At 42.4% G+C, this 140,352-nt stretch overlaps 2 protein-coding genes across 4 annotated transcripts; both read right to left on the bottom strand.

Annotated features, from left to right (window-relative positions):
* Positions 1–38,698: 38,698 nt before the first annotated feature.
* Positions 38,699–52,808, bottom strand: ERI1 (exoribonuclease 1). Its single transcript, XM_061635455.1, has 7 exons — positions 52,524–52,808; positions 50,267–50,454; positions 48,625–48,835; positions 44,586–44,669; positions 42,738–42,847; positions 41,562–41,676; positions 38,699–39,825 (listed from the first exon to the last, which is right to left on the bottom strand). Exons 2-7 carry the CDS (start codon positions 50,392–50,394, stop codon positions 39,586–39,588), a joined length of 888 nt encoding a protein of 295 aa, XP_061491439.1. The 5' UTR covers positions 50,395–50,454; positions 52,524–52,808; the 3' UTR covers positions 38,699–39,585.
* A 13,675-nt stretch (positions 52,809–66,483) lies between these two features.
* MFHAS1 (multifunctional ROCO family signaling regulator 1) lies at positions 66,484–119,915 on the bottom strand. 3 transcript variants are annotated; one of them, XM_061635430.1, is made up of 4 exons: positions 116,108–119,913; positions 75,726–76,008; positions 73,720–74,112; positions 66,484–69,431 (listed from the first exon to the last, which is right to left on the bottom strand). In XM_061635430.1, the coding sequence occupies exons 1-2, from the start codon at positions 119,433–119,435 to the stop codon at positions 75,878–75,880; spliced, it is 3,459 nt and encodes a 1,152-aa protein (XP_061491414.1). In that variant the 5' UTR covers positions 119,436–119,913; the 3' UTR covers positions 66,484–69,431; positions 73,720–74,112; positions 75,726–75,877. The 3 variants fall into 3 exon arrangements, with proteins under 3 accessions (XP_061491414.1, XP_061491405.1, XP_061491424.1); XM_061635421.1 differs by lacking the exon at positions 66,484–69,431 and having other exon boundaries at positions 72,508–74,112; XM_061635440.1 differs by lacking the exons at positions 66,484–69,431; positions 73,720–74,112; positions 75,726–76,008 and adding an exon at positions 104,135–104,355 and having other exon boundaries at positions 116,108–119,915.
* Positions 119,916–140,352: the final 20,437 nt, after the last annotated feature.

The following is a 140,352-nucleotide window of genomic DNA, read 5'->3' on the forward strand; positions in this document are numbered from 1 at the left end:
CCCTTTTCATCCATTTGAAGTGTGAATTCTATTGGTCTGTGAAAAGCAGTCCACAGACACTAGTTTTGTCCCCGGTCCAGCAGCCCCTTAAGAAGGGTTTTTGAGCACAGTTGTTCTTACCAACATGGCTTCCATGACTCAGCAGAAAGAGCTGTCTTCATTTGAGTGTTGTGTGCTCTTGGACAGAACTGTGAAGAAACCAAAAAAGAAAAAAGGATTGGAAGCCCAAGGTTCCTTGATACAAGCTCCTAGGGAACTTTAGTTTGTATGTTTTATGTATTACTATGCTTACATCCTACCTTTCCTCCAAGGAGCTCAAGGTAGTGTCATGGTTCTTCTTCTTCTTCTAATTTCTTCCTCACAACAACCCTGTGAGGTAGGTTAGGCTGAGAGATAGTGACTGGCCCAAGATCACCCAGTAAGCTTCATGGCCGAGTGAGGATTTGAACCTCGGACTCTCAGGTCCTAGCCTGTCAGGCCCAGGATGCGACTCAGGAACCAGACCAGAGGTTGTAGTTAATTCGTGTTTTATTAGAGTAATGTCCAACAAAGACTGCGCTTTCTCATGAAGCAATACAGGGATACAGGTCCTGCGACATTGGGAGAAAGTTGACAGAGCAAGGGGCTGCTTCCCGCCTGTTCTTTAAGAAGGGGCTAAACGGGCGCGCAACCTTTCGCTCCTCCTTAACTCCCCCTCAGGTACTGCCCGCCTTCCCCCCCTTCTCTCCTGTCTTTTCAACCGTCTGCGTGTGCGTGGTGAGGGGGGAGGCATCACCTCCTCCTCTTCTGAAGTGTCCGATTCCCCTATGGGTGATAAAGAAGGGGCTGAGGGTAAACCATCTCTCCGCCTTTCTGCTGTGATCAGCCCTCCCTCTTGCTCTGAGCTGCGGAGAAGGGAGGGCCTGGGAATGTCTGGGGGGGTTTCTAAAACTTCAAGGCTCTCAGGCTCCCCGTTGCTAGGCGACCCTATCTCTGGCATGTCCTCTGTTTCGGCTTCGCTCCACAGAGGGTAAGTTCCTCCCTCCTCCCTCTGCCAGCCATTTGAATCCTCTTCTGACAACCCCTCAGGAGCCCAGCTCATCCTCCCGACACCATCCCCCTTCTCAAGTTGTGCCCCCCTCCCCCTGTCTGGCTTGGGTCGGTGAGGAAAACGTTGATGGAAAAGTTTTACTAACTCTGGAGCATGCACATCATCTGCATTTTCCCATGATCTGTCAGCCACTCCATAGCCCTTCCAGTGAATCAAATACTGCAGCTTGTGGCGTCTGATCCTGGAATCCAAGATTTCCTCAACTTCAAACTCAAGCTGCTCATTTATCAGGAGTGGGGACCCAGGAGGCTCCTCCGGCCGCAGCTCACTGGGAGGGGCAGCTTTCGTCAAGAGGGATCGATGAAACACAGGATGTATTTTAAACGTGTCAGGTAGCTTCAGCCGGTACGCCACGGGATTAATTTGAGTTTCTATTTCAAAAGGACCCACCCTTTTGTCTTGTAATTTTCTACATTTGCCCGGCATCTGGAGGAAACGGGTGGACAGCCATACCTGGTCTCCTGGTTGAAGGGGGGGGTCCTCCTTCCTGTGCAGGTCAGCAACTCGCTGTTTTGGCTTCGTTTAACTGCTGTTTCAGTGTTTGTTGCGCCGCTTGCAATTCTTTTAGGAAGTCCTCAGCTGCCGGTACCAGCATTCCTTCTGAGCTGCTTGGAAAGACTTTAGGATGGAATCCATAATTCGCGAAGAATGGGGTTTGTTGAGTGCTGGAGTGTAGAGAATTGTTGTAGGCGAACTCTGCAAAATGCAAATATGATACCCAGTCAGTCTGTTGATAGGACACATAACTTCTTAAATATCTTTCCAAAACGGCGTTCAAGCGTTCCGTTTGCCCATCTGTCTGGGGGTGATGGGCGGAAGAGAGTTTTAATTCCGTCTGCAACTGTTTCCACATTGCTCTCCAAAATTTGGCTGTGAACTGAGTTCCTCGGTCTGAGACTACACTGTTTGGCAACCCATGCAGTCAGTAGACTTCTTTGATGAATAACTTGGCCGTTTCCTTAGCCTCTAAGGCCCCTGCACAAGGGAGGAAATGCGCCATTTTGGTGAGTAGATCTACCACGACTAAAACGGCTGTCATTCCTTGGGATTTGGGTTGATCAGTTATAAAATCCATGGAGAGATCCTTCCAGGGTTCATGTGGGACAGGTAGCGGTTGTAACAGTCCTGCTGGTTTTCCTGTTTGTGTTTTTGTCCGCAGACAGACAGAACAGGACTTTACATAGCTTTCAATATCCCTACGCATTTTAGGCCACCAGAAGTCCTTGGCCACGTTCTGAATGGTCTTGTAAATCCCAAAGTGTCCCGCTGTGATGGAATCATGGCACTGGCGTAGGATTCTGAGCCTTAATTCTCCTTCTGGCACATATCTGGCTGTTTTGAACCATAATAGTCCATTCCTCCAGTGAAAGGTTACTTCTGAGTCTTGACTTTGTCCCGTCTCCTGCCCATATTTTAGTACGTCTGCATCTTCTTGTTGTGCCTTTTTGAGTTCCTCTTCCCACGAAGACTGGCATGATCCCAACATTAATTTCTCTGGCGGGATCACGTACTGAGGCTGGTCCTCGGATTCACTTTCTTTGTACTGTGGCTGTCTGGATAAGGCATCAGCTCTCTGGTTTTTGGCTTGGGCTTGGTAAGTGATCTTGAAGTTAAACCTGGTGAAGAACTGGGACCATCTTATTTGTCTCTGGTTCAGCTTTCTGGCAGTTTGGAGGCTTTCCAGGTTCTTGTGGTCGGAGCGCACTTCGATCTGATGAGGGGCCCCCTCTAGGTATTGTCTCCAGTTTTCAAAAGAGTCCTTGATGGCCAGCAGCTCCTTCTCCCAAACTGTGTAATTCTTCTCTGCAGGCTTTAACTTCCGAGAGAAGTACGCACAGGGGTGCAGCTCCTTTCCTTCTTGGTCTAATTGCAGAAGGACCCCCCCGATAGCAAAATCTGAAGCATCTGCTTCCACGATGAAAGGGCGGGGCGGGTCAGCAAAGTGCAGAATGGGCTCGGAAGCGAACCTTCTCTTCAGCTCCTCAAAGGCCTGGGTGGCATTCTCTGTCCATTGAAACTTCTTCTTTCCCCTTAAACAGTCAGTCAGAGGAGCTGTCAATTTGGAAAACCCTGGAATGAACTTTCTGTAATAATTGGCAAACCCCAAAAACCGTTGTACATCCTTTTTGGTGACAGGTTGGCCCCAGTCCAATATACAGCTTACTTTCCCTAGGTCCATCTCCACGCCTTCCGCTGAGATTCGATATCCAAGGAAGTCTAGAGACTTGAGGTCAAATCCACATTTCTCTAATTTAGCATACAGGTGATTTTCTCTCAGTCTCTGCAACACCGTCTTCACATGCTGGTCGTGGTCTTCCTGGTTCTTTGAGAACACCAGGATATCATCTAAGTAACAGATTACATATGTGTCCAACAAGTCTCTAAACACGTCGTTCATGAATTTTTGAAAAATTCCTGGACTTCCACAAAGTCCGAACGGCATGACCAGGTATTCATACTGTCCGTAAGCGGTCAAGAACCCTGTTTTCCATTCATCTCCCTGCTTCATCCTGATCAGATTGTACGCTCCTCTCAAATCCAACTTCGTGAAGATTTTTGCAGAGCGCAGTCGGTCCAACAACTCTGAGATCAGGGGCAGCAGGTAGCTGTTGGGGATGGTGATCTGGTTCAATGCGCGATAGTCGTTACAGGGTCTGAGTTCCCCCCCCTTCTTTTTCACAAACAATAGTGGCGCTCCAGCAGGGGATTGTGAGGGGCGTATGAATCCTCGTCTCAGGTTTTTATCCAGGAATTCCTTCAGGGCCTCCCTCTCAATCTCTGTGAGAGAGTAGATTCTCCCTGATGGAATGCTGGCTCCTGGCACTAGATCAATCACACAGTCGTAAGGGCGGTGGGGGGGTAAAGTCTCTGCCTCCTTTTCATCAAACACATCTTTGAATTCTTCATACTTTGGCGGCAGGGTCACTTGCTCGATCTCTTGCGCTAAGGTGTTCTTGATTCCTTCAGGTTGACAGTTCTCCTGGCAATACTGTGAGGTGAACCACACCACCGCCTCCTTCCAACTTATTGTGGGTTCATGCTTTGCTAGCCAGGGCATTCCCAGAATCACCTCAAAGTTCGAGAGATCTGACACGTATAGCGAAATGAACTCTTCGTGCCTGGGGATTTGAAGTTTCACTTCCTCCGTGGCTTGTGTCACCCCTCCTGACTTCAGCGGTCTCCCATCGATAGTCTCCACAGCTAGGGGAGCGTTCAGTTTCCACCGGGAAATTCCATGACGCTTGACTAACTTTACATCAATAAAATTTGTGGAGGCTCCACTGTCAATTAAGGCAGTGGAATTAAACACCACTCCTCTGGAAGTTGTAATCCAAATAGGCAAGACCAACACCCCCTTTGAGGGAGGTTGGATCATTGGGGGGCCTTTATACAACGCTGCCCCCAGTCCACCGGCCTGCACGTGGACTGGGTGTTCTAGTTTCCCGACGGCTCAGCTTTCCCCCCTTTTAGTCCACAGTCTCTGGCCATGTGGCCCGGCTTTGAACAGTAAAAGCATAAACGTTCTCGGCGGCGTCTTTCCTTTTCTTTTTCCGACAGTCTTGGCCTAGCCCCTCCCTGTCCCTCAGCTGCATTACCTGCCATTCCTGCAGAGGGAAGGGTCTTGCTGCGAGATGCCGAGGCTGAGTATCTCGGGACCTCCTGCTTCCTTTCCAGGCGCCTTCCTTCCATCCGGTGATCTATCTGTAGGCATAGCCGGATGAGCCCTGGTAGGTCAGCGGGGGGGGAGGTCCTGGCCAACTCATCCAGGATTTCAGCATTTAATCCACTCCGGTACATAAACACCAGGGCGGTGTCATTGTAACCAGTTTCCTGGGACAGAATTTTAAAAGCATTAGTGTACTCGGAAACAGTCCCTTTAGCTTGCTTCAGAGCGCCTAGTTGCCGCGCTACTGTTTCAGCTCTTTGCGGGTCTTGGAACATCTCGGTCATCTCCTGTATAAATCCTCTGTACCTTCTTAAGACAGTATCTTTTCTCACGAGATACGGAGTCACCCATTTTGCAGCTTCTCCCTCCAGGAGGCTAATCACGAAGGCCACTTTAGCCCCATCGTCTGGAAACTCCATGTGCCTGACATCCAGATATAACTCACATTGAGCCACGAAAGTTGCCAACTGATCACTTTGTCCCGCGTATTTTGGGGGCAATCCAATGGGAACCTTTACTGCGGCAGCTGGAGGGGCTGTTTGCATCTGGTCTATCGTGGCCTTCAAGGTTTGATTATCCGTCTTCAGCGCCTTGACTGCTGCTAGCAGGGCTTGGACATCCGTCTGCAATTCAGCTACCTTAGTCCTCAAGAGTTTAACTTCTTCCGTCTCAGAAGTGGGGTTCGTCCCCCCCGCTGCTCCCTTTGACATCTTGTCCCAGTCAAGTGAAGAGAGCGTTGAGGGTGATTTAGGTGGCTCTGTCAAGCTGTCAGGCCCAGGATGCGACTCAGGAACCAGACCAGAGGTTGTAGTTAATTCGTGTTTTATTAGAGTAATGTCCAACAAAGACTGTGCTTTCTCATGAAGCAATACAGGGATACAGGTCCTGCGACATTGGGAGAAAGTTGACAGAGCAAGGGGCTGCTTCCCGCCTGTTCTTTAAGAAGGGGCTAAACGGGCGCGCAACCTTTCGCTCCTCCTTAACTCCCCCTCAGGTACTGCCCGCCTTCCCCCCCTTCTCTCCTGTCTTTTCAACCGTCTGCGTGTGCGTGGTGAGGGGGGAGGCATCACCTCCTCCTCTTCTGAAGTGTCCGATTCCCCTATGGGTGATAAAGAAGGAGCTGAGGGTAAACCATCTCTCCGCCTGTCTGCTGTGATCAGCCCTTCCTCTTGCTCTGAGCTGTGGAGAAGGGAGGGCCTGGGAATGTCTGGGGGGGATTCTAAAACTTCAAGGCTCTCAGGCTCCCCGTTGCTAGGCGACCCTATCTCTGGCATGTCCTCTGTTTCGGCTTCGCTCCACAGAGGGTAAGTTCCTCCCTCCTCCCTCTGCCAGCCATTTGAATCCTCTTCTGACAACCCCCCAGGAGCCCAGCTCATCCTCCCGACATAGCCCAGCACTCCAGCCACTGCAGCACACTGGCTCTCAAGAACGTTCCTAAGAGAAAGCACACCATTCCACACAGGATCCTGGACTTGCCATGGCCCTCAGCAATAGCTCTCCAGCTCCTCCTTCACAGGTGCCAAGGCCAGGCCACTTCTTTCTTTTCGTTGCGAACAGCCGCTTCATCCTCAAAATGCCTTCTTTCCCCTTTCGTGCTGGAACCAGCAGATCATCTTCAGTTTGCTTGTTTTTTTTTTTTCTTCTTCTTCTTCAAAACTGGAATGCTTGGAATGTTCTGGATTTCCACACCCCTGAAGGGACAAAACCTCACAAGACTTTGGTACCCACCTTTGGCAAAGGAGACAACCACCTCCCCCAGAACTACAGTTAGGTATTATACTCTCATCTTTTGCCGGTGCTTTTTGCTACTGCTGTGGCAGTCTCTGTCCACTGGGATCTTGACTTGCCCATTCTGGGGTGCATTACAGACAGGAGATGCCATTCTCAGGACAGATGAGAAATGGAGACTTTCTAACCTCAGCAAGGTGGGTACACACAACGATTTTGCAGACTTTCCAGCAAGAGACAACAAGTAGGTATGCCTGTAAGAGAGACCTACAACACCAAAATCCCCTCCACACCCTCCAATAAGAAACAGTCATTAACCGTTACTGTTAAGAAGACTTCAGTGAGCTTTCAGGTACATTACCAACTACACGGACATTCGTCACTCATGTCGCCCTTTGTGCTTCTTCTAAAACGGATTCTTGATCTAGGTGCTTCTAAAGCTAATATTTTCCCATTCTCTTCCTCAATAGCTATTTTGCTTTTGATACCTTCCTTCTTCTCTAGCTTCAGCAATTTGAACTGGCTCCTGGAATGCCTCTGCCTAGCCTCATATGCCAAAGACCACCACTTTGAAGCCAGCTGCTCAAGAGGGCTTGTTTGTCTCTAATCCTTGGCAGACACAATATCAATAAAAGGCTTTATGGAAATTCTGCCCATGGCATCCCCTAGGAAGAGCGGAAGAGGTGATCTGTTGGGGGCCCTGAGAAGCTACCGCCATTTTGTCAACAAGGCATCCTGAGCTAACTTAAAATAAGAAGGAACTGTTTTGTCCTTTTCTCTTCTTCATTGCCATGTTCTTCACATGCACAGCTGTGGAATACCCTTGCTTCTCCCCCCCCTTTCCCCCCTGGATCCTCTTCTAAGTTACCAGGTCACTTCCTTCCTGCTAAGTCTTTCCTACATTGAAGTCTTCCTAATCTTGGTTTTACTAGCTTCAGGAACAAAACCCTACACTGTTCCCTTTATGAAATGGCTTCTCTAGTTGCCTTTTAAAAGCCAAGCCTTCCGTTTTCTCTTTATTCTTCACTCTGCCTTCCTATCCTCCTACCCTTCGCGTGCTCCTTTTGACATCCCAAAACTAGTTAGTTTGAAACACATTCCTACACTGATCTTTGTTTTCTCTTGGCTTATCCAATCATCAAGGGTTTTTTTTATTCTCGTTAAAGTCTTAATCTTTTCTTAATTCTCAGTTTAAATTTTGCTTAGCTAAGTTCGCTTTTGAAGGCTTTTTCAAAACCCATAATCTCTGCACTATTTACTGACTCTGTTTTACTAGAATTGATTTTTCTTTGGCCTTCTATTTTCTTTCAATTTCTTTTTTAAATTTATTGGCTCTCCTAACACTTTTTAGGAACAGATATGTAATTAAGATTTTTAGATATATACGCAACGTTTAAAATCAAAAAGAGCAGAGAATGAACTGTATCTCTTTTTAAAGTTGAAAATTATCATTAATATTTCAGTAAAGTTAAAATCCCTTGGCTTACTTAAGAAAAAATCGCTATAGTTTTGTAAAGAAACCTACCCTAATCTGGTTTTATTTTCCCTTTAAACCTAGTCCTTCTTCCCCAACCTTCCTCTCCTGATCTCTCTGCCCATTAATCCCTACAGCTGTGACCAGGGAGGGGACTAGGACCAGTACTGCAGCCAGCGACAGTCTCACTCACTAGAATGTGCTTGCTCCTTCCACCACCCCTTGGTCATAATAACACAAAATATAGTTCCTTGCAGCATTAACACAATGGATACAAATGTGTTCATTTTCCCTGTGTGACCATTGCAGGGCTTTGGGGGGAAATTAGTGTTTCCTTCCCAAGTTAACACAGCACGGAAATAATTAAGAACATTGTACACTGTTCCTTTGGTCATTTTTCTGGTAAAGTGACACCCACTAAATTTCATCATGACCCAAATGATTCACTAAATAAGTTTGTAAGCCTATGCATGTTTACTTATGTGGAAGTCAGTCCTTGTATATTCTATGGGCCCTATTCTGTAGTAAGTGTGTTTAGGATTGCAGTTTGAACATATTGTTGGATTGTGGAGGGCACATTTGTCCCTTCTTGATATTTATTAAACCATCCCCCTCTTGTATGACCACCATGAAAAAGGGCCCAGGGCAAGGTAAGGCTATAGAGAAGGAGGGAGAAGGGCTGACTCGGGTCTTGGTGGCTCCCACTGAATTCTATGGAACAAAGTAAATGGGCTGCAATCTGGGGCACAGCTGAAAAGGCAACAGTTGCTTCTCACTCCAGATACTTAGTGAGAGCGAGACCTTCATATCTCTTCCTTGCTTATCAAATTAGAGAGGGCTTTAGCTGAGCTGAACATGTGCATGCCTCCCTTTTCAGCATGAAAATTGTGCTTTTGGTGAATCTGAAATATATCCTGAAATTTTAAAAAAAATCTTAATTATGAGAAGGGATGGAGGGATCTGTCAATTTCTGTTCTCTCAGTTTCTAATTTTTCCAATCTTACATTCAGTTCTCCACATTTCTGCAGCAATTTGCGATTTTTATAAAATATCCTCATGAAAATTCTTCAACATTTTAGTGCAAATTTCTCCTAATAAACACATTTTCTATGCAATTCTGACTAATGTACACATTTTGCAAGCAATTTCTCCTAATACAATGTACATTCATATGTAATTTTCACTAATATATTCATTTTTATGTATACTTTCCCCTAATATATGCATTTTTGTAAACATTGTTTGGTTGGAGAACTACACTGCAAAATTCAGAGAAGTGCAAATTTAGAAGGATGGCTGTGTTTCAATTTCTCGTATTGTTTTGGAAACTGCTCGTTTGATAGAGTCAGCTTTAAATGCAAACTGAATTGAATTTCTCCCCCATCCCTAATTATGAGAATGTTAATCTTCTTTCCACCACACTCCCCAGTGTGCTGTTCACTACCATTTCTTCCCTGATCTACCAAATCTACCAATGATTTGATGCTATTTCTTTTCCTGGGTCATTCTCCCTGAGAATAATTACATGGGTGATCCCAGCCAATCAGCAATCAGGTAATAATAAGCGGACATCATAAGAACACAAAACCAACCAGAATTTTATATTTATTTATTTATTATTTGATTTATATCCCACCCTTCCTCCCAGCAGGAGCCCAGGGCAGCAAACAGAAACGCTAAAAACACTTTAAAACATCATAAAAAGACCTTAAAATACATTTTTTTTAAAAAATAATGTTAAAAACATTCTTAAAAAGCTTTAAAAACATCTTTAAAAACATATTATTAAAGAAAACATATTAAAAGCAATTCTAACACAAATGCAGACTGGGATAGGTCTCAACTTAAAAGGCTTGTTGAAAGAGGAAAGTCTTCAAAAGGCACCAAAAAGATAGCCTAATATTTAAGGGGAGGGAATTCCACAGGGTAGGTGCTGCCACACTAAAGGTCCATTTCCTATATTGTGCAGAACGAACCTCCTGATAAGATGGTATCTGCAGGAGGCCCTCACCTGCAGAGCGCAGTGATCGACTGAGTATATAAGGGGTAAGACGGTCTCTCAGGTATCCTGGTCCCGAGCTGTATAGGGCTTTGTACACCAAAACTAGAACCTTGAACTTGGCCCAGTAGCAAAAGGGCAGCCAGTGCAATTCTTTCCCAGCAGGGTGACATGTTGGCAATACCCTGCCCCAGAATTGGCTATGTGTCAACATAACTGAGAGCAATATTATTTATTTATCTCTCTAAATATTACATACTGCACTTTTTGCACTTTTAATAAAAACACAGCAAGGCAGTATGCAACAATTTCACCCTCTTTTGATAGAATACCCTCTCCATTGTCACTTTTAATACTATTGAAATCAGAGCTTGGAAGTAACTCGTTATTTTTAACGAGTTACTTGTAATTCGTAACAATTTTAAATAATGAGTGGGTAATTCCATTACATTTGGCAAGTAACGGAACGACTAGTAATTTCCCTACTTTTCAGCTGCAACTTTAATGTTTCCACATTAGGTTGGACGTTACTTGGGGGCGGGAACAAGGGGAAGTCAGCTCCTGGCTGTGATTGGTTAACACAAGACATGTGCCTCACACTGATTGGACCTCTGCGCAGACTGTCTCTTCCCTCGTGATCTGTGTTAGGAGGCACGAGGGAAGAGGTGAATAGGCAGGGTCTGCTAGCGTCTGAGAGGAAAAAATGGACGCCGGAGGAAAAAACCAGGGCAAGGACAACGGAGGAGAAGGCAGCAGCAGAATGGCGAAGAGCTGTGGAGGTGAGTGATGATGATTTGTGTGTGTGTGTGTGTGTGTGTGTGTCCCCACGGCCCCTTCCACCCCCCTGTGGCATTTTTGCCCCCCCACCCCCCCACGGCCCGTTCTGCCCCCCCACTGCCTCTCCTTGCCTAGGTATGCATGGGAACAAGGGGGAGAGTTCAAAAAGGGGGGGAAGGAAGAGAAGTAGGCCAGAGCTTGGAAAAGTTACTTTTTTGAACTACAACTCCCATCAGCCCTAGGCAACATGGCCACTGGATTAGGCTGATGGGAGCTGTAGTTGAAAAAAGTAACTTTTCCAAGCTCTGGCCTACTTCTCTTCCTTCCCCCCCTTTTTGAACTCTCCCCCTTGTTCCCATGCATACCTGTGTGCTGTATTTATCCAGACAGAGCACTCCTGCCTTTTAAAATGCCGGCTAGCTTTTTATTGTATATTTATTTGAACTCCATCTTTCTTTTTATTTGTATTTTTGTCCTGTTTAATCACAAGACTGAATTGTATGTGGGACAAAAATTGTCTCAGTAATAATAATAATAATAATAAAAATAAAAAATCATTAGGAGTATAATAAATGGCTTAAGGCTGATTTTTTTGTTCTTGGCAGAGATGAGGTGAGAAGTAGGGTCCTTGCAGCTCCTCCTCTCAGTCCCCCAGCTCTCAAACTCATGTTCTGTGAGAAAGAGAGAGATTCCCAGTCCCAGAGAGAGATAGACTGTTGACAATCTCTGCTAATATCTATACAAATATACATAACATGCATCACCCGAACTCACATGATCTAGAGTTACCTTAGATCTTGCAAGATTTGCAAATGAGAAGCAATAGGGTTTTATATTAGTTCTGATTGTCTATTGGGCTATCATAGGTTATATGTTTTTTTCATTTTCTATGGCAAAAACTCCAACTTCAGTGGAATTTATGTGATGTGTTCTAATCATTTGAATTTGGCTAATGAATGCTTTATTCTTTCATCAGAACTTTAGCAGTAGTACTAAAATATTAATAAAAAAGAAAAGGGAAAGAAAAAATACTTTACATACATCATTCAGCTGTATTGCTAATTATAGATATAGATATAAAAGATAAACGGCATTTTGTCAAAAGTATTTTTGTCTACATTTTATACCTCATCCTTGGTTTTCCAAGCTTGGCATGGAATGCTTCTCATACAGAATTAATTTAAAATGCTGCATATTTATTATCATAATCATCATATTCAAAATAAAAAATATATGTACCGCCTTCAAGTTGATTCCAACTTATGGTGACCCTATGAATAGGGTTTTCATGAGGCTGAGAGGCAGTGACTGGCCCAAGGTCACCCAGTGAGCTTCATGGCTATGTGGGGATTTGAACCCTAGTCTCATTTTGTTCTCACAACAACCCTGTGAGATAGTATGTTAGACTGGTCCAGGCAGGGTTATTCAGTGAGCAAAAATGATGCAAATAGGATCTCTTTTAATTGTGCTATCAACCTGCTTACTTCCACTCTGACTGGGGGATCTTGCAGCATAGGGAAGAGATGGGGGCACATCACAGCTGAAGTTCACCCATATAGGAGCATTATCTCTTGTTTATTACAAAGACGCCTGTTGCAGGTTTTGCTGCTGAGAGCAGCAGTCAGTTAGTGCGGCCACTTGAGTCACAGCTTGTTGATCCTGAGGAGGCAAAACTAGAAAGTGAGGTTCAGAAAGGAGGCCCTGTGCATGAGGAGGAGGAGGGCATGAAGCAGTGCCAGTTGCCCACAGCCACATCTGCAGAACAGCAAGTACCATGGTTTGGCTTTGAGAAAGCTTGTACATTTGTGAGCCAGAGTGGGAAAAATGTTGTTGTACGATGCAATTACTGCCTTCCAAGGATCAAAAATCTGAGATCAGCTGTTTCCTCCTCATCCAATGTGAAGAAACATTTTGAGGTAAGCCTTTGTCATGCTGGTCCTCAAAGAGTGTCCATTGTCTATTTATGTTTAAATTGTGAAGTTCCTCTTCCATTTTTTCTTGGATTCATGCTTTGTTCTTCTTCCTCAGAGGGCACACCCTGAGAAGCTGAGAGCAATTGAAGAAGCAATAAAGGCAAGGAGTCGTGGCCTTCCTGAACCAATGCATGACACCCCTCCTCCCAAAATGCTGAAGCAGCAGCAGACAACCCTTGAGAGGTGGGGATCTGGCAGGGAGCCTGTCACCCAGAGCAATCTCGACAGGAGAATCATTGATTTCATTGTAGAGGAGACATTACCACTTCAGACTGTGGACAAACCATCATTCATTAATCTGGTTCGCATTGGACTCCCCAAAGATCTCACCATCATATGTGCCAAGACTCTGAGAGACAGAATTGAGAAGAGAGCATGTCACATGAGAGAAACTCTTGCAAACCGAATGGGTGCTGTGGCATATATAGCAACCACTGCAGATTGTTGGACCAATGGCAAGAAGAGTTACTTTGGGGTAACAGCCCACTGGATCAACCCAACTACCCTGAAACGTGAGGTCGGGGCCTTGGCTTGTAAGCGTCTGAAGGGGCGCCATACATACGATGTCCTTTCAAAAGCACTGCATGATGTACATGTGCAGTACAGGATCCACAACAAAGTTATGTGCACTACTACAGACAATGGCTCCAACTTTGTGAAAGCATTCAGAGTTTTCATGGCCAAAGAACCAGTGGAAGCTGCAGGCACCAGTGACGATGATGGTGATAACCAGGAGGAGGAGGAGGCTGAGGTGGAGTTTGTGCCTATCTGTGAGATCCTGGACACAGGACCTGAGGCAGAGGAAGAAGCTGCAGACTCAGGAGAGGATTTTGTTTTACCACCACACCAGAGATGTGCTAGCCACACCCTCAACCTTGTGGCAACACAAGACATAGAGGCCATGCTTTCTGACTCCTCCAAAAGTAGTCTTCTTGGTCCTTTCAAGAAACAGTTTCGTTCCTTGATGGGAAAGTGCAGCAAGTTGTGGTCCAAGCAGAACCAGTCAGCCCAGATTGCTGAGTATATCCATGCACAATGTGGTGTGTATCTGAAGGTACCGAATAAGACCAGGTGGAATTCCACCTTTGATGCGTTGAAGCAACTACATGAGCTCCTGTCAACTGTGCCACTAAAAATGCATGCCATAATGGACCGCTGCTCCTTGTCCAGGATCACAGCTGCTGAGATTGAAGTGGTACAGGAATACACAGAGATTATGGAGCCACTAGCCCAGTCCCTAGATATCCTGCAACGGGAGAACGGCATGTTCATGGGGTATTTGCTACCAACGCTCTGCAATCTGGACCGCAAGTTAGAAGGACTGGAAAACAAACCTGAGAGGTACACATACTGTTTTCAGCTGCTGAGAGGTGTGTGCGAAGCCCTAAGAAAGCGGTTTGCAGCTATCTGGGAGGACAAGAGGCTTCTTCTGGCAGCCTGCCTACACCCTCGCTTCAAACTAGATTGGCTGGAATCGTGTCAGGCCACCACCCATACCAACAAGTAAGAACATTAGGGAAGCCCTTTGGGTGGATTACTCCAAGGGAAATGTTGTCTCAAGGGAGGCATCAGAGGGCTTAAGGTGGTAGGCAGGGGCTGGGCCTTTTCTTCCTGGGGCTCTTCATCACAACCTTGGGTTGCTGCAGGTAATCCTTAAGGTTCTGCTGTGCTGCCCCATGAGTGTGGTGACTTGGTCACCTTCCTACCTTCCATGTCATCATCCACAGGCTCAGGCTGGACCCTGAACCAGGGGACATGACAAGCATCAGGAAATGAAGAGCAGATGATGGTTTCCTAACATATATGTGTTAACATATCCTCTCTCTTTCTTAGATACACAATGGAAGCCTTGTTGAAAGCTGAAATAAAGATGGGTGTACTTAATGAGGACAGTGATCAGTCTTCAGATAAAGACCAGGAAGGAGATGACTTAGAAGATGACTTCTTTAACTTTCTGCCCCAGGGCAAGAAGTCAGCAGTGGACACTGCTGAGGAGGAACTGGTGAGGTACCTGAGGTCTCCCAGCAGGGAAGTGTCATCACTCCATGGCTTTCCACGTGTGCTGCGGTGTTTTTTGCAGCACAACACAGGCATGCCTTCAAGCGCCGCAGTAGAACGCCTGTTCAGTACTGGTGGCAACGTAATGACTGTAAAAAGACATTCCTTGTCTGACATGCTCTTTGAGCATCTTGTTCTTTTGAGACATAACAGAAACATATTATAAAAGCATTTCAAGTGTAAAATTTGATTTCAAGAGTTGGGGTATCTTCATTGCTTGTGGGGATGTGAGATTCTGTTATGCCATTATGTTAATCTTATGGATAAAAGTTTTTATTCTACTATCCCCTGTGTGTGTGTGTTTATTTTTAATATTGTTTTAGGCTTCTTAGATGTGCAGCAGCCAAGGCCAGCACCTTGTAGGAGTTTTTCAAAAAAAGTAACTGAAATGTAATTGTAGTGATTACTTTTGAGAAAAAGTAAAGTAATCAGTTACTTTCAGGGCAGTTGTGATTGTAACGGTAATTACTGCTTTTTTGGGCCAAGTAATTGTAACTGTAATTTATTACTTTTTAAAAGTAATCTTCCAAGCTCTGATTGAAATGTTCCCAAAAAGCTATCTTTTGGCCCAGCCCTATTAATATACCATATAATTGTCAAGTAATATGCATCTCAGCAGAACCCCTTGTGTGTGAACAATTCCGCTCCAGAGACTGCATGCACAGCCTACTATATTTAAAGAGGGCATATTTTTAAGAAAAGTTGTTTTCCACAGAAACAAAATGAATTTTTCCAAATATTCAGGATTTACTAGCATTTTCAGTTTTACTTCCAACTTTGAAAGTGAAGTTTGGAAGTCAGCATTTAAATGTGACAATGTACACCCCAAATTCAAATATTTTTGCCTTTCTTTATTGTTTTTATTTTGGTGAACATCAGTACTAGACATCAGACAACTGTTAAATACTGTCAGGTAAAATTGGTTTATATACCGATATAAAATATTTCATTATTTTCAGCAAAACATAAAATGTTCAGAGAATGGCTAGAGCTTATTTGACATTAAAATTTACATAAGAGGAATTTTGGGAGCAACTGGGTTGTATAGCTCTGTTTTGTAAACAGAAAGTATGTGGTTGCAAGTCTGTTGTATCCAATTTTTTAAACTTTATTTTTTATTAACATTTTTACAATATTTGAAAATAAGAACATAAAAACAACATAATTATAAGGATCTAGCCCAATGTCTCTAAAGTCAATAAAGAAGAAACAGTAACTGCTTTGAATTTATATACAGCTTAGTAGGAATGTTGAGGAGAACTAAACGAGTGCTTTTTAGTGTACCTTGTTGAGGCCTAGAGGCTTCTGGTAAACTTTCCACATGTGTTGTCCAAGGAAACCAACATTCCAGAAACTTGCCAGCTTTCTAGCTTCCTCCTACAGCTCATATTTGCTGAGTCAATCCCAGAATTTATTATGCCATCCAAACACCAACGTATTCAAGTTCCCATATGTGATGTGAGGCCAGGCTGTTTGGGGCACAGTATTCTCATTGTCTGCAAAGTGCTCTTTCTCCATATTTTCCCATCACCAGAATTCCCTGCTGTGTGAGCTCCACGTGTGGATAGCCCTATGCCATACACATATCATCTGAGTTACAGTCTCCATCTGTGGGGTTTAGAAGCTCATGGTGGTGTGCTGTTGTTGGTGAGTTACACCACATCCTATACTAATGGTGATGTAAGATGGTTGGTGATGTGGGGACAGCTTTAAATCCCCCTCTCGTTTAAGCTAACAGAAGGGACATTTTCTTGCATCCAGTCTGGGGTTTGTGTACGGGAGCACAGCCCTGAACTGAAGGGGTTTAAGATGTCAAGTAATCTCACTCCTCCCCTGAGCTGCCCGCATCCCACCCATGACCCTGCCCCATTTTAGCTGTTCTGGTGACATATCCTTGCCAATTAAACAACTTTGCTGGAAGAGTGTTCCAGCAGTGTATGTTTCTCCTGTAACCAGATAATGGGCTGTATTGTACAGAAACTGTTATACAGTTTGTGGCGTTCTCAGTTCGTTAATGTAGTTAATACATAAGGATGATCTTGGTTGCCTGCCAGATGTAACAACTGGAGGTACAGATGCCTTCCAAAGTAGATGACCTCTTTCTGCCATTGCATTATGCTGAGCGCACATTCTTGGTGATGGTATCTTAGCAGAATTTGGACAATTCTTTGTCATTCTTTGTGGCTTGAAAGGCTCTCATTAACTTGAATGTGGAGGTGGCTCACAGCTCTGGGACACCACTGAAAAGATTCATTGTTGATACAGCAGCTAAATGACTGCCACGCTTCCCCTCTGGTGACCCCAGAAAGGCGCAGGGGAGGAGGGGCTTTAATTGCTGAACCAGAAAGCAAGATTAGATTTCTGTCAGCTTCTTCTTGACCTTGATTGTCATACTATTATTCTTGGGGGTCAAGCTGCTTTTTAGCAGCATGTGTGAATAGGAATAAAACTGTTGTCTGTGACCTGAAAATCAGGATTCTGGCTGGCAACAAGATTTGGATTTTTAATGAAATAATTCATTGCTTTTTTTAAAGTTAACTTATTATATTTAGTATTTTATCTGCTCTTGCAATTTGACATTACTAAGTTTGTGTCTCCTCCGATAACCTTTTACTTGCTAGTCACCACTAATGATTTTACTCACCTTTTTGTAGAAGACATACTGATTAATATTTGGAGCATATACATACTTGCAGTATTTCACACCTTATAATTTATCTTACCTTTTACAATCCCTGTTCTACCTTGTTCATCAGCACATTCCTCTATTATTTCCATTTTCTTTTAATTTATATGTTACTGGGCCTTTTGATTTAGAGGTTCCTGCTGAAGTAATAGTTTTACCCAACCTACTATCATGTAGTAAGTGTTCAGACTGCTTTTTGATATATGAAGCGTGGCTGTATCTGCCTTTTCCTTGTATAAGCCTGAGGAAGGAGGGATATGTTTTCCTTCTTATCACATTGATAATATTTTAATTTGATCCATCTTTAGTAATTACTCCAGACAAACTTTATCGATCTTCCAAACACAGAAAAGAGGAAACACATAAGTATATCTCAAGGATCACAACTCTTCAACATCACTTTATTTTCCTTTATCATGTTCTTCTCTGCTTGTCCCTGTTATATTTTCTATATCCTTTTCCATACCCCCAGAATAAATAGTGCTTATCCATTCCTCTCCTACTATGTTTTTATTATATAATTTATCCTATAGTAAAGGATAATCTAAAAGTGAATTCCCTCTATGTTATGCCTTCTTGCCCCAATTTGTCTGTCAAAAATCTGAGTTCCTTTCTTTTTTGTAATGTTATGGTGACACGTCCTAGAGAAATACTTTATCAGATGTTACTGGTGGGTTCTGTCTAATTGCTTTCATCAATATATATCATTAGTAAGACTCCTACTGGGAGGAAGAGCGGGATATAAAATTGTATAAAATGTTTTTAGATTTTTAATGTCTAGGTATTATATGCCTATTTTGTACGTCGCCCAGAGTGGCTGGACAGCCAGCCAGATGGGCAACTAATAAATTCAATAAATAAATAAATAATACCGCTAAACTTTACCATATAATCTCTTTGCCACTTCTTTTATTTTATCCTCTTTGCAGATTCAATTTAGATTGGCTCTGTATTGTCTCACCCCAGAATTGTTACCACTAATTCTTCTAATTATTCAGTCACTTTTTAACGCAGTCTCTGATTTTTATCTCTGATCTCCTTGCAAAATTATCTTGATCTTGTTTCAGGCAGAATGTTCAGTAAGAGCTAAAGTCAAAATTCCTTACCTTCACAAAACAAAAGAAACAAGCATCCAGTCCTGCTTTCTTTCCCCCCACCCTATCCCTTGTCCCAGCCAATTCCTGACACGAAAGTTTTTTCCTCCTCTCTTTCAACAGTTTATGGACACAGTAAGAAGGATCTTTTTTTAATGTTCTTGATGTTATATCAAATGGGGGTGGAAGGGTGATGAGAGCCCTTTCCTTGTCAAAAAATTCATTTTGCCTACCCCCAACTTCTTTTGTAGTTCTTGGAAAAGGAGAGAGCTATCAAGTAGTTTTTTTCTAAAATGCATTAACTGGCTTTGGGGATAAACATTTTTGTATTAAAAGCAACAAAGAAGTCTTGTGGCACCTTAAAGACTAATTACTATTTTATGGCATAAACTTTAATGTACTGTTCTTCAGTCTTGGGTCCCAGATGTTGTTGGACTACAACTCCCATCATCCCCAGACGACATGGTCAGTTATCAGGGATGATGGGAATTATAGTCCATCAACATCTGGGGACCCAAGGTTGAAGAACAGTGCTAATAGACTACAGCCCGCTCATTTCATCAGATGGCATCATTGCAAATAGTTTGGTGTGAAAAATACAAAGCAATGGGTTTATCCAGTGCTAGTCCTATGCAGAATAGATCCACTGAAGTTAATGGACCTGACTAATTCGGGTTTATTCATTTCACTGGGTCTCCTCTGAATAGGACTAGCATTGGAAACAACCCAAACTTTAGAAGGGGGTTCATTTGTGATCCCTCCCCTGGCTTCAGCTGTTGCATGGGAGAAGGGAGGAGGAGAAACATGGGTGCTTCATGAAAAATTGGGGAGATAATAGAGTGAGATCCCTGGCTGAAATGGGACAGCTGAAGAGTACGAAGTGTTAGATCATACTCTTACTGCAGCTTCCAGACTTAATATTGGGGGGGGAGGTTACTATTGTAAATGGGTTGTTCAGATACTGCAAACAGGTCACTGCTTGCAACAGCTTTTGGTAATTTACCAGATTTTTCCTGGAAAAGACAACTCCAGATGAAGTTGGGGGAGGGAGAACACCAGCTGGCATTTTGATGCTAATATGTGGATGTGGTGAACATTTTGCATGCATGAGAAGCCATATACATACACCCATCTGGAAGCACCTTTAGTTGACATGGAGCAATGGTGTGGGACCAATAAGCTTGGCCCGTGTCTCACTTGTGTGTGTGCCCTGCTGGAACATGTCCCTGGATTCTCTGCTGGCGTTCTGTAACAGCACCTCCCTGGAAAAGGTTTCCTAAAGGCAGAAATTTTGAAAACCTTTGATTTAGGGGCTAGATGTCTCCTGCCCTCTTTCTTTTCTTTCTCTGTGCCAAGAGAAGAACTCTTGATACCTTCCAGCTGGTTTGTTTTTCAGAGTTGGAAGATTTGTGGGCCCATACCATACCAAAAGAGGAAAAAGCAGGGACACTCCTCCTTCAGCCCAGCTATAATGATTCCCCATCTCATCTAAAAATATATTAGCCTTTGTTTGTTTTAGCTTATTCTGCCCAGCACAGATTTCCTGATGATAAAGGTTAAAGTTAGATAAGTTCTAGCCCTGGTCTTGGTGAAGCGTACTGACACCTGCACAGTTCAGGAAATGAAATTGTGGAGTCTGGCAAAAATTCACACTCACACCGTCTGCAATATCATTTATTTATTTTCTCACATTTATATCCCACCTTTTCTCCAAGGAGCTCAAGGCAGCATAGATAGTTCTCCCCTCCCCATTTTATTCTCACAACAACCCTGTGAGGTAGATTAGGTTGAGAGTCAGTGACTGGCCCAAGGTCACCCAGTGAGTTTCATGGCTGAGTGGGGATTCTAACCCTGGCCTCCTGGGTCATAGTCTAACACCCTTACCATTCTAAAGCCAGTGTTTCAAAGACACTGCCTTTATGTTCAAAGTCCTTCGCGATAATATTCAATGTTAGAAAAATAGAAGAGGCCAGAGTAAAATGGGTGCAGAAGTTGTAATTAATTGCAAATAGTATTATTTTCCTCATTCAGAGAGCCATTTCAAAATCTCATCCATCAATGTTTAACCATATTGAACACACTTCTCCCCATGTCAGTTTTGATTAAAATCTAGATTTTAAAAAGGAATGGCGCTATATAAGGCAACATACTTCTGAGTAGCAATTCATGCCCTGCTTGTGGGCTCCCTGGAGGCATCTGGCTGACTGCTGTGGGAAACAATATACAGGGACAGATGGACCCATGGTCTGATCCAAAAGGGCTTTTCTTGTGTTCAAATTAGCAGTAAAGCAAATTCACATTTAGGTATGCAAATCAGTAAGTGAAATGGTAATTCCTCACTATAATTTTTGTGAGTCACGATGATGACATTGTCCTCTCATGCCTTCCATGTCTCTTCTCTCTCTGCTCATCAGCTTAAAGATTTTCCAGCTGCCATCATGGGATGTAAAGTTGTGACTGACCCAAACACTTTTATAGTGAAGAAAATATGATGGAGGTGGAAGAAAGAACAAATCAAAATGCCCTAGTCAGGCCAAAGCGTGAAGGAGGATACTTTTCCCAGGCCTGGAGTTCCAGGGTTGGACCGGCCTGGGCTGGGAGCCCATTACCACGAGGAGAGCACTGGAACTAAATTAAGAACATCAGAGGAATACTGCTGGCTTATGCTAAAGGCCCATCTCGTCCAGCATCCTGTTCTCGGTGGCCAGCCAGATGGAGGTTTAAGGGAAGCCTGAAATTGTAGGTCGTGTGTGAGGATCTTTATGTGAGCTTATTCCCCTTTCAGAGATTTGCTGGAGCCAACCAAAAGCAATGTTAGAACAAGTGCCATTCTGAACAGCTGATAGCCCTACTTTAGAACACACACATACACGCTCTGTCCCTCTTCACGTGTTACTTGCCTGAAGGGAGCATCATCCATTTCATACACTAAAGCACATCCAACACACCTTTAAAGCACATGACTTTCCCCCCAAAAATTTGGAAACTGTGGTTTCCCTCCCATAGAGCTACAAATTCCCAGCACCCTTAATGAACTACAGTTCCTATGATTCTTTGGGGGAAGTTGTGTGTTTTAAATGTGCATCGGATGTGCTTTAAATGTATGGTGTGATTCAAATTGACATTCTGGGCCCTGCCCTCAATGTCAGACCTGACCCAGAGACACTCCCAGGTTGTATCCAACAGTGGCGCTGCGCAAGTGGAACAGAGTTCTCACACAATGGGACTTCTCCCTGGTACAGTCCTCACCTGTCCCCAACATCTATTCTGGGAGGTTGGGGGACCTTCCAGAGCAAATTTGTGGGTAGCATAAGCGGCTGCAGGAGGGAGAAGAGGAGGAGAAGTCCCTCTGCTCACATAACATTGGAGTCAGATCCACATCTGGAGGAGGTATGACAATGGAACCAATTACCTAGGTGGGCTGTCCAACACTGGAGGCATTCAAGAGGCAGCTGGACAGCTACCTGTCAGGTATGCTTTAAATTGGATTCCTGCATTGAGCAGGGGGTTGGACTTGATGGCCTTATAGCCCCCTTCCAAATCTACTATTCTATGATTCTATGATTTACAGGCCCTGGAGGCACATAAATGAATAAATTAGGTCTCTGATCTCCTGAGTGCATAGAAGAACTGACACTAGATCCCAGGGACAAGAAACAGTAGCTAAAGAGCTTTGGCACTTGAGTACAGTTAAAAAGCGTATGTGTCTTATTGCCATGTCTGGCTATAAATACAAATCAGGCAGCTTGAAATGTTAGGAAACAAATTGGTCCTCCATTTTTTTCAAATTAAGCAAAGCTTTTCTTCCTAGTGGAAGGGGGGGGGAGAGTTACAAAATTTGCTTGGCCCAGGGAAATTATACTTGGCACTGGTCCTCTGACATCTGGTTATCATGTACAAAACCATTTTGGTAAGAGAAAGAAGCAGATCCTGCTTTTAACTGTTTCAAGCAGTGAAGAGAGAAACCAGACGTATTTGGAAGCCCTACCTTTTTTACTCATGCACTCGATTTGTTATAGACAAACAGCCCCATGGGAGTAATTTCTATTTTTATTCCCTTTCATTTTCATTGCCATGTGTAGAAATGAAACATATCACAATTGGTATATTACTCAACATTATTGCATTATAATCCCAAGCGATATATGCAGTTCTAAAAAAATTTCATAGTACCAATAAGAATTGGATCTGTAATGTTTGGAAGGTTCATTTCACTGAAGGCAGCTGAGGCCACCCTGATTAACTCTGATGTGGTAACTGGATCCAGTGGGCATGTGGACCCCAAACATGTGGTGTTTGGCACTCATAGATACTCTTACTCTGTTCCTACTGCAGCTGGTTTGCAGTGAGTCAGTGGAGGGCTTCACCTCACGCAGTCAAGGGGCTGTCATATAAGTCACAAACCAATTTTAGATTTGGTCTATATTGAAATTAGCAGCCATTGGCCTATCTGTTATTTAACAACATAGCTTGGCTGCCGAGGAAACCAATTCCCTTCATAAAGGGCAGCACTTGGCGCCACTCCACACCCCTTTCATTTTCATTTTAACAGGTGACCTGTGGATAAAAGCACCGTGAGTGACAGTTGCTTGTGTTTTCGGCTGTAATTTGAGACACACCATTAATCAGTACCACGCAGCAGGCAGATAAGTGATAACTTTTAATATATCTAACATATTGTCTCTGGCTTTCCCTTGTCGTATCTCATTCCTCTCACCTCTGTACAGAATTTCCCATTAACAGACTCGTTCGCTGTCTTCCCCCATTGTCAGAACATGTTGATTCCCCTTCTTAAATCCCTTCATTGGCTTCCTATTTTCTTCTGCATCCAATACAAACAAAAGGGACTGTGACAGTTCCCATGTCTTATGAAGATTTAAAGACAGTAAAAGTTCCTATGGATGATTAAGGCTTGGGGGAGTAAAAAAAGGGGGAGATCAGGGAGGAAACACCTCTCCAGGTCAGTTCCTGGTATGGCAGGGAATGAAGATTACAAATTAGAAAATGGCCAAAGAGAAGGTAGGATTGCTTCAAACCTCCAAAACAGGCGATTTGTGTTCTAATGTAATGTTGTACTTTGTTCTAAAAGAGATGTGGCAGGTAGAAACATGGTTATTTCAATCCATCCCAATCTGGGCTCATGGTTTGTCTCCCCACAAAATAACACAAGCGGGAAACCTTGGTTTGCCTGGAGTGAGGCAAAGCACAAAACCTTCAGACAAAAGGCTAAGTCAAACCATGACTTAGCTCGGGGAAGCACAGCAGTGGGAGGACTGGGGGAGGGGCGCAGCAGCTGCAAGCTTCTCTCTGGAGAGCCACACATTTGTGCTAAGCCATGTGAAGCAGGTCTACTGCAGAAATTTGCTGTGGGGAAGCTATTTCCAGCAGTATCTCTGTGGCGACCTTATTGGGTGCTCCAGCTTAATCCCCTGCATTTTTACTCAGAAGTTAGACCCACCGACTTTAATGGATTCTCACGTGAGTGCACATTAGAATGCAGCTTCTACAGTACAATCGTATACATGTCAGAATTAAGTGCCATTGAGCTCAGTGGGGCTTACTCCCAGACACTGGAAGTGACTCCTGGCTGGGTATAGGATGGTAGCCTTAGTCATATAAGAGGGGAACCTCAGCCGCAAGACTCACACACTCTTCTCTCTTTTGTCTAGTGTCTCTGTATGACCCTCTCTATCTGGGACTCTCCTGAGGCTACAACCCCTCCTCAGTCATACTCCTCACCTGCCTCGCTTGTTTGTTTGTTTTTCTGACTAGACCTCTTGATCGTGCCTCTTGTTTGCCTGGATGGAGGATAGAGGGGAGTGTGTCCGTGTAGAACCTGGCCTCCTGTGCAAAGGCACAATTTGCCTCTGTCCCCGCCCACCACTGGCATGTGGCCCCAGAAGATTGCTCAGAAGGAAATGCGGCCCTTGGTTTGACAAAGATTCCTTACCCATCTCATAGCTGCAGGCAGGAAATGGGCTGAGGTCAGACCTCATAAAGTTATTGCTCAAGCAGCATTGAGAAACTCATGAAAGAATCTTTTGTACCCCTGGACAGCAACTTGTTTAACAGGCAGGGCTACTTTGAGGGGAGAATGGGAAATAGTTGACAAGACCAGCCCTCCTTCAAAGCCAACCAGCAGCCAGTCCTGTTGCTGCTCCCTATGCCCCACTTGCCTGTGGGTTGGCAACTGGAAGGTCAGTGGGTACTTCTCAGGAGGATATATTTGGCTTGGCAACCTGAAAGGAGTAGGTGCATGCTAATGACACCTCTCTTTGGCTTACAAATATTCAGTGCCTGCATGAATGAATGGAATGCCCAGTCACTAGAGACAAAGGGACTGTGACAGTTCCCATAAGTTATGAAGATGTGGCGCTCTTCCCATGTCCTAGTGCTTGCACACCTCCCAGAATGAAGAGAAAGAATACATACAAGAGACCATGTAATCTGGCTAGCCACTGGATGTCACCCTGGTGAATGTACCAGAGCAGTATTTACTTGGCAGCAACAACAAGCCTTAGCAAACTGCAAAAGAAGCAGAGTTCAGACTTGCTTATTATGCTGCTCTTTAATGTCTTTGGAGCATGAATAATTAAACTGCATTGCTTAAACTTTGCAAGCTTTGCCCCAGGAATCCAGGCTCTCTAAAAGAGTAAGTCTGAATCCTCTTGCAGGTTTCTGGGGGCCACAGCTATTGAACCTGGCTTCTAATAATAAACCAGCAAGATTATGTCATTTACATCAGCGGGCACAGTCCAGCAAGCTAGTCATAATCCAGTCCCATTGAAATCAATGGGAAGTATAAAGCATTTGCATGGAGGGTTACACTGAAATCAATTCCGTTGAACAAGCATTTAACGAAGGATGCCCTGAATATTCTCCATTTTGAAGCTGAAAAAATAAATTTGGAAAGTGAGTAAATTTTTTATCAAAAAATAATGTTCATAAATTTTCAATTCTATATATTCTTGTTCAGTACTACTGTTTTCCCCGGGCAGCAACTGCTTTGGTGCACTGTTTATTAATGGTAACAGCTTCCTTCTCTTCTGTGATAAGTCACATGGGTTACCCTAGTGGAGGGGTAGCCAATGTGATTCTCTCCAGATGTTGTTGGACTACAATTCCCATCACCCCTGACCTTTGGCCATGCCTACTGGGGCCGATGGGAGCTGTAGTCCAACCATATTTGGAGGGCACCACATTGGCTCTTCTGTAAGCTGATCAGGGATCATGCAGTTAGTGAGAACTCATTACACCATGTAGCCAATAGGATCTGGCAACGAAATGGCATCATCAAGGGCAAATGAAGTAAATTGAGAGAAAAGACAATATAAAACAGGCAAGCACAAGAGTGGTGCAGCACTACTGTAAAGGCAGAAAAATGTTCCTGAATATTAGTAGCTGTGGTTCAGCCTTACCATTTACTGTCATATCCATTCAGTTTGCTTCAATGGGACATGGCCAGAATAGACATTACATTTGTCATGGGGATGCTGTCAGCTCTTGAGCCCTTGCTCATTTTAAAATGTGGTCCCTACCATGTCCTTGCAGAAAAATTAATATGCAATATAAAAATATACCAAAACACATAAAATAATCATATCAACAATTCAGTAATACAATACATAACCATAACTGCTTCAATACATCATCTCAGTTCAATTGAATTTAATTCTACTACTTTTACTCCAATATTGGAAAAATATACTAAGCACACCCACATTTTTAATATCCTGTAGCCTACCTTATCTAATATCAAAAGTCATTTTCAAGCAACTAATAACACCCCAACATTGTTTCTCTATTTTTAAATTGATGCATCTCTTTTTGTAAGTACTGTTTAGCTTTTAACATCTTGTTGCTATCAGCATATAAAAGATTATTTAATTTTCTTTTCATGTTCTTTATTTATTTATTTTATTTAATTAAGCTTATAACTATCCCAACTAGTTCTTTTAACTATCCCAACATTATTTTTTTAATGTCTATTGGGACTGTAATTCTGCTTCCTTCATTGATTTTCCTGATAATCTGTTTCTAAAACACAGTTTTAGTATATGTGAATATTGCCGTCATATGTGTTATCATCAGTCTTTCCAACCTGATACTCCAGATATTTTAGATTACAACTCCTATCAGATCTAGCCATCATGGCCAATGGTTGGAGATAATGGGAGTTGTAGTCCAAAACATCTGGAGGGCATAAGATGAAGAATGAATGTTCTTCTGTGATGTTAAATCTCAGAAGCTAATAGTTGATAATTTTATTTATTTATTTATTTATATACCGCCCCATAGCCAAAGCTGTCTGGGTGGTTTACAGCAATTAAAAACAATAAAAACAAATATACAAACTTTAACAATTTAAAAACACAATTTAAATAAAAAAAAAACAATTTAAAAACGCATGCTAAAATGCCTGGGAGAAGAGGAAAGTCTTGACCTGGCGCCGAAAAGATAACAGTGTTGGCGCCAGGCGCACCTCATCAGAATTTTCAGAATTATACAATATAATTTCATTTCCTCTGTACAAAAATACTGTCATATGTATTTCTGAGATATCTCCCCCCAAACCCTGTTTTCCATCTAGCAGAATGGCTAGCATTTTCTGTATGGATTATTGATTTCATTTCATATCTTATAAAATTTGGAAAGCATCCCTGTATCTGAATCTTCAATTAATTTATCAGAATTAGCTTGCTCTCCTAAAGTATTTCTGTTGGCCCTTTTGTAGGCCAATTGTTCTTTAGGCCCATTGCTGTAATTGAAAGTACGGCTTCCATTTAAACTGAGCCTGTAAGTCAGATCTCTCCCATGACACCACACCTAATGAGGTCTCAAATCTATTGCTTCACTGTGGCTGCAATCCTATATCCATTTACCTGGAAATAAGACCCATCAAACTCAATTGGGCTGATTTCGAAGTAGACATGCATAGAATTGCATTTTAAGCCTCCTAGTTGGGCCACTTCTGTCAATGAGATGGAAAGCTATATTTTAGTTAATCTCCATAAACATCTTTGCAAGGAGAAAAGCAAACACTGAGAAGTGTGCATACAAAAAGAGGGCCTGGCAGCTAAAGCTACCCTCAGTCATTGCTTGTAAAGCAAACAGGAGAACTAAATTGTGTAGACAGATGGACTGTGCAACCTGTTTGGCTTGTTATTGCACAGCAAACAGCAGATCTGAAACTCTTTATTTGATAAAGTTCTCATCTACACTTTTAGAGCCTCTCATCCAGAGGAAGGCCTATATAAATTTGCATCACAACATTGTACAGAATGAAGTCTAGACGCTCCACTTTTCAAGGAAGCAAAAGTGACAAAGCATGATTATGTCTATGCCATGGGCTGGGTGCCATCCACAGAACTGTGTGTAATGTTCTAAATCAGCCTTCTCCAACGTGGTGTGCTCCAGATGTTTTGGATTATAATTCCCAGGATGGCCATGCTAGAGATAGGAGCCCAACATTATTTTATAAAATAATGGCACAATCCACTACATGCACAAACATGCACACAAGGGGGATCCCTAAGGGATAGGTTATTGGGAGCCTAGGGGCTAAATCTGGCCCTGTGTGACTTCTCATCTGGCAACTGGCATTAGTCCCCGAACCAAACCTCCTCCCGTTATGCATTTCAGCTAGTTGTTTACAAGCTGCAAATGGCAACAGAAACTCTGACAGAGTTCTCCTTGTATTCTGCATCTCAGCTGCTAACTCTGCACCACATGAGCCAAGAAGACACAAGGCAACAGAGTGTACGCAGCTGACATGAATGAGGGGAGAACTCTACCAAAGCCTCTGGGTACCCCCAGACTGTTAGTATTTTGCAGGGGGGATTCAAGCACATACCGGGAAATTGAGGTTTGTGCAATTAAAACTGATTAAAACACTTTGTCACCCCAATGCAACAAATCTGTGGTTAAGAAAATGATAGGGGAATGCACTGAAAAGGGAAGACATATAAACACACTGCAAACTAATCAGGACGAATGCAAAATGTCGTATAACCACCCCACGAACAAATCAGAAGGAATGCGTGATAAAGACAACTCTAAATTTCACGTAAGCTTTGTGCAAGGAAATCAGGATAAATGCAAACAAGTCATCTGGAAAAGCACTCTATTGTTCTTAATTGCTGGGGAGGAAGGAGTTAAAAGGCCCTTTGTGACTTGACAGCTGAGCAGTTAGTAGTAGGAGTCAATGTTGTTAGCCTTTTGTCCTTGTCAAAATATACCCCCTGGAAAATTAGTTGTTGCTGAGCATGGCAGTAACTGAACTGTCCAGTTTTCCCTGCCTCATCCTTAGCTGGGCATGCTGCTGCTATCCTAAGCCCAATAATGGGAGCTTTTCCACCATTCACATACAGCTCTCAAATTACTCACACCTCTTCATGCCCCTGGCTGAAGCATGTTTCTCATGGAGCTTTGAGAAGAACAAGCAACTGTATATCTGTGTAGGCATTGAAGCTAGAGCCTCCCATTTTTAATTATGACTGGACACGTCATTGTATATCCAGCAGAACATCACCCTAGCTGTGAACCAGGAAGTTGTGACAGAGGACTCATTCCATAGATTGCTTCCACAAGTGCAGCTCCACTTGTATGGGAATGAATGAATCACATCCTAAGTTTATTCAGTGCAACAGTGCTAAAAAATGAATCTTTCAACACTTTTACTAAATAAAGTGATGCAATTTTTTGCATGCAACTCCTACTAGGTCAAATCTGGATTTACCAACCACAGCTCTGTTGCTTACACAATGAAGGTGGATGCGACGGTGATCTGGATACATCGGTCAACCCATGGATTTTTCAGGCTGGCTAGATGGGTCCTTTCCTGCTCCATGTGCTTCCGTCCCGAAGCTGTGTGCTTGGAGAAAGAGGACAACCATCCCAGATAGAGTAAGGAGACTTGTGAGAGAAGCCACAGAGAGGCCAACAATCACTTTCAAGGAGCTAGAGTTCAGTGGCTGGGAGTGGAGTAATGGTGCACCAGTCAACCATAACAAGAGCTCTGCATAACATTGGTCTGTATGGGAGGGTAGCAAGAAAGAAGCCATTACTCAAAAAATACCATCTGAAAGCATGTCTGGAGTTTGCCAGAAAGCATGAGTGCCCCAGCTGCAATGTGGGAAAAGGTTTTGTGGTCAGATGAGACCAACATAGACCTTTTTGGCCAAAACTCAAAGTGGCACAAACCTAACACTGCCCATGCCTCAAGACACACCATCCCTACTGTGAAGTATGGTGGTGGCAGCATCATGCTGTGGGGATGCTTCCCATCAGCAGGGACTGGGCATCTTGTTTAAATTGAAGAATGGATGGCTCAAAGTACAGGGAAATACTGCAAGAGAACCTGCTTCAGTCCACTGAAAAACTGAAGCTTGGGAGGAAGTACACTTTTCAACAGGACACTGATCCCAAGCACAATGCCAAAGGAACATTGGAGTGGTCAAGAACAAAAAGGTGAATGTCCTACAGTGGCCCAGTCAAAGTCCTGATCTCAATCCCATTGAGAATCTGTGGGGCTATTTGAAAATTGCGGTCCACAGCAACGTCCAACCAACCTGAAGTGAATCTGTCAAGAATGGGCCAAAATCCCTCCAACACTGTGTGCAAAGCTGGTACATACCTACCCCAAAAGACTTAAAGCTGTTATTGCAATGAAAGGTGGCTCTACCAAATATTAATGTTTTGGGGGGTTAAATACTTATGCAAGCAACATGTTTCAGGTTTTTTCCTGCTCAGCCACAGTTGCAGCCGCCGCCCAGAGCCTGAAGTCTGTGAGGACCGGTGGGACTGGGAGCCCTAGAGGCGGTGGCACTGTTGGAGGGCTTCTGGCGAGAGACTCGGGTAGCAGTGGTAGGGAGCCACGCTCAGACTGGAGGTGGAAGCAGCTGCACAAAGTGCGGAGCGTGGAACTTGACGGGCTGCCGGAGCCCACCAAGTGCCCAGAGTCGCCCTTCTGCCTCTCAGGAGCTGCCGCCCCCACTAACACCACCTTCTCTTCCTCGGTGATGCGGCCTGCACCCACGGTGTTGCATCCTCCCCCAGCTGCAGTTTCATCCTCGCTGGCTCCCACGCCACGCCACACGACGCCACTGGCGGGCGTCGGGACTCAAGCTGCGGGAGCTGGCGCCACCGATGGATGTCTTTTTAAGACAAGGTCTTCAATTCTGAGGTTTTTTTCTGGACATTTTTTCCCTTAATGTTATTTGTTAGTTTAATTTTTGTAAATTCTATTGCTTTCATTGACATATTTTTATACGTGTTTATTTTTCTTTGTAAGCCACCTTGATGGCCTTTGGCCAAAAGGCGGGGTATAAATAAATTTAATAATAATAATAATAACAACTTGTGAATCCCTATATGTGATCCGAAGTAGAACAGCCCAGATACAGATTTAACCTCAGTGAGAACTCGGCTCTCTTGAAGACAGTGTATTTCTTGATAATGCATTCTGTAGAATGCAGACTGAGATTCTGAAGTATGCCAGATTGACAGCCCGGTATCTTAAACCATGGATTCCCTCTGGAAGCTGGCCACAATGGCTTCCCAGTCAATCTATTAAGCCATGTCATGCCTCTTTGGAATCTTGGAAGACAGTAAATAAAAAGGCCAATGGTAATGGGAGCCTCTGCAAAGTAACCCCCCCCAAACAGTCACCACGTACAAAAGCATAGTTGTATTGCAAGATTGCAAAGCATCCAGAACATGCCCAGGTGGCAAATAATAAATTAATCAATAGTTGTTATTTAAGAAAAGCAAGCACATCATCCAAGTACACAAACCCTAAGACAGACAGCAAAGAAGCAATCTCAGAGGCTTCTTCAGGATTGCTGGGATTTTCCCTACAACCGTTAAGGGATTCATGTGAAGAAAGATTTGTTCACAAGAAGTTGGGTTAATCGTCAGTCACCTGTTGTGCTCTGGATGGAAGTAAATTATAATTACAACTTAAATAAAAATATTATTGTATTTTTATTTAGTAAACAGCCCATCAAAGCAACAGGAAAGGTGTGTGTGGAAGAGAGCCTGTATACTGCAGAGCTGAGCAGGGTGGAAATACAAATCACACCCCTTGCAGGTTCTGTGGCCAGTGGGAGCAGTGCCTCTCCATAGCTGGGGTCAATGGTAGCTTAGTGCATTGTGTGGTACTTTCTTGTCCTGCACAGTAATGAATTGCAATTATTCATTTACTCATGAAAGGGCAAATGGTGTACACTCCCTCAGTTGTGTTGTTCTTAATGTTAGGAAGAATGCAGAAGGCTGTTTGCTAACAATTAACCATCACCTTGTTTTAGAGGACATGCCACTATGATCACCTACAGCACTTTGACCTGGCCACAACTTGTTCATTCCAGCAGATTTCTCCTTGAAAATGGAAATGGACTGCCTTCAATTCGATTCCAACCACACTGGCTTCTCCTTAATGGGGCATTATTCCCACATTCAGGGTGGAGGCTAAACCTGTTCCACCACCTGGAACAAGATGAAAATTTAGCCCCCTGCTCTGCAGAGCTAATCATAGCTTTGGGGGAGTGGGGTGATGTGTATACACCATACATTTAAAACACACACACAGCCCCTCACAAACAATCCTGGAACTAGTTTGTTAAGAGTGCTGGGAATTATACCTGTGTGAGGGCTAAGCTAGTTTCCTTGATTCTTTGAGGGGGATCTGCTTTAAATGTATGGTTTGTATGTAGTCCTGGGGAAAAGGCACAGGAGGAAAGGGTGGAACTTCCAGTGCCACTTCTTTGTTCAAATTAGCAGCTCCATGCAGTTGCTGGGAAGTGAAACAAAACAAACACCCTAGTTTGGCCCTTAGATTGGAGTGTCTAACATCCCTCATCCAACACCACTTGACTGCTGAAGAGGGTCACATCAACTCTACAAAGTAGATACAAGTTATCAGGGTAATGAAGGATCTGCTCTAAATATTTTTTTAAACTACACCAGGTAATCCCAGTTCTGCCCAAAGAGAAGTCTGCAACAACCTGTATAAATTCTACAAATTAAATACATGTGCATCATTTCTCTTATATTCTGCCTCCCACATGCCACAGTGTAGTGTCCTGAATCAGTGTGGTTGATATACCCAATAAATTTGTCTTGAAGAGTCTAGTCAGGGAGAATTTGTTTTAACATGCACTTGAGGGGAAACTTCTGAAGGAAGGTGTTTGCTGACCATGTAGAGCAGCCTTCCCCAACTTGGTACCCTCCAGATGCTTTGGACTACAACTCCAATTGGCCCCATCCAGCATGGCCAGCAGTAAGGGGTGATGGGTATTGTAGTCAAAAATATCTGGAAGGCATTAGGTTGGGAAAGGCTGGTATAGCTATTCCCTGTGGGGTTAGGGTTCTAAATCATGCAGGGAGACTTCACACATAGAGAAGGCTCTCTGATTCATAAATTTCCCCTCCAACACATATAAAGTTGCAATGGGGACACGGAAGGGTCAGGGTCAGCAGTGGGATCTGGCTCTCTGCCTTCACATAAAGGGGAATTAGTTATAGTTGTAACACTTTTAGATTTATTGCAAAACCCATAGTAGTGCCCTATCTTTAGGCCAACCAAGCAGGCTTTCAAGTTCTCCACAACTCTTTATCAGGCAGGATATTAAGCAAAGTAGGTGATGGAGCTGGCTTGTGGTTAAAGCCATAAAATCTGCATTGGTCTCAGTCTTAAGATGGAATGTGGGAAAAGGTAGCACGCTTAACTGATCAGGCTCTCTTAGGTGCTAGGCAGGTTTCAGGTTATACCAAGAAAGAGATAACTCCAGCCTTAAATGAAACACACAGGTTCCTTGTAGGAGAGAACAACAGTAAAGAAAAATATGATAATTTTTGTATTAGTATAGCTATATATTAGTTTTAGGTGATGTAGTAATAAAAAAAGTCAATAGAAGCTAAACTGGGTAGCTTTGCCCAAGGGAAACAACCATCATAAGGTGCCTTGTATTTAAATTTTATTATGGAAATTGTAACTGCACTGGTTGGATCTTGTGTGCTGACCTATTTACAAGACCTTTATTCTGGTTGTGAACCAGACCAAACTGAAACAACCTCAGTTGTAGCCCAATTAGAACTGGAACAGAACCAAAACATGCAATGCTGCTTCATTAGGGGGGAAAACAAGGAGGAACAAACACATTATTTTTATTAGGACAAAGTATGATTTATGATGTATTAGCCAAGATTATGAGTTTCACAGCATTCTGGGAAGTTAATCAAAAATGGAAACACCTTTAAGTGAGGAAAAATATCCTTACCATGTACATGGCTGAGCCAGGCCTGCAGTATAAATCTTAGATGATGACAGAGGAAAACCTCTGCAGATAGTTTGTGTAGATTATAGAACACAGAGATATGTTGGGCTAGAAGCACGGAAGACCCAGAGCTTGAAAATATGAAAATCAGCAATAATCAGAATCTGTCTCTCATTGCTTCTGATTAATCTTTCCTTGTTTATGCACCATGAATTTATACTATGACTTTATACTTACTGTTTTATATTCAGCCCTTTTCCTATTAACTTGTAACACCGAAATGGTTTCAATTTTTCTAAGGATCTCTTCCCTGGATAGGTTACAATTTAGATCGCAATAATATACATTTTTTTACTTTGTCGCACTGCACCCTACAGAATATCACAAAGCGGTGTCCCAAAAATGGGCATTTCTGCCATAGCCAGTGCGTTATGGAATGTCCTTCTGTTTGCTATATGTGAAGAAGCATCATCCATCAGTTGCCTCAGATGTCAGGCTTTCCCTGACACATTAATACTGGACCCTGCTATTACTGAATTCATTTTTATAATACTACTTTATTGGTTTTTATATTGTAGCTCTGTTTTTATGTCATATTTCTATACCACTTTGTTTTAAATATTAAGTGATTTCTATAGTGCTTAGAGAGGTTTAAATATTAAGCGATTTAGAAATGCTTTTAAATAAATAAATAACAGTTAAAATTAGCAATTTTAATAATACTTTATTAATTTTGTAATAGAGGTCAGAACATAGTATTCAACTGAGTTGTTTGCCAGCACTGGCTGTTGAGTAACCTGGCTAGGACTTTGTTACTGGAATGGTAAGTAAATAATTCAAGTCAGAGACAAATAAGCATAATAGCAACCACACTTCTTAAGGGCTTTAAAGGGTGTGTATTTAAAACAGCCCCACTTACAAGAAAACGCAGATTGAAAAAGAAACCCCAATCAAGCTACGGTCATGGGCAACTAGTAAAGTGTAACTGGCACTTGGACCAAAAGATCTGCACTGCTGGCCCAGTTTGTACATCACTTAACCACAGTTAAGTTTAACTATGGTTTAAAGGTGGCTGCATAGTGTGCTGATGCACAGGGAGAAAACTGTGGCCACCACTCCTCCCCCAATCACCTACTGGGAATTAGGTCATGGGTTGGCTTAATATTATATTCATTATCAGGCTCATAACAAGCCACGAACTGTAACCAAACTTTATTCTTGGTTTACCACTCTTGGTTTGTTTGGGGGAGACAAACTACGATCCTGGGTAACACTCCTGGTACTAGTGCAGCAGCAGCAGTGAAGAACAAAGTGTCTGCAATTTCAGCAGCATGCAGCCGCACATTGTGCATTCACCTTTAACCCACAGTTAACTTTAAATTATGGTTTAAAGTGACATGCAGATGAGACTACTGACTCAAATTTGCAGAATGTGTTGAAAATTTAGGACACAGTCCCAACAAAGTTAAGCATTTTTACACTCCTCTGAATTTTCTCTTTCATTAAAACAAACGGGACTTAAACATGCTTAACTTTGGCTGGATCATAACCCTAGATAAGAATTTTGCAACAAATTGAACAGATAAAATCAAGGCTACCTTAAGGCATTCTTTTTTTAGCCTTTATCCCCACAAAGCATTCAGCAGGCAAGTGTCCACTGGCAGTCTATTACTGAAGTATGATAGTGTTGTGTTGACCCTGAACGTGAGAATTTGTTGGGGATTTCTCTGTTTATTCCCAGTTGGCAGCTCCCTGCTCCCTGTAACACTGTGTGCTGCCATGCGGCACTTTAAAAAAACAAAGTCCCTATCATGCAAGAATGTAGTGTTCAGGGGAACATTGGAGGTTCTGCACTGTAAACATAACAATGTAGGAAGTCTTGCTGGAATAGATCAAAAGTCAGTATAGTCCAGTATCCAATAGTGGCCAACCAGATGCCTCCAAAAAGCCCATAAACAGGGCATAAAGGCAGTAGCTAGGCTATACATTAATGGTGTATCCATAATCTGAGTGTGGATCCTAGCCAAACTCAGCTCCATCTATGCACACGGGGTGGGGGCAGGAGCATCAAGTTTTTTAAAAAAGGAAAAAAGCCCTAAAGGCCAGAAACTCCAAAACAGACAAATGATGATTGAGCATGCTCAGTGGGTATGGGATGGTGACTGATTATGGGGTGGGGGAAATTAGAAAACTGGGAGTAGGGAGATGGCTGGCTAGAATTCTAAATAGGAGCACTCTGCACTGCAACATTTTGTTGCAAATCCGCTTCTCATGACTAACAGTCATTGATAAATCTATCCAACTCCTTTTAAAGCCATCTAACCTAGAAGCTAGCACATTTTTGTTGCAGGGAATTCCATACATTCATTATGTGCACTGTGCAAAGAAATACTTTCAGCCACAGCAAACAAGCTTTTATCATGTTACATATGTTAACTGGTATACCAACGCCAAGATGTCAGTTACCTATTGCTTTTTTTGGTGAATGTTCACTATTAATAAGATAATTATCACTGTCTAGATTTCTGCATTTCATTTGTTTCTGACCTCACTATATACAGTTCCTCACTCTCACAAATACATTACTTGCATCTTCATCCATCTTATGAACTGGACTATAGTCCAGGGCAACTTATGCCATAATAAATTTGTTACAAATTTAAGGTGCCAAAATACTCTGTTGTCTTATGAATTTACAGTAAAAGATTAGTATCTCTGGTATACTACAACTATTATTTACTTCAAGATTGGACTTTTTTTTTTTTTTACTGAGGACTGTTGATGTATGTATTTAGCACTATGAGATGGTTACTATATACAATTGCATATTGCATGGTAAATTCAACTATGCAGTTATCTTCTAAAACTAAATACCAGGGTAGTTCCCCCAATGCCCAAATTAAAATTAGATGCACATTCCTTGCAACCATGAGGTAGCCCAGTTAGTATCGTTTCCCATCTGGCCCTTTGCTTAGTCAGGAATAAACTATGCTTTATGGGTGGTACTTCTGGGATGCCCCATAACTGTAGAATCCAGGGCTGGGATGCCCCAGGGCTGAATCCAGTAAACCTTCTCTCTCCATAATGTTTTACTCCTTTGAAGTTTAGCAAAAGGTAGTGGTAGAGGAAATTTGTGCTAGATGGTACCTCTCTACTTCCAGCGGCACAAGGGGATAGGCTTGTGGCTCAAATTTTTCATTGCGCACTTCATGTTTTTTACAGCATGCTAGTCTGCCCTAGCCTATGATTTGGGAAACAGAACATTATGTAAAGAGGATCAGTTTTTAGTGCTTAGCTATACACTGTATTTCCCAGTAAGGCTCTCAATACATTATAATTCTTCCCTGACAACCCTGTCCTTAAACAAATGTGCTACTATAGCAAGCTTTCAGCTAGTGCTACAAGAAGCCAAAGTTCCAACTGATCTCTGCACAGCAACAAAATCTTCTCTAAAGAGTACAGTATTAACCTCTGATTGACACAGACTTTCAGCATGGTTTTGCTTCAAAGTGGCAGCATAAGACAGTTACTGGTTAATTGAACTTTTCAGCAGAATTTGTAACTACATTGCTGGGGCATTTGCTTTTTTAAAAACCATGAGAAACATTAAATAGTCCAAGAAGGCTAGGACTGGGTAGGGCAGCTGTGAGAACTAGAAAAGGTCCTCAAATGCAAAGATGTATCACAGAACACCAAAGTCAGGATCATTCAGACCATGGTATTCCTGATCTCTATGTATGGATGTGAAAGTTGGACAGTGAAAAAGGCGGATAAGAGAAAAATCAACTCATGGGAAATGTGGTGCTGGAGGAGAGCTTTGCGCAAAATACAAATAATTGGGTGTTAAAACAAATTAAACCAGAAATGTCACTAGAAGCTAAAATGAGGAAACTGTGGTTATCATACTTTGGACACATAATGAGAAGACATGATTCACTAGAAAAGACAATAATGCTGGGGAAAACAGAAGGGAGTAGAAAAAGAGGAAGGTCAAACAAGAGATGGATTGATTCCATAAAGGAAGCTACAGACCTGAACTTACAAGATCTGAACAGGGTGGTTCATGACAGATGCTCTTGGAGGTCGCTGATTCATAGGGTCGCCATAAGTCATAATCGACTTGAAGGCACATAACAACAACAACAAATCTTGTTTATATTCTTGGATAGCAATACTTGCTAAGATAAATGAGAAATTTCCTTGTAGCAATGTGCAGTTAACAAATGATGCAAGGTTGGTGGGCAAAAGTGTGGTTCATGGCAGTAGCTGAGAAGCTTATGCACTGAAGTAATACTCAGGGGAGTTTCAAGGTATGTTAACTGTATAACACCGTAGGGGCTATTTATAACTAGTCAAGGTGGTAATTTAACATCACTGGACTCTTGAAGGATTTATTGCCACAGCATTTGCCAGCTTAATCCACATTATCATTGCAGTCACTTACCCATATTTGTCTACTTAAATTATATATTGGATTTTGTTTTTATTTATTATATTTATACCCCGCCCTTCCTCCCAGTTTTGATTTATTTTGTTATTGCTTTGTGTCATCATCTTAGTATTTTTTTAAAGAATTAAATACTACAAAGAGTGCTAGGCATTCATGACTTTTACAGAGAATCAAAAACCCAGTTTTTCGGGGAGAACTGGATGGATCGGTGTTGGAGTGAGCAAATCTGGGCTTGAATTCCTGCTCAGCCATGAAGATCACTGGGTTGTTTGGAAGATAAAATAGGGTAACGTGCATATATAAGTGAAGTAGAACTCCTTAGAAGGGCAGGATACATAGTGTGATAAACAAACTAGTTCAAAAGGCAGAAGCATCTACTCATCAACAAAGATAAAAGCTATGTTAGTAAATGTCTTATGTACCAATAGAAACTGGAGTTGTATTTATTACAAAACAAAACAAAGGTCTATAGACTTCTTTGACTGTTTGGCATAATTATTTGTATACATAAGAGTAACAAGTTTGTCTTTGGTCATAGGAATGAGTTACACAAAATTCACATCAAATCCAAAACCCACTTTTAAATTAAAATATTGTGGAAATATGATTCTCCACTTATCCTTTTACAAAAGAGGTAGAGTGGTCCTGAATAAGTCACACAACACTATTTGATTAATAATGGGAAAAAATAAGCAGAAACATGATCCAGCCAAAGTTTTCCTTTTCAGTTTCACAGATTTCAATGGGAGAGTGTTGCATACTTAAGTCACCAACTGAATTTAATGAAGCTAAAAAGTGCCTAATTTTGGCTAGACAAAGCCCTGAACATTTTTGAATACAAAAAATAAATGTTTTACTATACAAAATCTCTTTCTATTAGTAGATGGGCTAAAATGGACAAACTTAAAAACCTACCCCTACTGTGCAAGACTTACAAAAAAACCCCAGTAAGTTATGAAATATGAACAGAAAGTAAGCCAATTTGCTCAGTGTTCCACAAAGCCAAGCTGATCCTTCGTTAAAAAATGTAAGCAAAGACACAATGCATCATGCGAATCAAAGGTGTTGCCATCACCTGATTCATACTGATGGAGTGAAGAACAGTGTTACTTCTGCAGGCAGAATTTTATGCTTTTAAGTTTGACTTTGTATTTTTTAGAAAACCATCTTATCTACCTGGGTAATTTATACCAAACCTAGTATGATCAACTGAGAAGGCCATACAATTAACTAACTTTATTAGCATCAGGGTGCCATGACAAATTGTAAAATTTTGGTATGGTCCTCAATGCAGCATAACTAAATTTCAGTTTTTTATCGAAACCTGGGCATCTGTGGTACAGGAGCTCCCTCTATTGGGGCAGAGGAGGAGACAGTCAGCAGTAGCCCACTGTGCAATCTCTCGTTCACCCGAAGCTCACATCCATCCTGAAGCATACGAATTGCTATGCGTGCAATGTTCTTAGAATCATCAAGTCCACTGTGAGGCCGTCCATCATAGTTCATTCCTAGCTTTTCAAGCATGGTTGAAAGTTTAGTTTGGCTTCTGGGGACCTGGGGAAACGAACCACACGAAAGCCAAAGTAGGTAGGAAAGAGAACCAATATATGTACCTATCTACACTATTATTATTATTTATTAAATTTATTACATTTGTTAGTCTAATAATAGAACAATTATTATATGCCACCACTATGTGACATACAATGTTAAAACAATCCAAAACAATTTAACAATTCAACTAATAACCAATAAATGAACATATGAAGTGAACATCAATTTATAGGAAGCAAGATAATAAAATATGTTAAAAGTATTTATTTACTTATTTCTTTTTTTTAAAAAAAAACTTAAAAGACCTGGGAGAAAAGGAAAAGTTTAAAAAGAACCCTTAGCCTCATGAAACAACAAGAAAGGGATTAGCTTCCTCACTGGGCAGAAGATGTCACAGGAAGGATTTCAATAATAGCCAACTGAGCAATACAATATGCCTCAGTTTTAGCCTCACCCTTCACTGGACTGGATCAAAGATTATTCCTGATATTTACAATCCCTTTAAAGATGTTTCTTTACTCCTCACTCTTGCAAACCTCCCTCCTCATGGGCCTGAGCCATACTGATGAAGTTTCAGGAGTAGTTGAAAGCACTAAGACAGGGAGAAGAACCTTGCACCCCTCCAGATGTTGTTGACTACAATAATCCCTGATCATTTGTCATACTGTGGCTGATGGGCTTTGGAATCCAACAAGATCTGGAGGGCCACAGGTTCCCCGTTCTCCACCCCTGCCGCACTTAACAGGCTATGCTTTATTATAGTGCCTAGAGCCAGCCAATTCTTGCCAGCCTCTTCCTCCTCTATATCCCACTGTCTGCTGCCAGGTTGGGTTTCACTCTCTGTGCTTCCCTATCTCTGCCTGGAGCTCACCTGCAACATGGAGATGCTCCAGTCAAGCATCGCTCTTGGGCAACCCAAATTTAGCCCAACCCTGAAGGCTTGTAATTGGGCAGCATGGCAATACACAGCAAACAACAGAGCAGAGACGTTACTCCTATCAACAAATTTAAAAGAGCTAAAAATAGGATAGTAGTCATCATTACAGGCTGTGTTGCCCACTCCTGGAGATTTGGTCTGTGAGGTACCCTATTAAATACCTCATTTTTCACTCTAGAACAGAGCTCTGACTAAATTAAATTCTACCCAGCCAGGACATACATACTTTCAGAAATTTTGAAGCCACGAAAGGAAAAAAGTGGGAGGGAGGATTTTGGAAAAATTGAAATATATGCCATACTTTTTTTCTGATCAGCTCTAAACTTAACTTTACTACTTCAAGAACATAAAATGCATTGTGTATAACTGTACACATGTAACATTTTACTGTTTGCTATATTTATTAATTTAAAAGTACAAATGCCTTCGTTTTACTCAAAGAGGCATATTTTGTTTTTGCAGTGGAAAAAATAAGCATTTAAAACAGGAATCATTATTAAAGGAAACAAACGGAACCTCTACAGAGAGTATTATCTAGAAATAGGGCTCCTATGGGAGGAAGGGCATGATATAAATTTAAATAATACATTTTTTTATTTAAAAAACATCATTACTAAGTTACAGTAGGATGACTGTGTACACTGCAAGCTATAATCTGTTTCAAACTATTTCCAGCTCTCTTAATAAGAAATAATGTATGACTCTAGCTTAACAGATCATATTGATAAGGAATAGAATTCTACTGTGATTTTAATTACCTAGCACTGAGTTTTAGACAAAATAAGAGATCGAGACAAACCTTGTAGAAGTTCCCATAGGATTTGCGAATATTGATCCATTTCTTAGCAAAAGAAGGATATTTCAAACGGCTAACACGACATTGGATATTTAAAAATTTACTCATATCCCAAGACCTTAAAGAAGAAAAATATGCACAGTATTTTAAGAGTTAGAGATAGGCATCCATTTCATATCAATAAGACGTACACATGAGGATCTGTCTAGAAGACTGTCTACTTCTACATCTCTGATTTGGAAGCCATTTTCTGGGTGTCCCCACCTTCAGAGGCTGGACAGGTGGCAAATGGAGATAGAGCAACCTCTATCGTGGTGCCTTATTTGCAGAATTCGCTCCTTGGAGAAAGCCAAAGCACTAAACATGATACGTTTAGGTGCCAGATAAAAACAGTTTTATTTGCCTGATAGTTTAATTTAACAGTGAGATTAATATCGCCTTTCTGTACTGATGTTATGCTGTTTTATGTGATGCTTTGCTGTTTATTTTCTGCCACTATATTAATTGTGTAGGTGTTTTTATATTTTGCAATTGTTTAATGATGTTTTACATTACTTTATACGGAATCAGCCTTGGGAATTTTTGTTTAAATTAAAGAGGTGAGACATAAATATAAATTAATATAAAATAAAATAGAGGTAGGTCACAAAAAAGTAGCAAGATCACAACATTTATGCAGGAAAGTTATGAGAAAATATCTGCTAATAAACCATTTTTAAGCTATCATAATTATTAAAGAGGAAACTGAAAATATTTGTGACCATTTGTGATGGCTTTTAGTCAAATACAATAAAAAGATGATGTGTGTGTGTGTGTGTGAAATATTTGTGACCAGCTGCTCAACTCTAGCCCTTAGAACAATCAGTTGGACTCAATACTAAAATGTGGATACTAACATGCTTCAAATAGTTACGCACGTATATTATCCCCATTCAACTATGTTTGGGAATTCTTTTATGCAACTATCAATCATGGCATTCTATCTAGGTTAAAATTGCATAAATAGCTTAAGTTACCTGAATAGTTCCAAAGATGCAAAATAAAGAAAGCTAATGAGGTAAATTATAAATTTGCCTTAATTTTGATAATATATATTACTCAACTAGAAATAAGACTAGTTTTGTAGTTAAAAATGTTTTTAAGCAATGGAACAAAAGCATAACTCTTTCCATTACATACCCATCAGTTAATATGGAATAGCTGTATTTGCTTCCCAGTTCTTTTTGTTTCATCCAATCCACAGCATGTTGCAGAACCTTTGGAAATTCTTCTGCTTTGTCTACAAGGTCCTGGAAACATGCAACACCAGCAATAAGTGAAAATATAAATATTGTACAGTATAGATTGAGCAAGAAATTATGAGAACCAAGATTATCTTTGAAAGCTTGCCAAGTGCATAGGCTTCCAAAATAAAACTGGCAATAAACCAAAAATACTAAATTTTTATTGCATGTAGTGGATAATAACTACTTTCAACAACTCCCTGCATCACAGAATGGCAACTCTAGATGGATGTACATTCTGTGGCTGTTACCTCCTAGGGGGTATATGAACAACAAGAAAAATAAAATAGACTTCAGGCTTGTGAGTTCTACTAGGTCAGCCTTTCCCAACTAGTGGGCCTCCAGATGTTGTTGGACCACAATTCCCATCTTTCCTGACCATTGGCAATTCTGGCTGAGGCTGATGGGAGTTGTGGTCCAGCAACACCTGGTGGCCCACTAGTTGGGAAAGGCTGTACTAGGTCTTTTATGAGAACCTTGAGGTCAACCAATCAGAGCCAGGTGCAAATAGCATGTTTGTGGAGAGTATGTCGTGTCTATGTTTGAGTTACTACAGATCAAAGAGGCTACCACAACTGCACAAAGACCTAGCCAAAAGCAACCAATTAATATACATATACAGGTTTGGAAAACTGAGGCTAAGATAAACTATTAGCACAAAGACGGTTAAGGTAAAAAACTTTTAAAACTTTAATTTTACTTGCTCTCATTACACTACGGGAAGCCGGTAACCCTTGCTTATCTACTGCAGATCACCCAGAGATCTACCAGTAGATCCTGCTCTATCTTCTGCCCACCGCTGGCATACACTACTGAACATCATAAAAATGAAAAACAGGGATACTTTCACATTATCCAAACCATTATGATACCAAACAGTTCTGAAGTTCAGATTTTATCTTTTACTCAATGGAAATTTTAGCACAAAAAATAAACAATATTATCTCAAATATACACTAATCAATATCAGGCTTGACAGCTAACAAAAGCATTAAGACAAGGGGGGGGGGAAGCATATGCGTACCATATATTTACAAAGAACAGCCATTACTCCTGCAGCAGATAGTGCAGATCAATAAAACTACTGAAAACAAAAACAACTGTATTCCCTTCACCAACACATATATTTATAAACTAAACATTCTTGGTGATTTCATTCCTAATACTTGTATTTCAAAAACAAACTTTAAACCAATCCATCAACAGAATTGCTTCAGACAGAACTTGACATTTTTGCTTCATCTCCCTGAACAGCATTTTCAGCTTTCTTCTCAACCTCATCTGCCCAGAAACCATTATACATCTGCTGATTAGCTCTTACTGATGAGGCACATTGTAGGCTGCACTCTCCTGTTAAAACTGGGTCCTGACTAAACCTGTTAGGCTTTCCCATTGCTCAACTCAAACTGGGAGCACAGCCTAAAATAGCGACTGCACATTGTAAGGGATAATTAATAATGGTAAGACATAATTCAATTTGCCTTTTAGGGAAGCCTGACTGTGAACAATTATCATCTTACTGACAAAACTCTGCAGGAACTCCAAGAATCCACAGAACAGATTGAAAACCACTGACACAGAACATAACTAATGTACATGAAATATTGATCTAAAAGAAGTTAACCTGGAAGTAGAAACTAAACATAAGAGGTTGCCGTCCTAAGCACACTTAATTGGAAGGCCATCAATATATCTATTAAATATGCTTGGAACTAGGACTGGAGTCAGTTGCAGACAATGTTACCTGAGAGATTCCCGTCAAATTAATGCAGAACTCTGAAAGCTGAGGATTAATCTCTGGTTTCACAAACTGTTGAAAGGTGTCCTCCTATAAGATAAAAACAAATTATTTGGCAACAATGCAGAAGTATCACAGAATATCCACTCCTTTTACAGTGTTTTAGCAGAAAGGAAAGGCTGATAATTAAGGTAATAACTAGCGAACAATCAGAGAAAATCCAAGTTTTGTTATATTTGAACTTCAGCAGTGAAACTGCAACATTTTATGAAAGAGAAAACCTGACACCCTTGCTCTAATGGACAGAGACATTCTCATGGCTTCCGCTTCAGGTACCTTTGTTGATGTGCAGTACTGAGGCCTTTAACATCTCTTTAGCTGACAAACAGACTATGCACACATCATTATAACCATTGTGCACTTGTACAGATGTGATCTTTTGCACTGTCCACGACAAATTAAATGTTACATGCATATATGTTGTTGTTATGTGCCTTCAAGTCGATTACGACTTATGGCAACCCTATGAATCAGTGACCTCTAAAAGCATCTGTCATGAACCACCCTGTTCAGATTTTGTAACTTCAGGTCTGTGGCTTCCTTGATGGAATCAATCCATCTCGTTTGGCCTTCCTCTTTTTATACTGCCTTGTTTTTCCCCAGCATTGTTGTCTTTTCTAGTGAATCATGTCTTCTCATGATGTGTCATGATGATGTATGACAACCTCAGTTTCATCATTTTGGCTTCTAGTGACAGTTCTGGTTTAATTTGTTCCAACACTCAATTATTTGTCTTTTTTGCAGTCTGTGTTATCCTCAAGGCTCTCCCTCCAACACCACATTTCAAATGAGTTGATTTTTCTCTTATCCACTTTTCTGTCCAACTTTCACATCCATACAGAGATCAGGAATACCATGGTCTGAATGATCCTCACTTTAGTGTTCAGTGATACATCTTTGCATTTGAGGACCTTTTCTAGTTCTCTCACAGCTGCCCTCCACAGTCCTAGCCGCTTTCTGATTTCTTGATGATTGTCTCCATTTCGGTTAATGACTGTGCCGAGGTATTGATAATCCTTGACAAGTTCAATGTCCTCATTGTCAACTTTAAAGTTGCATAAATCTTCTGTTGACATTACTTTAGTCTTTTTGACGTTGAGCTGTAGTCCTGCTTTTGTCCTTTCCTCTTTAACTTTCATCAGCATTCGTTTTAAATCATTACTGGTTTCTGCTAAGAGTATAGTATCGTCTGCATATCTTAACTTACTGATATTTCTCCCCCCCAATTTTCACACCTCCTTCATCTAGGTCCAATCCCACTTTCTGTATGATATGTTCTGCGTATAGATTAAATAGGGTGATAAAATACACCCCTCACACCCTTTCCGATGGGGAACCAATCGGTTTCTCCATATTCTGTCCTTACAGTAGCCGCTTGTCCAGAGTATAGGTTGCGCATCAGGACAATCAGATGCTGTGGCAACATTTCTTTTGAAGGATTCCATAGTTTTTCATGATCTACACACAGTCAAAGGCTTTGCTGTAATCTATTAAGCACAGGGTGATTTTCTTCTGAAATTCCTTGCTCCATTCCATTATCCAACATATGTCTGGTGCCTCTTCCTTTTCTAAATGCAGCTTGGACATCTGGCATGTCTTGCTCCATATATGGCAAGAGCCTTTGTTGTAGAATCTTGAGCATTACTTTACTTGCTTGGGATATTAAGGCAATAATTACTGCATTCCCTGGGATCCCCTTTCTTTGGAATTGGGATGTATATTGAACACTTCCAGTCTGTGGGCCACTGTTTAGTTTTCCATATTTGTTGACAGATTTTTGTCAAAATTTGGACAGATTCAGTCTCAGTAGCTTATGGCAGCTCTATTGGTATGCCATCTGTTCCTGGTGATTTGTTTCTTCCAAGTATTTTAAGAGCAGCTTTGACCTCACCTTCTAAAATTTCTGGTTCTTCATTATACGGTTCCTCCATGAATGAATCTGTCATCCTGGCCTCTCTTTTATAGAGTTTTTCAGTGTATTGCTTCCATCTTCCTTTTATTTCATCTTGGTCAGTCAGTGTGTTCCCCTGTTGATTATTCAACATCCCTACTCGTGGTTTAAATTTCCCTTTCATTTCTCTAATCTTTTGGAATAGGGCTCTTGTTCTTCCCTTTTTGTTGTCCTCTTCTATTTCTATACAGTAACTATTATAATAGTTCTCTTTGTCCCTACGTACTAGTCGCTGTATTGTTGCATTTAGGGTTCTGTGTTTCTATCTCCTTTTGCTTTCCTTCTCTCTTTAACCATTTTAAGAGCTTATTCAGTCATCCATTGAGGTCTTTCTCTCTTTTTAACTAGAGGTATTGTCTTTTTGCATTCCTCCCTGATAATGTCTCTGACTTCACTCCATAGTTCTTCTGGTTCTCTGTCAACTAAGTTTAAAGCCTCAAACCTGTTCCTTATTTGATCTTTGTATTTTTCTGGGATGTTATTTAAATTGTATTTTGGCATTATGATTGCTGTGTTGTTCTTCTTTAGCTTTACTCTGATTTTCGATATTGCCAGTTCATGATCTGTACCACAGTCTGCTCCTGGTCTTTTTTTTGCAGAAAGTATGGAGCTTCTCCATCTTTTGCTACCAATTATATAATCAATTTGATTCCTATATTGACCATTTGGTGATGTCCATGTGTACAGTCGTCTTTTCAGTTGCTCAAAAAATGTGTTTGCAAGAAACAAATAATTGGATTCACAGAATTCAATGTCTTTCTCCTGCTTCATTTCTGTCTCCTAAGCCACATTTCCCCACAATTCCTAGTTCTTCTCTGTTCCCTACTTTTGCATTCCAGTCCCCCATGATTATCAGCACATCTTGTTTTGGGGTGTGATCAATTTCTTCCTGTTCTTCTGCGTAAAATCTCTTCAATTTCTCTTCTTCTGCGTTTGCCGTTGGAGCATATACTTGGATGATGGTTATGTTAATAGGTTTCTCCCGTTTAATCTCATTGATATCACTCGCTCAGACCTTGTGTTGTAGCTCCTAATTGCTTTTGCTACATCACTTCTTACTATTAAAGCAACCCTGTTTCTTCTTAATTTCTCATTTCCAGCATAAAATATTTTGTAGTTGCCTGATTGAAAATGTCCCATTCCTGTCCATTTTAATTCACTCATGCCAAGTATTGTAATGTTGATACGTTCCATTTCTTGCTTGACAATTTCTAACTTTCCCTGGTTCATGCTTCTCACATTCCATGTTCCTATTGTGTGCGTCGTACAACTCCGGACTCTCCTTTCGCATCTGTGCGCATCAGCCTCTTGGGCTTCCTTTTGGCTTTGACCCAGCCTCGTCATTAGTCACAGCGCTACTCGTACTTGTCCTTTGTTCTTCCCTAGTAGCACGGTGAGTGCCATCTGACCTGGGGGTCTCATCTTCCAGCACTATCTCGTGTTGCATTTTGGATACTCTCTTCAGAGGGTTTTCATGGTTTTCAGCCTTCCTCTGAGTTTGGATGCATCTTAGTCGGGTGTCTCAGCTTTGACCATTCCGCTGTGGGTGCCCCTGCTAGGAGTCTAGCCTCTTGGTCTAGACTCCTGATGGCACTGCTCTCAGCTTCTTCAACACTCTTAAACCCCCTCACCACATTAAGGTGTGTATCCTAGAGGGGGACATACATATACAGGTAATGAAAAACAGCCTAAGGATGCTGCAGTTTTAAAAACAGGAGTGGCAGGGTGGGGTGCTTAACTTTTTCCACTAAAAAAACCTTCTGTTCTCCTCCCTGGCTGCATTTCCCTGTGTGGGGATCCAGATAAGTATTCACCCTTGTAGCGAGAACAAATATGTAATTATTTTTAAATCCTTGGAAAAATGCTTTTAAATTGAAGGGTGAATGAAAATTAAAGGTTCTCTTTCAGAAGTTAAAAGATATCAATAAACAGGATATACTGCCTATATTCTCTTTACTTAACATACTGTATCTAGAATGTTACTCTATTTCTTGAAGCAACTCCAAAAAGATAAGAGGAAACATGGTTACTTACAATTTCTAGTGTCCGAGTGTTTAACAAAACAATAGGAAATTCAATGATTTCATGGGTAAATTCAGGCTGATTTCCTTCTTCACATGTTGCTTCAAAGTCAATAACACAGATGTAATCATAGTAATTATCTGCATTCATAGGCTGTTTTTGCATTAACTTTTCTTTCTTATAGTAGTTTTTCAGCCTCTTTTTCAAAACATCTTTCACTCCTCTGCCAAAATAAAATAAAATATCACAGTGCTTATGTCCATCAGGTATGGTTTGTTCAGCACAGTGCTGAGCTAGTGTAGAAATGCAGCATCTCCTGGTCCATTTGTATGTTGGCTCTCGTCTTTAGTAAATTCCCCTGTCTAAAAGGAATTATAAGAATTTATTTTTTTATCCACACAAAGAACTTGCACCTATTGTGCAGTCTTCTCTGGAGAAAGGTATGACAACCCTAAATCAAGCCCAAAAGCCACTTTAGAAGAATCAGAAAAAATCTATGTCCTAAAAAATGGGAAAACTAACATCAGTTACCTCAGTTTCTTTATATAGCAAGTCAGCAGTGAAACAGAAACTTGTTTTTGATTCAGATTTCAGATAAGCTTAAGCATGCCTAGATAAGCAGTGGCAATAGATGAAAGAACGGGAATTAGCTGCAAAACAGAAATAGTACTAATTGCTTACACACATTGTGCCCAAACCTGGACAAACAGCCTTAACAATGATTAGCTGAAACAAATCAACTTCAGTCCATGGGTTATGAAGCTAGTTTACTAATCAAAGCTGATTAACTCAGTTTAGGGCAGCCTTTCCCAACCAGTATGCCTCCAGATGTTGTTGGACCACAGTTCCCATCTTTCCTGGCCATTGGCAATGCTGGCTGAGGCTGATGGGAGTTGTAGTCCAACAGCATCTGGAGGCACACTGGTTGGGAAAGGCTGGTTTAGGGCTTGGATGTAATATTAAACCACCCATCCCAATCTGGTGCCCTAACTCCTGTCAGCTTCAGCCAGCATGGCTAATAGTCAAAGATGTAGTCCAACCTGCTGAATGGCACCAGGTTGGGTATGGCTGAGCTAAACTGTGGTTAAGTGAAATAGGAAATAAAAGCTCCCTGTGACCATGCTGGAATACGGAAGTGGAGGAGTACGTTTGAGCCTGAGGCTTGTGTACAAAATTGCAAACTATTAAACAATCATTAAGTCCAAACCATGCTATTAAATTTCTTATTAGCTATAATTTCCCCTTGAGTACCCTTTTCCTATTAGGTTAGCTTTTCAAGAAGGCTGTATCAAATTTATGTCACCTGCTACTTCTACTATAGAACTAAAGAATATATTTGTATTTATAACTTATACTGCAAACTTTGAAGTTACAAATACATGCAAGAATTCAGGGGTTGAGAAATTACATCATCAGCAGACAGGGAGTTCAAACAAACTGTAACTACCTCAAATCCTCAGTTTATTCACCAAGTCTTCAGTTCCATTCCACTCATATTGTACTCTTAATTGCTTACAACTAGCAAACTTTGCCTAAAAAGCTTCTTATAACAGAGACCTATAATAGGTGACAATGCTGGTCTCATCTTTACCTGTGTAATAAAAAAATGCAGATGTATCCTCAGAGAGAACACAGAAATCTGACAAATGCTTACCTGGTGTCGAGCTTGAATTCAGCAAGTTTAGCTCTAAGCTCATCTCTACTCATTCTATTGATATAACCATTCGTCAGAGAAATCTCTTTGTAAACTGGGTCACTGAAGTCGCTTGAAGTGGACATCATTTTGTTTTTATTATCTTCTTGATAAACAAATCTACAATGCTGCTTACTCTGGAAGAAAGTCTGTGATAAGATATAATCAAAAATATCAATTTATCTCACCTTCAAAAGCTTAATACATTTTATTCAACTCATACCTAGTTGATTTGCTGATCTAGAAATAACCTAATACACTAGGTCATGGTCTAGGAGCTAAAATGGCCAGAAAACCTCACAGATGTAATATTAAAGTGTGGCACCTATCTCCCTCCTCAAACATGTACAATTTTTGAAATCATTTTTCTCCTGTATGTGAAACTATGGGCAAAATTGCTTTGTAGGCCTGATTTGGTCTGCCATGGGTATTTGAAGGAGCACTAGCCAGTGTTTTGAGATTTGCTGGGGAGGCACAATAACTCGTAGCAGGATCTTCCTGGTTATGCCTCCCCAATTATGGAATTTCCTCCCAGAAGATACTCCTCAATGATATTTTTTTACTACCAGCTGAAGACCTCCCTATTCCACCCAGCCTTTGGGGGCCCATACTATGACTCAACTGTTATTTTGTGACTATGTGTTGTACTGCTAGCTATTTCTACATTATCATAGTATTATCATTTTACAGTTAATATTTTATTCTGTATTTTAACAAACTGAACACTGCTGTTGACCTTTGAAGGATGGTATAATAAATAAGACAAATACCATTTAGTTTGAACTTTCAGTTGCAAATTTATTTCACTCTACACAGAATTAGTGTCCTTTGTGTCACTGTTGAGACAGATTATGCATGAAGTGCTTCAGATATACAACTACTGATTTGAAATGAAGCAATTTCAATTTCCCATGTGAATATTTCTATATTCCTTTAGACTGTATCTGTGTTGTACATCTTATTTATGCCAGTTTATAAATAATAAATAAATACATATATTTTGCCCTTCCTCCAAGGAGTGCAGGGGTTTATCTTATATCATTAACAATTCTTTGAGGTACCCCAACGTACTTGACATATACGATTCCCCATACTTAAAAAAGTTAAAAGGAATTTGTTAGCCATTTGTCTCCATCCAAATTTCTCTCTAAGTTGAAAAGGGGGGGAGGGAAGAAAAACTGGACCCCTTTTAGTTAGGGTATTTCCTCAAGAGGCGGGGAATTTAATATTGTGTGTTTCTCCCTCCCCAAAGGCTTTGGTGCAACCTAAAACCTACATAGTACCTAAATGTAAATGTATTGCCTTCAAGTCGATTCCAACTTATGGCGACCCTATGAATAGGGTTTTCATGGTAAGCGGTATTCAGAGGTGGTTTACCATTGCCTTCCTCTGAGGCTGAAAGGCAGTGACTAGTGCCTAAGGTCACCCAGTGCTCTTGATAGATGTGTGGGGATTCGAACCCTGGTCTCCCAGGTCATAGTCCAACACTACCACTACACCACACTGGCACCTACAGACCCTCATTTGAATGTCTCCTGCTTCATCCTTAAAATGTCTTTTAAAGATTCTTGCAGAGCCCAGACAATGCCATCCTCATAAAAATGCCATCCCATATAATCCGGATTCATGTTTCCCCGGAAAATTCAGAGTTAAAAATCCCCTGGAACTGGTAAATCTGGATTAAACTGGTTGCATTTTGAGGAGGAATGACGTCGTGTGGATACTACAAAAAAGCTTGCACGCGCCAGCAGATCCGAGCTGCCGGATGGAAACGCCCTCTTCCATATGCAAACTCATGGTTCTAACACCAGCCAACTCCTTTTTGTTTACCATCCAGCTTCACGAAGAGTTCTGGAGGACCCAAAACCTTGTTCGTTATTTTGTGACATTTTGGCTGCCTTAATAACGGCCCTGTCTTAAAGTGTACTATAGAATCGATAAAATCACAACCCTCGATACGTTTACTTGGAAGTGCAACTAAATTTAAAAGCAAAAAATGAAACACCACAGGCGGGCACCGGGGTATGTGCGTGCGTGAAGACCGTTAAACGTGACAAGCGCCCGCGCGCCCCTTCAAACCACGACTGCCGCCTCACGTGACTTTTGTTAGGCGCCACGCGCGGCTTGAGTCAATGACTCCACTACGGCTATTAGGGGAGGGGGAGGGGAGGAGGGCGCTTCACATTCTAAAGGAAAGTGCATCCTCGGCAAGACTCACCGGCAAGCCGGCTTCTGTTTCTCCTTCCTTGTCTTCTACCGGCTGCTCCTACTACTGCGGGACGTTTTCGGTCGACTCTTCCATAGTTGGCCCCGCGCGCGAGTAGGCGCCAGATGACTAAAACAAGCACCAGCACACAGGCACAAACCAGGAGAAGGACGGTGACGTAAGCTAGCCAGCCTCGCTTCGCATGGCTCCACCCACCTGACCTAATAATTGGTCCGTGGTGGGGGCGGGACCTAAGCAGTGATCTTACGCGGAGGCAACGCGAGGCTAAGCGCGCATGCGTGCGCGAGAGTAGGCCGTTGCCGATCTCTTTCGCCCTCCAGGTCTGCCTCGCCCATTTTAGAACAGAACGCGTCTGTTTGGCTCCTTATGACTCCTCCCCTCCGCCGGCTACCAAATCCATCACAACAGAAAAGAGGTAGGAGTGCTTGTGGCCTCGTCCTTGCTCAAACGCCGGCTTTATTTAGCCGGCTGGTGACATAGCTGGAAAGAGATCTTGGGGTGCTGGTTAAATATATAGCTCAGTTAAAACTTCGGCCCCAGTGTGCGTGTCAGTTGTAGAAAAAGGCGAATTTCATGCTGAGGGAATTCGGAAAGGAACCAAAAACAAAACGCTTATGGTGCAGCCGCACATAAGAGTACAGTTCTGATCCCACATCGCAAAAGGGACTTTGAAGAGCTAGAAAAGGGCTTCTAAGTGGTCTACAAAAAACATTAAAATTATCAGTAAAACAGTTAACAATTAATTAAAAAGAATTAAAACAGCTATTAACTGGAAATATTAAAACAGATTATCAGATAATCCTTAAGCCGTTGAAGCCGTTCCCTATGTGAAAAGGTTAAACATTTGAGACTCTAAATTCAGAAGGAAAAAACAAACCACATGCCTCCGCGTGTATACCCCAAAGACTGACGACAGGCAAAAGGAGTACTTCTCCACACGGTGTATTATTAATTGATGAGACTAGACAAACTCATGGAGGAAAACTCCATCCCTGACTACTGCCAGTTGCAGTGGCACAGTCTTTGGGTGAGCAGAACAGTTTTAAAAGTGTGATTCAGGCTTCACACGTTGCCAGTTCTTCATCAGTTTTTATTGCAGAGAAAGGTGGCTCTGTCGTGAACCTGCATATTTTTATGAATTGTTGAATTGATTTTTAATATGGCTCAGTGCAAAGAACTCTGGGAGTTACATCTTGTTAGAAGACAGGCCTCTGGAAAGGCAAAAATGTTAAGTTTTGTTTCCAGCTGAAGGCAGTTAGGGAGGCCTGAATAGAAACACCTGGTTATCTGTGCTAATCAGTGAGAGCCTGGTACTCAAGGCCATGCAGGCCTGTGAAGGTTAAGAACACCGTTGGGAGGAGAGCCTGCAAGGTGCGAAAGAAGCATCGAGAAGGGATTACATCAGAAAGCCCCTGATTGGTTAATTAAGTCTGGACCGTTGGGTTTCTTTTTCCTTAAGTATAGGGTTTGAGACCCATAGCCTTTGTTTCCTCTGGAAGGTTTTCCTGGATGATGCCTATGGGTGTCCATCTTGCTGGTGGCTACCTAAGTAGGGTTCCGTTGCTTTGTATCTGATGCTATTTTCTCTGAGGAGAGATGAGATTACAACCAACTACCTCATAAGTTAGTAGATAGGTTAGTTAGGTTATTATTTTCTTGTTGTGTGAATGAACTCTCTTATGTGTATCTAAACTCCTGATTGGGTGCGTGGTTCTGAGGAATTGTTTTGCTGCTATATTTTGATGTGCACTTATATTTTTGAATAAAGCTACTTCTATTTAACCAGGTGTGTTCATTGAGGGTAAGGGTGGTTCTGAATTCAGCACCTTGACCATTCGTCTACACAACTACCAAAGGAAAAAGGAGTTAAGCCTAATTCTATTTGTGGGGTTTTACTAGAGGTTTCTTGACAAGGAGTGTAAGTTTGGCTCTTGTCTTATTGAACCTTGGTTTACCTATTTTCTGGGCTCAGAGTTCCCCTAGCTCTGGGTTGAACCAGTGAAGGGGTGGTGGCAGCCTATCTTCTACCTTGCAGGGTTGGTGTTGGTTTGCACAACCTTGGCAAGGGGAATTTGGTGTTTGAGTTCCAGAACAATTGCCCTAAGGGTGGGAATTGGGTCTGAAGCATGGTCCCCGTGCTCTGAGGGGGCGGTGGGTCATGACAGGCTCTACTAAATATTAATGGGTTTTTTTTAATACTTATGCAAGCAACATGTTTCAGGGTTTTTTTATTCATAAGCATCTTAAATTATGTTTAAAATTCACTTATATCACTTGAACTCTCCAAAACATGGTGCCCAAAATAATTAATTTCAGCAGATAGAGCGAGTAGAACTGTTTATTTACATCTTGTAACTTACATGATGTCAACACTCCTAAGGTATCAATGTCATGCTGTTCATGCAACAGGATTGCTGATCTTTTTTTGTATATAGACATCAGGAGACTTATAGCTAGTGCTTTTTTGTGATGGTACTTACTGATATGGAGTACTGTCACCTCATTTTTTACAAATAAAATAAAAAGCACTGCCTGTAGCTAACTAGGAGAGACTTTGAAGTATGATATTGGTTTCTCTCCCTGTTACTTCAATTTTTAAGAAACCTGCAATCTGAAAGATAGGTTTCTGTTTCACCATATTCTCATAAGAATATTTATAGTAGGGAACAAAGGGAAGACCTGGAAACATCAGCTTTTCCTCTGCCGTTTTTGTCTTCAGTTTTTATACTGGTAGGCATAGTACTTTTGGTAACTGGAATGGTTGAATCATTTCCACTTTGGGGTGCTGTACTTTCTTGATGATTTTCCTGCACTGGCTTTTCATCTGTTAACAAATTAAATTTGTTGTTATTTACATAGAAACTAAGAGAGTGTCCACTGGTCTGGCCTTTAACATACCAATAAAATTTAAATAAATGTGCATATTTTCAAAATATATAGGTGCTTCTGAGATACTAAAATAAAAACAGAAGTGACACCTTCTGTTTAAAAGGAAAAGCTATCATTCAGATTCACTATTACAACACACCAGAACGAAATAGCTTTAAAAAAAACAGGCATGTCCTTCACTCATAGTCCTGCACCATTAAAATATGCCCTGATCAATCAGTCAATCAATCAATCAAGAGTTGTATCCACCTAAATTAAAGTCAGAGTAGACCCATTAAATCAGGGGTAGGGAACCTCAGGCCCAGGTTCCAAATGAGGCCCTTGGGATTCTCTTCAGGCCATATCCCTCACCAGTCCTACTTAATACCCTCTTTGAATGTTTTTGCCTGGTTGGAATGTGTCCTTGAGCTCTGATGATGCTTTGCCCACTTTTGCTTCTGACCTCGCCCACCACTGGCATGTGGTACCTGGGCAGGTGGCCCATACGAGTGCAGTCTGAAAAAGATTACCCATTAAATGAATGGACTAACTCAACTGTAAGTATATACAACCCTAAAGCCTTAGCTCAGTTATTGCCCAATAAAGTTAAAGGTATTGCAGTCTGAACATTTATAAACAGTTGCATGATAGAAGAGAATATTCTATTACAGTTGGATCTGTGTTTGCTCTACTGCAAAATGTAGTCTACGTGTCCCATCTGTCACCACTTACCTGGGAGAGTCCCTGTTTTTTATTACCTGCCCTGATAAATTACCATTGCTATTTTGCTTCATGGGGATCCTTTGTTAAACTGTTGCAAAGTGTGTGTATATCCAGTGCCTTGCAAAAGTACTCAGACACCTGACCAATGCTCTCATATTACTGAATTACAAATGGTACATTGTAATTTTGTTCTGTATGATATTTTATTTTGAAACACGGAAACTCAAACAATTACTGTAAGGGAACATTGGTTTTATGTTGGGAAATGTTTGTAAGAAACATAAAAAACTGAAACATGTTGCTTGCATAAGTATTCAAACCCCCCATTAATATTTGGTAGAGCCACCTTTCACTGCAATAACAGCTTTAAGTCTTTTGGGGTAGATATTTACCAGCTTTAGACACAGTGTCAGAGGGATTTTGGCCCATTCTTCTTGGCAGAATCGCTCCAGGTCGTTCAGGTTGGTTGGACGTCGCTTGTGCTGTGGACCACAATTTTCAAAGAGCATCACAGATTCTCAATGGGATTGAGATCAGGACTTTGACTGGGCCACTGTAGGACATTCACCTTTTTGTTCTTGAGCCACTCCAATGTTCCTTTGGCATTGTGCTTGGGATCTTTGTCCTGTTGAAAAGTGTACTTCCTCCCAAGCTTCAGTTTTTCAGTGGACTGAAGCAGGTTCTCTTGCAGTATTTCCCTGTATTTTGTACCATCCATTCTTCCTTTGATTTTAACAAGTTGCCCAGTCCCTGATGAGAAGCATCCCCACAGCATGATGCTGCCACCACCATACTTCATTGTAGGAATGGTGTGTCTTGAGGCATGGGCAGTGTTAGTTTGCACCACACATAGTGCTTTGAGTTTTGGCCAGAAAGGTCCATCTTGGTCTCATCTGACCACAAAACCTTTCCCCGCATCACAGCTGGCACACTCTCGTGCTTTCTGGCAAACTCCAGACGTGCTTTCAGATGGTACTTTTTGAGTAATGGCTTCTTTCTTGCCACCCTCCCATACAGACCAGTGTTATGCAGAGCTCTTGATATGGATGACTGGTGCACCATTATTCCACTCCTCGCCACTGAACTCTGTAGCTCCTTCAAAGTGACTGTTGGCCTCTCTGTGGTTTCTCTCACAAGTCTCCTTGTTCGAGTGCTGAGTTTTGAGGGGCAGCCTTTTCTTGGCAGTGGCTGGGTGGTGAGATGCAGCTTTCACGTCCTAATTATTGATCCAACTGTGCTCACTGGGATATGCAAACACTTGGATATTAGTTTGTACCCTTTCCCTAATCTATGCATCTGTATTACATTCTCTCTCACTTCTGTAGAATGCTCTTTGGGCTTCATTTTCCTTCAGATCCACATTCTGACCAATGATCCTTCAACAGTGGGGGTTTTATCTTGAGAATGTGACAGCAACTTGAATGGTTCACAGGTGGAGGCGAATGGTAAGATAACTATGTCCTTGATAGGGCCATTTCTTTCATCTGTGTAAACTGGGAGCTTCCATAGCACAGGGGTGGTATGCAAGCAACATATTTCAGTTTTTTATGTTTCAACATAAAACCAATGTCACCTTACAATTGTTGATTTTGAGTTTCGGTGTTTCAGAATAAAATATACAGAACGAAATTACAATGTACCATTTGTAATTCAGTAATATGAGAATATTGGTCAGGGTCTGAGTACTTTTGCAAGGCACTGCCTTGGTGTACTGCTGAGGATAAAGCTAGTTCAGGCCACAGGAAGCAATACAATTTTATTTATAATTTTATTGATTGTTTTCTGATATTTGGCTTACTGTTTGGTATTATGTTTTTACACATACATTGCCTTTATCTTTTGATGAAAGGTGTTGCAAAAAAATTCCAAATAAAAAGAAATAAAATTAAATGTATTACTTATGGAAGGAGGGAGATGCTCCTTGTTTCTGTTTCACATGCAGCATGCAGTGCACAGCCTGCCATTGCACACTCTGCAGCTACCCAGGTGTATTTTGAGAACATATTGTAGGCTTTCCATCTTTCACCGCAAGAACAATCACCCCCTCAGCTTTTAAACTACAGTCTATTATTTGCAGGATACACAAATGAAGAGTGCAGTCTTCAGCAATTCATAATGGGATAGTCCAGTGGCCGTGAACTCCTAGTTTGATAAGCCCCTGAGATAAGATTTTGTCATTCTGTGGTTACTCTGTGGGTCATATCAGAGTGGGAGTTAGGAGCAGTGTAGTTACTCTTACGATCAGGTCCCCGTGCATGTTTACATCATATTTTCTATGTTTAATCTTCCATGTGATTACGGATAGGCTTGTAAAATGTATAGATGCATCCTATTTCACTATCCCAAGGGAAAGTACAGATGTATTTCAATATTTATCACCCAAAAGGTTTACATTGTTGGACATTAATATCCTCTAGCAATATTACAATTGGAGGGACAAACCAACTACACATGGTCACATGTGGAGAGACACTCTTGGACACTGATTTACATCCTGGATGATTTTACTGTTACATGTCCATTCCTGCATGTTCTTACACTTGCAATTGCCTGTAATTTTTGTTTTTGCTGAAGAATCATAATTTAAAAAATAATGGAGCGACAGGCTACATTAGATAAATGGATGATTGTAGATATTTTGCTTAATCTATCAGTGCCTCTCACCTGCTTTTGATATTTCCTTTGGAGAAAGTTGTTTCCTCCGGGCAAGCTGTGGCTTTGTGCCTATATTGGGAAAATCCTAAAGGATCAAAGTTAGTATAAATGATACCATGTTTAAAAACAAAAAACAGCGGTTATAAGTTACTTGTGGCCATATCTGACTACCAGGAGATAGGTGTTGCTGTTGTTTTGCACACATACCCCGCTTTTTCCACCCAATTTAAATACATATTTTAGGTTTTAAAAATATATATATATATTGACTGCCCCTATGGGTTCCCTGTTGTAATGCCATGATGCCAAAACAGTTTTCTGATTCCCTAAATGCCCCTCCAAGATGTTTCCATTTAAAAAAATGTAAAAAAATTACTAGTCTCAGAAGTCCCTCATAGTGATACTGTGATTTCCAAAGGGCAAGGCCTCCCCCAGTTTTTCAATTTAAAATAAAACAAATACTGACCACTCCTGCTGTGGTCCCCTGCTTTGGCCATAGCTACTTTACATGTGGATTGACCTTGGGGCAATGTGGCCCTCGGGTCCAAAAAGGATGGCCACCTCTGGTTTAAGTAAAGCATACAGCTTAATAATAAAAGAGTAAACAAACAGAAAGTGGTCAGGAACAGAAATTGTCATACAGAGCTGAAACACTAAGGGGACCCTTTTCCAGCCTGGGAGCCATGTTACACACACACCCCGCAACCTTCTGGAGGCCACGTGCCTGGGTTTGGGCAGGCCCAGAGGCAAAAATGAGCAGAACAACAGAAGAGACACTTAGGACAGTAAGATAAATTCCAGCCATGCACAAGTCAGAGAGGTATCCATCCCTCCATCCAATCATCACAGTTCAAGGACCCACTCCAGCCAGGGTAATAGTCCTTAAACACATGGAGCCAGGCCAACAAAGGGAGTGGCTCAGGCAGGCAAGGTATATGGCCTGAGGACAGGGCTGGTGCCAGGCGTAACTGGGCCCTTGGGCACCAGCCTGCCTCAGGCCCACAGCGCCCGCCCGCGTGTCCCACCTACCTCTCCTGTCCCTGTGAATGCCGTGTGTGCTGTGCGTGCATGCCTACCACCAGCCAAGATGGCGGCAGGGGCATCAGCCCCTTAGGGAAACCCCTGCCACCCTCTGACTTGGTGGCAGGCATGAGGGCACACAACATTCACAACAGAAGAGGTAGGTGGGGCTTGTATGAAGGCTTACTGAAGCCCGCGCTGTCTGTATGAGGTGTGTGTGCTTGGGAGCTCTCTCTGCTTGATTCGCGGCAGGGTCGGGAGCCGCCAATGCCACAGATTGTGGAATGGGAGCACTACCCTCCCACTCTAAGGAGGGGTCTTGGCCACCCTCTGGCGCCAGCCCTTCCTGAGGAGAGTCAGGCAGAGAGGCTTGGAGGGCCACGTTTGGCCCTGGGCCTGAGGTTCCCCACCCCTGATCTAGTGCATTACGTAGTTCACACACAGGATCTAGCACCAGAAAAAAAAACCTCTTAACCTTAAAAGCACATTTGCTTGTATTTATAGCATGCACTCAATTTGCTTCATTAGATGCATTTACTAAGTGTTGCCCTCTGTTGGATGTCACACACATATACAAAATGTAAACATAGGTGAAATGGCCATGAAATGAAAAGAGTTAAGACAATTCCATGTACTGTAAATGTTAAAATAAGCATCTTCAGGCCACTTTCTGTTGCTCATGTTTTCCCACTACTTGCCACCAGGGGGCAAGCAACGCACTGATTTTTGGGCTTGAAGAGTTAATACACATCACCTCTTAATACATTTATAAAGAGGTTTTTCAGAAAATGTGAAATTAATCATTTTTCTTCTCAAGGAAAAGAGCCACTTACTTGTGAGTGCTTATTAAAACATCTGTTTTTGGCTTCAGGGTGGCAGTATAAGTATCTGCAGAAAAAGTGAATGTGTAAGATTTGGATTCAGCCTGCAAAGTAATTTAATGCCTTCTTGTCCCTGCATTGCTTTGTACGTTCTAGTGATAAGTTGGTGTTGCCCTGGGACTGTGGACTAAAGAGAAGTGCGGCCTAATTTTTTTATTATTATTATAGCCTCTGCCACTACCCTGGGGACCAGGAGGCTGCACCCTGGCTCCCAAAGGAGAATGCCATGTCAGTGTAGAGACTAACCTGGCCCCATCCATGGGCCAGAGAAGGAGTAGCTGCAAGGAGCTCCTTTCCCCCACACCCACCAGAAAGAACACACCGCTCCAGCTGCCATTTGCCCCAAGATTGCAGAGGTGATGGTGCTGCTGGGTTGCTCAAGAGGGAGAGCGACTCAGCTGTCCAAACCAGATGATACAGCAGAGATTGTGTAACTTCGATAATTGGTGCCTGACTTTGCTTACTTTCCTCTTCCCTCAGCATTTCCTTTTTCCTTTTGCATATTGACTTTTAGACTGGATGCCTGCAGGCAAGAACCATCATCTTTTAATCTCTGTATAGCACTTTGAAAAATGTAGGTTTGTAAGCGACAAACAGCAACTTTCTCATGAAGGCACTGTAATGAAGTCAATCTAAAAACATTTTTTAGTCAAGTGTCTCTTTTTTGTTTTGTTTGGGATGAAATATTTCCAAAGCAGACCACTTACCTCTGGAGATAGGAGTTGACCTTCAAAGGCAGTGGCATATGAAGTGTTTTTCTTCCTTTGGGATGCCATTGAATGGACGTGTCAACTCCAAATCCAACTTGTCCTCGAGCTCCTGAAGAAATTGGCATCATTTCCTCAGTTAGAGATGGTAAAAACCCAGGAAAGCCTCAATGAAGTCTGTCCATTTCAAATGACTTGAGGTTTTTCTCCTTTTGTTTCTATTGCACATCCCACACACTCTGGAACTGTCGCGTAGAATTCATCTTTCTTCTGGCCCCGCTGACTGTAGTCCTGTTTGTTGTGGTAGCCATGGAAGCAGTGGCTGACTGACTCACTTGCAACACACACACACGTGGATACACTAAGCAAGCATATTTCAGTCCAAAAAGCTATGTAATTTGACTCTTCAAAATCTGCTGTTCGGAAGGAAAACTAAGGTTTTATTTGTCATTCTCAAAAGATTTCCATGGAAATCCTAGTTAATTTGCTTCTATGTATTCATCAGAGTAAATGTTCCAGTGGCACACCAAGAAAAGAATAAAACTTCCTTGATTGGCTAATCTGTCTGAACATCTACATTTCATTGTGGAAAGTGAGTAGGAAATAAAACACATTCTTAACATTATAGGAGGAATGGAATCCAATGATAAGGTGTCCATAGCAACAGGTCTAGACAAACTCGCTTCTTCCCCAGCCCATTATTTTTATTTTATTTCTTAAAACACCAATACCCCTTGCAGCCACTGTGCTACTAGACAGCAGATCGCATCACTTTGCAAGCAATTATTAGAGCCAGTTTATGCAAGCAGCAGAATCAAATGGCAATTTCCCCCCCTGTATTATGTAGCACTTTAGGATGCAGGTGTGTCCATTCGGCAAGTTGCATGTTTGAATGTATGTTCCCTAAGAACCCATAAATAGGAAAGTATGTTAGGGAGAAAGCTAATCATCCACTACCCGAAAGATATTAAGCTACCTAACTTCCACTGGGAAATGACAAAGTCATCATTCACTATTAAATCAGTAGGTGAATCAGAGGCAAAGGGTTAGGGTAAACTGTGTGGATATCAATGTACACATGTATACACACACCACAGCAAGATGATCATCCTGGTTTTGGAGGACCCACAGTCACTGGAAAGCAGCTTTCCCCACCCTTCCAGGAAGAACTCTGCTGCAACTGTCAGTTGCCCAGGAAGGACAAGGGGGGGGGATCTGTTCCACTGCTTGGTGCCCTCCAGATGTTTTGGACTACAATTTCCACAGTCCAAGTCGCATCCTCTGCAATGGAGGATTCCTCCGCAAAGAAGTTGTGATGGAAAGGGTTCCCTGAGGGTAGAAAGTTTGAAAACCACTGATCTAGAGCAAGAGGGAAATACTGTGATTTGAGGAGAGGGAGGTGTTTTCTGAGAATTAGGGGGAAAAAAGTCCTACATTTTTAATGATCATTTTCACATCTCATTTCTTATCACTATTTCAATTGCGGCAAGCTGTTTTCAGAAGTCCCCCCTTCTTAAAAAGGATAATATAAAAATTAGAAAGTTAATACACACCTAGCCTAAATCCTGGATCTCACTAAAATAAGCATCTATTAATCTCAGATGGGTCTGAATAGATGAAATCAACCCCAGTATTAACCTACATAACTATACTTATATTTTAAAAAGTTGTATGAGTGATGTGGGTACAAATTTGTGGCCATCTGGGATTTAGGAATAGGTGAAGCTAACCAAAGGCTAAATCTACAACTTCCCTGGACTGTGCAGGAGTCCTCAGCCAGAAGAAGTAAGGTGGGCAGCCTCTATTTAAAATGAAGGCACCTGTTGCAACAGGTTGGAGCAGTTGTAACAGCCGCCAGACAAGAAATGCAGCACTATAAGGCCTCTCTCTGGCCAGAGGATACTAAAAAGAAGTAAATCATACTTATTGTGTATATAGACTTTTGTTGAGTGTTCAAAGCATTTCACACAATTTATCTTATTGCAATCATTAACCGCGTTCAGTATCATGTTCTCCCTATTACAGATGGAGGCAGGGGCCAAGAGGGAATGGCTTGCCTTAAGTCACCTTTTGAGTTCATGGAAGAGGTGACATCTGAACCGGGTACTTCCTATTTGTAGTTCATAGCTCAGACTACAAGAGTTTTCTGTCTTAACTGTTCTTCCAAGTGAGAGCACCATTGCTGGAACAAGGAAGACCAGTGGAGCTGGGCAATCTTTCTCAGTAGACTTGCTATGGGGGGAGTAGAACTGCTGCCGAGGAAGACATTTTGTAGACTGCGCCCCAGAACACTCACAAGAACGTACAGAGGGCCTCCAGCACCTGATGCTCACAGCAGCCAATCAGATGCCCATGGGATGCCTCCTGAAGCAACAGCCCTCTCCCCACCTGTGACCGCCAGCAACTAGTATTCAAGCGCATTCTGCCTCTGGCAGTGGAGGTGGAACAGTCACTGATAAGAACATAGGTGGTTAGTAGCCAGTGATAACCTTTTCCTCCATGAATTTGGGTTCCTGCTGGGAGGAAGGGCGGGATATAAATCAAATAATAAATAAATTTGTTCTCTTGAAATATTTCTAGCTGGTGACCTTCACCTAAGCAGGAAGGATATGAGAAAAAACAAACACTGAATAGTAACATATTCGATAGACTGGAATCTAGATTCTGAAAGGATAAACTGGGTGTACAATGGCATTTCTGGTTTCCCTAGCAACATATTTTTACTTTGCCGAGGCAGCCAAGATTGCTGGCATGATTTGTTAAAATGATCTCAAAAAGAACTGATGAGATTTTTGCAGTCATCAGTTATTGCTAAAGCTGGTATGAAATCATCCTTTTTTTAGTGAGGTGCACAGGTATCATTATTTCATAAAATGCAAGAAAAGTTTTTTTTGAAGAAACATTACCCTAATGTTAAGAGTGCAATATTTTGGACACTATATTTTACAGTGCAGTGAAATCCTTAGATCTTTTTTGAACACTGCTTCAGTTGATGACCTGCAAGTATAATTTCCCACTAGATGCTTGTTTTATGTATGTACTATTGCTTGGGGTATTGTTTTTCATCTGTAGATAAAATCTGCAGTGTAGGAAATTTAATTTCATCTTTCCCTTCCAAACTGACAGAATTGTCTGCATGAGGCTGCTCTTTTGGAAAATATGGAGAGGGAGGGAAATGATGGCATTTGGGAATCTCCCTGCAGGAATGCATGTAATGTACAGTGATTGGAATCCACATTTATGAAAGCCAAAAACAATACTAGCTGAGCATATCTCCAATGTTTGGGAAATCTAATCTGCCTCACATTATTCCATGGAGTCATCCTCCTCCTCTTCAGATTTATTGGTGGAAGTCTCTTGAAAGTCACAATTTCAAATGTGAATGTTTGCCTCCGCAAAATTAATTTCAGTTTTGGATTCTTCCCATCACTTCCTAGAGACAATGAAAAACATTTGACTTTCTAATTTATCTGGAAGGTGTTTCACATGCAATAAATGGACAGCTATCTATTTATGATACATAAAGCTCTGTTGAGATTGCTCTCCTACAAAGACAGTGTTACTTTTTTAAAACATGTAATCCTAGTGACCCATCGGAATCACAGCTGGCTTATGTATTTTCAAAGAGAACTTGGCCATTGCTCCTTCACCCTGGCACATCTTGCTGCAATCTGAAATCTTTCTGTACAGAGTACAACCTAAGCTAATGCAAGTCTTCAGCAACATCTCTCCCATCCATCAAAACTGCAGACTTGGCATCAAGCGGATCAGTTTCCTTTCTTTTTCCTTGTCCAGGATACAGTCCAAACGAGAGTTCTGGTGAAGTCAAAAGCTTTCTTACTACTTTATGGTGTTTTAACCAATGCCCCCCAAAAGGTATTATGCTGCTGCTAATTTCTATTATGCAAATGTTATTGTGCACACTGCTTAGAGAGTTTTATGATTAAATAGTTTATCAATCTAAATAAATAACTAAATACTGCTGCTGTTCACATTTATTATTGTAAATTTGGAAAGCGAGAAAAGGAAGCCAGTTTCAAATTGTTCTTTCCTTTTTTGGCCTTCACAGCTACAGTTGTGAAATTCAGAGAAACAACCTGTTTTGAAGAGCTCCCTGTGTTGGCTGACTGCAAGAACAAGAGCCTGGGGGAATGGGGTTGTGTTTTGTATGTAAATGATGAGGAACACCCAGTTGTGACCTAAAACAGCTATTCATCAGCGAGAGCAAGCCCCATGACAGAAATATGGATGCAGGGACCAAGGCAGACCCTGATGGCTCTGCCCCCACAACTACCTTGGCAACATTGTACCAAGTGTTAATAATGTCATCCACAATATCAAGGGTTCATTCACTTGTTCATCTTCTAATGCAATTTATCTCATTGTCCAACAATGCCCTTCAGCATTCTACAGAGTACAGACAGGTCAGTCTCTACACAAAAAGTATGACCTCAGTAAATGGCAATATCCATAAACCAGTGGAAAGCATTTCAGCCTTCCAGGACACTCTGCAACTGACCTTCAGGTGGCCATTCTGAAGGAACTTTGAAGGAAGAATACACCATGAAACAACTGAATTACTATTCATCAAGCCGTTCAGTGCCATCACTTGTAGGTTAAATTGAGATAAAGGATTTTTATCACACTACATGAATTAGCTTACCAGTACCAGGATAACTCTGCTATCTATGACTGCTTCTTGCAAATGGTTCCCTACCCCATTACAGATGTTAATACAATCATCTCAGCAATGCTGAGTAAATTATCCCCAATCTGCTACAGTAAAAGGTATGGCTACTTCACACACATTTAAGTTCTAATTATTACTGTCATTTTTGCATCTCAATACACCATTCAGTTCCCACGTTACCACCTTCTCCTTTATATGCCTGCCAACTAAGATTTCTCTTCATGCATCTGCCAAAGTGGGCGTGAGTTCATGAAAGCTGAGGCCGCTAGGCTTGAAGGTGTTATAAGACTTTTTGTTTTTCTAGTGGTTAAGTGAGTGATCTATCTCTTCCAAAGCCAAAACAAATTCAGGGAGGAAGATGTGGACAAAAATACAAATATGGTTGTGAGGTAAATGAACAGCCAGGGAGGACTCAGGTTTAAGATTACTTTTATTCTCAGGTTTTTGTATTGATGAGAATATTTTTTTTTCTTTTGTAAAAAAGAAGTCTGTGCTGTAAGATGGAGAATTAACAGATAGCCGTAAGTATAGTCCCCATGCCACTTACTGAACAAACATTCTCATGTTATACCAAACACCCCTTTTCTTGGCTTTCCAGGAGTGAATCAAAAAGGCGGATCAAAGAGAAGTGAACCTTTTGAGGAATTAAAAACAGCGTACATTTTCTTTGGCAGCACTGTGATGTATATGCAGGAAACAGCTTTTCCCATCACGGATGCTATGAATAGAAAAAGCGACTGATTCCACAGGCAATTCTCCAGCAGTTTTTAGAGGAATGGCTTGACTGATTCTTGCGCTTCACAGAGCAAAACCTTACCCTCTTCCCAGAAAAACCAGCAGAGGTCTTCCACTGATACTACCACAACAGGATCCCTTCGAGACACTCTGACAGCCAAAGGCTCTCTGGCTACAATATCAGTACTGAAATGTTCGGAATAGCAAAAAATGGATTTTCAATTGTATTTGCTCTTAAAAGTTCTCAGACAACTGTTGTCTGCAACAACTGTTTACTGTCAGCCCCTGCATATTCTGAAGTATTCCGAATTTCAGAGAATTCTGAAAAAGAGATGAGGACCAAACTCCATCAGTATTCAGGCTGACAGCAGGAGAGAGTCAAACTCCAATTGCTGGTAAAGATCTACACTTTACCTGGTGCCAAAAACGTTTTATTTTGGCCTTGAGAGGGAAAACTCAAGGTAAGCTATGTTCCTCCTTACATAAACCAGAGCTACCTGGAAAGACGCATCCAGAATCGAAGTACAGTTGACAACTTACCTCAATTAGCAATTCAGTGGTGCTGAAACCTGTAACCACTACTGGTTAAGAACTGCTATTTTGGCACTGCCCCACAAAATGGCCAAATTTTATGCAAACCTACTTAAGGAAAACATAAACAATATGCTTCTGAAGCCCAAATTATTTTACTAAGTGATGTCACGCTGAAATCTTCTTGTGAATTTCTTCTCAGCCATCAGGAACATATGCTAAGAAGCTAATTAATATCTGGGAATATATTTAAATTTACACTAGACCTGAAATTGCCCATTAGACCCAACAAACAGGGAACTGCAGTTAATCTCACAGCTAAACTTCTTGTATACAGAGTTATCAGCTGGAGTGACTTAGAAAGAGGTGGGGAAACATCTTTTAACATACACCTATAAAAATTAGCCACTGGGATTTAAAAGTTCATTCGTTACGACACATTTGTTGATTAATTTCTCAGCTTTTCAACCTCTTTCTAAATGAGGTATATTAAGCTAAACATAAAATCCAATGGGTGTTTAGACTTTCCTGTGGAAATCTGTCTCAACATCACAAGTTAAAATTCACCTATTTTTTTTTTAATGTGATGTTACTCATAACAGTGGATGTTACAGATTGCTGGCTGCTTTTTCCCAACAAGAGAAAAACATTGAGGCCTGAGCAGTATGGTTGTCTCTGCCCTATAATTGTTCCCAAACCATTCCAGTAACATTGAAAGCTTCCATCCACTTAAGGTAGATTGTGCTGCAGGTGGGAGTCACAATTATATTTGCCCAATCTAGCAAACTACACTACTCAGATGTTTAAATTGGACCCTGACTAATTTATTATTTTCAAAAGAAACATCATGTTCTGCAGAACACTGTACCAATTACTATCCCAAGCATGATGGAAATTATTATTTAAAAAAATTATTAAAAATGTGATCTATAGTCAAGAAAAAAAAATTTGGAACCAAGACGGTAAACTCTGTTGCAACAGGAGTTGCATTTACCTGCTAGTATTCAAGTGCTGAATTTTAATACACTGAAGCTAAACAGGGTCCAACAAGAAAGCCTAATCCTTGTGGCATGTTATCACCAATAGCTGAATTGCCTCTCTAGCCTCCCAGGTCTTACTATGCTTAACTCCTCTGTGGCTGGAGTACTGAGGGGTGTCTGTTTTCATGCTGCCCCTTGTCAATTTTTTTTAGCATGGCTTAGGGATGAATAATTCATGGCTTACTTCACTGCCATCCACTGTATGGATACGCCAAAAATTACTTTTAACTCAAGAGGTCTTTCCTCTTTACCACATTGTCCTGTTATACTCACAAGATGGAGCAACCTCAAATCAACGGTTGTTTCTTTCAAGTACCAGTTCATCTGCTGCATGGAGGGCAAAGGCCTTCCCAGAAGAATCTGCGCTAGTGCTTGTTTAGCTGGTTTTTACCATGAAAATGCAGTGAAACTGAAGAGTGTATGTGTGTGTGTATATATATATACATAAATTATGGTATGTATTTGCGTGAGGCAGATGTTTAAACAATGAAGATACACACATGCATTATTTTGACACCAGAACCCAGCAGCTGATCTAGCACAATCTCCATGCTGACCTTTGTACCCAGTGTCAAATTAATTCTAAACTGCTTATATAATTAAAGACTTACAAAAATAAAGATTAACAATGAAAAAAAACCACTCACACAAGTTACCAAACAGCAGTGAACCGCAGCAGTGATCCTCTTTCACATTTGACAGATTTGGAAATGAAGTGCCCGACACTGCTGTCATTAACTACAGTTGTGGCTTTTAAACTGCACACTGAACATAATCCCTGAGAAGTTTTTCAACCTACTCTGTTGGCAAGCAGCTCTTCGCTAGAGAAAGATCCTGAGGCTGAGGGCTGAGAGATGAATCCTTTAGTCCACCATTCATCTGCAACTTAATATATTATTTTAAAAAACCATTTCAGTTTTGGGGTTAAGTTACATATTTGGTCCCTGGGAAAGCATCCTTCAGAAGAGGTATTTTCCAGTTTTGATTTTACGTCCTTTTTCACTGCACATTACAGCTACAGAATGATTAATTTCTTCCTATGGGGAAAACTAAGGAAAGAACAAAAGGATGTTTACATACACAGCAAATCACAAACATTCCACATAACTAGCATTGTCATAAGCAGAGCCCTGCCTAACTTCTCACTGAACTATTTTCAAAGAAATTAGCAAGCCCATGCATCAGACAGGCTGGTCTTAGTGCATGTCCCTCTGAAAAATTTGGGAGATAATCAGGAAGACTTAGGTAACATCCCTGCTATAGTTCCTGTATGAGAGTGTTAAGAACATGTATGAAGGGGGTAAGCTAATTCAAAACACACACACTCTCTCTCACTCAGTCTCAAAAAAAGCTTTTTTAGTATTCTCAAGCTAAGGCTCCTTGCTGGCAATGGCAATTGCAATTGAACCTGGAGGTGATTGACCATCTCTAGTTTTAAAATCAGCCCTATAATCTCCACACGCTCTTCTCCATTTGTGGCCGGACAACAGTCTGGAGTGCAACTCACTTGCACCTAGCAGAGAGCAATATATTCTCTGCAAGGTCTGCAGCTACCATGTTCATTGTTAACTGGTGCCAGGGCTAGTTTCTGCTGCTCCCCATACTATCTTGGTGACTAGGATTTCCTGGATTTCCGCATAGCTCAACAATCTCATCAGAACGAGTGTTTACTGCTCCTAATTCAAACAAGCTCCTAACAAAACTGATAAAAGACCCAAGGAGTCTAAAGATGTTCTAAGCAAAGCAGCAAAAAGAGCAGAGAGGTCAACATTTCCTTCCCTAATCCAACCCATGAGAAGAAGAGGGAAGGCTAAGGAAGAACATTTGTTGTTTATAAAGTAACTGGCCTGCCTTTCCCAACGAGTATTGTTCTGTCCCCAAAGAAGGCTCAAAGAACTTTAAGAGCTTATAATCAATATCCAGCTGATCCCTGCTTCAGACCTTATTAGCCAGATTTTGTGGTGTTGTAACTCTGCCATGCTAGGATTTACTCAACTCCCTCCTGCCTGCCACCACTACCCAGCACACTGAAGAGAGCAAACAGATGGAGTCAGACTTCAAATGTGCCTCCCAGAAAACCAAAATGTGCACAGGAAGAAATTGTCCTCTTAAGATTAAACTAAAGGGAATAAATATGAGCATATTTTTATGGGGAAAGAGTGTACACACAGTTGAAGATACTTGAATAGGAAGCATATCGTTCATGGCAAACTAAAGCTCACAAACTGGGATACAGATCAGTCCCTCCTGCTGCTGACCAGATTGATGAGTGAATGGGAAAAGGGAGGATGTGCATCCCATGTATGGGTCTGTCTCCATTCATGTATGTGCCCTGTGGCTGGTCAGCATGCACGTATTCCCTGGTGTCTATGTGATGTGTGCATGGTGTCTGCATTCACATGCCAGCTGTGGAGTGGTCATGCCCACTGCTGGCATATAGCCCTGGTGGGGTTAGAATGTGGCTATGGGGCCCTCAAAAAAGATTAGCTACCCCTATTGTAAGGTAATATGATCAGGAACGTTTCCTGACACCAAAAACATCTCTCAGTTCAAGTATCTTAGCGCAAGCGCTACTGACTCCCTGCCGAAGCTCTGCTAAATTACACCAAAAGGTCCTATCTAGTCCTGCAGTTCATCACAGGCAATTAAGAGATGGAAATTTCAGATGAAAAGCTAAGCACTCCCTTCCGTTCTTCTATGCAAATTAGCTCCCGAACCTGAAGGTGCATGGCTAGGCAGATGGCATTTTAGGGACTCTGTTGCATGAGGGTGCAGTTTAATGCGAAGTGTACAGCAAAGTGTAAACTTATCTTAGCAGACCCTAGGTAATATATTAACTCAGGGTTGTAAACTGAACACCTGTGGTAAGTTTGCCTCCAGGTGATTAGGAAGTTTTGTAAGCAGGAAAGGAGTCTGGGTTTTTCCCTAGGCATTCTACACAGAGATGGTAATTTTTGTGAATTTATTTGCAAGACTACATTAATTGGCTGAGCTGTACTTGCATGAGATCAACCCTAGTTGCTTTGGTTCAGGCCAAAGGCAGCCAGAAAGACAGTGCTGTGCCTAAGGCTAGGAAGACTTTAAGAAATGAACTCTGCACTGTGACCTTGTCACCCTCTTTCCTCTCTTCCAGGAAATCAGTAAAACTGTTTCTGTTTCAGAGAACTTCGGGGGGGGATGCATTTTATAGGGTTATTTTTCTTCTTAACTGCTGCATGTTATTAGTGTGTTGGTTTTAAACTTGGATTTAGTTGATTATGTTTGTATGATTTTATGCACTGTAAGCCGCCTCTTTAAAAGCAGAAGGGCAGGGTATAAGCATTATTTTATCAGTTTTATGGATGAACACCACAAGATCCATCAGTATGTGCTAGTACATGCTTAGAGTAAAGGCAGTTATTCTTTAACAAGCAATTTTTTAGCACAGCATTCTGGATTTGCTGTGTTTCAGTGATGTGATGTTAAATATTAGTAAGATTTTTCTCTCCAAACTACCTGCCACCTCCACCCCTCAACTAAACTAGGATATAAATGTAACATTTAAATTATTCTCTAGGACAAAAGATACTCACTTCTGTCTGCAGTTAACAAATGTTCCTAATCCCCAAGGCTGACAGAACCCAGATCTATGCCAGGTTAACAAAACTAGCAACTAAACTAGTCAGATAAGAATCTGCATACAAGCAGAAAAAGACAAGCTGAGTAGACATAGTTGATATTTTTGTTTTCCTTTCATGTGAGCAATTTCATTAAACAGTAATGAATTTTGTCCATCACATTCAATTTGTTCTGATGTTACCACTTCAAAAGCAAGTGCCTGATGTTCAGATAATACTTAGCAATTATTATATGTAGGATTGTAAAGTTTAATCTTTTCAACTGGTAGCTTAATCAACTAATTTTTACTTGGTAGGCCGACATGGGGCAAATTTTAAATGGATGGGGCTGCATATTAAGGACACACATGTATACATGAAAACTATTTTGGTTCTGGTGTTGCTGAAATATGGAACAATGTCCTTTCATTTCCACACTGAATAGCTTTTGCCTCTTAAATTCTAATTCTTTTTACTTCTCAAAAAGCACCTAGTGACATTTCAGTATTATACAAATTAATGTACTAGATTAAAGACAAGCCGTGCCCACAAGTTTATAGTTTAAAATTTTTGTACAGTACCTTTGTACACATTATTACATTGATTAACTGGTCATCTAATCATTAGAAAGCAGACAATTAAAAAAATTAAAATGCTTGTGTCTGTTAGACAATGGTGTGGTGTTGAATGCTGTTTTGGTTTTCTCTATACTTTGAAATAAAAAGCAGAAAAAATGAATCAAATTGTTCCCCAAATTGAAACCTTTTGTGGAATGAAATGCCTATGCATCTCTCCCTGTTTCCTCAATCAGTACTATATTTATTATAAGCAATGCACCCTTAATATATCAAAACAAAGGACAAAAGAAAGAATTATCTTAGGAAAAATAATTTAGGAGCGGATATTTTTTCTACTGGTATGTAAAGAGTTACCATAAGATTTATTGTTTTCCCTAAATGTAGAATTTGCCAAGGAATAAATGTTAAGACCACCCAAAGGTATTCCTCAAGGAAATATCAGGAGCTTATGAGCAAAACCAAACAAAATACAATTTACTAGGGAGAAAATGTGACTGAAAAGTACTGTTTAGTGTTAACACTGGCAACATGAAAAGTTCTACCAGCAGTTCTATCTATCTGCAATAGTTCATTCACACATGCTCATTCACACATGCAAATCAACAGGTGATCTCTCTCTGCTATATGTAAACTTGCCCTGATTCACAGTGAAATCCTTACACCAGCTTTCCTATTGCTCTCATCACACCCAAGAGATTAGCAGAGAAACTAAGGACTGAGGAAGGGAGTGGGCAGTGTATTTTCACTGGAAAAGGTTAGGTCTCTTGCCTGCAGGGGCCTTGCCCAGGGAAACTTGAACCACATTCACACCATACATTTATTAGACTCTTATTCCACTTTAAACAGTCATGTCTTCCCCTAAAGAATCCTAGGAACTGTAGTGTGGTAAAAATGCCACGAGCTGTTAGGAGACCCCTCTTCCCCTCACAGAGCTACAGTTCTCAGAGTTCCCTGGGAAGAGGCACTGATGGTTAAACCACTCTGCCCAGTATAGCTCTATGAGGGGAACAGGGGTCTGCCAGCAACTCTCAGCACCCTTCACAAACTACACTTCCAAGGATTCTTTGCGGGGAGCCATGACTGTTTAAAGTGGAATAAATGTATGTTGTGAATGTGGCCCTGGAGCAGGCCCTGAGGAACACAGTGACAAAGTCAAAACTTACCAGAGTTACCAACAGTTCCTTTTCAGATCAGGTACATCTGAACAGTGACCACACTAAGAACAATCTTACATTCACCAATGGCCAAACAAGTGCACAATACAAATCCACAGAGTTCTCAATCCCAGTGTATCACCATCAGTCAATAACGCTCTTGTTAATGTACTTATGAAGCAATTAAAACCCTCCAGAGTTTTCAAACTATACTGTATACAAGTTCAAGAGTAGCGCAGGATGAGGACGCTTTGCTGCACTTCTTGCTCCAATAAGTGATTGCAGAGACTTCTTAAAAACACACAGCTCCAACCCCAACTGATGGTAAGGATCAATTCAGGCAGGCTGCAGATTTGTGTCCAGCCCAACGTCCAGCCTTTCAGCACACCTGCTCCCATTAATCTGTATGTTAGAAGAAGACAGAACATAAGTCTCAAGGTTCATTACATTGATGATCCCAAATAAACATTCTCTGGCCTTCCTAATAGAAAACCAAGATCACCTCTAAAGAAAATTAAGGAGAATTAGGCAATTAGTGGGGACAGTGTAGATGTGCTCATGTCCTAACTGATGGGCTTCTCATAGGCATCTGCTTGGCCTATGAGAAGAGAATGCTGGACTAAGTAGACCTTCGGTCTGATCCAGCCAGACTCTTCTGAGGCGGCATGTGCATGCTTGCTTGGCCTGAGAAAACACCTTGCCGAAGCAGACCATCCATTCCCCGCAGCATTTGGCTTCCAACAGTGACCAGCCAGAATACCTTTGGGATGTTCACATGCAGAGCATGATAGTGATGGCCATTCATAAGAACAAAAAAAGACCCTACTGGATCAGGCCAATGGCCCATCTAGTTCAACATCCTGTTCTCACGGTGATGAACCACATACCTGTAGGAAAAACACAAATAGGACCTGAGTAAAACAGTTCCTGCAGTTTCCAGGAAGTGTTAGTACTTTCTTCATCTGCCCTGAATCTTCGAAAATTAAGCTTAATTGGATGGTCCTGAGCTCTAGTGTTATGAGAGATGAATCTTTTTTTCTCTATACTATGCAAGAATTATCCTGCCTCTGTACGTGTCTATCATAATCTACTACATATTTTGGAAAGTTGTCAGTCTATTCACTATGCATTTGGACGCCTCTTAAGATGTGGTAACCAAATTTTGCATGGTGGTTCCTGAGATCAAGGAGGTTTTGTCTATGTTCTGGTCACCATTTTGAATAAAGATGGTGGACTGAACCTTTCAAAACTACACTTTTTTGTTTTACTTTTTAGAATTCCTGAACAAAGCCGGGTATGCCAGTGGTGAATGTATCTAGCAGGGGTATCCACCATGAATCTCAGTAAAGGTTGTGTGAAGAATAACAGGAGGAAGTTTTGACTAATTGTATTAAAACCTAAATATGCATAAAGTCAGTCCTAAATGTATCAATAATAGTCAACCACTGAGTTGTGATATTCTTTTTTTTTAATTCACTGATAATTTTAGGGATTGGTGCCTCCAAAACATAAGACATTAGAAGGAACTTAGTTGTTACTGACAGCTAGAAGTGAATGTAAGTCACCTGTAAGTCATTGCTCTGTGTTAGGTTACTAACAAATTTATGAATTTAATTATTAATTTGGAGGGTATTAGGAAACAGTTTGTTCAGAATTGCAACTTTCTTAATCTAAAGTCTAAAGCGGAAGCTCTCATGCCATTCCAGGCACGGTGCAAAAAGGAGCCAGGTGTCAGTGAATTACTCCTTAGCAGTTCTTTTTCTCCCCTGGTCACTGTTTGCCCAGAACATGAATTGCAAGCAGATTTCAAAGCACAGACATAAAATCACAATAAACTGAAGCACTCTATTTTCATACAATGCTTTTAAGATGTACATTCTGCAAAATAAATAAATAAAATAAGGAAGTCTTGTGCAATGCTGGCCCGCTACTTCAGTTTAGCTTCCTTGTAATGTTCTAGCATAAAACAATACTAGCACCGCAAATATTTCCATTCACAAAAGGAAACACTATACCTTTATTTCCCAAACTGTGATGTCCAGGCCCCACTAGTAATCAGAAACGTCTCTGGGCTGTGCATCTCCAAAAATGCTTAGCAAGGGCTTGTTTGATTAAGGGGTGTTTGGTGTGTCCTTATATAGGGGTAAAGGCAGGTGTCTTCCAGATGTTACTTGGAACAAGGGCTGATCACTGTCGGCGTAGGGGGGTAAACCAGAGCCACATTCACTCGCTCGTTACCATTCTTTGGACAGATGATTTCAGTCACTCCCTCTGGCCTAGGCTGACTCAGCAATTCTCCTGCAAGAAAGAGGACAGAGGACGTTAAGACACAATGGCACATCTTGCTTCAGGCCTAGATTCACAAGACGTGTAAGGGGTTGTACTCCTTCTAAAAGAGCAGGTTTGTAGTCTGGGGGTGCTCCTGGATCCATCTTTGTCACTACAGGTTCAGGTGACCTCAGTGCCTAGGAGTGACTTTTACCAGCTTCAGCTGGTAAGACAGCTGCAGACATTTCTGGACTGGAATAGCCTGAACACTATTGTCCATGCACTGGTAATCTCCAGGCTGGATTATTGTAATGTGCTCTATGTGGGGCTGCCCTTGAGGTTGGTCCAGAAGCTGCAGCTGGTGCAAAATGTGGCTGCGTGATTGCTCACAGGGGCACAGGGTATTCCCAGTATGTTACCCCATTGCTGAAAGAATTGTACTTGCTGCCCATTAGCTACTGGGCAAAGTTCAAGGTTCTAGTCTTGCTGTACAAAGCCCTATGCAGTTAGGGCAGTTTGGGACCAGGATACCTGAAAGATCATCTTACCCCTTATATACCCAGTTGATCACTGCGGTCTGCAGGTGAGGGCCTCCTGCAGATATTATTATATTATTATTGTTACTGTTGTTCATTTATTTATTTATACATATACATACCCCACCTTTCAGCCCAAGGCGGCTTACAGAAGACACAAATATCAAAATTCAATATAAGAATACATCAATAAAACAATAAAGCAATACAATAAAGCAATACGATTTACAAAACACAATTTACAACAGTTAAATAACAATAACCATCACAATCTTATCAGGAGGTCCATTTTGCACAACATAGGAAGTGGATCTTTAGTGTTGTGGCACCAACACTTTGGAATTCCCTCTCCTTAAATATTAGGCAGGCACCATGTCTGTTATATTTTTCTGCACCTATTGAAGACCTTCCTCTTTCAACAAGCCTTTTAAGTAGAGACCTTATCCCAGTCCGTGCTGGAATTGCTTAAGATGTTTTTAAAGTTGTTTTTAAATATATTTTTAAGATGTTTTGTTTTAAAATGTTTTAAACTCTTTTGTTTTTAAGATGTTTTAAAGTCTTTTGGTTTTTTTGTTTGCTACTCTGGGCTCCTTCTGGGAGGAAGGACAGGATATATATATATATATATATATATATATATATATATATGTATATGTATATATGTATATATATATATATGTATATATATGTATATATATATATATGTATATATATGTATATATATATAAATGTGTTTCCAAGAATATTAGGGAAAACACAGCTCAGGAATTCATTACGCATTTGAAGAGCCGTAACAAATTCAAAAATGTCACCCACTACATATTGACAAACTGAATGGCTGAAGATTTATAAGGAGCCCATGACAAAAGCAAACATCTACCATTGTTTTTCCCCTCCAATCACCTAGACCACCAGACAAATAGACTCTAGAGGTTTTTTTATCTAGGTGATGCATATTTAATATGTGCACTCCCAGAGTCTAATGAGGAAAAGTCTGCAGAGAGAAAGAAATTGCAAAAATGATTCAAGAGCAAATGGACCCTAACTCAACAAAGGCTTTGATATATAGGAATAAAAATACAACTGCCATGAACAGAACTGGAAGGAGCTAGACACACATTACTTTTTATTCCTGTTTATATATGTTCCAGTGGAAGGGGATGAAGCCCTCCCAGGATAATCTAGCCCTCTGCAATACCTAGGGATGGGTGGGAGTTTTGCTGAATTCAGATTTAGCACTGGATTTTTCAATGGTCTACACATTCTCCATCTTTGTGGAGTGATCCTGTCAGTGCTGAACAGCAGCTTTTCCCCAACACTAGATTTCCCCCCCTTGAATATACTGTTCTTTTATTGATTTTACTCAGAGCATAGCACAGTAGTATAGGTTTCTCTCTCTCTCTCTCTCTCTCTCTCTGCCACCCCTTCCACTTGAATAATCTCAAGCTCCAAGCAGGAAGAAGCAAGCCAAGTCTTACCCACATGAAGGACTCAGGGATTGCTGAGTATGGAGGGGGCACTGAAAGTTGTTTTTCTCCTTTCCTTTCCAAAATGAAAACAGCCAGTCTCTCTCTGCTTGCTAATGTGAAAACTGACCAGCCTTAGTCCCAGCGGAGGAGGTGGAAATGGTGAAGCCACTTTTGTTTATCAATATCTTCTTTCATTTATTGATATTTCCTTTCAAAATATCAATACTTTGAAAGAAAATATAAATATCAATTTGTTTTTCAAGGGGGAAAAACAAATCAGTAAAAGCAGCAGCTAGCAGACAAAGAATGAACTCAAATCGATACTGCTCAGTGGATCTCATCCCTTGCAATGCCACAATCCTTTTAATGGAAACAATTATTCTTAAAATCTTCTAGGGTACAGAAGTTCATAATTTCTCCTAGGAAATTATTTATTTTCAGCCTAAATCCTTCTATGTTATAGGCTTCTAACCGCTGTATCTTCTTCACACTATTTCTACAGTGCAGTCACAGGCTTAACAAAAGAGGAGGATGCTTGCTCCAAGCAGTTGAATAAATTTCAACCATGTGGGAAGATAACAAGAGGAAAGAAATGAGAGAGGCAGTGGTAACGGGATATATGTAAGGCTAGCAACATGCATGCCATGTTGAGTTGAGTTGGGATGAGAGGTTTCAAAGGCTTGACAGAAAATGTGACTGTGGATGAGGAATCTCTCCCAAGTAGGCCAAGTATCCAGATGCTGACATCTCCCTCCTTTAAATATTTGATACTTCCATGTCTAAATCACTGTATGCTTTCCACTTCGGAACACCACTTTGCCTATGGTGATGCTCTGTTGTGGCTCCAGTGACACCCTGACTTGCAACTCCCTGAGGGGAAGAAGGCTATCCATTGAGAGATCTTATGTTCTTACACGTAAACTATCGAGAGGCAAGAAGAACGCCGCGGCAGTCTGGAGCCGAGGGATGCGCATGGACTACTCACCCCTTTTGCTGTGAGGCCCAGCGGCGGTGGGGAGAGTGGGGGGGCTGAGAGGTGGTCGGAGTGGACCTCCCTCGTCCCATGTTTTTCCAGCGGCTTCTTTGCCGCTTCTCTCCTGCCGCCGTCTCTCGCCTGCCGTTGTGGCTTGCTCCCTGTCGCCCGGCGCCCTTCTGGTGCGGCGTTGTTTGATCGGCCCCGGGTTGCCTCTGGTTTGGACTGGGTTGAGGCTGCGACCCGGGTGGCGGCCCGAGTGGCGGTGCTGTCCTCAGACAGCTTGGGAAGAGATCTCTGGGGAGCGGATTGAGGTGCGACATGACGCTTTTTGCTGGCCGCGACAGTGGCAATACGCCCCCCATCACCCCCACCGGCCCGAGCAGCGGCGGCACTGCTCGCTTTGTTCTTTGGGCGTCCCGGGGAAAATCCCTGGGGCGGTGTTGGGGCGAGAAGCGGCATCTTTCGCTAGCTGCAACATCGGCAGCTCAATTGGCCTATGAGTTTGGAGGTGCGGCGCGACATAGTATCTTCGCGAGCCGCGACATTGGGGACACGCCCTCCATTGTACTAGAGATTCCTTCGGTCGTTCCTGTTGGCCCGAGAGGGGAGGAAAGAAGAGGACGTCGGGACACTCTGGCCGCGACGCTTTGCAGCGACGGAGAAGATCGCCGTGGTGGAGGCCTAAGAATGGGAGGAGACGGAAGGCCCATCATCAACTACAAGTGAACTAACTCCACGTTGTGGGCAGGAGAGACGTGAAATATTTTATTTTTATTTCTATTTTTATTATTTTTTTTATTTACTGTTACTTAGGAATAGGCCTGCCTGTTGGTGAATAGGAGGGAGCTATGTGCAGACCGGAGGGGGATAGTGTGTGTGTGGGGGTGAGCCACAATATTCAAAGGCTAGGCGGCAGATTCTGGAGAGGCGCGGGAAACAGGCCAAGCCGGCATCGGGGAACCAGGGATAGATGCTTAATATCCATCCCTTGTTCCGGGCCTGTTTACCACCAGAAGATAACTGGGGGAAGCAGAACTCCATCCAATCTTCGATTGCTGTTGTGCAACGCCAGGTCTGTGGTACAGAAAAAAAAACTCATCCATGATATGATCATGGATGAGGACGCAGACCTGGTGTGTATTACGGAGACATGTCTGGATGAGGCCTCAGCTCCTATACTTGAGGCCATGTGTCTGGCCGGTTTCCGATATGCACAGCAGCCGAGGATTGGTAGGCGGGGAGTGGGAGTGGCAGTCATCTATCGGGAATCTTCGTGTTTCGCCAGACCCCCTCTCCACGAGACCAAGTTTGTTGATTGCATGTACTGGAGGTTGGGCCCAAAGGGTAGTTTAGGGATTCTACTTGTGTACCGCCCATCCCGCTGCACAGCAGAATCCCTGACTGAGGTGCTCGAGGTGATCTCGGGTGTGCGGTTGCTCTCCCCCAACCTTGTGGTGATGGGGGATTTCAACATACACGCCGAGGCTGTCCTCACAGGAGCCCCTCGGGATTTCATGGAAACCATGACTTCTTGGAATCTGCACCTTAGTAATATAGGGCCTACCCATGTAGCCGGTCATGCTCTCGACCTTGTGTTTGTCTCGGGAGGGGAGGAAAGTGCTCTGAAAATGGGGATGATTTATTCTAACCCCGTGTCATGGTCAGATCACTATCTGGTGAATATAGATCTCTCGATGCCACACGCCCTCCGCAGGGGACAAGGACCTATTAGGATGGTCCGCCCCAGACGCCTGATGGAGCCCAAAGGATTCCTGAATGCGCTGGGGGATATGGAGCTGGCTGAAGGACGCCCGGTCGAATCCCTGGTGATGGAGTGGAATAAGGGGTCACTAGGGCGGTGGACTGGGTGGCTCCGAAACGTCCTCTCCCCCTGAATAGAACTCAGACAGCACCCTGGTATACGCCACGGTTGCGGGGTCTGAGACAGGAGGTGAGACAACTTGAGCGCCGGTGGCGGACATTTCGCACTGAAGACGATCGGACACGGGTTAGAGCAGCAATAGCTGCCTACCAGGTGGCAACAAAGGCAGCAAAGAGAAATTTCTTTGCTGCCTCTATTGCATCGGCAGAGTGCTGTCGCAGGAGATTGTTCCAAGTGGTCCGAAGCCTGGTCGGTCCAGCTGCTCAGGAACCCATGGAACATTCTAAAACCTCCTGTGATAATTTTGCTAAACACTTTGTCGATAAAATTGAGCGCCTGAAGAGCATGCTTCCGCTCGCCGTGGAGACAGGAAGTGGGCCAGAGTCGGCCAGTTGCAATCCGGTCTATTGGGATCGGTTTCAGCCTCTTCTCTCTGAGGAAGTGGACAAGGTGCTCGGTACTGTGAAGCCAACCACTTGTCTGGTTGATCCTTGCCCTTCATGGCTCATTATGAGCTGTAAAGAGAGACTGAGCGAAGGGATCAAGGCGGTGGTGAATGCATCCTTGCAAGAGGGTGCAATGCCATCAGCCCTCAAGGAAGCGGTGATAAAGCCCATCCTAAAAAAACCGTCCTTGGATCCCCAAGAGTTAAACAACTTTTGCCCAGTCTCTAATTTACCATTCTTGGGCAAGGTGATTGAGAGGGTGGTGGCTGCGCAGTTACAGACACACTTGGAGGAAACGGATTATCTAGATCCATTCCAATCGGGTTTCAGGACTGGCCATGGAACGGAAACAGCCTTGGTCGCTCTGGTAGATGATGAGGAGGGCATTGGATAGGGGTGAATACACCTTTCTTGTCCTCCTGGACCTCTCAGCGGCTTTCGATACCGTTGACCACGGTATCCTTTTAAATCGCCTAGAGGGATTAGGAATAGGAGGCACTGTTTTGCAGTGGTTCCGTTCCTATCTCTCGGATAGGCAGCAACGGGTGGCATTGGGAGATGAGGTTTCAGACCCTTGGCCTCTTCATTGTGGAGTGCCACAGGGTTCTATCCTCTCTCCCATGCTATTCAACATCTATGTGAAACCGCTGGGGGCTATCATCAGGAGTTTTGGGCTGCAGTGTCATCAGTATGCAGATGACACTCAGCTCTATCTCTCATTTAAGTCCTCACCGGAGTTGGCTGTGAACACCATGTCCAAGTGCCTGGAATCCGTAAGTGGATGGATGGGAGAGAATAGGCTGAAGCTGAACCCCGATAAGACTGAGGTATTACTTGTGGGAGATAAAAGCAGGTTAGGAATTACTGACCTGATGCTTAATGGGGTGAGTTTACCCCTGAAGGACCAGGTCCGCAGTCTTGGGGTCATCCTTGACTCCCAGCTGTCCATGGAGGCTCAGATTACAGCAGTGAGCCGGGCAGCTTGGTATCAATTACATCTGATACGGAGACTGCGACCCTACCTTCCTGTTCATCTGCTCCCCCAAGTGATACATGCCCTGGTCTCCTCTCGCTTAGACTACTGTGATGCGCTCTACGTGGGGTTACCCTTGAAAACGGTCCGGAAATCACTTCCAGGAAGGGTGACTTTGCTTGTGCCTGCTTTTTGAGACGAGCTCTCGTCTCAGAAGAAGCTTTTTCAGTTTTAAAATCAGTCAGAACGTTCTTTTTGACTGGTAAAGATTTTCTCCCGGGCAGGGAGAAACGTAGAGATTAACCACAAAAGCCTGTTTTTGTTGGGAGGACTGGATTTCATTAATTTATGAGAGAAGGTTCAGCCAGCAAATGCCGGACGGACTTCCAACAAGCTCTAACTGATTAATCGACACGTTTATCTTTTCTTCAAAGAAAAACAGACTTTAACAGGCAAGCATCCTTCTTTCTATTTTTTTTTCACTTGGTTTAAATTGTTGCAGCAAAAAGAGATTTGTCAATGAATCAGCTATAAAGAATTTCTGGGTGAGTTATAACTCTTCTCTTTTATTCACGAAATTAAGGAGGAAAGAAATTGAAAAAGCTTATCTTTGTTTTTATTGCAAAAAGCTGGTCTGGAAGTGCATTCTAAAGATACAAACGGAAGAGGGATTTCTATTTCGAGGAGGGAAAAAAAACAAATAAATTTGATTTATGAACTTTGGAGTATTATATGTCCGGGACTATTTTCTTTTTGGTCTATTTCATTTTGACGAATCTACTTGTTCACGACACCACTAACTGTTTTGAAGCTGGGAACTAAATTTGTTTTGTATTCCTGAACAAATAAGAGATAAGGCAGGCTGTACTGTCTACACTGTGATGTCATCAAGCCTGGAATATTAACCCAATTGTGGCTGAAATAATTTTTGTTTTCGTGGTTTTAAGAATGGCAATCAGGAAAGTGGCTGAGACCATGGAGACAGGGTATACAGGAGATGAAAACTGAATTAGGCAAAATGACGCAGGAGCTTAAAGAAATAGGGGATCTTGTGAGAGAGGAGATTGATGAGATTAGAGATGAGAAAAGAAAAATTAAAGGGAAGATACAAGCCCTGGAGATTGGAAAAAATGTGGAATTGGAAAAAGATCTGGAGTTTATGGATATCAGAAACAAAGTTTACTGTCTGGAATTCAACGTTGTCTCTGAAGAAATTAATGAAGATATTAGAGATAAAGTTATCAATGTCTTGGATAATTTTCTGGACTGGAATGATGTGATGGAGCTTGACACAGAAAAAATCTATGGAATTAACTACAGATATGTGACAATGGAAAAATTCTCAAGAGATGAGCCAGTGCATTTTGTAAAAAAGAAGAACAGAGATATGACTTTACAACAATATTTCAGCAACATATTCAGAATTGATGGCAAGGAAATATTTGTGATAAAGGAAATTCCCATCAGACTCTTATTATATGACTATGGCTATGACAGCAAGATTAATATGGGATACTGATAATGGAAGAATGGATACTGAAATTACTGGACTGAACAGGACTATTGAAGATGGAAGATGGAATTAATATTGATAATGGAAGAATGGCTATTGAAATTATTGGACCTAACAGATTTGAACGAGATGGATTAATTGACATGTTTATTTGGAGAAAAATTGAAAGATATATCTCTCAAGGAATTGAAACCTCTCTTTGACTTTTTGTGGAAAGAATAAAGTAATGTTTATGAGATTTGATGATTAATTAAGATAACTACTGGAGGAAAGTGATTTTATAATATAATTTAAGAGACAGGATTGTTATATATTGTTGACCTATAACTGATCTGCGACAAATCGGAAGTCAACATTTTATTTTATTGTTTAATTATTTTTGTTTTGTTTTGTTTTTTGTCTTTGAAAATTTGAATAAAAATTAATGATAAAAAAAGAAAAGAAAACGGTCTGGAAATTACAACTGGTGCAGAATGCGGCGGCTCGCTTGATTACGCATAGCCGTTGCTGGGATCATATCACCCCAGTGTTATTAGATCTTCATTGGCTACCAGTTGTCTACCGGGCCCAATTCAAGGTGTTGGTGTTGACCTTTAAAACCGTATACGGTTTCGGCCCAGTGTATCTGAAGGAACGCCTCCAGAATCACCGATTGTGCCGCCTGACGAGATCAGCCTCGCAAGACCTTCTCTCGGTCCCACCGGTGAGAACAGCCAGGCTGGTGCGGACCAGAGAGAGGGCTTTTTCTGTTGTGGCCCCCACCCTCTGGAACTCCCTCCCTCTCGATCTCAGACATGCTCCCTCCTTGTCAAGCTTTCGCCGAGCCTTAAAGACCTGGCTCTTCAGGCAGGCCTACAAGATTGGGACAGATTAACTCTATGTTATAATGAACTGAAGGATAGTTTTTAGCTTAAATTTGTTTGTGTGATATATATATATGTATTGTTTTTTAATCTTGTTGTAAGTCGCCTCGAGTGTCCCTAACCCGGACAGATAGGCGACTGAAAAATAAAATTTATTATTATTTTTATTAATACATTCCCAAATCCTTTTGTCCTATCAGTTCTTCTCTGAATCCTCTTTAGTTTCTTTGGGTTATATCTAACACTGCTGTTGAATTCGCACAATAGACTTCCACTTGCACGGAATTTCCCTCTCCTCCCTCCTGCAGCCCTCTCTAAGTCTGCTCCAGTGGGATGGGAGACCCTCCAGAATAGATTCGGGGGGGGGATACAAGGACAGGAGAAAGGGGGAAAACCTGTTCTGCAAACAGAACTCTGCACAGCATTAGATACAACCCTTTGTATTCCTCTTTACATGCCGTAACTGAAATTGGAATATATTTCAGCTAAGAGCCAAACTGAAACAAATAGAGTGGTACAATTATGTTATCTGATTTATACACACTTCAATTCATGTCCCTTTTAAAGACATTTTAAAATATTTTATATAAAATATGCACACATCTTATTAGCCAATGTCAACATCATATTTAGACTTTAAGCGTACATGGCACTTAACAGAATACTGCCAGCAAAGGAAAGACAGATCATGCTCTGCCCCAATCAGCCTACAATCTGAATTTCAATAGTGGGGAGTATAATGAAGGGGGAAGGGAAGAATAATTAACAAAATATGAATTTGGCTTCCATTTCAGCTGGGGATGAGAACTAGGGGTCAGACAGACCAAAGGGAAATACTTTTGGAACTACCAGCCTTAGATTTAACCTCAGTCCTTGTCCCCAACTAAAATGAGTCAAATACATGCACATTTAATTGCATACATTCATTCCTTGTTCCTCCCCAATCCCTTAATTGTATTCTCCACTGCTGAAACGATACTGGCCATTTTAATTTCAATCTTTTTCCTAAAAATTCCAAAAGATGTTTGCCCTTTTAAAAATTTCCATCACAATTGCACACTGTCCAGAGTGACAGAAGAGAGATTTTTCTGGGTGGTTGGAATGCCAATGGGCATAAAATTGCCAACATCATAAATGCCTATGATGTGGCTAAATTTGTGGAATTGCATACAGTTCCCATCATCCCATTTTTATTTTAAAAGTTGTAGCACTGGAAAAGGTACAGAAAAGAGCACTCAAAATGATCGAGGGGGTTGGAGCACCTTTCTTATAACAAAAGAGAAAACAGTTTGGGGCTTTAGAAAAAAAGACAACTGGGGTGTGTGTTTGACACATGAATTGGGTTTACATAATTATAAAAGGCATAGAGAGATTGGTCAGAGATTTTTCTCCCTCTCTAAAAAGAACTCAGTGAGCCCTCTCTAATAAGAACTCAGTGTCCCAATGAAGTTAAACTGTCAGCTGGCTCAGAATGGACAAAAAGCAAGTATTATTTCATACCATCTGTACTTAACATAACTTGACCTCAGTGGTCCATGCACTGGTAACCTCGAGGCTGGATTACTGCAATGTGCTCTATGTGGGGCTGCCCTTTGCCCTGGTTCGGAAATTCCAGCTGTGGCCAGACTGCTGATGGGAGCGCATGGCCAACAACATTTGACACCTCTTTTAAAACATCTGTACTGGTTGCCTATCCACTACCAAGCCAGGTTCACAGTATTATTTTACAGAGCCCTGAACAACTTAGGTCCATGGTATCTTAGGGACTGCCTGAACCCTTATGTCCCAGTTCAATCACTGAGATCATCTGCAGGAGCAACCTTGGCCATCCCCCAACTTGGTGAGGCTCATTTAACACAGACACATAAGCCTTCAGTGTCATCGGCCCAGTTCTCTGGAATGCTCTGCCAACAGCGATTCAGCAGCCACCTTCTGTTTTAACTTTTAAGTACCTGCTGAAAACCTTTCTGTTCTGCCAGGCTAATGCAGGCAATTAAGAAGATGCTTTTTCTGCAACAGTTGACCTTTGTTTTTATTGTATTTTTAAAGTTTTTATTCTATGGTGGTGGTGATCGTTTTTAATGTGTTGTAAACCGCTTTGCTGTTTTTAATGAAATAGCAGTATACAAATATTTTTTATAAATAAATAACATAGAATTTACAGATACAGGATATGGTGATGGCCACTAACTTAGTTGGCTTAAAAGAGAGATATCCACTGAGGATTGAATATCATTAGCTATTTGCCACGAAAGCTGAATTATATTTTCAATGCTCAGAGGCAGGACACATCTGAATATATTTTTGTCACTTGCACACCTGACAACAGCATCATTGTGCAAGTTTTAAAAGGGGAATGTGAATCAGCAATGAATCCAGGGAGAGCCTTGTGAAGAACAGGTATGATCTCTCCCCAGCTCAGCAGTGCCCGATTAATCATAAACCTTAGGAGCATCTTTCCAATCAGTTGCCTCACAGTCTTGTAGCAGTGCTACCTATTTTACACTTTCCCAGTTATGAGGATGTCAGGTTCATCATGTGGAAAATGCCTACAGCACAGAAATTGTCCCACTGTGAAAGGGTCCAGTTAAAAATTTAAGGGGAGAACTGCAACAATACCCCATATTTCAGATAAACTGGGAATGGCCACTTTCTAGCATCATTAAAAATTGAAGCTCTGAGATACAGTTATCCCAAGGTGGCAGCTCTCTCTTGCTTTACACAATACAGGACACAGACTGCTTGCTTGCTTGCTTGCTCACAGCAAGCCGAAAACTTCAAGTGCTACCCTAGGATGCAATTGCACAGTCAAAGTCTGAATCTGACATTAGCAGTTTGGACATTTGTTGTACATACATCTATTCCAAAGCAGCAGTAGTAGTAAAACAATAATTACTCAACCAATCTCTTAAGGATTAACAGGTGGCGTTTTACAACACTAGAAACTCATAACAGCCTTAGCAGATCAGACCAGTTGCAGATGTAACAAAGATCAGCACTAGAGCTGGTGGTGGTGGATCATAATAAAATAAGGGAGCCCGTTCTGTTTATGTAGAGCACCAGCCAGGATTAATGGGTCTCATCATGCTCTAAAATGCACCTACTTATATCATTTAGCTGCACACTTACAGGGAAGGATCAGGGAGGGCAAGACAAGAAGATGGCTTTCAGGGATTCCCACGTGAAAACTATACTTCAAAGGTATGTGTGTTCATATTACTCAAACATGCAAGAATATTAGATTAGAATATTTGTTATGCCACACTGAATCAGACTTCTGATTTACACAGACCCCAGAAATGTTTTTCTTGTCAGAATTTTAATTTTTGCAACATTTTTAATTTTAATTTAATTTTTGCAGCATAGAATATTCATAACCCTGCCTACCTTATAGGTTTAATATAGCCTACATCTATTTTTGTCAATGGTGTTACATGTAGTATATGGTGTGCAAAGGGAGTGGGCACAGGTTCTTCCCTGCACAACTTTCTCCCACTATCATGAATTATTACAAGCTCTGTGTTTCTTTTCATTGGAATTCTGAAAAGTGCACTTGGTGCCTTGGCCACAGTTTGCTTATTTGTTTGATTTTTGTAACGCTCTTCCTCTCAACTGGGAGTCCAGAGTGGTGTACATTATGTCGATGATTTAAATATTGATATGTTCTGGTCATGGTTGCTGCATGCGGTTTAAGAACTACAGCAGCACTGGAGGTGTCTAGGATGATCAAATGAGTTGTATTAAACTGATTCCTACTCAGGGTAGACCCACTGAAATTAATGAACCTGTTAGTCATGTTTATTAACTTCAATGGGTCTACTCTGAGAAGGACTAGGACTGCGTACCGCCCAGTGATTATACTTCTGAATAGCTTGCTGCACCCTTATTTGTTTATCTGAGGGCCTTACCCCAATTACAATATCTCGTCTATCACATGCCCAAGTAATCAGTGCCAAGCATTATATAACCTCAGTTTAAAAGGGGAAAAAACATAATCTTCCTGTGCTGCCTCAGTGGAGTACATGAGGAATTAGCCATGCTTTGCAGATCAAAGTCAAGAAAGGTCACATTGCCAGAGTGGTGCCTCTTCCTCTCAAAGCATTAAGAAAAAGGGAGAGGGGAGAAGGTGGTACTCAAAACCTTCTAGCTTTCCTCACTGGCCAGACCTCTTCCAATCATTCTGTTTGGATAGTACATTCTTTCTGGGGCATGTTGCACACAATAGAAAGCCCTCCCCCTTGCTGCAAGCTGTTTATTTATTTATTTATTATACTTGTATACCGCGCCATAGCCGAAGTTCTCTGGGCGGTTTACAGTAACTAAAAACAAATACAATTTAAAATACGTCTTTTAAAAAACAATTTAAAACACAATTTAAAAATTTAAAACAATATAAAACACATGCTAAAATGTCTGGGAGAAGAGGAAAGTCTTGACCTGGCACCAAAAAGATAACAGTGTTGGCGCCAGGCACACCTCATCAGGGAGATCATTCCATAATTTGGGGGCCACCACTGAGAAGGCCCTCTCCCTTGTTGCCATTCTCCGAGCTTCCCTTGGAGTAGGCACCCGGAGGAGGGCCTTTGATCTTGAACATAGTGTACGGGTGTTTCATAAAAATAAAGAAATAAAGAAAGTAAGAAGCTCTTCTATTGTCAGTAAAGGTTCTATTTCAAAACACCACAGAGGCACTGAACAAAACAAAACATTACTCTCTCAACCCTGGAATTACAAACTTTTATTGCCACATGTGGAATTGTATTGATTTTTAACTGCTGTGCCTTTGGTCAGCTCAGAAATACTATTATAAACAAAATGGGAGTGTAGGTCAGTGACTGGCCTCTTAGAGCTGGTTCATATATGCATATTCAATACCTGCCTTACATGTGTGAATAAGCTCATCACAAATCCATGGCTACAAACTCTCAATGATATTCATGACACTGCAGCCCTTACCTGCTTCTCTCTGTACAGGTCAGAATATCTGCACAGAGGCTTAAGAAATCATATGATGCAAATCATGTAAGGCACTGAGAAAATGTGTGGAGATCTGGCATATGGCTGGATACCAGCCTGCTGCTGGTATCATAATCCCCCTTACATTAAATACACAAAAAGAAGCAAACGAGTGTCTGTACAGGATTTATAATTTACACATACAAGTACACAGTCCAATACAACCCTCCTTCCCAGCACACACATTTTCAGGACCACACCCATTGCACTACAATATTGTTACCTTTTACAACTAGTACACAGAGGCAGGGCATGCCTGGGGCAAATCTGCTGCCTCACCATACTGGTTGTATCCACAGCTCACTAAGTGGGGGGGAAAGGTCTTATCTCAAAGGCAAAGTGCTGTTTGAAAAGCTCTAGGTTGGACTTGCTATAATTGCCAGGCCACCCAATTGCTAATGTTGATCATGTATTATGGAACTGTTTAGAAAGCACTGAAACACTTAATGCCGATGACTGAGCAGGTCCATCAGAAATCTTCAGCTTAGCTGCTTCTGCTCTGTAAGAATGCCCACATAGAGAGAAGAAAACAAGCTAGAAATGAATTGTGGCAAACATAAAATCAATGCAAAGGGTCGAGATCTAATTACACCCACCCACTTGCACAACATAGCTACTAGCTGTGATGGCTGTGCTCTGCCACCCTAGTCAGAGGCAGTATGCTTCTGAAAACCAGTTGCCAGAAGCCTCAGGAGGGGAGAGTGTGCTTGCACTCAGGTCTTGCTTGTGGGCTTCCCCCAGGCACCTGGTTGGCCACTGTGAGAACAGGATGCTGGACTAAATGGGCCACTGGCCTGATCCAGCAGGCTCTTCTTATGTTCTTACTACAAAGTGCAACAGGACTGCCGTTTCTCTCCTCCACCTCCAATGCCCCCAAAGAAAAACAAATCTGCTTCAGAGGGCCCCCCAATGAAATCTGTTCATTACCAAACATCATGGCAGCTAATACTTTTACTAGGATCGTAGGCTGTTAAAAATATTATCTAGTTTAATCCCTCAAGATGGTAACAACCTCCCGATTTTAAGGCCCATGTAGTTGGATGAAGGGGGGAGATATTGTTTTACACCAGGAATGTTACCTCAATAGAGATATGACCAATCACTGATCAATGCCAGATAGGAGACTAAATGAGGGAAAAAATGATGTATAATATGTAGAAGACAGACTATACCATCATACCTATGAACCATTTTATCCATAACTGAAATCTAAAAAATAAGATTTTCTCCTTGCATTATTTACAGACCTGGCACAGTTTTTCATCTTCTCAACCGTGCTCCCAAAAATTATTTCAATACATTTTTGTATTGGATGTTTTTCAACCAATTTGAGTACATGTGAAACATGTAGCCCCACTACATATTTTTTCTCTCTTTTTAAAAAATATAATCAGGGTGTTTGTTCAGTGAAGCTACTAGTTTCCAACAGCCGATGTGGCTGACAATTTTACTAGGGTCAAAGGCCATCCAAAAAGGGATACCTCTTCGATTTACCCCAGATGGTAATCTGTCCTAGACACTAGACTACGACATGCAGTCCAAAAAGGCACAGACCAGTCACAGGTTTATCATTTGAGAGAACCAAACCTTGATGGCATCAGGCAGCCTGAACTCCTGTCATCGATAATTGAGAGTAATAATATTGGCTGCTCTTACAGGATTTTCTCAGAGTGCTTCACATTCATTGTCTCAGTAATTCTTACATTAATCCTGTAAGAGCAGCCAATATTATTACTCTCAATTATCGATGACAGGAGTTCAGGCTGCCTGATGCCATCAAGCACTATATAAATTATACTACTATTAATGCTCAGCTACAGTAACCTGCCTGATTCTTCATTGAAAATGGAAATGGGCTGCCTTCAAGTCGATTCCAACTTATGGCGACCCTATGAATAGGGTTTTCATGGTAAGCGGTATTCAGAGGGGGTTTACCATTGCCTTCCTCTGAGGCTTAGAAGCAGTGATTGGCCCAAGGTCACCCAGTGAGCTTCATGGCTATGTGGGGATTCGAACCCTGGTCTCCCAGGTCTTAGTCCAACACTCTAACCACTACGCCACACTGGCTCTCACAATTCTTCATTATAACTAAGAGAAACCATCTTGCAATGAACACAGGAAGTTGCCTTACACTGAATCAGACCATTGGTCCATCTAGCTCAGTATTATCTACACTGACTGGCAGCAGCTCTCCAGGGGTTCAGGCAAGAGTCTCTCCCAGCCCTACCTGGAGATGCTGGGGATTGAACTGCAGACCTTCTGCGTGCAAGGCTCTACCACTGAGCTGTGGAAGATGCTCTGTTCACCAGTATGAAGTTCAAGCTTTTTGTCCTCTATCTTGCACTCTTTTGTTTACCAGCCCTCCCAGGGTGTCTTCACATTTGACATGGAAAACCCAATATCTGCATGGACAATTTCCTAGAAGACTGTTCAATGTGTTTAAAGACAAAAGCGAGAGAGACTGTCATGTCATTTGCACTTTTTATGCTTCCTGTGGGAAACTCTGGTGTAACACCAGTTATACAAATAAACAATACATTTGATCACCTAAATGTTTGGCTGCTGCCTTTGCATCCTTCCCTTATGCCGTACTTTCTTTGCCTAGCTGCCTACTATTTATTTTCTCATGATTGTTCTATTCCCGTTTTCCTGAACTCAAAGCAGCTAACAACTAGACCTCATAAATTCCAATAAACAAAAAAGAACATGCACTCCATATCTGTCCAGCCATCCGTCCAGTTTAAAAAAACAATTTGCAATGAAATTACGCTTTTTTCATCCAAATTCTTGCCTTTTCTGCTATCCAATACTGTCTCGTTCCATGAATTTTGGTTCTGCAAATCACAAGAGATCCAAGACAGGCATATGTTACGGAGATAAAGCCATATATTAGATAAAACACTTGTTTTACACAGAAAGGGCAGGGGAAATGGGTAAGAGTTGTGTATCAGCATATGAATACCGCCTGTCCAAAATCAATCCCCAAATCCTCCACCATCATCAATGCACTGATTGTGGTTAGGGCTTTCTTTTTCTTGTTACAGTAAAGCATGGTCACTTGTGAAGATTATGTTTAGTTAAGGTACTTAATGGAACACCTCAGCAGAGAGATGAACAATATGAGGTGGATGATATGGAAAAAGAATGCCCTTCCTTTGTTGTTTAAACACATAGAACCAGAAGTAAAGCAAACAATACACACATGAAAAAAAATATGAAAAAAGGTATCCCAAATAGGGGGCCCAACCAAGCAGCTTCAGCCAAATCCTTGGCAATTTCCGCTCATTGCTGCACCTTAAAAAGACCTATCTATGCCAGAGAAAAATGCTGCTGTCATACATTCCGAAGAATAAAGAGCAGTACTGTGAACATGAAAGCTCAGGTGCATCTTGTTTCCACAAAGGTCAATTCCCAATGCTACAGATGAAAAGTACACGGCTAAAGCAATAATAATTTCAAGGCTATGTGTAAATCGTAGGCCCCTACAAGCACAGGAAAAGGCAGAATGTGGTATCGGATGCAGTAAAATTCATCTTCCCAAGCATCACAGTTTTATCTGTTTTGAAAGTTATCTTTTATGGTTGCAAATATATGCCTCAAAGTATGTGAGCAATATATGGTTGAAACCAGAAAGTCATACCGCAGCTGAATAAGATGTCAAATGAGCCAGAGGAGGAGGGGGGCTTCAGTGCCTTGCACTCCCTGCTCATCCTCATGTCTAGCAGAAACAGAATTATTCTGCAATTTTTATTATTTTGCATAAGTTATGCCAAGTAAAAAATCATGGATACAAGGTACAGAATCCAGCTTCCTTTCTTGTCCTAATTAATATGTTTTTAATAAACAAATTACAGAGAATACATGGGCTAGAAAGAATCTTTCCTGTGTTGGATGAAGCAGCAACTCAAGACATTCTGTCTCCCAAAGCAGAAAATCCAAAAACCACTCCCCCATAGTGGGAACAAGGTAATCTAAATAAATGATGATGTGCCATTTAAAGGGTACCCCAAAATTTGCCACCTTCAGGAGGCCCCTCCTAAGGATATGATTTCCCTGAATGTGGACAAATGCAGTTACACAATGCAGACAAGTGCACTGAAAATTATGAAAGGAATCTTTACTGTGGAACAAGAACCCCAAGAGTAATGAGGTTTTCAACACAAAAGGTGTTTCTATTTTCACATTTCACAGATTGTCTTTGCTGCATCTAGCCACATCATCACTAAAACAAGCACCATTTCGAAACTAAATCAGTATGTCAGCAAGGTACAGCTGCATCTTCTAGCTACAGCTAATCAAGGCAAGTTACCATCGGAGATACATCATTTATGACCAAAGCTGAGTACAGCATCACCAGGTGTTCTGTTATTACTGAAAGTGAACTGAAAAGGTGCAATATGAGAGAGAGAGAGAGAGAGAGAGAGAGAGAGAGTCTGACTGAGTCTAAGCAAAATAAAAGCATCAGAACCCTCAGAGAAGAGAAAATAGCTTCTGAAAAAATTGATTGGGTGCTAATAGTTAAAAACACCATTATGACCATTGTTACCCATATGCGGATAAGAGAAAAATCAACTCATTTGAAATGTGATGTTGGAAGAGAGCTTTGCGCATACCATGGACTGAGAAAAAGACAAATAATTGGGTGTTAGAACAAATTAAACCAGAACTATCACAAGAAGCTAAACTGATGAAACTGTGGTTATCATACTTTGGACACATCATGTGAGAAGACATGATTCACTAGAAAAGACAATAATGCTGGGAAAAACAGAAGAGAGTAGAAAAAGAGGAAGGCCAAACAAGAGATGGATTGATTCCATAAAGGAAGCCACAGACCTGAATTTACAAGATCTGAACAGGGTGGTTCACGACAGATGCTCTTGGAGGTCGCTGATTCATAGGGTCACCATAAGTCGTAATCGACTTGAAGGCACATAACAACAAAAAACCATATGCAGCCAGTAAAATATCTATCTAATGAGTTAAAAGCAGTGTAAACAGAAGACTCCATTTTGAAGCAATTTTTTAATTGATTTATCATTTAATCCCCTTGGAAAAAGAGGCCATTTTATGCCCTGTTTACAGGAGCTAATTTCGCTCTCATAGAAGTTGTACTAAGAACTTCCAAACAGTAACACTTTAAGGATTTCTGCAAGACTAGAAGTGAGCCAGGAATAGGAGAAAATGCTTGGGGTAATGGGCAGAGGCCTGGGGATATTCAGAACTGGTGGGATGGGAGGAGGAGAGATTCATATGTGCGGTTCTTATCCCCAGACTAAGGCTGCAATCTAATACACACTTCCCTGGGAGTAAGTTCCATTGAACCCAATGGAGCTTACTTCTGAGTAGATATGTATTGGATTGCAGCCTAAGTCAGAGATTTTAGGCATTTGTTCCACAGTGTTTCCTCTAATCTTTTCCTTCACTGCAGATCTATTAGGGAGGGCAATACTGCAGTAGAATTCTGCTTCCAAAACCAATTATCTATCAATCCCAGTTATCCAAGGTGATGACCATCACCAAAGTAATGATCAGCATTTGGTCCATGACTGCAACACATGGTAACCAAGAGACAAGATCTGTATACATCAAAAGTCCAGAAATTGTTCTAAAGACCATTATCTCAGATACTGACATTGGCATTGCGGGCCCCAGATTACATTTCCACACGTCTTCAGATACAAATAGGATTTGCAAGAGCATACCCATGTCTTTAAAGGTAATGGAAGCTGCAGGCCTGAATATGACTGGTAGAATAACATTCTCCTCCAGAGAGCCTTTTACAACCTGAGACTCAATCTAACTTGCAACACAAACATGGCACAAAACTTCTTTCAGGACAATGCTGGTTCAGGCTGCAGGTGGGGGATGCTAAATCTGAAAGCCCCCCGCCCCCAACAAGCCTAGCTTTCTTTGATTTTGTGGCAGAATATTGAAAAAATAAGACCCCACGCCCTTCACACATGCCTAAGAACTGCTGCTTGTTCCAAAAGTTCTCTGTCTATTGAAGTTGGCTTTTTGATCTTCCCTGACTTGCCCACTGCAATCTGTTCTCTAGGTTTTTTGATTGCAAGTTACCCTTCCGGCCCTTTTTAGGATGAAGGGCAGTTCATAAATCATTTTATATAACAAAATAAAAAAGCAAGGCCATCAGGGCTCTGAAAGCTGTAGTGGCTAGCTGGGACCAAACAGCCCCACCCTTGCTCCCAATTTCTATCTGCAGTTTGCAATGCACATTGATGACACACTCTTTGCGAGGCTGGGAAGGGTGGTATTAAGGTAGGCAGGAGTGTTTGGTATCAAAATTGCTGTCTACTATCTCAGATGGAGCTCTTATGCACCTTCTATACCAACCTGCAGATTGGTATAGCCAGAACAGCCAAGTTGTAGTCCAAAACATCAGGAGGACACCACGATGTGGAAGAGTGCTCTATACAAAATGTAGCCAATTTTGCTCCAAAAATAGGCATCATTACACTACTGCATTAGTACTATAGGATGGGCCAAATCAATATAATATTGCTGTGCCATTTAAAGGCCCTTCACATTTCTAATGAGTTAAGTGCTTCCCCCCCTCCACTTTTTTATGTACAGTTGAGATAATGGAGCAGCTCTGTAATCTCTCTCCACACCACCTCTGTGTGGCTTTGTGGTCTGCACTGAGTTCAGAGAATAGAAGTTGGCATTATGGAACTATCATTGAAAGTGTGGCCTCTGTTAACTTTCCAGGCAACCCTGGATTCTCTAGAACAGAGTGTGAAGAGCTGCTGGTCTATCAAACTCTGAAAATTAGGCCTAGATCCCACTGAGGAAGTACAAACCAGCATCTGTTCTGTTCTGTACCACTGAAGGCTGCAGGTGAGGGCTTGTACAGACATAAATCTCCAGCACAGAAAGCTAAAATAGTTTTGTATGGAGGCTCATTAAGAACAATTCTACACAAGCACACTCACAGAGAAAACTAGGCCCTATTGTTTGTACTCTGCTTCGGGGTTGCTACTTCTGAAACCCGTTATTGCCATTTCTAGCTGCCTGAAGCAAAATGGGAGGTAAACAAAACATCTAATCATTGACCTCTGAGTCCTCCAGTTGCTAGCAATGTTCTACATCCCAACTAATACCACTGTGCACTATTCATTAGTGCGTTACAGATGAAGTATGCAACCGTTTCCACATCTCTTGCCTGTACACTAGGACTGAAAGCAAGAGAGGGAGGGTAGAAAAGCTTGCTCTTCAGCCACTGAGAGATAGTAAACAATACCATAATGGGCCTTGAAAGTTCTCTCACACACACTTCTTTAAACTTTAATAGAAATGTTACTTAAGCATAGATAAATTACACCTGCCTCAGCGGTAGCATCTTATTTTTCTTGAGGAAGCTAATGGATAACAAGAACTCTTTGCTCTCATTTACAGTAAATATTAAAGGCAAGAGCACAGAAGGGACAGGATGTGGGCTTAACTCAGGATGTACTGATAATTTTTTATGCAGCAATTGCTGTTTTACAACTGGTATTTTTAAGATTCGGTGTTATTATTTGATGTTTACAGACTGCCCAGAGAACTATGTTACTGGGCAACCTATATAAATATCATGAATAAATAAATAAATGCATGAGACATTACAAATACAGGGATGAATCCTGCCCCAGGCTTTGGCACTCTGTTTGCCTCAAAGCAGAGTCCAAGAAATGTCTCAGCCCAGGAGAGGGGATGCTTTCCAAGCACCTCTGATGCACAGCAAAACTGTGGGGCTTGGGTGAGGAGCACAGAATTGTTCTTGATCTCGCTCTTCAGAGATGCAATGCGAGATCAGTAATAGATGCCACCTTTTAAGGGGTCCTGGCAATTACAAATTTTGGTTGATCACCAAGGATGCCAAGGATCTGTGGATCCTTCTAGTAGCATAGGGTGCATTTGGGTGCATGATGGCTATGCTCTGCCTCCACAGTCAGAGGCAGAATGCTTCTGCACACCAGTTGCTGGAAACTGCAGGAGGGAGTGCTCTTGCACTGAGGTCTTGCTCGAGGGTTTCCCACAGTCATCTGGTAGACCACCATGTAAACAGGATTCTGGACTAGATGGGCCAGTGGCCTGATCCTGCGGGCTCTTCTTATGTTCTTGCAGCATGTTCTCAATTCATTCAAAGTGATGATGATGATGATGAATAGGTCTCAGCAGTACATCAGGGTGAACAGGCACATCAACTGACTGTATACCCAAAGATGTGAACCCCCGAATCCAATGCAACACAGGCTGTGGGCACGCTAGTGGCTTCAAAACTAGCCAGATTGGTTTTTCTGGCTGCGTTTTGATGTGACACTGCCCTCAGCTGGCCACACCTCCCTTCCCCACTGCTGCCTTCAGACCTTTCAGGACCGCTCACAGCAAAGCATTGGGCCAATCGCTGTCTCTTCCTGAACCTGCAGCAAAGTGTTTCCATTGGCCACACTGGGAAGATACTTGGTCAACACTTGGTCAATCTACCAATCAGTTGTGAAACCTTCCTGAAGTTCAATTGGAAAAAAAAACACTGGACCTGATCCGGTGAGGTTTTAAGGGTAAAAAGGGGCAGAGTTCAACTAACATTGTATGCTCCCACTGAGAAGAGAGGTAGAGATGCACTGGAACTGGCACAACAGTAAGTGTGTCTCTACCAACAGAGATTGCCATGCCAAACATTCATAGGCTCTTTGGTAGACAGGTTGATGTGGCCAGCATTCCCAGATTGCTGCATAGTGCAGTGACAAATGGACTAAATTTAGCCTCACACATCAGAGTAGCAACCCACCGAACCACACATAACGGGGGGGGGGGGAGGGGGAGAGAAGAGGGCAGGAAAATTCAAAGACAACCAGCAGAGCAATCTCTCCTTAATTCCATTTTTATGAATTTAGAAACAGCTAGCCAAGTGATTTCTATGGTACTTTGTTATAAATACCCAGTTCACATTTTTCAAAAGCTACAGAATGACAAGCGTTTAGAAGCTGGCTTCACATGAAGCCAGAGATTTCAGTGATCTGCAAACACTGAATATGAATGAGTGCTTTGGCAATGCAAGTAGCCGCTGGGCTTCTCCCTTCATACAGCTGAGTAGACAAACAAGCCAGGAAATGTTCCATTAACTAGTTCCCTGTTTTGTCCAAGCCGGGGAGCACTGGTTAGTAGCTTTAGAACAAATCAAGTTATCAAGGCATGGCTTGAGGTTTGCTTAACACTGTGCCTTGTTCTGAAGCCATTAACCATAGCTCCCCAGTTCAGACAAAACAGGAAGTTATAGTTAATGGAAGACTTTCCCGTCTGTTTGCCAATTTGCATGAAGGGGCTGAGTGTGTATTATTGTTTGAGCTACCCCTCAGGGAGGAAGATGTGTTTTTAAATTTGTATATTTGTTTTTAATGTTTTTAACTGTTGTAAACCGCCCAGAGAGTTTCAGCTATGGGGCGGTATACAAATGTAATCAACAAGAACAAGATACACCGAAAACTGGTCATTTTCCCCACTCCTGGCTATTATTACTCAACTTTGTCTTCAAAACCCTCATGTTTTGTCTTCATTTTTCTCCAGACAGTCAAAGGCAGTTTCAAGGAAGGACACCTGTTTATGACAGGTACACTCATCCCACTTTTGGCCCTGGTAAGGTTTGGCAAGTTTTTGGATTGTTTCAGTACAAATGTTTCATTTTGCCTCTGGTAAACATACGTGTACACCATGGGAAACAACGGCTCTCTCAAATTACTTTCAACTCTCTTAAAAACTACTCATCTGTCTCCAATTGTTGTAACACCACTAACATCAGGTAAACAGAAGGCCAGTGCCATGATGGAATCAAGTGGCAGATTCTATTGTCTATCTTGACAAAATTATACTGTGAGGAAGGAGATGGTCAGAATCTAAAAAAGATGCTCAGATAACTTTCAGTTCAGGGCTTTTCAGAGCTTTGCCCTCAACATATATAACATGCTGGGCAAACTAATCCCAATAGCCTAACCTCCAAATACAGCCTTGAATAATTATTCACTAATAGGCGAAAAACCTTGCGGTTTAAGAACATACTTATAGCCCACAGATATTTCTATCAAACTTTAAAAAGCAGGGAAATTGGACAGCTATAGTGAATGCACCAGGGGAGCAGGAGACCTGACCTCCTCTCTGAGATATTGGACTGCCCTACAATTTGGGTTGGTCTTTCACAATCACAGTCCATTTCTTGTGTAGCTTGGAAGAATTTGGTAACATGTGCCTCTGAGCATAGGTTAGTGGTGGCAATACCTGCCATCTTCAAAGATGGAGAATTACCTTTTGTATGTTTGTTGGTGTTCTTACCTTGCTTCTTTCCTGTGTTACTACTGTTTCTACAGAGAATTATATTTCTCTCATTATTCATCTGAGAAATCAGTGTCAAATTTATATTTATTAATTTCAAAGCCTTTTTACTGGTCAGTGCCATATGATGGTGAAGATAGCCTTTTCTGTTTCAAATTGGAGGTTATTTTTTATTTCTATTTTGGGTGCATTAACAGTTGAAACTGCAGTTTGATGTAAAATCAGACTGATTACAATATGTTGCTACTCAAGCAATGACTCCAGCTGTTGGAAAAAACAAACTTGGCCTGCCCAATATGCATGTTTTCAGCCTGCTATACTTAAACTACTCCACTTAAGGAAGGCATGGTCAATTAAAAACATAAGAGCACACCTAGAATTTTGCTAGAATATATTTCACCTCCCACTGTTTTATGTTGTGCAAATTGAGACACTCCTCATGTCCACTGGAAACTATCCTGCAGAATAGCCAGTGCCATTATTCCACAATTGTTTTTGGAGTTTTTTTAGTGTTGCAAAGTGTTGCTATACTTCACATATTCACAGAAACAGAATCAAAAGAAAATGATTTCCTATAGAAAACTTCACTAAATTTGCAAAGTAAATCAAACATATTTAAAGTGACTATCTGAACTATATCAAGTGTCTTAATATTGTTGCTTCCTTCCTGCTAAAACAAGATCAGCACAGCACATGTCTTCTTTCTATTATTTGGGCTGATTGCAGGTGTTGCCACAACTCACCATATGCTCAGAGGCACATGCTATCAAATTGTTCCAAGCTACACACGAAGTGGATTGGACTGTGAAAGACCAACCCAAATTGCGTTTGCATTTTGACAAGTTTGTAGGGCAGTACAATATCTCAGAAAGGAGGTGAAGCCTCCTGCTCCCCTGGTGCATTCACTATAGCTGCCCAATTTCCCTGCTATTTAAAGTCTGATGAAAATATCTGTTAGCTATGGGTATGTTCTTAAATCACAAGATTTTTTGCCTATTAGTGAATTTCTCTGCTTTTTAATCTGGGAGGTAAGAAATGGGTTCCTGTGCAAGTTTGCTGAGAATGGATTGATCATTTGCATGCTTATTGAGTTCAATGGGATTTACTCCCCTGCAATCATACTGAAGATAGGTAAAATGGACCATGGGGGTGGAAGAGGGGGGGAAAGGAGGGAATGGGAAAAGGGAAGGAGGAAGGAAGGGCAAAGGAAGGGGGAGGGAAGGAGCAAAGGAAGTGGAAAAAGGTGATGGGAGGGTAGGTTTGATTATTTGCCTGCTTATTGAGTTCAGTGGGATTTACTCCCATGCAATCATGCTTGAGATAGGTAAAACTGACCATGGGGGAGGAAGAGGGGGAAGGAGGGGATTGGAAGGGGATGGGTGAGGGGAATGAGGGGGCGAGACAGGGGATAGGAGGGAGGAGGAGGGGAGGGCAGGTTTGATCATTTGCATGCTTTTTGAGTTCAATGGGATTTACTCCTGTGCAATCATGATCTGAGGGAGGGCAGGAGAAGGGCAGGAAGGGAGAGGAGGAGGGGAGGAGATTGGATGGGTGGGCACTGGGCAAAGGGGAAGTCCCTTTCCTTTCCAAAAGGAAAACATTGTGACCGGTATCATTGTTTTTTTCAGCATTTCCCCCACCTTTTTATTCTACAGCAGGCACATGTAACCTCCTACCCAAATTTAAACCAAAGCTGTCACTGGCGACACCAACACCAGACCTTTATTTCACTTTAGACAGTCATGGCTTCTTCCAAAGAGTCCTGGGAAGTGTAGTTAGTGAAGGGTGCCAAGAGTTGCTAGGAGATGCCCTGTTTCCCTCACAGAACTTCAATCAGAACAGCTAACAAACTACTCTGGCCACTGGAGCTGTGTCAGGGGGATAGGAGTCTCCTCTCAGCACCCTTCACAAACTACACTTCCCAGGATTCTTTGGGGGAAGCCATGACTGTCTCAAGTGAAATAAAGGTCTGGTGTGGGTGTGATCCCCTGATTAGCCAAGCCAAGCAGCTGTGAGTCTGGCTTTTATAACACTGACAGTTGGTTTTTACTGAGCATGCCCGACACTATCATTCAGTTCAATGCAAAATTTCTTAAATTAATTAAAAATCAGCTAGGCATTTTTTTAACCTTTAAACTGCTGAGGATGAAGGTCACAGTATGAGGCAAGGTCAGTAATAGGATTACAGGTCCTCTGTGTATATGGCTGATTTTTAATTAATTTCAACAAATTATGAGAACTCTGACAGAAAAAAGTCCAAAAGGGCTCTGGGTTTTTTCTCTTTGTACACTTTGAACTCTCAATTCGACTGTTTTGTGTATTGCCATGAAAATGTAGAGGGTTGTTAAGCAAGCGTTTCTGAGTTCAGGATTATATGTTTTGTAAGGTTTTGTTTTAAAATGAGCTTATAGGAAGCATCAGAATAGCATGGGGGGTATTTTCTATTTAACACCGGAATGCGAAAAATCCACGCTGGCTATAGTATGTTAGAGAAGAGAAACACGAGCTGCTTATTGTAGGTATTTATCCCACTATATGTGGCCGTGGCAAGGAGTGCCTTTGCCCATTTAAGACTAGTGCGCCAGCTGTGCCCGTTCCTGGAAATGCCTGATTTGACTATGGTGATGCATGCCTTAGTTACATCCCATTTAGACTACTGTAACGCGCTCTACGTGGGGCTGCTTTTGAAGACTGTTCAGAAACTTAAACTGGTACAAAGAGCTGCAGCCAGAGTATTAACAGGGGCTGGTTACAGGGACCATACAACTCCCTTGTTACAACAGCTCCACTGGCTGCCAGTTTGTTTCCGGTCACAATTCAAAGTGCTGGTTTTGACCTTTAAAGCCCTATATGGCCCAGGTCCAGGCTATTTGTCAGACCGTATCTCGCTATACGAGCCTGCCCAGGCCCTGAGATCTTTAGGAGAGGCCCTTCTCTCAGTCCCAACACCCTCACAAGTACGATTGGTGGGGACGCGAGATAGGGCCTTTTCGGTGGCTGCTCCTAGGTTCTGGAACTCCCTTCCTAGGGAGGCACGAATGGCCCCCTCCTTGCTATCCTTCCGTCGGCAAGTAAAGACTTTTTTATTCCGACAGGCCTTTGGGATAGAAGGTGTTTAGAATTGGGCTTTACAAGGCTTGTTTTATTGTTTTACATTATTATCTGTATTATTTTAAATTGTTTTTGCCTTTTACGGTTTTAAGGTTGTGCACAGTTTAATTGTATTTTAATTGTATGTTTTTCTATGTTTTTAATTACATGTAGTTTTATTTGTAAGCCGCCCTGAGTTCCAGTTTGGAAAAAGGGCGGGGTAAAAATAAAGTTTCAATTCAATTCAATTCAATTCAACATACATAGCCTCACAAGTAATTAGAGACACAAAATCCAAATATCTTATTTACAATGTAAAAGGTGATGATTTGACATTCATTCTGCATTATGAATCTCTTCATCATTCATAGCTGGAGGGTAGTTGGTTTAAAGTTCTTCATTCTCACATGGAATCAAGATCCATTTAACTCACAGATGGTGGTTAATATTAAACAATCAGTTTAACATTTATACAGTACTTTTACTCCAAGTGCTTCTTTACATATATTAGTAAATCTTACAAACAAGGCAAGTCCACATTACAATCCCCATACTACAGGGTTACAGCAAGGAGAGAGAGGGCTTGTCTAGGATCAAACTGAGACATCATGGATGATGTGAGATTTGAACTGTGATTCCTTGGTTCGCAGCTCAGTCAATCAGCCCCCCCCCCACTGCCCCTGTTCTCAGAAACAGCAATAGTAAATAAACAGCCCTACTGCTGAAAGTCATTTCTTATTATCATATGTTCTTGAATGGTTTTGGTAAAGGAATATTTAGTGTGGGATGGGGCAGGCACAGAGGGAACACTTGCCAACGGTGCCTATAGCATTTCACAGATTTATCATAAAGGAGCCACTCAACATTAATATAACAACATTAATATAATTACTAGGACTACAGATTCCATGGATAGCATCCAATGTTTTTGCTCCATGTACAGAAGGACCTTCCATTCACAGAATTGGAATTGTACTCAAGGAAGGATCCCATCTGTGAGTGTAATTCTCTTTCAATAAAGGGAAGTTATAAATAAAGAAGCAAAATATGCAATAATGCCTCATGCGTACAATAGATGTTTTGTTTGTTTTTAACTGTAACTTTCTAATGATGTTGACTGATGGGGAAACCTTTGGATTTTCCTTGTAAAAAGCAAGGTAGCGTTTCTTCAGAGAATGCTTTAAGGCACGTGATGCAATTCTGCGGCTGCAGCTGCATAGTTCTTGTCCCATATGCTGCTCAGATAGAAGACCACCTGGGAGCCACATGCAAGGCACTTTCTGGGCTCTTCAAAGTAAGAGTAGGGTATAAGTGAAATAAATAAAGGCATACATTAACTACACAAAACAAAATTAATTACATAGGAAGTCTTCCAAAGTGATACTCATTGGAACAAGACCAAAATTGCTTTTGTCACTGTACTTCCACATCCATCTGTTGACAAAAAATGTAATACGTTGCCTGAACTTCCACGGATGGATGAAACACAAGCAAGAAATTACTGAATTTAAAAATAAAAGAGAAATGTGCACAGTCTAGTCTGAGTAAGTGGAATGCAGGTTTAGTGACACTACAAAATTAGAGATCAGATAGGATTGTAAATATTAAAATCCGTTATGTGGTATGTCATGGCCTTGGGCACTTAGTTTTAGTCAACACACCTGCAAAACAAAACCAATAGGCACTGTGGAAGGTCTAAAAAGGATGCTGAGATTTAAAAACAATTTAGAAAATTAGGTCTGTTTACACTGAAAAAGTGGCAATTTGTAAGAGGTATTCAATAAAATGGCATCAAGGAACAAAATTGTTTTATTTTTTCCTCTTATGTACAGCTTTCCAAAAACAAATGACTACTGTCCTATATTTTTTTCCAGTGGAGATTCTCATCACTGTGCTGTTATTGGTAAGGGTCATCTTGTCCTCTATATTTGATTAAGCAGCCTAAGTACTTCTCCTCACCTCACAAATCATCATCATCTGGCGTTATCCATATAAAAGACAACAGCACTCAAATTGCTGAAAGCTGGAGTCTTGAGACACAGGCTGCGGCTAATTCTGAGGCAGACCCCAACCCAACATGTGAAGCTTCATTTCTGCTTATTGAGGAGTGGAGGGTGGCCCATAATGGTTGATGGCAGCAATGCCTGTGCTGCATGCCATCAACCAAGATGGCGGCAAAGGCTTCAGTCCCTTACGGAAACCTCAGCCGCCATCTTTATTGATGGCAACCCTGCGCGAACAGCAGAGAAAGGTAGGTGAAGCGCGGGGGATGGCGGGCGGTTCGGAAGCTCGTCTTGCGATCTGCGGGATCGCGGAAGGGAAACAGAGGGGCCCGGGGCAGGCTAATGCCCAAGGGCCCCCGCATTCCTGGAGCCGGCCCTGCCCCTGGACATGAGGTTTCCATGCCTGTAACCCAGTCCAATAGGGGGCATCTACATCGCCTGAATGGCCTCCATGGGCAGCACACTGCAGTAGTACCCATTCCTAATCAACAGAGCAGAACTTTCTGCCTCCTCCACTACAAGCTCCAACAACTGACCTCAGGGACCTGGATTCGGGTATGATTATCTGTGGCCTTGGAAGATACACATTTGTTGCACACACAAACCAAAATTTTACATATACTTGGGAGTAAAATGACACCTTGCTCCAAATCTTATCAGTTTCATAGAGTGGACTGATATAAACATTGAACCAGAGGAAGGGGGAATGGCCCCTCAAGAAACATTTCTCTAGACGAGAAACAATCCATCACAACACTTTGGCAGATAGGAAAAGAATAACTACTAAATAGCAAAACTATTAAACAGCAAAAAACTTTCACTGAAGTCACTTGTGCTTTCCATTATTTGCAATTAGGATATTAATCCAGACAAGTCAAGTGTGATCTCATTTAGTATGCCAATCAGTCCATTTTCAAATGAACCAGTGATGGTTCAAGCATTAAGCAAAACACCATTTTACCACTTCACAGATCATCCCTCCGCTCTTTCTGAGCTGCAATGTTTTCCTTGCACAATGCAAGAAAGAGAAGTGAACCAAGCCAGGCAAATTTCTTTAAAATGAACACCGATTAAGAGAGTTTTAAATCTACTAGTAATATCAAATGGAATAATGATGTCATGCATTACACAACTGCAGTTACAGCAGGATAAAACCAAACCAAAAGCAATTTCACATAGTCTTTCACCTCTAACTGCTTTCCCTTAAAATAACAGTCCAACATCAGAAATGATTATCTGGAAAGTGCCTTTACATGTTGTGCTTAGATTCACTCTGTTTTGCGAACTACAATAATTATGTAATTATATCATGGTGGTTACAGCGAAGACAGAGATAGAGAAAAGAGCACTTGAAGTCAAACCACACAAGGCATCCTTAACAGTCAAACACACTAAGGCTTTAATCCTCAAAGTGCAATAAAATTTCTTCTGTAATTAGTATAGCTATACATCTATTTCAGCCAGTCCAGACCTTCCCCATCCCAGCCACCCCCAGTCACTAATAAGGTCTTATATTTCCAAGGGAAAGAAGGCCAGTATACTACAAACAGAAGTATGGTTTAAAATTATCTTTTGAAAAACAACTTCCATTCCTAAAACAATTACAATTTAAAGTAATAACAAACATTTTAAAGTAACTTTTTATAATACTCTATACCATGGATCCGCTCTGATGGGATACACACAGGTTAAAATGAAGACTTTAAGCAAATGCTAAACTAAATGTTGGCTTTACTCTGAGTTTCACTTCTGTGTAAGCCAAAAAAAGGCTTCCTTACCTACTAGAAGGAAAACTTCCAGATTAGGGTGGCCCACTACTACTTTTGAATTGATGCAAGAACTTTACCATGGCAGTCCACTGGTTCACCAAGCTTTCATTATCAGGCTTTTGCTTTGTGTAAACTCTATTGCTGCAGCTGCAGGAAGGAATAACATCTCTATGTGTTTGGTGAGCATATTATGACCTTATACTGAGCTGAGCAGTACGAATTTGGGAGCATTTGGGATCAGATCACCAGTTACTGCGCTTCAGGGCTCTGCATGTTATATTCAGGGCTGTGTGTATGAAGCAATTCCACGGGACAGCAGAAAAGGTCAGGTACTTTGTTAGTGTGCTTCCCAAGAATCTTGAGCATTTATTTGAGAAGAAACTTTCCAGTCCTTATGCAATGAAGATAGGCTTGAAAAGAAATAGGCAATACTTTCTGAAATCTTGGAAACCATGAGGCTAAATAAAATTTCCAGAATTTGGGTCTGGCTTCAGTGTATCTTCAGTGCCCTGCATAGCTCCTCCCTTCATAACTAGCAAAAGCTAAAAAAAAATTGAAAAGGTAAGAGAAATTATATATATTTGCTGAACTTACAAAACTAGTTTTCTTGATGCAGATTTTTTAAAAGCATAACACACACAAATATCTAAAACTCATGGTTTACTTGAACAATCAGACAATTCTTAACTACATGCCCAAACTTTCACAATAGCCCCATACAGATTTTCATTATAGGTAGAAATGAGCATATGGATGACCTTAATGACAATCTGCACAGGACTAACGTTAAGACAGCTGAAAATCTGAACCAGCAACCGATAGGTTCAGTTCAAAAGCACTGTACAATCAAACTCTAAGCTCTGCAGTATGACTGCCTAATTTGGGGGCATTAAGAAAGCTGAAGAAACTGGCTGGCAATGCCAGGAAAAACAAACAAAAACACAGAGAAACAACCAGAAGCTTCCTAAACATAATCTCTAAAGTATATTCAAACTCTCAGATCAGATACTGTTTAATTAATTCTGATACTTTCTATAGTCTTTGGTTTTTAAAGTTTGTTTTATTATGATCATAACATTGAAAAGTTGTTTTTGCTTGCTGTTATATTTGTTGTTATGTTACTATATTGTTTTTTGTTATTAGGAAATTGTTTTTGAGATGTATTTCTGTTCATCTTGTAAGCTGCCTTGAGCACATTTTTTGTGGAAAGGCGGCATACAAATAAAATGATGAATGAATGAATGTTATAGGTTGGAAAATAAAATGTTTTTAACAAATGGGGCAGGAGTAGGTGGGCCAGAGCTAAGCTGTAAGAGCTAACCAGCGCAGTTTGGGGTGGGTGAGTAGAGGTGATTAACACTGAACCTGTTGTCTCTCCATGTTCTTGCTGAAACTCACAAATGATCAATAATACAACTGTTTGAGCCAGCAACCCAGATTAGACACTATTCTGTTACATGACATTTTCGGGAGCACAAAAACCAACATGATCTCATTAAGTACTGCAAATGCATTAAGACATTTGCAAATTCCTTTAGGGTCTTTTGTTTTAAAACAGAAGGCCAGCCTATGGTCTCCTTCTAATTGATACCACGCTGCAAACAAAACACTAAAGACAGCGCCAAAGGGGAGGGGGAGCATTGGGGTCTGGAATTGCTCTGGAGAAGTCTTTACTTACAAGAGAGCCATGGTCTGGAGTTGCAAAGAATTAATCTTTTTCAATTAATCAAAGAGTATTTGATACGGAAAGTGGTGTACAACCTTGCAAATGCAAATAAACAATTTTTAAAAGAGTAAAACTTGGGTTTAAAAAAATACTGTTAATGGAGGCATTCCTAAACACATTTACCTGGGATTACGTTCCATGGATGTCAGTGGGGCTTACTTGCCATTGTGCTGTGTTAATCACTTTAATTTAGCAACAGAAGTTATATTCTAAATTGGGGTTTATTATGCTAAAATATTTTTAACTATACAATAATACTAAATATAACCTTGCAAAAAAGGTAGATTATTTTGACATGTAGGATTATTCAAGCATGTGATCTGCCACCCATATTCTGAAGTGGTATATTCCAGGAGGGCTGTACCATGTGAACTTTTGAACTTTTTTTTTTTAAAAAGTTGTAGATTAGACCTTTGAAAACTAAGAGATTTAGTTTTAGGTGAAGTTCCCTAGAAGGGTCACAGTTAATCCTCAAAGTAGCATCTCTAAAATAACAGGCTCAGAATTTTGTTAAACACTGTTAGCTGTCTTTATACCATCTAGATGGCACTCCGTACCACTGGGCCATTTCTCCTTTCAACCCAAGTGGTATTTGCTCATTACAGAGGCTCTTCAGAGAGGTTTTGTTCTTCTAGTCTACAGTGTCCCTTCCATGAGAGGCAGCAAAACATTTTCAGTGAGTATGTTTTATTGTATTTCATAGTCAGCTCTCTGATGCAATGGCCAGATTCTTGAGTTTTGAAGATGAGCTGAATTATATAGTAAGAACAACTTCATTGATTTGTTTTGTTGGGAGAAAACAGATGTAGTTTCACATAAAGATGCAGTTCCTTAAAAACAGAATTTAACAAACAAAGAAGCTGAACAAATTGTAAGCACAATGCTCTCATTCAGAAACATCACCACTGTTGTCAACAACTTGTCTATTGAAAGTCCCTCAACTTTGCATGTTGTTTTGATACCTGCAGCTGCGTAAAAACCTCCTTGTATGTAGAAAAACAGCAGATCAGGATGAAGACTAGGCTAGAACCGTTCTCCTTTATGAGCTAGTTTTCAAACAGCCATATCTCATTCACATTTACTCAGACTTACTACTGAATAAGCATGCATAAGAAGCAACACAAGTACAGGGAGTTGTCTGCATATTTTTATACTAGAGAGCCTTTAGTCTCAACAAACCCAAACCACATAAGCATACTATATGTGTTGTTCCTAGGAATAGATCTATACATTTCAAGGGAGGTCTTTGCAGGATTACATGACTTAAGCACAAATTAATCGGTAACAAACATAAACCCTCAATTCTATCCTTGTAGTCACTAAATGGCATTAGGATTATAACAACCATTCCACACTTTATAGAAGTTTCTCAAAATCACTTAACCAATCAGTTAACTCCTTAACCTGCTTCTCTTTGCATAATCCGGGTGACTGAGAAGATAAAGGGGTGGGTTCTTTCCACTTTTTCCATAGAAAGAATCTGGGAGCAGCATTCTGCATAACAACTCACAGTACACACTAGATTCTTTGGTCTAAAAGATATTCAGAAACATATTGGAAGAAATGGAAATATCCAGTGTTGCAATTCCTCCACGAGGTATCCAAAAGAATCTTTGAACTGTACTTATCCCATTGGTAGTCTTCTGCATGCTCCTTTAACAACACACATCATTTGTCACTGAGTCAAGCTTAAATTCACAAGGCATATCCAAAACTGCAGCATAAAAACCTATGGCCTTAAAAAGCAAGCACAGTAAGTTCTGTGGTCTCTTTAATGTAGAAGCTCATTCTTTATGAGGGTGCTCAGAATAATCTTGCTCACTAGTTTCTAAAAATTCACATATTCCCCCACCTCCAGTCCCATACACAGATCTTTCAGTGAGTGCCTTTCCCATGGTAATCCAACCATATAACTCTAGGAAGATCTGCCTCTGCCCCTCTAGGGCAGGACTGGCTAACTTGGAGTCTAACAGCATCTGAAGGGCCACAACTCCCATCAACCCCAGCATAACCAATAGTCAGGGATGGTGGAAGTTAGAGTCCAACAACACCTGGAGGGCCACAGGTTAGCTACACCTGCTCTGGGGATTTCTATATCTGAACACTCCCATGTTGAATAATGATGGCTCCCCAGGAACCACACTTTTCAAATTCAGCACCAGCTCTGAGAATGCAAGCTCCTTCCCAGGCGACTCCCCACTCCTTTCCTCATCAGACTTATAAATGTAAATGTACTTCCTTCAAGTTGATTCTGACTTATGGTGACCCTACGAACAGGGTTTCCATGAGGCTGAGAGGCAGTGACTGGCCCAAGGTCACCCAGTGAGCTTCATGGCTATGTGGGGATTCGAAACCTGGTCACCCAGGTCGTAGTCCAAGACCTTAACCCAGCCTTTCCCAACCAATGTGCCTCCAGATGATGTTGGACCACAATTCCCATCTTTCCTGACCATTGGCAATGCTGGCTGAGGCTGATGGGAGTTGTGGTCCAACAACATCTGGAGGCACACTGGTTGGGAAAGGCTGCCTTAACCACTACACCACACTGGGTTTAAAGTCGCATGTGCATCAATCCAAGCACAACCAATATAAATCATGGTTCCATCATAAACCGGAAACTGAAACCATGATTTGAAGTGAATCTCCATACCATGGTTATGAGAGAACTTGGTTTGCACTAACATACATCTAGTGTGTGGCTGTTCCAAGTTCGAAAACCAAGTTTCTTTTATTGTCTTTTTTTTTTTTTTTTTAAGAAAAAAGGCTGCTGGGCTTCTTTACAAACAACTGCATGTAATGTGTAGTCATGCTCTGAAATGTGTTTCTTCTTCCTTCTTTTGAAAAGGAAGATGGAATAGATTTCCAAGCATAGTGATACAATATGAATGAAACAAAGGGTCTCTCTCTTACCAATTGAACTATTTAGGCCCAGACTAAATGTCCAGCCATTTTTTTTATATAATTAGGTCTTCACTAATTTCTTCCCAAGAAGGAATTACCTCTGTCTGTAATTCTTGGCGAAAGGCTGCAGCTCAGAGGCAGAGCACATGCTTTGCATGCAAAAAGTCCCAGATGTAGTCCCCAGCATTTCAAGGTAGAGCATGGAATGTTTCCTGCCTGAAACCCTGAGAATTGCTACCAGTCCGTGTCAACAATACTGAGCTAGATATCCAATGATCTGATTTGGTATAAAACAGCTTCCTATATATTTTTCTAGTCCAATCATGAAGGTAACCTGAAAATAGCAGAGCCTTTAATCAGTATGCTCTGGGCTCAGAGCACTCATCTTGTCCCTGAAAGATTTCAGCCTATGGTACATTTTTCTGGCATTTTTTTCAGTAGTTGGCATATGCTTAAACTAAAATATTGTTTACTAGTTAGTTATCTGGAAAATTATTAGTGCCTGAATGCAGATTTTATACCTACCAACAGAATGCCAAATTTGAGGAGACATTTCCAAAAAGCACTTTAGAGAGGAATTACAAACTCTGCTCAATAAAAGATGCTCATTTTCTTTCTGGGATAAATGACTGGGCTAATAAGATACTATAAATTTAAAAACAGGAGCACAGCATTGGGCTGCAAGTATGCTTAATTGTATTTCCTTAGTTTTATCTCCTTGCTGTCTCCTTCTGTCAGTACTTAAGACTGTAACCATCTTGCAGCAAGGAACTGTCTTGTTTTGCTTATGCTACTCTCTAAAGCGCCAGGTACATTGATTGTGCTATATAAAGTAACAACAGAGGCCTTAAGATAAGCACACAAGATCTACCAGACTTTAGCTCTCTCTCTAACAGAAAGCTTGTTCTTGTATATCAATTACTCTTTTACACTTACAGAGCCTAATTTTGTAATAAAAAGTGAAAGCGCACATAATCACAAGACTGTTGTTGAGGATATTGAGAAATCCCCAATCCCACCTTTCGCAAACATAATGAAACACAGTTACATCATATTTACTTAGAGCAAGACACATCAGCCACTCATGAATCTAACCCTCTTATATCTACTGCAGAAACTTCTCTGTAAAATCCTCATCTTGCAAACCAGCAGGAGCTTGCTACATGAACAGATGCAAGAACAAGTTTTACATCTGTCATGAATCTGACCACTGAGTCTTCTGAAGCTACATGCGCTTAGCTTACTTCCAGGCATGTCCAAACAGCAATAGCAAGCAAGGTCAAAAAAGACCACAGTCTAAGAAAATTTCTAACAAGCCAAAAACTAATCTACATCTGAGTAGGAGAAAAGTTCACTCGTTTCTTCCCCAATCCTTCTTTATAAAACACACTCCAAAGTACTTTGATGAAAGAAAAGTCCCATAAATACATTGCTTATTAAGGTCAGAAGTTTGACTTGATTTTATGCCAGCATACACTCTGCTTGCCAAAAATACTCTTCCGGCATTCTGACTCAAGTCTGCATTACTAAAGCAGGAAAGTATCAACCAGTTACGCACCAGCAATGAATTCAAAACAAACCATCATCAGAAAGTCTTCTGCTATCACACTGAAGAGGGTTATGAGTCACCACCACAACTACATCTCTTCAGGATGGTTGTTCCCTCTCCCACTCTCTTCTCAATTCCCACAGTTGAAACTTGGGACTATGGGAGAAAGGCTAGGCTGTTATTTTGCAACTCTCAGAGCAGTAAGTGACTCTGAGTCATGCTCCATTGGTGCTCAGAGGTTTCCACAATATTGGGAGTACCTCTAAATGCTGCATTTAGAAAGAAATAATTCCAGCAAGCCATTACTGCCACCTTCTTCTTCTTCATTATATATTTATTTCCTTTCAGTATAAAGGCCAGTTCCAGTGAGGTGGATTTTCTGGAAAAAAATTATATTGGAGAAGTTTCCTAAACACATTATGGTAATTTCATTGTAACATTTTCAGTTTCCATCAGGAAATTTTCTGATGCTCTAGAGAGTGATCTAATTTACACTTGGCAGAGCAAGCTAAAAACGTTGCAACAAGCTTGTATAATATTGTATTTTCAGTTGACATCCATGCATTGTTACTAATAAACTTATGAAATGGAAAAATTTCCCATGGAAAAATACTGTGAAAAGTTCCTACCCTACATCACTGGACAGTTCCCAAGTTTCCATCACATTCTAGCATTATACCCAAAAACAGAACCCAGGATAAGGCTATAGAGAGAGTGGCTGGCTGACTTTTCAGTGACTCTCTTGAAGTCTAAGAGGATAAGGAAAGCTGAGAGAAGACCAAAGCCAAACTGGATTGGGGATTGCCAGTGTAAGATTGCAAAACAGACTGTGTTTAATAGAATTACCCAACTCAGGTGAAGCCGGCAGAAGGGCTGCCGGCAGAAAGCTCTGTGGCATCCATTTGCTATTCGGGAGCCGCCAGGTCGGCTGAATGTCGGCTTGGCCAGGAGTTGCATGCATGAACAGAAAAGAAAAAGCCAGCTCTCCCAAATACCCCTACCAGCAAGTAAGCACTCTCCATTGACTTCCATTATGAATATTTTCTTAGACTGACCTTTTTCTCAGCATAACTTTGGCCCGGATCAGGACCCGCAGGAGAGCTCTGAACAGGAGTTGGATGTTGCGCAAGTCCCCCTGGCCCCTCCTCTGACCCCCCCCCCAGAATGCCCCTTTTTCAGGCCAGCTTCTGTCAGCACTGCTTCTGCCACGCTGGGTTTCCCTGGTGGACCAGTGGCTGTGGCAGGGTGAGGGGCTTTTGCTGGTGGAGCCTGGCACAGCTGGGACCCTGCAGGCTCAGCCGGGGGTCCACCACATCCAGTTCGCCTCAGCCCAGCATAAATACAAGTTGAGTTTGTGCCCCTAATGTGGTCCGAGAGCGCCATCACTCCCCACAGTGTACACACCTACTCACCATCAACTCTGGTTATCATTTGTATTGAAACAATACAAATATCTAACAAACCACAGGAGAAAGTGGGTGTGTGCCACAGGCAGAAATCCTTCTTTCAACCCACTGTCAACTTTGTGTTAAAGCCCCCCACTACCAATCACTTCCACCTTTAACATTTTCCTCTTACAGACAATTGTGATGAAACCATCAGACATTATTTGAACATGTTTCTATACTTCTTGAAAACGATAAAAAAAACCTCTAAATCACTTTGCTTTCTGAGTATTCAAAAACATTAAGAATACATCCACATGTTATTCATCGGGCCTGCACAACTTATGGCCCACCAAGCTAAGCACAGCCCACCAGCCATGTATTGTGGCCTTGCCAAGCACCCCTGCCCTTTTCGATGGTAGGCACGTGTGGAGAAGAGAGACAGAGATAATGGCAATCATTTGGCTTGCCACAATATATGGTTGCTTTTGCAGGCTTAAGATTCAAAGAACAACATATGTGAGTGGGCACACACGCACGGAAAGTTGCCAAATTGACTGAAGAATGAAGAACAGAATACAGATCTAATAAAGAAATAAACATGAACTTTTTATGAAAACACATACTAGAGCCAGCAGGAGCCAATCAAGCAGCATCCTAATTACTTTGGTTGTTTTGTACATCAGCATATACTGCAGCTGCATAAAGGGAGGCAGAGAGGAATTGTTATACAATGCTGCCCATTAAACAGCAAAGGGTGAATACAATTACTTACCAAGTGATAAATTACGACGTGTGTATGCTGACCAAGAGAGGCTATCAAATTATCACAGGTTGTCATAGTTATTCAGGAAAGACATAGACAGCCATTTTACCACACATCACACCACTTATCTGCACCTGGTAAGAACATAAGAAGAGCCTGCTGGATCAGGCCAGTGGCCCATCTAGTCCAGCATCCTGTTCTCACAGTGGCCAACCAGGTGCCTGGGGGAAGCCCGCAAGCAGGACCCGAGTACAAGAACACTCTCCCCTCCTGAGGCTTCCGGCAACTGGTTTTCAGAAGCATACTGCCTCTGACTAGGGTGGCAGAGCACAGCCATCATGGCTAGTAGACATTGATAGCCCTGTCCTCCATGAATTTGTCTAATCTTCTTTTAAAGCCATCCAAGCTGGTGGCCATTACTGCATTACCTGATGGGCATAAAACACAGACTTGATCACTTTATAGGATAATATAGATGGCCAAGAGACTTCAGGGCAACAGAGTTTACTCCAGGGTATTCTGGTCATCTGTATAGACTTCTACATCACCATAACAACAAGAATTTTACCACCCATTCAGTGCAGGTGCCTGGTAAAAGTGTTCCTATATTGTTCCGCCAAGTAGTAAGGAGAATCCAGAAATCATGCCTGACCAGAAATCTGAACACAGAAGTGCTAAACTTCCTCATCGCTTGGCAAGATGAAACACTGAGCCCTTACAAGTAAGCAAACGTATCCTGGAGCAACCTCTCCCACCTTGCAGTATGTCCGGTTGTCAGTATGAGATTATCTGCATCATCCTGCCAAGTGGCAAGCAAGTGCAAAATGATTGTCTCTACCCACCCACCCATGAACTTACAAGGCAATTATACGTGCATGCTCTATGTTAACCCACTGACACAGACACACTACACCTGAACACTGCAATTTAATTTCCTCACCTGGAAAGGTATGCGGGTGAGGCAACCCTCTTTTAAGGCACTTGGAACAGAGGACATGCACGGTATAGTACAAGCCTGGCCATTCTTGAAGCAGTACATTCAGTTCTTCCACCAGCGGGGTGATAGCTTGCCAGGCCGTCCATATATTTGGTAGGGATGCATGACTAGCAATAGACAGAGTATCTGGTTGCTGGGTACCTTTGGCAGGCCTGTAACTTACTACTACAGGTACCTTTCCCCTGTACGCATAGATTTGATATTTCCCATCAGAACGCTGAACCACATGGCTGTTAATTTGGACACTGTAGCGGGCAAAGAGCCCAGGTGGAAAAATGAAGGGGAAACTGTACTCAATCTGCAGCTGTTCAGCTACAAAGGATTGTCCACCCAGGTTGGAACCATTGATCCATGCCTCTGCGTGGGGCATCTCATTCTTCACATAGCAGGGGAACTTGTACCAAGCAGCAGCCCCATTCAAGGGCTTGGATCTGGGCTTATTGACACAGTAGCAGAGTCCCATCTTTTCTAACAGCTCCAAGATAAGCTGCAGGTCCTCTCTGCTCTGGATGTGGGGCTTGAGAAACAGACGAATAACATGGGCAGGGAGAAGTCCGTGGAGCAAAAATCCTTCCACGTAGTGGTGGAGCTGGGTGGCCTTCAGCTTGTCTACGTGGGTATTGCTGAGCAGTTTCTGGAGCAATACTGTGGCATCCCGCTGGCAGAAGACATTGAGAATGTCAATGAGCCTGGGTAAGTTGTGGAAAACGTACTCTCGGAGAGTCAGGTGCTCCTCAAAGTACAGCAGCTTGCCGCTCTCATGCAAATAGGAAAGGGCACTCTGGAGACGGTCCTCAGTCAGCCCTGCCTGCAGGCCAAGCCGAGCAGAGTCCCACCAGCTGAGCCACAGCTGTTGAGCCTGGGGTTGAAAATGCAACTCCTCCAGCACCTGCCAAGATTTCGGCAGCACCCGATGCAAATTTGGAAAGATGTCTCTGTGCTCAGCCACTGAAAGGAGCTTCTCTCGCAAACGGCGTACCTGGCAACAATCCCAGCAGCTGACAGGCAACACTGGAGAAAGGATTTGCGGCCGATGGTTGAGCAAATACTGGAACTGAGCTTTCTTGCGCCGTAGATTCTTGTCTGACACCCCGTAGAAGGAAACGTGGGGGCTGGAGCAGCGCAGGTCAAAATCCTGCCCCAGGGCTTCATCTACCTGCTGGGCCAAACTCTGGAGACCCTCATAGTCACACTTCTCCTGCCGGGAAATCTGGTGGTGGATGTCTAAGCACTTCTCTTCCACCTCCCACTCAGCACACTGGTCTGCATGCGTGCCTACCATGCACACCACAGCATGTGGCACCTTTGCCCCCAGCCAGTGAAGGAAGTGTCCCACAGAGGAATAAAAACACTGTGGCACATACGTACTCAGGTTCACCACCAGGACATAGAGGGCTCCCGGTGAGAGGAAGAAGGGTTGGATCACATCATAACTTGGGTCTCCGGCCAGTTCGTACACAATGAAAGTCAGTCCCCTCTCCACATCGGCAGTCCAGTCCATCACCTCTATGCCTTTACTGCTGCCTGGCAACCCAGCTGCATGTGGCACTGGGGAAATAATGGGCTGTGGGGGAGGATAATATCCTAGGTGCGTTTCCCCATTTATTTTGGGGGATGGGGGCAGTGAAGCATCATCCTGCCGCTCAGCAGCAAAGCATCCTACCTGGGTCTGCCCAACAGCTTTTGGGGATGGGTCAAAGAGTGTATCCCACTGCTCAGCAGAGATATATCCTAAATGGGAACATTTCAGGGATGAAACTGGCAGAGGGGAAGCCTCTGGCTGCTCAACAATGGGGTGATGGTTTGTCTGTGCTTTGGGGGAAAGAGGGTGGGGCAATTCTCTCAAGGACTGCATGAAGCACCCCTTGGCTCGGCCTTTCCCAGAATCCTTGCTGGCTGCAATTAAGGTTGACTCTCCCTGCCCCTGTCCTTCCTCTTCTTCCTCCATGAGGCACTTCCTTAAGAGCGTTTTGCCTGCATTTTTGAGGCCCATAAGGACTAGCTTAAGACGGGGTTTGAGAGCGGGCTGGGAGTGGGCCAGCTCTTGCTGATAGGCAGCAATATACGGGATGCCCTTCATACAGACCTCATAAGGTGGCTGAATCAGTGGGTTGTCTTTGATCTTCCAGAGGCTGATTCGGCTGAGCTGGCCAAACCCCTCCGGCAGGATGGCAATCTGGTTGCCCTGCAGCACCAGCTCCTCCAGCTGATGAAGCTGGACTATGGAGTCGGGCAGGTAGCGGATGCGGTTGTTGTCCAGCCACAGCGTGCGGAGCTGGTGGAGCTGGCAAAGTCCGGCAGGCAGCAGGGTAAGGTGGTTGCGACTCAGGTAGAGCTCTTCCAAGCCAGGTACGACCAGCACAGCCGCAGGGAAGTCAGCCAGGAGGTTGGATGAGAGGTTCAGCATCTTAAGGCGCTGCAGGCTGCCGAAGCCAGCAGGCAGGGCTGTCAGCCGGTTCCCATCCAACATGAGACTCTCCAGGGCACCAAGCTGGCACAAGCCTTCGGGCAGGGCAGCCAAGCCGGTGCCGCTGAGCCACAAGATCTTCAGGCGCCGCAGAGACGCGACACCCTCCGGCAGAGAGCGCAGGTGCCGGTTGCCAGAGCAGTCCAGTTCCTCCAGCGCGCCCAGCTCCAGCAGCACCTGGGGGAAGGCGGGAAGCTGGTTGTGGTCCACGTCGAGGGTCCGGAGCTGTTGAAGGCGGGCCAGGGCCTCCTCAGGCAGGCGGCTAAGGCGGTTGAAGCTCAAGTCCAGCTCCTCCAGCTGCCGCAGCTCGCCCAAGGTGGTGGGCAGCGACCCGTCGCCGCCGGCCCCGAGTTGATTGTGGCTGAGGTTGAGTTTACGAAGCCTGAGGAGCGCCAGCGCTTGGCCGTCGTCGCGCAGACAGCGCAGGCGGTTGTGACTGAGGTCGAGCTCAGCCAAGCGGCCCAGGTGCCGAAGGGCGGCGGCCGAGGGCAGCCGAGTTAGGCGGTTCCTGCGCATCGAGAGGACGCGCAGGCTGCTCCCCACCGCGGCGCACAAGCCCTCCGGCAGCTCCTCAAGGCCGCGCCCGCTCAGGTTCAACGTCTCAAGCGGAGAAGGCGGGAGCGGCGGCGGCGGCTGTTGCTGTACCACCGAGGATTTCGGCTCCGGCTCTGCCTCCGGGCCGCTCTCCTCCTGGGAGCCCAGCTCCAGCTCCAGCTGCCCGAGGTTGCTGCCCAGCTTGCTGGAGCACAGGGCGGGGTCTCGCCATAGCCGAGCCGCTTCCTCCGGACGCTCCGTCTCGGCCATAGCGCCGCCACCGCCGCAGCGCTCCTAGGGCGCACGGAGGCGAGACTGTAAATGGGCCCGGCCGCCGCCACCGCCGGGCGTCCCTTTACAAGCCGGGCCACACCGCTCAAACCTAGCGGAGGGCTTTATCGCCACACTCGCCATGGAGGGAGGCTGTTTCTTGCGCTAGGCAGGCTTGCGAAAACGAATGCCCTTAGGGATGTCCCGTCCCCCGCGTCTTTGCCACTGCCTCCGCGTCCGCCGGAGCATCCTTTCTCTTGGGCGGCCGCTCCCAGCCAGGCGGCGCCGGCGGATTCCCTGACTGGGACTGAGGAGAGGAAGCGGAGGAGGTGCTGGTAGTGGCTGCAGCGGCAACAGCAGCAGCGCCGCCCCTCGGCACGTCAACGCACGCCAGGCTGGAGCCGCCCTTGCAGGAAGAAAGGGCGCGCCAGCCTTGAGCTGCTGGTTTTTCCTGGCGTTCCCTTTGCTCCTGCTGCAGGGCCCAGCTTGCATCTCGCAACCCCGAACTGGGGTTGTCCTCACCTAATGCCCTGCTTTCCGGTACATGTAGGCTGGACTCTTGGCAATTGGCTGTTGAAAGCGCTACATTTCATACGATGTGAACAGTCCATTCGTACATGCAAGGCAGGCAGAGTTCACGACTGAGTCAGGGTTAAGCACTTTCACATTCCATTCATCTCGGGGGATCCATATCTATGTGCATGTGTGAACTGGCTCAATCCATGGGGAAATTATCAGGAGCAATTCCAACTTTAATAAGTGGGAGCAACAGAAGAACACTACTATAGTCAGGCCCTCCCTTAGCATGTGCGGGGCCGGGACAAAAGCATAGTTGCCCCCCCACACATTTGCTCCGGGTCACCATCTTGGTCTTGGCTGAGTCGCCGTAGGTGCACAGGCACCAGTCCTGGAACTGCCGGCCCAGCTTGCTGTCCCCGGGGCAACTACCGCTCGCTGACCGCAGCAGGAGTGGTGGTGGCAGCTTTGGCATGGCGGGAGGGCGAGCGAGCGAGCCCCTGTCCCAGGTGGAGAGAAAGAGAGAGAGCAAGCGCTACACCCTGCCTGGCGTGGCGAAGGCGAGCAGGCAGGGAGGGAGGAGCCGGCTGGTGAGCAGATTGCCAAGCGCGGGGGGCCCCCAAAGCACAGGGCCCAGGACAACTGCCCTGCTTCCCGGTGCCTAGGGGCAGCTCTGTTACCCCGTGGCTTTTCTTCCTTGCCCTTCACTTACCTAACCCAGGCATCTCAAGGTTCCTATACTACAGGTCCATTCCCACTTCAGTATGAAGGGAGAGGATGTCAAGAAGTTTAGTAATTACAAACACCAAGTGTGAGGAATCCTTGGCCCTCCAGATATTGCTGAACTATAATTTCCATCAGCTCCAGCAAGCATGTCCAAGTATGTTGGGAGTTGTAGTTCAGCAGCATCAGGGGAACCAAAGATTTCCCACACTTGTGAGAAGCAAATGTTAATTTACTTTTCATTTTTATCTCACCCTTTCTCCTAGAAAGTCAGGATCATGTAAATTTTAGCCCACCCCAATAATCCCGTGAAGTAACTTAGGTAGGTATGTGATCATCCTCTGAGCTTCATGGTTTAAGAAATTCAACCAGCAGCTCCCTGCACCTACCATGGCACTCTGGCCCCTAAACCACACTGGTTGTCTATCACTCAGCTGTAGTATCATAAGATGCTGGTCACTGGTTGGACAGCAGAGCCTGAGTGATCAAGCCATTACCAGTTGGACAGCAGAGAGCTCTTGAAGCCCCTCAGATTACCTCCTTTGAAGAAATGAATGGGTTCACACCTTCAGATGCAAAATCGTGAGGTGTTGATGGATGCACATTGCATTTGTGAACAGGTTCAAATGGTCCATACTGGGCTTCCAGGGGGCCTCACTTGTACAGAATGCACCATAGAAATTCAGGGGTAGAGTCAGGGGCTTTAACAGATATAGCAGTTGCTTCCCCTGATCTTTAGGAAAACCTCATCAATGATGGGGGAGATCTACCCCCAGCCCCCAGTGTTTTCCAGTATCACCTACTCTGTGCAAGGTATGTATTTTTATGCATCGGCTCTTTCCACTCACTCACTTTATTTTGCCTCTGGTTAAGTTTTATAATGAAATAACACAAAAACATGTTTAACCTCGGGCCAGCCCTAGCATTAGGCAGTGTGAGACAGCTAGCTCATGTGGCTGATTTTTGGTGTTATGAAAGAGTAAGGAAAGTGGTAGTTCTTCAATTTATTATTAGAATACTTTGAATCCCAGGGAGAGGCACTTGTGGGATCTTCTGCATCAGGTGCCAAAATAACTTGGCTAGCCTTGGGTACTGGGCACTTTGACTTGGAGGAGGGGAGGGCCACTTGCTAATCTGCCACAGGCAGCAAAATGCCTTGGGCCAGCTCTGTGGGCAAGCCTACTAACCAGAGGGGTAATCAAGATTATACATGCCACAGACATAACTCTGTCTTTCAAAAAGCCTCCAATTAATTTGAAAAAAAACCCCTCATCTGTTGCAGCCACCATCTGTGAGAATGGGGGGGGGAAGGATTTACAAGAATGGATCTGAAGAAAGAAGGTGCAAGGAATTGGGGCTCTTGGACAGAAACTAAGCTAAAAGTGATTTCTTCTGTGACCAGAGTCAGAGGATGACCCCATCAGATCTTAGATCTAGGTCCACAAAGCTGGAGGGATACTCTCGTTCAAAGGAACAGTGAGAAAAATGCTTGGACCCGCAAGCTGCAATCCTTCTCACTCATGGACTGCAAGATAAAGAGAGACAGGCAATTCAAAAGGAAAGATTTACAAACCTCCCCATAATCTTTCCCTGTCCCTGAGACGACAGCTGAGCAGCAAGATAAAGGGGGTTTGGGAAGAGGCCAATGTGGTGGATTTGGAGGCCCTGCAGGCTGCATTCAGCATGCAGGCTGGAGGTTCTCTGCCCCTGGTTTATCATCTGCTGAGGAAAAGGTCCCTAACTAATGAGGCATACTAGTTCTATGTCTAGATAATCTGCTCTCGTAATATTGTGACAGGATCAAGAGACACTGAACCTGTATTTGTGCCCTGCCCTCCCACCAATGGAGAAGCAGTCTGCAAAAGTCCATGGGAAATAGCATAGGCAATATATAGATGGATCAATCTGTCCTGTTTGCAAAGCATTCTGCTGTCTCGGTCAGGCCAAAAGCCCACTGCTAGGGCAGATGTTCTCAAACTGTGGTCTGTGGAAAGATTTCAGAACAGACTGTACTTGGTCCAGCACTTTTTCCTTGATGACAGAGACTGAGGCTGTTTTGATCAGGATATCAACAGGCTAACAAGGCCCTGACTTGAAGCCTGTCATTTTCATTATACAGCCCTGGTCCAGCGTGGAATGTGTGTGGGAGGAGAGAAGACTGTTATATGTGCTTTGATTTGTAGAAAAAAACATTTGAGAACCATTAATCTCAGAAGAAGTGACCTGGATATAAAGGGCAACCAACACCAGCGACCTGCTGACCTGCTCCCAGAGAAGCAAAAGTGAATTAAACCAAGGCTAAAACTCAACTGAGTTCTTTTATATTCCCAAGTAAGGCAAGAGGCCTTCCCAGCCTCAACTGCCACCCTGGGTTCCAACTGGGAGGAAGGGCGGGATATAAAGAAAATAAATAATAAATAAATAGTTGCTATGTGCCTTCAAGTCGATTACGACTTATGGCAACCCTATGAATTAGCTACCTCCAGTAGCACCTGTTATAAACCACCCTGTTCAGTTCTTGTAAGTTCAGGTCTGTGGCTTCCTTTATGGAATCAATCCATCTCTGGTATGGTCTTCATCTTTTTCTAGTCCAATAAATAAGTGAAGCTGAAAGAAAGCAGAGGGTCAGTGTGGTGTCTTAAAGCCGGGCACTGTGGCACCACCGAATGGCTTCAAATTATGTCCCTGCCATCTCCATTATGAGGACCTTGTGTAGAGTGAACTGCAATGAGTTTAATACAGATTCCTCTCACAAAAGATCTTTACTTTCACTTTCCAGCTTTGGAGTATGGCAACTCCTCCTCAGAATGAACAACAAGGTGTGTTCCCCCTATGACTATAGCCACTGGAGACAAGGACAATGAGACCATCACCTGGGGCAGATGATCCTGGCTTGATGTAATTATCAAGTGGTCATAATTAAAGGAATCTTGTGAGTTGTGCTACAGTAAGGATATGATGTTATATAGCTGAATTCTAGACATGTTATAGCACAGTCGGGAGGAGAGCCTGGCTGGGAGTCCAGAGTCTGTGAGTTCAAATCCCCACTCGTGTCTCCTGGGTGGCAAGGACCAGCTAAAGATCACCCTCACAGTGAGTGGCTCAGGTTATGTGCCCTGCCACCTGTGCAGCTATGGGCAAGCTGCATAGTCCCAAGGAGCCCAGTTGCCCCCCAGCTGGCAGTGGTGGACAAGGAAGGGGCTGGCTTGTGCAGCTGTGGCAAGCTGAGCAGGCCCTAGTCAGCTGGGGAGGACTAGCCTCAGAGGAAGGCAATGATAACCCCCCTCTGAATACCGCTTACCATGAGAACCCTATTCATAGGGTCGCCATAAGTCGGGATCGACTTGAAGGCAGTCCATTTCCATTTTTACTCAGCAATGCCCCAGTGCTCAGTGGCATCCACTGTCATGTAAGTGTGCATAGGATGATGCCTCTAGCCATAGAGGTACTATCTGTATTGCACAACCATCTGTTTCTGTGTAGGACTGGGCTGCCTAGTCTTTTAAGACTATTTTATTGTATTTCAGGATTTGTACCTTGCCATTCCACTTCACAGTGAAGCACTCAGGGTGGATAACATCATAGATAAAACCCAAATATTCACAATTGCAAAAACACAATAAAAAGATAGCAGTAAATCACAAAACTACAAAAACAATTTCCAGAGGGAGCAAAGAAGAAATCACACAGAATAAAGAAGTCTTCAAAAAGGTAACAGAAAAAGAACAATGCAGATGTCCTGGGGTAGGAAGTCCCACAGGCTGGGCACTGCAGGCTCCTCCAAACAACCTGCTGATTAATCATTCATTCTAATTTGCTTGTACAACAAGCTTACATGGGGGTTAAGACTATCTATGTACGATGATTACTGAGCATTCATTCTGATTTGTTTGTGGGGACGTTATACTATAATGAACATTCAGCCTTAACTCTTCCTGATTTGCTTGTACAGTGGTTATATATCTTCTCATTAATCATTCATTCATTCCACACTTATCCCTGTCACTTTCCTAACTGCAAAAAATCCATTTCTGCTTTTAGAATGGATTTGTTGCACTAGAGTGACAGAGCAGTTTAATCCATTTCAGCCTAAATTTCCAGTATGCACTTCAATGCCTCCTGCAAAATACTGACAGTCTGAAGGCAACCTGTGACAGAGATGGTCCTTTACCTTGTTCTGAACTATACTTCTAACAGCAATGGGGCACACACAAGAGCCTCTCTCACAGGCTGTAGTAGACAAGCAGGCACATAGGAGAGAAGATGGTTCTTTAGATATCCCGAGCCATTTAGGCCTATGAAGATGTAACACTTGGATTTTTGCCCAGAAATAAACGGACAGCTATTACAATCGGCATGAGAGAGGAATCACTGTGCTCCACCACCACCCCAGCTTACAGTCTTCCACAGCAATTTGACCAGCTTGAAATGTACAAATACTTTTCAAAAGGAGCCCCATGTAGAACACATTACGGTAATCAAATCCCAGTGTAACTAATACAATTGGCTGAAGCCAGATCTGCCTCCTACAGAAATGGGCACAGTTTAAGCCCAACAAAGGCATTCCTGTTCACCATCACCGCCTAATCAAAAGCAGTGCCTGAATCCAGGAGCATCCCCAAACTGCTGATCTAATATTTCAAGGGAGAGCTAGCCCCAACCAAAACAGCCTGAATCTATACTTTTGCTCCTACTGACCAAAAGCATTTCTGTCTAGTCTGGATTAAGCTTCATGTACCTTTCTTGAGGTAGTTAACATTGAAAGTTGACGTATATGGGGCCAGACCCTTGATCAATCTACCTCAGTACCGTCTACACTGATTAGCAGTGTGTCTCTCCAGGACGTCGGACAGGAGTCTGCCCCACCCCTACCTGGAGATGCTGGTAACTGAACCTGGACTTCCTGCATGCAAAGCATGTGCTCTGCCATTGAGCCACAGTCCTTCCTTTACAGTTATACAAGGATGTCCTTGCCTGCCCCCATTAACACGCTTATTTTAGTCAAGCAAATGATATTTTCAGAGATGGTAAAGATGCTTGAGTGGTTCAAGGAACAGATTTAGAAGTGATGAAAAAGAAGATATAATTTGAGCTAGTCCCCCTTCTTGGAACTGAAGGCCTTACCATACTTAGCAGCAACGGTTGAATGCAAGCCCCTATATGAACAATTTCTGTTTTGCTTTCAGAGATTACTGCAGTTCAGGTTATGCTGGCTAGGAATAGGTTTTAACTAGGCCAATTAAATGTATTTTAAAGCCACTGTACTGCACTGTAATAAAAGTACTGTCCTCTGCATTTCATGCAGTGTTTAAAATGTGATCTGTAGCATTGTTTACATATGACCATCAACTGTCCCGCCTTTCAACTCAGCCTTAGGCTATATACATGCTAACCTATTTGTAGCACAAAAGCAGTTTTTCTCAGAACTATTCATGCTCATTCTCAACATGCTGCTTTCAATCTAGACTGATTCTATACCCTGCCCTCCACAAAGATTAGTGCGGTTACTTAATATGCATTTGAAAACCATCCCCTGGATTAAATTACCAATGCCTTTTTCTCTCCGAACAGCTTCACCCCTCCCCTCCATGAATGACGAAGGAAGTGACTGTGATCTTGGTATACGCCCACCTACAATGACATTTGGCAGGTGTAGATAAACCCCTCTTTGCCAAGGATAGCTTACATTTGTTTTCAAATGGACACACTGCTGGATAATGCGGAATCAATCTGCAATGAGCTTTTATTTTCAGAATGAAATCAGTTCCTTGAGAAGCACTTCTGAGGGGCAAAAAATATATAATATATCTAGCTTGTGTGGGCACTACATAGAAAAAACAAGACACACAGTTTCCATTGATTATTGAATAAAGTGTTGCATGTACACAGCCTGAGTATCTGGAGTGAGAAGCAACTGTTGCCTTTTCAGCTGTGCCCCAGATTGCAGCCCATTTACTTTGTTCCATAGAATTCAGTGGAAGCCACCAACACCCAAGTCAGCCCTTCTCCCTCCTTCTCTATAGCCTTACCTTGCCCTGGGCCCTTTTTCATGGTGGTCATACAAGAGGGGGATGGTTTAATAAATATCAAGAAGGGACAAATGTGCCCTCCACAATCCAACAATATCTTAAGCTGCAATCCTAAACATAGTTACCAAGGAGTAAGGCCTATAGAATATACTAAGACTGACTTCCAAATAAGTAAATATGCATAGGCTTACACACTTATTTAGTGAATCATTTGGGTCATGATGAAATTTAGTGGATGTCACTTTACCAGAAAAATGACTAAAGAAAGGAACAGTGTACAATGTTCTTAATTATTTCCATGCTGTGTTAACTTGGGAAGGAAACACTAATTTCCCACCAAAGCCCTGCAATGGTCACACAGGGAAAATGAACACATTTGTATCCATTGTGTTAATGCTGCAAGGAACTATATTTTGTGTTATTATGACCAAGGGGTGGTGGAAGGAGCAAGCACATTCTAGTGAGTGAGACTGTCCCTGGCTGCAGTACTGGTCTTAGTCCCCTCCCTGATCAGAGCTGTAGGGATTAATGGGCAGAGAGATCAGGAGAGGAAGGTTGGGGAAGAATGAATAGATTTAAAAGGGAAAATAAAACAGATTAGGGTAGGTTTCTTTACAAAACTATAGTGAATATTTTTTAAAAAAAGTAAGCCAAGGGATTTTAACTTTACTGAAATATTAATGATAATTTTCAACTTTGAAAAGAGATACAATTCATTCTCACCTGTGATCTCTGCTCTTGTTGATTTTAAATGTTGCGTATATATCTAAAAATCTTAATTACATATCTGTTCCTAAAAAGTGTTAGGAGAGCCAATAAATTTTAAAAAGAAATTGAAAGAAAATAGAAGGCGAAAGAAAAATCAATTCTAATAAAACAGAGTCAGTAAATAGTGCAGAGATTATGGGTTTTGAAAAAGCCTTCAAAAGCGAACTTAGCTAAGCAAAATTTAAACTGAGAATTAAGAAAAGATTAAGACTTTAAAGAGAATAAAAAAAACCCTTGATGATTGGATAAGCCAAGAGAAAACAAAGATCAGTGTAGGAATGTGTTTCAAACTAACTAGTTTTGGGATGTCAAAAGGAGCACGCGAAGGGTAGGAGGATAGAAAGGCAGAGGATAGAAAGGCAGATCTGTTCAGTGGGCAAGATGCAATGTAAGAGCCCTTGATACATCAAGTAAAACTCTCAAGAGAAAATGGAAGGCTTGGCTTTTAAAAGGCAACTAGAGAAGCCATTTCATAAAGGGAACAGTGTAGGGTTTTGTTCCTGAAGCTAGTAAAACCAAGATTTGGAAGACTTCAATGTAGGAAAGACTTAGCAGGAAGGAAGCGACCTGGCAACTTAGAAGAGGATCCAGAGGGGAAAGGGGGGGGAGAAGCAAGGGTATTCCACAGCTGTGCATGTGAAGAACATGGCAATGAAGAAGAGAAAAGGACAAAACAGTTCCTTCTTATTTTAAGTTAGCTCAGGATGCCTTGTTGACAAAATGGCGGTAGCTTCTCAGGGCCCCCAACAGATCACCTCTTCCGCTCTTCCTAGGGGATGCCATGGGCAGAATTTCCGTAAAGCCTTTTATTGATATTGTGGCTGCCAAGGATTAGAGACAAACAAGCCCTCTTGAGCAGCTGGCTTCAAAGTGGTGGTCTTTGGCATATGAGGCTAGGCAGAGGCATTCCAGGAGCCAGTTCAAATTGCTGAAGCTAGAGAAGAAGGAAGGTTTCAAAAGCAAAATAACTATTGAGGAAGAGAATGGGAAAATATTAGCTTTAGAAGCACCTAGATCAAGAATCCGTTTTAGAAGAAGCACGAAGGGCGACATGAGTGACTAATGTCCGTGTAGTTGGTAATGTACCTGAAAGCTCACTGAAGTCTTCTTAACAGTAACGGTTAATGACTGTTTCTTACTGGAGGGTGTGGAGGGGATTTTGGTGTTGTAGGTCTCTCTTACAGGCATACCTACTTGTTGTCTCTTGCTGGAAAGTCTGCAAAATCGTTGTGTGTACCCACCTTGCTGAGGTTAGAAAGTCTCCATTTCTCATCTGTCCTGAGAATGGCATCTCCTGTCTGTAATGCACCCCAGAATGGGCAAGTCAAGATCCCAGTGGACAGAGACTGCCACAGCAGTAGCAAAAAGCACCGGCAAAAGGTGAGAGTATAATACCTAACTGTAGTTCTGGGGGAGGTGGTTGTCTCCTTTGCCAAAGGTGGGTACCAAAGTCTTGTGAGGTTTTGTCCCTTCAGGGGTGTGGAAATCCAGAACATTCCAAGCATTCCAGTTTTTGAAGAAGAAGAAGAAGAAGAAGAAGAAAACACAAGCAAACTGAAGATGATCTGCTGGTTCCAGCATGAAAGGGGAAAGAAGGCATTTTGAGGATGAAGCGGCTGTTCGCAATGAAAAGAAAGAGGTGGCCTGGCCTTGGCACCTGTGAAGGAGGAGCTGGAGAGCTATTGCTGAGGGCCATGGCAAGTCCAGGATCCTGTGTGGAATGGTGTGCTTTCTCTTAGGAACGTTCTTGAGAGCCAGTGTGCTGCAGTGGCTGGAGTGCTGGGCTAGGACCTGAGAGTCCGAGGTTCAAATCCTCACTCGGCCATGAAGCTTACTGTGTGATCTTGGGCCAGTCACTATCTCTCAGCCTAACCTACCTCACAGGGTTGTTGTGAGGAAGAAATTAGAAGAAGAAGAAGAACCATGACACTACCTTGAGCTCCTTGGAGGAAAGGTAGGATGTAAGCATAGTAATACATAAACATACAAACTAAAGTTCCCTAGGAGCTTGTATCAAGGAACCTTGGGCTTCCAATCGTTATTTCAGAAGGGCTGGAAACCTGAAAGGTAAGTCTTTCTTAGGGGAAAAAAGCAAATAACCCTCTTGTGCCAAAATTAGAATGATACCTTTATTAGGCCAACCAAAGAGTCAAATGGAGAGGTCCCAGGGTGGCTTACAACATATAACTATCTAAAACACAGGTGTTTTCATTTTTAATTAACCGCAAAATAATCTCAATATCTTAAAAGTCATTACAGGCAATAACTACAATAGTAGTTCACAATAGACCTAAGAGTTTGGACAATCTACAAATTCCTCCAGCCATCAGGATGAAGAAATGCACCTTCACCTGGCACCAGAAGCCCAACGTTGTCGCCATCTGTGCTTCCAGGGGGAGGCCTTCAACAGCCAGGACGCCACTACAGAGAAGGCCCTTTCCTGTGTCATTGCACACAGTGAGGTACAACTCCTGCTGGTGGGACAGACCTTCTCCTTTTGTTCCAGCTCTTCTTTTTTACAGACCTCAACGAGCTAAATGTGTCTGAAGCAGATCTGTTCAGTGGGCAAGATGCAATGTAAGAGCCCTTGATACATCAAGTAAAACCCTCCAGTATATGATTGAGAGACACGTGCATTTTGACCGAGTGCAGTGCTTTAGGTAACATGCTGTTTGTGTTCCTCTGGGTAGGGAAGAGGTAATGAAGAGGACTTCAGTCTCTTCCAGATGCATCTCCAGAGAAATAACACCTTGCACCCTTTCAAGAAACTCAGTGGGCAAGTGAATTTCGCATTCCACCATTCAGTGATCTTTTTCAGGGCAATGCTTTTGTGTTGGTCTTTTTCTTCTCCTTTTTTCTTTTTTGGTTTCTTCACAGTTCTGTCCAAGAGGACACAACATTCAAATGAAGACAGCTCTTCCTGCCGAGTCAGAAGCTGCGTTGGTAACAACAGCTGTGTTCAAAAAACGCTCTTATGGGATTGGTTGGAGGGGGCTGGGGACAAACTAGTGTCTCTAGATTGCTTTTCACAGAGCAATAGAAGGAACTGCCAGGCACATACATTCACACTTCAGATGGACAACAACAAGAAAAAGGTGAGCAATATTTTCTCTTTCCACACCAAGCATAAGCCAGAATTTTAAGACTTAAATCAGTCTCTCCATTTCACCCCTGTGGATCCAGCTTTATACAAAAACTGCAGTCAAAATGGCACTGCATGAAAGCCATTATCGATTCATGCTAATGCTGAGGCAAGATGGGCTGAGACCCATTATGTTTAAGGGCATTTGAGTGTATCCCCACTTTAAAATTGAGCCTTATGTTCTGGAACCTCTCCAGTATGTCTTGCAACATGTGCTTCAAGTAGAGGCATAACTAATGCTTATGAGTTATAAAAACATACTGAAAGGGCTTGTGTGTCCGGCAGAATCTGCAAGATTATGCAAGAAATGGGAAATGGACCTCAAAAGGTGACTCGGTAATTTTGCAATGGACAGGCAGCATTATCACCAATATATAACATGGCTGTGGTGGAAATGACCCTTAAATCATGGCCTACATTTTCACTGACAAATGCATAAGAGGATGGACTGCTGGAACCAGCCAAGCATCTTCCATACAGTCCACAGCTATACAATACGTAGCCCAGGTGGCACACAGCCTTGACTCCATACTAAAACTTGAAACCTCTCCAGTACTTCTTTTCTCAAGGTAATGCATTTAAAATACCAATTTCAAAACCAAATCTAGCAAAAACCTTGCTCTGCCTGTAACCTCTCACTTTGGAGCTAGAGTTGAAGGAAGGTAACTATCAAAAACTCTTGAATAATCAGTCTAAATGCTACATTATAATTATAGTAACAAAAAAGAGTTGTATGCATTCTGTCTGAAGAATATCTAGGTGAGTATTTCTTGCTGGGCTGGGAAGAAAATCCCTCTTGTGTTCAGTCTGCAATTATTTGCGCTAAGACTCTTTCAGGTCACAGTGAGGTAGCAGTCAGAAGTGGCAGCCTTCTGGAAGAGATTTCTGAAGGTTTTTCTTTTCCTGAGAGAACACAGATTGTGTTCTCTCAGGTTTTGCTTTTCACCTTGTTGCATTGCCCAAAAAAAGCAAAAGACACCAGTGGCTGGCACTCCTGGTTTCCAGGATGGGGTGCAAGTCCCTACGGTGTCCTTGCTTATTTCCAGTGCAGCTACTATATATTTAATATTTCTATCCCTTACAACCCAAATAACTATTGGGTCCCTTTTTGTTAAGCCAAAGAATTAGCTTGGGCGGGTATCTTTTTGGTAATGATTTCAGTGAACAAGCTTGGTCAGTGATCACTTGGTTCTGAACTCTGCCACTGCACCAAAGGACCAATTCATGGACTACCTTTGCAGCATGCCTGTTGCTGTAAAGATGCTCTCCTGATGTATCACCAGTGTGTGTCTAGGTAGGCTGGATCCTGTGGGAGCTTCCAACCCTAGCATTCCCAGCCACGGGTAGCACCAACATGAGAAGTGTCCATATGGATCTGGTCTGCCTGCATTCCAGATGCTACTGGAGTAGCAAATCTCACAGTAAGTCAAGTCTTTGCCAGACAAATTGAACTTATGTGGGAAAAGCACTGTGGAGATTGCTCTGTAGTTCTCACAATTCATGATCAATAGCTTATCAGTCTACATTCAGTAAATGGTGGATCATGGTGCAAGGAGAATTGGAAGATGATCTGGGCAAGGTGTAATTCAGGTGCAACAATGATTACAGGTATTCTGGCAACTCAGAAATTCACTATTTGCTCTCTTTCTAACTGGCGAACATGACAAAATGTCTGGCCAAGGAGCCTCTGCTTCAACACCAGAACTGATTTGCTTACTCACAACTGTGACTTGGTTGGAGAGAAATTGCTACTGTACAGAGCAGGAAGTGACACATAATCATTGTGGAGATGTGGGACTAGCCTCTCATCATCACTGCGAGTAACTCCTTCAAATGCAGTCCAGCTTGCATACTCTAACCAAGATATTTTGGTGCTTGAGATGGAAGAGAAAATTATACCCCTCCCGCCAAAACATTCTATGTAGAGAAGCCAACTGGTCTAGCAATGAATCTGACTTCAACACTGGTGATGGGAGAGAGTGCACCACCACACCTGACATCTAGCTTAGGAGGTGCAAGGCAGGCTGCATAGCTCTCCCACCTCTGTCTATTGCACGCCTCCCAGCTTCTGCCACCTAAGGCTGCTGCCTCCCTCTACCTAATGGCACAGCTGACCTTAGTTCCACCTGCAGGTTGCACGTAGGTAAAGGATGAATGACTTGATATTGGGGAAGAGGGAACGTTATGCATGGAAAGGCAATGCTGTAGGCAGCAACAGAGCTAAGCAGGTGTCTGTGTGTATTTCTTTGCTCTAGTTGATACGTCTCTAGGAAGGGTTTGGGTTCTTGGATGCTCCCAAGAAGACAGTGGGTTAGGTGGGAATTTGACATTTGCACTGAGCATCTACTTCAGGATGTTCCATATTTATCTTCACAAAAGTTTGAAACCCTACATGCCATGTGTGTATGCTGTATTGTGTATCCCAAGTAGGAAAATGTGAATTATTTTGACATACTTTTTTTGGGGGGGGGGATTAAAGAAATATTCCTTTGTCTTGCTATGTTTTGGGGTCTAGAATTCATCCTCTGTGGTGGATGACAAACTTCAGATTGGGTCGGCTAACCTGTTGCCCTCCAGTTGTTGATATTTTTAAATGTGTATCTTTACATAGCACATCCAAATTAGTGTCCCCTCTGTTGGCGGTGTGTCAGTGGCCATCCTTCACAAAGAGGAGTGCAAGTTCTGCAGTTGAGAATATCTAAGAATGCAATATGTAACTTTTCAGTCTGGCTCCTAGTTTTCTCTTGATCACAGCAAGTGCAGTTTGGTCCAAGGTAAATACTTCTAAGTCCCACTGATCTCAAGGTGTTATTCCCTAGGTAGTGCACTTTGGGGCAGAGCTTTAGCTCAGTAGTAGAATGCATGCTTTGTATGCGGAAGGTCCCAGGTTTGCTCCCTGGCATTTCCAGATAGGGCTGCTGGGAAAGATCCTTAGAGAGCCACTGCCAGTCAACAGTAAAGAGCTAGACGGAACAATGGCCTGACTGGGTATAAGGCCACTTCTTATGTTCCTATGCTGAGGAATGCAGCCATGGAACTAAATTCTATGAATGAATTTGGTGGGGCCTCCTCCCAAGAAAGTTATACACAGGATTCTGCCTTAGGCCTGCAGACCAAAAATAGCAACAGTAGCAGCATTTCATTGTTCGGTCTATAGAGCAGGAGTCACCAACCTTTTGGGGCCGATAGGCTCATTTGCAAACCAGTGAAACTGTTCTGGGCACCATGAACACCGTTACCATGCCCATTCTGTAGCTATACACACATGCACACACACACCATAATCATGCACAGTCACTGTCCCCCCATGCTAACAGTTAGCCTTGGAAAAAAATCTTCTATTGGCTTGGCTACAACAGAAGGCTTCTTTCAAACCTTAAATCAGGGAGTGTGGGAGGGGAACAGAATCTTGTGAGCACCAGGGAAGGCTTCTGTAGGTGCATATGTGCCCATGGGTGCCATGTTGGCAACCCATGCTATAGAGCATTGCATTATCCTGGTTCCCTATTCCAAATACGTTGATTTGAGAACATTAAAAAAGATCCAAACCAGGACATGAAACCATACTTGATCCTGGCTTGTCTTCTCTGACCATGGTTTAAACAAACAAGAAATCCCTGAGGTTGGATGTTATGGGGAACTGTGGCTAGTTTAAACAAAAGTATATTTCTTGATCTCCTCCAGTAGAATGCAAAAGGAGCACACATGTCCAATGCTTGTGCAAGCTCATTCACGTAACAGGAAGTCCTGGTTCTCCATTACATCTGAAGAACCAGGCCAGCAAACAAAACAAGGCAGGTGTGTAGATTCAATATGCATCCAGTAGTCTGAAAGAAGTAAAAAGGGATTCCTGTTTATAACCACAAAAGGAATCCACTGAGGGTTATAAACACTCAAGCCCAGCGCCAGCAGGCAGCCAGGTAGGGCACTGGCCTGAGGGCCCAGGCGCTCACAGGGGCCCCTCACTACCACCAGTGCTGGGCCACACTGAGGGGCAATAGGTTGACTCATCAGTCAGTTGCAAGATCTATCTGAAGCTGAATTTTTTAAGAAACATACTCGAGCCGATCCAACCAGGTTTTAAAATAAAAAGGGGCAGTTTGACTAGCGTTGAGTGCCCTCATTTTTAGAAAACAGAGGTGGAGACGCACTGGAACCGACACAACAGTAAGTATGTCTCTACCCGTTCTTAGCAAGTCCTAAGCAGCAACACATTTTTCTTGCTATATTCCTGTTACTATGAAGTCAAAATCCAGAGGGATAGTTGCGTCAGTGTGTTGAATTAAAACAGCAAAGAATGTTATGGCACCTTCAAGACTAACAAATGCAATGTGGCAGATTGTTGGATGTACAGAGTGGACAAGTGCACAGTCATCTATCTACCCATCTATACAACCCTTCCGTCTTTTTGGTATGATGTTCATCTGTTTTTAGTTGGACAGAAAGAAAGATGCAGTTGGATACAAAGAAATAATTCCTATTCTTTTCCTGTTCCTAGTATCAGCTGGGAGTGGCTTTAATTAACACCGCTCTTCCACTCTGGAGTGATGCTGGATTTGGCAGGAGAGCATGGGAACAGCTGCCTCAGTAACAACTCCAAAATAAATAATCATCAATGTTATCAGAGCTCACAAGTGCACCCAAGAGTTGTTACAATGAATGGCACACACACTACTATAAACGGATCTCTTTACAACAGTGGAGCGTTTCTCTTTTTTTCCCCTAACGAGCCAACAGTTCAGTCTCCAGCAGTAAGATTTTCCTCTTGTCCCCCACTCCTTGGGAGTCTGCTGAGTGCTGTTGAGAGGAGACAGTGGTGTATATATTATTCATGCCTCTCTGAAACACAAAAGTAGGAGCTGAGTGCTTGTACAGAACACATATACAAGCATTCCTGTTTTGTGCAACCAGGAATGGAAGAGATTTTTTGGAAATGCCTGGACAGTGGACAGCAGTTTATTCTCTGTTGTCTACACCAACAGACAAAGCCTATAATAAAAATCCTTTCATCCTCATTACCAACTGAAGCAAAGATTTAACTGTATTTTCTCCCATTCACCCCTTCCTACTTTTCCCTCTCCCTTTCCTTCCTTCCACTGCTCTAAACCACTATTTGAATTTAGATTGGAAGCGCCTCTGGACAGATACCTGGGTCTGTCTGCCCCCCCCTTTATATCAGTCAGTAAAGCACCATATACATGAATAGCACTGTTTAACCTGCTAAATTTATTTACTCGTTAATTATTTAAATAATAATTGCAATATAGTTATTACATTTGCTTAAATACTACTACTACAAGCTGCATGAAGTGTTATCCTGAGTTGCAAGTGTAATACATACACATGGGGGTGTGTGTAACTAACAGTGGTTATTCACAAAAAAACCCACAACGTCCACAACACTGTAGTTCATTCACCTGCACATCTTCCAATGAGACAAATGCCATCATCTGCCAACAATGCCCATTTGTGTTCTACATATGACAAATAGAATAGTCTCTATCCAAAAGAAGAAATGGAAACAACTCTCACATTAGAAATGGCAATATCAAAAGATCAGTGGGAGAATATTTCAACCTCCCAAGCACTTAAGGTGGCCATACTGGAACAGAGAAATTTCAAAGGGAGACTGCAACATGAAACCCCTGAATTACAATTTATCAAGAGATTTAATACTATCACCTGCAGACTGCATCAGGACAAAGGATTTCTATTATACTACATGAGTTAACTTGCTTACCAATGCCAGGATATCTGTATCGTCATCAACGCTGTTTTCTGTGAATGGCCATTGTTAATAATGTACTGATCACCATCTGCACTTTTCTGCATTTCCTTTCCTTTTGACCCCACTGTTTATAATCCCTCCCAATTATGTATATATGTACCTGCAACTCGGGATAATAATTCAAACATCTGAAGAAATGGACTGCAGTCCACAAAAGCGTCTGCTATTATAAATGTGTTAGTCTTTAAGGTGCCACGGGTTTCTTTGTTGTTTTTGCTAGAAGAGACAAACATGGCTACCCTTCTGGAAATAACAACCTGGCCTTTGGAAGTACAAAATGGCATCTCCCCCTCCACACACACGCACACTAATTATCATGGGACACCATCCATGGGTGTGCCATGTACTTCATTTTAGTGAGGCTCATGCAGGAGAATTTCCCCAAAGGTTTGTGTCCTATGGGTCAGTTCTGTCTCCACTCCCCTGCCTGTAATGGTGCCAAAGCTCCATCACCAGGGGCAGTTATCTCATGGAGAAACACAGCAACAGGGAGACAAGTGTACGACGCCATAATCAAAATAGTAAGTCTAGACTCACTGCTGTTCCTTCCCTGCTTCCCCAGCCCTGTTTTTCCCATTTCATCAATTACTGCCATCGTTACTGCCGCTACTACTGGTAACGCAACAAGTAGCTTCTCTCAAGCACGCTAGCAAGTAGTTAAGGAATGAGTCTCAGTTGGGAGTTATCTTAACGCTGTAACTATGCATGGAAATAACATGCATAGTTGCATAGTAACTATTGGGAAATAACAGTTACAGCCCAAGCCAGGGCTGTCAGAGCAGTGATGTAGCCCAGGGCCAAGGCAAGCTGAGATACATCCCACACCAACCTAAAAGGATTATTAGTGAGTGAACACTGCATGTGAATCCAGGCCTGGGACTAAAAGCAGAAGTTGATTCTCACAGCCCAGTTGACTTACACCCAATCCTATAAAAGCTTACTCAATTCAGTGGGTCTTATTCCCAGTGATGGCTGGTGTACACTGAGACTGGTGGGGTGGAATGCAGGTAGCACAAGCAGCAGGCAGAGTCCCAGCCAATCAGAGGCAGATCCAACTAATTATAGTTTGTCCCCAGTTGAGTTCTGCAAGGGCAACACTGAGACTGAGAAAGCTGACATCTGAGGTAGTGATTTCTTTATTTCTTTATTAGATTTATTAGTCGCCCACCTGGCTGGTTGTCCAGCCACTCTGGGTGACATATGGAATAAAAACATATAATTATATTAGAAATCTCAACAACAATAATAGAACCTAACCCACCCCAAAAGCCTGTCCAAACAGCCAGGTCTTCAAGGCCCGGCAGAAGCTCATCACAGAGGGGACATGGTGGAGATCATTTGGGAGGGAATTCCACAAAGTGGGGGCCACAATGGAAAAAGCCCACTCCCTAGTCCTCACCAGTCTAGCTGTTTTAACTAGTGGGATGGAGAGTTGGTCTTTTGAGGCTGACCATGTTGAGCGGCATCGCTGATGATGCTGGAGGCGCTCTTTCAGATAGACTGATGCCATCCCTGGACTGGTTGTAGGTAAGAAGAGAGACAGGCTGGGCCCAGGTGACGGCCGAATGAAGTTAGTGGGGCGATGCCCCACTAGCCCTAATGGACCAGCCTCCACGGCTTATTCCTAAGTTAGCATGCATAGGATTGTGGTCTTACTTATTATATTCATCTCTCACCCTTCTTCCAAAGAGCGCATGTTCAGGTTCTATCTGCCCTATACATTCAAAGCAGTATTATACGACATTAAACAGTCATGGCTTCCCCCAAAGAATCCTGGGAATTGTAGTTTGTTAAGGGTGCTGAGAGTTGTTAGGAGACCCCTGTTGCCCTCACAAAGGTACAGTTCCCAGAATTCCCTGGAAAGAGGGATTGATTGTTAAGACACTCTGAGAATTGTACCTCTGTGAGGGGAACAGGGGTCTCCTTACAACGCTCAGCAGTCTTAACAAACTATAGTTCCCAGGTTTCTTTGGTAGAAGCCATGACTGTTTAAAGTAGTATGATACTGCTTTGAATGTATAGGGCAGATGGGGCTCGGTGTCTTCATAACAAGCATAGACATCACTTAGTTTCTGTATACTGCAACTCGAAGCTGAACTGGACCTAAGATCCCTGTGGGCTCAGTTCCCAATGCACACTTGTGGGAGAGAAGGGTCTGGGGTCCCACACAGAGATCAGCATGTGAACACATCATAAGGTATTACAGACAGCTCACTGCATAATAATAATAATAATAATAATAATAATAATAATAATAATAATAATAATAATAATAATAAATTTTAATTTGTGTGTCGCCTATCTGGCCAATTGCCACTCTAGGCGACGTACATATAGTAAATACAGCGAAATACAATACACTAAAATACACTATAACAATATAAATTATAAATTATAATAACAGGAGAATACAGAGTAGGAGGCATTTCAAACATAAGAACATTAAGCCTCCTCAGAAGTCCCAAGAGCCTGTTAAAAAAGCCAGGTTTTTATGGCCTTGTGGAACATATTCAGGGAAGAGACGTGCCAAAGATCTTGTGGGAGGGAGTTCCAGAGGGTGGGGGCCGCCACTGAAAAGGCCCTCTCTCTAGTTCCCACCAACTTAGCTGATTTGGTTGGCGGGACTGAGAGAAGGCCTTGTGTGGCCGATCTTGTTGGGCAGCATAATTGGTGGCGTTGTAGGCGCTCCTTTAGATAAACTGGGCCGAGACCGTATAGGGATTTAAAGGTTAATACCAACACCTTGAATTGGGCCCGGAAAACAACTGGAAGCCAGTGTAGATCGAACAACACTGGCGTGATGTGGTCCCGGCGACGACTGTTTGTAAGTAGTCGAGCCGCCGCATTTTGAACAAGTTGTAGTTTCCGGACCGTCTTCAAGGGTAGCCCCACGTAGAGCGCATTCCAGTAAGCTAATCGAGAGGTGACCAGGGCATGTACTACCAGTGGGAGCTGATGATCAGGAAGGTAGGGTTGCAGCCTACGTATAAGGTGTAGTTGATACCAAGCTGCCCGGCTCACTGCCGAAATCTGAGCCTCCATGGACAGCCTGGAATCAAGTACAACTCCGAGGCTGCGGACCTGGTCCTTCAGGGGTAGACTCACCCCATTGAACTTCAGGTCAACTGCATGGCCTGATTGTCCTTTTGAACTTAGAGCAAAAGTAGACTCACATTTTAAGTGTGGTGGAAATGGTTTGCACAGTCTGGAACATGTTTCTAGAGCAGTGAATCTGTGTTCAGACAGACCACTTCTGCACTTAAGTTGTTACAACTGTCTTCACCCTTAGATGTCAAATGCCCTCCAAGATCTGACACCATAGTTGCAATTATAGTGCATCTTGCAGCTTTAGCCATCCTGAGATTAGTTTTCAGATTCACGCTGAAGTGACACTCTTCATAGTGGGTGGTCAGCTGAGACCTCACAGAGATATTCTCATTCCCATATATGTTTGGCCTGGAGGCTGTTTATGTGCATTTTTGGGCATGCTGCCTTTTGTAACATCATCAATGGTTAATGTTTAAACAGTTCCTCCTGTTTAGTCTAGTAGTTCATCTGGGTGTTGCCTGAAAAGCATTCTGTTACAACATAACTTGCTACTGAGATATGAGTAATCAATCACTTTGATAGTTTAAACCAGATTCTGTGACTGGCTCTTGAAACTCAGGAGATGAAGAGGAAATAACTTTATCCATGGCAAAACCAAAACAGAAACAGTTCTGTAATTTCAACCTGCAGATATCAGCAGTGTCAAACAATTTCCTCTGTCAGGTTGGGCCAACAGCTTGCTTGGCAAAATTTAAGCATCTCTTTGGAGAGCACAGAGACATTTGGGAAAAACATATTGGGACCCATTAAATATTGTTTTAAGCTCCTATTTCTCCAGGTCAGTGAGAAGGTCCAGGGGCAGGCTTTTATAGGGTCAATTCCCCCAGTAGGAAGAAAGTATTG

The sequence above is a fragment of the Rhineura floridana genome, chromosome 1 (genome assembly GCF_030035675.1).
Source record: "Rhineura floridana isolate rRhiFlo1 chromosome 1, rRhiFlo1.hap2, whole genome shotgun sequence".
In the NCBI taxonomy this organism is placed as follows: domain Eukaryota; kingdom Metazoa; phylum Chordata; class Lepidosauria; order Squamata; family Rhineuridae; genus Rhineura; species Rhineura floridana.

Bases quoted from the DNA above. Each gene is read 5' to 3' on its own strand.
- ERI1 (XM_061635455.1), bottom strand. From the start codon at position 50,394: ATGATGTCCACTTCAAGCGACTTCAGTGACCCAGTTTACAAAGAGATT. The intron at 44,670-48,624 runs GTAAGTAACCAT...TTTATCTTATAG, and splicing joins ACACTCGGACACTAGAAATT to GAGGACACCTTTCAACAGTT. The intron at 39,826-41,561 runs GTTTGTCTCGAT...TCGTTTCCCCAG, and splicing joins CCTATGGGAACTTCTACAAG to GTCCCCAGAAGCCAAACTAA.
- MFHAS1 (XM_061635430.1), bottom strand. From the start codon at position 119,435: ATGGCCGAGACGGAGCGTCCGGAGGAAGCGGCTCGGCTATGGCGAGAC. The intron at 76,009-116,107 runs GTGAGGAAATTA...TCTTTCTTGCAG, and splicing joins TCACCCGCATACCTTTCCAG to GAGAATTGCTGAGTCAGCCT.